The 120,728-nt window shown below is 36.8% G+C and overlaps 2 protein-coding genes across 7 annotated transcripts; one reads left to right on the top strand and one right to left on the bottom strand.

Annotated features, from left to right (window-relative positions):
• The first annotated feature begins 1,448 nt into the window (after positions 1-1,448).
• Positions 1,449-87,366, top strand: LOC308508722 (ubiquitin carboxyl-terminal hydrolase MINDY-3). 6 transcript variants are annotated; one of them, XM_081075902.1, is made up of 15 exons: positions 1,487-1,800; positions 13,005-13,084; positions 16,707-16,767; positions 18,430-18,603; positions 21,871-21,922; positions 22,825-22,939; positions 25,530-25,603; positions 26,505-26,584; positions 38,825-38,895; positions 43,801-43,881; positions 61,777-61,849; positions 76,874-76,946; positions 79,183-79,270; positions 83,213-83,284; positions 86,439-87,366. In XM_081075902.1, exons 1-15 carry the CDS (start codon positions 1,707-1,709, stop codon positions 86,586-86,588), a joined length of 1,338 nt encoding a protein of 445 aa, XP_080932028.1. In that variant the 5' UTR covers positions 1,487-1,706; the 3' UTR covers positions 86,589-87,366. The 6 variants fall into 6 exon arrangements, with proteins under 6 accessions (XP_080932030.1, XP_080932031.1, XP_080932028.1 ...); XM_081075903.1 differs by having other exon boundaries at positions 16,722-16,767; XM_081075904.1 differs by lacking the exon at positions 21,871-21,922 and having other exon boundaries at positions 1,449-1,800.
• A 24,163-nt stretch (positions 87,367-111,529) lies between these two features.
• On the bottom strand, positions 111,530-113,183 carry LOC308499022 (germ cell-less protein-like 1; the record flags this gene model as incomplete). Its single annotated transcript, XM_081051814.1, is given in 3 exon segments — positions 111,530-111,758; positions 111,760-112,703; positions 112,707-113,183. Coding segments are annotated over 3 exon segments (1,512 nt in total). The 3' UTR covers positions 111,530-111,667.
• Positions 113,184-120,728: the final 7,545 nt, after the last annotated feature.

Genomic DNA, 120,728 nt, shown 5'->3' on the forward strand with positions numbered 1-120,728 from the left:
TTTATATCCCAGGAGAAGAGTAAATACGTGTACTTGATTGCAAATTGTGGGGACAGAGTTAAGAGAGTAGTTTCCAGGCACTTGCCCTCACGTGGAAAGGTGCTGGCTCGGGTAGTAAATGGCCATCAGCTGTGGCTGGTTGGCCATCAGCTGTTACCAGTTAGCCAATTGGCCACTGATATAACTGTCGTGGCTGCTTTGATTGCTTGGTTTGGTTGGTTGGCAGAGAAGTGTACAGTGGGTTGGGGATCGTGTGGCTCCTGTTTCCTGTGTCTCCAACCCAGCGGCCAGTGAGACTATAGTGATATGACTCCCCCATCTATGGCTCCGTGGGTGTTCCTTTTTGGCCTCACCATGTCCTGCATTCTTGTGCTTGAAGCAGGACCAGAGACCCCTCATGACACAAATACAAGGATGACAATAATTGTCATAAGCAAGTTACAAGCAAGGTAGGTACTATGGAATTTTAGAAACGAACATTTTTACTTTAGATTGTAATAAGCAGGAAGCTTATTAAAAGTGGCATTTATACTATGTCTTGAAAAACGAGTAAGATTGTTTTGCAAATTTAGGGTAAAGTGTATTCCAAAGGGAATGAAAATGAGGAGAAAGGCTGTGGATATGATTGGGCACTTTGACCAATTCCTTTTCACTATAGCAAAGGTTGCTGAAGTCAGAAATTAAGTAAGTTAGCAAAACCCTCTTACTCGTAACCTGGAAGGAGCCCAACAAATTTTACCCTTTTGTTTTAAATTCAAAGGTCAGTGAATGTAAAGATCTTTTCATTTTTAAGCAGCAGAAATAGAAGTTTTCGCACATAAAATTTAACTGAATGTTTGTCAGTGATTAAAACCTGGGCTTCACTTCAGGTGTTGCCCATATAAGCCTGAAAAAGTGGAGATGAAATGCTCTACCATTTACAAACAGGCTGCTTTGAATCTGTTTTCCTATAAACAGCTTCGTAAACCTGCATTACACCTGGTAGAAACATTTCTAATGCGCATCACACCACCCTCTTCATTTATGTTAACAGCTGCTTCAACTTTACATGAGTTGCATTGAGGCACAGAGATGCTGACAACCTCAATTTAGTGAGGGCTCTCTACACAGACGTGCATGTTTTCTCATTGAAACTTAACCATGGTCTTGCAGTTGTACTTTAGAGTAGTTAATATTACAAATTTTAAGGAACAGACTACGCTTTAGGCTCTAGGGCTTGGGTCTCAAGCCTCCAGCTAAAACCAGAGTAGCGCGCAGACGGAGGAAGTGGTTCAGGATGTGAGAAATATGCCGACGCCCCTGGGATATGGTGTGCCTAGCAACACAAAAGCCACCACTTTCACTTAAAATCCACGCCCGCAGCTCAGTAACACCAGCGGCCTCCACCGCGGTCCGTCGCTCTTCCCGCTCCCCACTCCACTTCCGGGGAGGTAAGTCCCGGGCCCTCCGGGGTGGGGCGGTAGCACAGAGGAGCCGGAAGTGGCCCGGACACTTCCGGTAGGGAAACTCTCAGCTGCCGTTGAGACTGCCGGCAGAGCTTGACAGTCGCGCTGCCTGCTTGTAGATCTCTCCATTCGTCTTCCTTGCGTCTAACCTCCCAACCCCTCTGCTGCTGCCGTCCGCGACTCCTGTCTCCGGAGCCGCCCCTTCCCCATGTGCCGGGGCAGGAGTCCTGGAAGCAAAACCCCGCTCGCCGGTAGCCCATCATGTCCGAACTGACTAAAGAGCTGGTGGAGCTGGTCTGGGGCACCAGGAGCAGTCCCGGTCTCTCCGACACCATCTTCTGCCGCTGGACGCAAGGTACCCGGCCGGCTCTCCCTTCCAGCGCCGCTTCCTCGGCCGGTGACAGCGTGGCCGTGACGCTGCTCGCGCCCGCCCGCCCGCCCGCCGCCCCGCACTCGGTCCCGGTCCCCTGCTCGGCGCCGCCACTGGGCGCTGCAGCGTCTCCCTGCCGCCTCGGGGGCCGGGCCGGGGAGAGGGGCGCCGGGCAACGGTGTCAGCTCGTTGGCCGCTCCCTGGGCTGCCCTCGGGCTGCAGAGGAGCCGGGTGGCTGCAGGCGGGACACGGAGGGTGTGTCCTGTGTCGCCGGGTCGGTTTCTCAGGACGCGCCGCGGCCGCCCGGGTCTTCGTTCCCGCACGAGGCTGTGTGTTACTGGCGTTGGGTCTAATTTCGGAGACAGGGACGTCCACAGGGAAGTGAAGGTGGCTGACTGCAGAGAGCAGTTGTGTGCCTGGGTTTAGTCACGTGGTAGCCGCGGTGCTCCGTGCGTGAGTGCGGGTGGGTCGCTGTAAGCGTTCTCCTAACCCGACGTGTCCCCGGTGCTGAGATGCTTCGGGACGGAGGACCTCCTGTGCGGTCTGCTCAGCCAGGCGGGGTTTGAGTTACTGAGAGAGGGTTGTTGATAATAAGAATAACAATGAAACAAAAATGACTGTCTATGGAGTTTGTGCACTGTGCCAGACTCTGGGCTGGACACGTTATACTAGTAATTTTCCCTAATTCTGAAGTTTTAGTATTAAAACACCACAGACACATCACCTAAGGGGACTTGGGAAAGACTGGTGAAGTTAAGGGGGGATAAGAGTGTCGTCTTTGGAGTCGGTAATGTATGTATGTAAAACAGGCCAATAAATAATAGCTGGTTATTACTATTATTATTAAACCATATCCTGTTCTCAAAGGAGTTGGGGGAATTTAAGCATAGTAAACCAAAGCCCCCACTTCAAATGTGTATTTTCTAACACAAATTCAGGGTATAAGTAAGCCCTTCCTCCCTCCCAGATGTGTTTCCTTTAAGAACTGATAACTTTAGAATCATCATGTATTACACTCAATTAGGTTATTTAGTCCATCACTCTTGTTTCACAGGTGAGAAAAATGAGTCCTGAAGGAAGGCCTAAATGACTGGGCCAAAGTGGTACAAATTGATAGAACTGGGAAAGGGTTATGTGTCATTAGTTTGGCTCTTTTTGTACATTTTATTATGTCACTTAACTAACTAATATTTTCTGAAATCTTGGACACCCACGTTTACAGATTTTATTTTTAAACTTACTTTCAACTTATCTACCATAATAGTAAACAGCTGTAAAGTATACAAGACTGTGAAGGATTAAGAAAAATTTAGGTTTAGTGTGATTGGTCAACATTAATTAAGCATTTACAATATGGAACATAGGTAACATTCAGCCTCATTTCTGTTAATATGTGATGCAGATTCAAGGAGACTTCAGAGAGGGAGTTGTAGTTATGGTTCAGAGCAGGCTTTGGAATAAGCATGCTTAGGTTCTAGGTTCAAGTTATTTAACTTATTGAAGCCTCAGTTTCCTTCTCTGTAAAATGCAGATAATAGTAGTGTCAATCTTATAGGGTTGTTGTGTGGATGAAAGAAGGGTAAATACACTTAGCACTTAGCACAATAACTGACACATAGTAAACACTCAGAAAATGGTAGCTTGATTTTAAAAAGTGTTTCATTGTAACCCAAGCCAAAGATCCCTCTCTGGCAGTTCCCTGACAATTACAAGAAGCTGTTATTGTTTATTTGATAATCATTATTTAAAATAGAACTTTGTAATGACCTTAGAATACTCTGCCACAGTTTAGTCATGCAGAAGTTCCTCAATAAGATTCACTCAATCAATACCATTTCAAAATAAAGGATTTCTTTTCTTGCTTTTCAGAGAATACAATTATATTGTGGATATGTAATTCTTCAGGGTCTTAAATTGATCAAGATTTTAAGGTGACCAAATATATATTTTTAAGTTATAACCTCTGAATCAGAAGGCTGCTGTTCCTGGTTTTGCTGTATTAACCATTGTATTCATTTATTCATTCTTAGAGGCAGAACCAACTGCTAAAGATTACTGTGGCAGTAATTTGGGATTATGGGACTAGATACAAGACACTGCTTTGCTGCATTTGCCACACTGCATTCATATTGTGACATTAACTTTGGCTTTATTTCATAGTCTATAACTGCAATGAATTGGAGCTAATCTCATTAGTCTTTTGGAAGCTAGTTACAGATATAAAATGTTTGGGGGTAAATATTTATAGAATTATGTTGGGATATTCCATTTATAAAACTATATTGGTAGGTCATGTAAAATTCTTTTGATATGTTAAAATAATAAGCTGTAGGAGTTGCCACAGCACATACTTGTTTTGTTTGGTTTTTTCTCTTTTGATTCGTTTGGCAGTTTTAGACACTATATTAAGCAATAAGCCTCAGGAGTAGCACAGAGTTGTTCTTTTAATTCATTAGGCAGTTTTAGGTAATTCTGCAAATCTTTTTTCTTTAAAAACAGAAGTAGGGTTTTGTGGGTGTTTTGCCAGTTTTTATTTTAAAGGCAATAAATCACATAATTTAAATTTGTTGTTTTAAACGGAAATTTATACTCTTGTCTGCTTTCCTCTTGTTGAGTTGCCTAGAATTGTTTTGAAAGAAAAGCATGTGTTTTCCACCTCCTTTTTCTTAAGCATCACTTATTCTCCCATTCCTCCTTCCCACAAACTACAACAGTGTTCCAGGCCTCTGCAGCTTAGACTTGATAGAGAATAGGAAAAATAAACAGTGTAGCACAAAGTAAGTATATGTAGTAGAAGGTAAAGAAATAAGGAATTGTGGAATGGGGTAGCTTGGATAGGCCTCATTTGAAGGTGAGATTTGAGCAAACACTTGAAGTAACTGAATTAGTCATGCAGATAACTGAAAAAAGAATGTTTCAGTATGAGAGAATGGCCATTATAAAAGACAATACAGACTATGCCTGGCTTTTTGTTCAAAGAACAGGAATGAGGTTAGATTAGCTAGAGAGGCAATGAGAGAAAAGGAGACTAATAAAAGATGAAGTAAGAAATAATAGGGCCCAAATTATAAAAGGCTTTATAGGCCATTGTAAGGACACTAGCTTTTATCCTGAATGTGATGAGAGTTCGTTAGAAGGTTTGGAGCAAACGAGACACGGCATGATAAGTTTTGAAAAGATTGGTCTGACTGCTGTGTTTGAGGGTTGACTGTAGTGGACTGAGTGATACAATATGAAATGATGAATCCCCGTAGTGGCCGTGCTAGTTTACATTCCCGGCAGCTTATTAACCCTGTCATTCCAATACATTTAATAATAATAATAAAAAAATCAAATTAGAGCCAGTTGTAACTCAGAGGGGTTGTACCAGGTTAGCAGTAGTGAAGGTGGTAGGAAGTGGTCAGATTGATCACATCCCCTCCAAACCAAAATACAAGCCCTCTAGATCTGACAGAAGCAAGTAGTAATCTTACTAGAAGTGAAAACATTTTGACTTATTTGGAATTTGTTTCCTTTTAGTATTGATTGTCTAGCTCAGTGTTTGGCAAACTTTTTCTGTAAAGGCCATGGCCTTTATTATCTCTGTCTCAATGCTCATCTCTGCCATTGCAGCAAAAGCAGCCCTAGATAACGTGTGTGTGGCTGCGGTCCAAAATGCATTTAGAAAAACAGGCCAACTCCTGATCTAGAATGTCAACTCTGAGAAACCATATTTTTCCTTTTTAAGCCCCCTTTATCCAAGCTTTAAGTTATTTTATGGTTTGACATAAAGATTATCCCGGAAGGAAGAAATCCATTTTTGATATTTATAACTTTTTTTTTTTTTTTTAGTTGGGTGGAGCTGTAGTTGATTGAAATGGTTGAAATTAAGGTTTTGGACTTTGAGTATAGGACAGCTTTTGTTACGTAAAATGAAATTAAATAGGTTAGGAAAACTTGGGGATCCGTTAAACTATAAGTATAAAAGGTATTTAGGAGTTAATACGTTTGGATTAAAGTTCTAAAATATATTTAGCTATGTATTACAAAGTATTTTAACATTTACCAAAGTAATATAATGACACACAAGTATCATTAATTTTTCTTCCAAACTGAGGATAAGTTAATACCGTAGATCATGTTAATTTCAGAGATTTTGTTGTTGTTGGAAGCCTTTTATTTCTCTCAAGTATAGATTTTCCTTTTTCCAACATACCTAAGTTATAATTCACTTGATATCCAAATTTTTTTTAAACTCGCAATTTGTAAGCTTATATGACAGTCAATTTCTTAGTGTTTTGAATACATAATGGTTTTTTTTTTATATCACAGTATCTGTCATAATTTATCTTACATTTGTATTATGCTTTCCAGTTTTTGGAAGTTTTACTTAATCCTTGGCAACAACCCTGAGAGATAGCAAAGGATAAATATAGTTATCCTCCTTTTTATAGATGAGGAAACTAAGGCCCAGTGCAAATCTGAGTCAGCCAGGGTCATGTAAATCATAGTGACAAATCAAGTCTTTCCCTGGCCTTTTGTTTACATGGCAGACCATAATTATAGATGCAGCAGTTGTCAAACTGGTTTGAATAATGTATATGTACATAATAAGTCATGATAATAAAAGACTGAAAAATTCAAAAAGGCTCATGGCTCAGGTTTAAATTAGTTGTGAGTTACACGACTAACAGAATTCTGTGTCTGTAGTACTATGAAATGTGATACAAAATCGTACGTTTTGGATCAGATGCTTCAGATGGCTATTTCAGACCTAATCAGAAAAAGCAGCCATTTTATGATGTTAATTCCTTTTAAAACTAGGAAATAATTTGACATGAGAATACATGACAAGAAAAATAACTCTGTCCTTAAAAATTCAAACTCACGTGAAACCTTATCATAAAAGGAGAAACCTGCTTAGCATAGTCCTGTTTTAAGATAGAATACTTAATTTAGTTAACTTTATTTCCTCTTAAGCTCTGATAGTCTTTGTTCGTTATCAGCTAACACACTCAAACATATGTTCCGTAATTAAACAGAATCTGGCATAAAGTAGATCTGCCTAGAATTGTCTCCATGGGATTTCTATATCTACAGTACAAAAGCCACTCATTATAATGCATTCCAATTATAAGTTTCACCCACGGTTCTTGAAAATTGCATTACATTATTAATTTTAAGGAAAGCAAGAATCCATTACTGATTTATAATTCTTACCTACCCTGAAAGCTTGACAGAGCTTCATGTCACCTCTTCACATAGGCCTAACACAGGGACCCTGTCCTTATTGCCTGCAGGAGAAAGAGTGGGGCCGCTTGGCTTCACCTCTTGTTTCTAGATTGGACCTGAGATTTGGTTGTCTTAACGTGACAACCAGCTCCCTTAATTCTCATTTGTTTTGATTAAGTTTATCCTACTCACCTTTTTCAGTCCTCCGTTTACCCTGTGGTGTACATGACTTCTCCCAGGCTGCTTGTACTGCTGCAGACAGTTGTGGCCAGTGTTAGTACAAATGGAGCACTTAAATCTTAGCCCTCGATGGTTCTCTTAGTTCTTTGTGCTTGCCAGTTTTTACAGTTTTCTAAATTAAAATTATCTCAGTTCTCGACCTCTTTCATTCTCCTTACTCTGAATGAGTAACATCTCTTCCTATTTGCCTAAATATTTCACTTAGCAGCCTGCTAAGAGTTACTTCTCCTAGGCCAGTGGCTTTCAAATTTTTTGAACACAGGGCCCTATTGCACTCTTAAAAATTATGAAGGACTTCAATATGAAAAACATTTTTAAAAAAATAATGAGACCTATGACATCGTTTTACATTTTTGCAAATGTCTTTAATGCCTAGCTCATTAGAAGATAACTGGATTCTACCACTTGCTATTCCATTCAGTCTGTTGCAGTATGTTGTTTTGATTGAAGTTTATGCAGAAATTCAACCTCACCCAGATATGTAGTTGGTAACTTCAGGGTATTATAGTAGCCTTTTTAGATAATTACGGATATTTTTCTTTGCTACCACACCAAAACTCCACAAGTGGTAGTTTCTTAGAGGTTCGTTGCAGTACAGAATCTGCAGCTGCATCAATAAACGTTTTATACTCTGTTGACTTGAATTTCATTGGTTGTTCTTGTACTTTGAATGGCCCTTTTACCCATACATTAATTTCTAACAGCATACATTGGTCATTTGGACGTTACTGGTGCACCGGTTACTGGTGCACTGGTTTTTCAAATATTAACACGTTGCATTATACGTCAAAAATTACATGTATTATCATAACCACTGATGTCATCAGAAAAATCTCTCAAAATACTGAGAAGCTGTCAAGCTCACAGTGGTGGGCACAAGTCTTCCAAAAGTTTAGTTATTGCTTGAAAGCTTGAAATTACTGCTCCACAAAACAAGCAGTTAGTTCAGCTCACAATTCAAAAAATTGCTCATGTGCCTTATTTTGATACCGCTATTAGTCATGACACTGTGGCATATACATAGCAGAAGTGCTTTATGGGTAGTTTTCATTTTGTCACACAGAATATGTTTTAAAAGGACATTGTATTCAAGTTCAAGGTTTGATAAAATTAATGGTCTTGACTGCATCAGTGAGAACCTGGCTGTTTCTGTGTTGAGAGCAGATGGTGGTCTTTACTAGTGCGGTGACTGCGGCAGCTTGATTGATGGCTCTGCCCGTGGTGTGTGTAAAGCACCACGGTTTATCCAGTGTTGCTTTTATGCCTTCGCTGTGAATGGCAACACGATGGACAGGGCAAAGATGTCTTGGTGTTACTATGAAAATCCTCCAGCGGGTCCCCTGAAAGCGTCTCTAGGACCCTTGTAGAACACACTTGAGCCACTCCTTGCTCCACCACACCACACTCTCTCCACTCTTTCAGGATTTGGAGTTTTTAAACTTCTTCTTTCCCATAGAATCACACTTTTCCTTATTTTTTAAACTCATGCCCTTTAGTCTATAAAAATAATAATTCTTTATTCAACTACCCTATGTGCTATCCTTTCTCCCTGTACTTTTTTAACAAATAGTTTCCATTTACTCTTTCTCCGGGTATTCTGAATCGTACCTCATCCCTTTAAAATAGGGCTACTCTACCCAGCGCTCCCAGTTTACTTTTTTAGTATTTCCAGTGACATGCTTAATCCAGTATTTTAATTTAGTTTTTAACTCAGCAGCATTTGTAACAGGTGACTAGTCTCTGCTTCCTGGTTTTTCCTTTCTAGGACCTCAGTGTATTTTTCTCTTAATCTTTGTAATTGTTGTCAGTCTCCTTTGCTGACTCAGCCTCTGCTCACTTTTTAATGTTCCCAAAGGCATTATCTTTGTTCTACATGTTCTCATTCACTTTAACTGCCATGTTTCGGATGATTCAAGTTGCTATCTCTAATCCTAAACCCTGCCCTAAGCTCCAGGCCTATATTTCCCATTCGTTTGAAATGTTGCCAAATGGTTTTTAAGACTGAACTTGGCATTCCCAGAAACAAACGCTCCTATTCCTCTTCCCAAAACTTCAAGTATTTACTGAGCATTAACACAGTAGGAAAACAGTGGTCAATGAAACACGCAAGATACCTACAAGGCAAGAAATATAATAAACAAGTAAACAAACAATAATGTAATTACAGAATATGGTAAGTACTGGCTGTTCTGGGCATGGTAGGAGAGATCTGCATAGACAGGTTTGTCAGGGAATCTCTCTCTGAGGAGTTAATACCTAAACTGAGTCCAAGGGCATTCTTGAGTCCTCAAGAATGAGAAGGATTCAGCTATAGGAAGGGAGAGGGAGGAAGAGCATTTCATGCAAAGGGAACAGCAAGCATCAAGGCCCCAGGTTAAGACCTTGGGTGGTTCTAGGGCCTAAGGTCACTGTAGGTGAGGGTAAGAGTGAACTGAGGCGAGGTGGATACAGTGTCTTCTACGTCAAAGAAAGTAGTTTAAGTTTTATTCTCATCGCAGTTTGAAGCAGGATGTAACAAAATCACATTCCATATATAAAATATTTCTCTGTATGGTTATCTATTAACTGTATGACTTATACATAAGTGTTAGGGGGTAGGGTGGAATGGGAGGATCTGTTTGGAAACTATTAACTCTTAACAGTATAATCTAGGTGAGAGATGATAGTAGTTTTAACCTGAGGGTAGACGAGAGATGGGATGGAAATGGACAGATACAAGGTGTGTTTTGGAGCCTTGAACCAGGAGGGTCTTATCTGAAGGGGCCTAAAAGATACGCGGGAGTTGTTCAGAGAAAGCATTAGTATGTGTGTCAAGCTGAGGGAACAACATGTTCGAAGGGTAGGAGGAACCAGAGGGAAATGGCTATTTGAGGACATGAAAGGAGCTCAGCATGGCTGCGTGTAAAGAGGGGGAATGGCCAGGGGCGGGGTGGGTGATACAGGCAGAAGCCAGATGGTACAGGACTATGTTAAGGCAGTTAGACTGTGCCTGGCCAAGCTGGGCTCTGCTGGAATTATTTGATTATAACCAGACAGGGAAATCCAGGGAGAATATGTAGAACGAAAAGAACATGGATTCTAGAACCAAGCCCTGAGGAACAGTCATATTTAAAAGGAGTTGATAAAGGAGACTGAGAAGAAACAGAAAAGGAAAATTTGGAATAAGAGGGACCAACAAAGCCAGAGGACAAAGCTTTTTAAGAAGTCATTGGTCAGATTTCAGATGATGCTCTGATTAAAGAAGGCTTGAGAAATAGCCTTTGTTGGTCATTGATGAACTTGGGATGAGAATGAGTTTGATGTAGTCACCGGTTGAAAAACAGATTATTGTGGGTTAAGGAAATCGAGACAGTGCATATAGATAACTGGGTGGGCTTTGAGAGAGTGGCGGTTGGAGTTTGGGGTGGGGTTTTTTAACGGTGAAATGACTTTTTTTTTAAATTAAGACTTTACTTTTTTCAAGCAGTTTTAGATTGATGGCAAAATTAGGAAGGTGCAGAGATTTCCCATGCACCCCCTGCCCTCACACATGCATGGTCTTCCCATTGTCAACGCCCCCCATTAGAGAGGGACATTTGTTACATTCAGTGAACCTCTATCGATATGTCATTGTCACCCAAAGCCCATATGTTACATTAGGGTTCACACTTGGTGATGCACCTTCTATGGGTCTTGACAAATGTATGACATGTACCCACCCTTACAGTGTCATACAGGACAGTTTCACTGCCCTAAAAACCCTCTGGGCTCAGTCAGTGTATCCCTCTCTCCCCCACAGCCCATAGCAACCACTGATCCTTTTCCTGTCTCCATAGTTTTGCCTTTTCCAGAATGTCCTATAGTTGGAATCATACAGTAGGTTGCCTTTTCAGATTGGTTTCTTTTACTTAGTAAAATGCGTTTAAGTTTCCTCCAGGTCTTTGCACGGCTCGCAAGCTCATTTCTTTTTAGTGCTGACTAAATTTCTACTGTCTGGATGGACCACAGTTTTATCCATTCATCTGCTGAGAGACATCTTGGCTGCTTCCAAGTGTTGGCAATTATGAACAGGTGCTGTAAATAACTGTGTGCACATTTTTGTTGTGGACCTAAGTTTTCATTTCCTTTGGGCAAATAGCAAGGAGTTTCGGTGGAATCTTAAGGAGAATTTTGTGGTTTTGTTTTTAAATGTGTAAGATACATGTTTAAATACTGTTTGAAAGAGAGTAATTGAAAGGTAGAGGGAGAGGAGGTTGGATGGGGTGGGGTCCTCTACAGTATTTCTTCCCTCGCCTCCTATCACCTAGTATCTCAAGCTAGAAACTTAAGTCAGATTTAATTTCTTTTGTACTGACCCTTTGCCCCACTTGGGAATACTAATCAAATCTTATTTTTTACCACAGAAATATCCTTTGAATATATAGTTTCTCCTATCTACACTAATGTTGCTTTTTATTAGGTTGGCTCTGTCTCTACAGGGCTGTGGAAACGGCCTCATCCCCACTCGGGTCCTTAGAAAAGAAAAATAACCAGTATGCTCATATTACTACTTTAATGAATTCTTGTCATGGAGTGGCCCTTCCCAGCTTTAGCCTCTGGTCTGTTTCCTCTTCTCCTATTTACCATCTCCTCCGTCCTACCCCAAACCCTTCAGGTACATTAAATTTCTCTCTGATCCATAAACTTGCTATGCTGTTACCAACCCTTTTTATCCTTTAAAACAAAGTGTTTACCTGAAAGTCTATCTCCCACCCTTGCCTCTCTGGCAAATTCCTGTTCTAGATCTGCTTCCAAGGCACGGTTTATGACTTTCGCCAGGCAGAGGAAGTCATTCCTTCCTGTATCCACAACACTCGCTCCATCCTTCTGTTGTGACATTCATGTATTCCTCTGTGTTACTAATTATTTGTTTGTATGTCCGTCTTCACCTGAGCTGCTGGCACCTGCAGACCAGGGGGTGTCTTTCATGCGTATGTCCTAAATGCTCGGTACAGGAGGATGTTCATTAAGTGTTTGCTGGATGGATGGCTGAAGTAGAACCACGAATGAACTTGACATACCCTAGCCTGTTGGAATTGGAAGTGATCATTTTACCGAGAAGTACACTGAGGGCCTAGAGAGGTGACATGACTCCCTGACTGTTACACAGAGAGTGCCTCTCTTCTCCGGGCTTCTGTCCCTGTGCTGCTGTGTGCTAGTTTCTCTGGGAGCTTCTACTGGCTACTCTCAGTCAGTACTGGTCAGGTAATGTCTGAAGAAAGATAGCTCCAATATGAGCACGTTCACTGTATATGATGCCACTTAATTTTTAGCTTGTAGAGTATGACTCAAAGATTGGAACGAAAAAAAGATACTGTATGAAAGGGTCCTAAAACTCTGTTGGAATTCAGTAGATAGACTGGCCTTTCTTCAAGTGAATTAAATTATTTAGCAATCAGATTTAGTGTGCTTTTACTAAACTCCTCACTTTATTCCCCTAGTCCACTTAGTGGGGTTCCTGGGTGCAAAACTATGTGTGTGTGTGTGCGTGTGCGTGTGCGTGTATGTGTGTGCCCATGTGACGGGGGCATGGAATAGGCTCCATATTTTTTTCAAAGGGTTCCTCGATCCCCCCAAAGAGTTAACCACTGCACCTGACTGACTTGAAGATATTTTGCTGTTGTGATAAGTGATCTTTCTCTAAGCAAAGTATATTAAAAATTCTTTTAGCTGCTACCTGAATTATGTTTTTAATCTTTGCTACTTGCTTTCATTTTTAGGGTTTGTGTTTAGTGAATCAGAGGGATCCGCATTAGAACAGTTTGAAGGTGGCCCCTGTGCTGTTATTGCACCTGTTCAGGTAACATAGACTACTTTACCAACTCCTTAGAGGGACGCATTCAAACATTTCATACTTTACTTTTTGTTTTCTAATTATGACCACTCTATGTAATCATGAGGCATGACTTACCTCTTAACGTTTGTTCGTGTAAATTGCTGTAAATATCCAAAATAACAATGAATTCAGAACATGAGTAGGTTATACAGCAAAAGCCTTTTGATTATCCTTATTTTCAAAGAAACATGAAAGGTGTTCCCTGACTTTTAGAAAACTAGGAAAAACACATCTTTCTAATACAGTGATCCTGTTGAATAATAACATTTTACAGAGAATTACATTGTGGCAGTGGTACTATTTTCATTTGTTCTGTCTATAAAAAATAATTTTCCTAAAAAGTTGAAAATGAGTTAATGTTTTCATGGCATAAAATTGTATAAATTTTCAAAATAAGTCAGTATATACTATTTTAGGCTTTCAACTTTAAAATCAGTAGCAACTGATTTCAAAGATTTTTTTTTCTTTACGCAAAAGATAGGGTTAATCTGAATATTTGTCTTTGATTTTGAATCTTGATGTGTTATATGTTTTAATTTCAAAGACTGATTTATTATAAATGTTACATTGTAAAACACAAAAGTTGAATTTTCAATTTACTGTTACACTAATAATATCTGAATAGCAGTGTAACTTTAAAACTGTTATAGGAAAAGCTTGGATTTATTGTTTATGTTTTAATCAGCAGGTTTTGAAAAATAAATATTTAATATGGTATTTATTATTCATTGGGCATAAAGAATGCATTCCTTAACTGCTAACTGCAAAGTAAATTTCTCTTTCAAACCTTATACTTCATACACTTACATTATTAAATTTAAAAGGTGTTCTCCAAAGGAGGGAAATAAATTCTCTTTGTGGTTGATTCCAAAATATGTCCTTTAGAGGCCATTATTTCTTTAAAGATTTGATATATATATTTTTTGCATTAGTAAAATTTTTAAAAATTAAAAAAATTTGAATGTTTGAACTTTGCCTGGGAGTTGTTGAATATAAAGGGTAAAATATATAGTTATTAGAAATGTTATGTTGAGTAACTGAGGCAGATTTTGGTTGCTTTAGGAATCTTATTGGAATTAAAGATTCCTTATCCTGCCCCTATGCAAATTAGATGATGATAATATTGCCCCGTTGGGCCCTTAATAGCACCCGCCAGTCTTTTTGCAAGTCTATGAATGTAGTTAAATGCACGGTATACCACAGGAGTTTTGTGTTTTATAAAATTTAATATATTTCCAAAATGGTACTTATTTTTGCAAGTGGGTCTGCTGTGTAACCAGGGATCATTGTAATGTTCAAAATCCTGATGTATCTTTGAGGTAGTAACTTAGTTTCATAGTCACATAAATCTTTTCAATCATAGCGGAATTTTGTTTATATTACGTTTCAATGTAAAAGTCAAAGCTCAATCATTAAGAGTAATGAAGGGAAATGAGCAAGTCCAGATATTAAAACTTTTTAGAGTATAAAAATTAGAACACGTCACTACTGCTGGAAGAATAGCCATGTTATGGAATCAAACACGTAATACCATAGTAGATCACATTATATATACCAGTTTACCAAGAATTTCTCACATACCATGATAAAGGTAAAACTACAAATCAATGATGGAACATAATTAACTAAATGTCACTGTTATGACTGGTTGACTGGTTGTCAATTTAAAAGGAAAAAATGAATTTAGATAATCTCATACCATAAACCATAAACTAAATATATTCTGATACAATACTCAAACACAGAAAACCTGAAAATAACGTATTGTCAGCTATCTAACAGAAAGGATAAGTTCCAAGTTCAAAAAACTATTTGCAGTGAATATTAGCAATAAATGGATATTGTCTTTCTTATGCAAAGAACTTGTACAGATTGATTCGGAAAAACACTTAAGATCCCAGAGGTGAAATGGACATGTATGTGCATCTTAGCAAATGAAATGCTGCTGGACAGCCAAAGAATCGAGATGTTCAACCTCATAGGAATCTAAGAAAGTACAAATCATACTAACTAGATTTTATTCCTTGCTCTTTCTAATCTATAAATAGAAAATAATTGCCTGTGCATATAAGGTTATATGATACTGGCACATTCATATATCGCTATGTAGTACACATTTGTACTTTGATTTTGGGAAGGAATTTTACATTATCATTGGAACCATGATAATACAGATTATTTGAGGCAGTAATTGTACTTCTATGACTCTATCCTAAAGAAATATTCCTTAATATGAGAAATGTATTCAAAAAGAAGCTTTTATATTTATAGTAGTAAAAAATTGCAAACAATCTAATGTACAGTGATGTACTTTATTCACGAAATAATATTTAAGTAATTTGTGATGGCTTCATAGACATTTAGTGATTAAGAATTATAGTTATAAATTCTGTGGGAAAACAGAAAAGTGGAAAATGATCACATACCTATTATGCTTCTCACTTGCAAAAAATTCAAAGCAAGTATGAAAGAAAGGCTAGAAGAGAGTAAGTATATCAAAATGCTAAATGGTTGTATTAGTGGTGAAATAACGGGTGTCCCACCTCACTTTTCCAAAATTTTATAATATAGTTATACTATTCATTTTTATAGTTGTTTTCATTTGGGGGGAAAATTAGAAGCACTTGATTGTAGTATTTGTAGATTTTATTTCTATGAGAATATTATAAACTATTACTTATTTTTTTTATTAAAATTCTTTCATTCGAATGATTGCCTATTAGGTGCCAGGTACTGTGCTAAGTGCATTACTTAGACTGTGTCATATAATCCTCACTGCAACCTCTTAAAGTTTGTGCTATTATTATTTTCCAGTAGTAAACTAGTAGAAGTAGGATTCAGTCCTCTTATCTGTACACTACTACTTTCAAACACAATGAATAGGCATCACCATAGTAACCTCTTTCTTGACTCTGTCCCCTAGAGATTCAGAAACAATAGATGAAGCATAATAATCTGCATTTTAGGTAAACAAATGAGAAGGAAACATTGTACTACACTGCACTGCTTTCTATCAAGTCACCAATGTAACATAGTTAGCTCACTTATGGGAAGTTTAGAAATCTGTTTTTCTTTTAAATCTCATAGTTGTTGGTTTTTTCTGTTTGTTTGTTTGTTTTTAGTTAAACCAGGAAATAGCTCCTTATAATAAAGTTATGACTCTCACAGTGGTATTCTTGTATCACAAATCAGAGCTAATAGAGCAGAACTACTTTTCCCCCAAGGAATTGAAATGCAGACTTTTCCTGTTTTTTATAGGGCGGGCCTTCACTATTCTATAGGGCCTATTCCATTTTTAAAATTTTCCAGTTGTGTGTCTTACTTTGAGTCATTTCTTGAATTTACCAGAAAATACGTGTTATGAAAGAAGAAGAATTTTATGGATCGGATTTATAGTAGTATATTCTGAATAAGTAATTATGCTCAGTTACTTTCAAATGTGAAGGGGAGCCATTTGAAATTTTTATAGCTCTATTGAAAAAATTAGAAAGGTACAAATTAGTTTTTTTAATCCATTTTAAAATAAAAGAATGACATAGGTATGTTTGTAGTGCATGCTAATAATTACTGCTTTAATTGTATAAAGGCATTTCTTTTGAAGAAGCTCCTGTTTTCTTCTGAGAAGTCGTCTTGGAGGGATTGCTCAGGTATGATAGCTATCTTTTATTAACTTTTACTCCATCCTCTGTTTTATAAATGGGATCCATGCAGCATTCTTTGGCAACAGTTTAGTCGAAATCATCCACAAGTATCTTAAAATGTAAACTATCAATGGGATATTTTTTCCCCCCCCCCCCGGAGGATTTTTGTTTTGTTTTGTTTTGCTTTGGTTTTTTTACTGTTTCAGAAAATTTCATGGACAAAGATTTTTAAATGCATATTTCGAAATTTGGGTTTCCTAAGCGTTGTAAGACAGGATAATATAAGGGAAAAAGTTTGGCCTTTTGCTAAAACATGTCCCTAAACTGTTAAATGATAGCATACCATAAAGAATAGTCAAATACGCACATGTATAGTTACTTTGTCTTGTTTAGCTTTGAGCAGGACTCAGAATTATCTTTGTATTTCTGCATCTTTTAATATAATGCCTTAAACACTGCAAATAATACTGCAAATAATTCTGAATTAAATTGCAAATGAAGCTGCCATAGCTTCCAGCATGTGATTAGGTCAGAGAGCTGATGGTAGTACCTGGGAATAAACATTTTCATTCTTCTTGACTTTTTACAAAGATCTTTCCTTCACTTACACAATTTATTGTGAACTTCACTGTAACTTCTTGAAGGAGGTAGGACATATTATAATCCAAATGTTGAATATAAGAGTTAAAATGTCACTGTCCTGTATTTTTTATTAGTTAATAGCTGAAATGCAAAATAAATTTTAGTAGAGAAGAAACTCTCCAAGAGATACTATTATTAACATGGACGTTTTGTTAATAAAATTTGTATTTTTTGCACAGAAATATATCCACATATAAAAATTTTTACAGCAATGTCATAAATGTGTTGGTTATACAGTGAACGGCACAGCTCCTACCTTTAAAGAATTTTGTCTATTAGGAAAGATAGAAACCTTCGTATAGCAGAAAATTTTATACAGGATGTGTATACATACATCTTCTCCCCTTTATTTAAAAGTTTCAAAAAGCAGTATTACTTTTGGAAAGTAATAGTGCTTCAAAAGGGGAGGTGGCTGAGGTTCAGGAAGAAATTGAGCGTTTGTGCTATTTTCTATAGAAATCTACAGCTCAAATCACTGCAATACAGTATCACTAGCTTCTGAGTTACGCAGCATAACCACGATGGCCCCTGCTAATGTACTGGATTGTGGTATTGTATGTGTTGACGGTGTGTTATCTCATTCTCCTTACCTCTGGGACGGAGAGATCAAACACATTAGAGTAATTCAGAAATGGGGGCAGAAAATACAGGTTTCAAAGGCCCTTCCATTGTGCCTGGTTCTACAGTAAAGTAAACCTCATGGCTTAAATGCTGCATTTGCAGCTAAGAAAGGGGAGATCAGTATGAGGTTATTCCAAGCAGCATATTCTTTCTCCTAATGTTTAATTCTGCATTTTTTGGTATTCTTTTCCTCATTAATGGAAATATTTAATAGTGGTGACATTTTAACCCTCAAGCATTTTGATTTTCTAAAATGTAATTTAAGGTCAGTTGCCTATGGATTCCCCCCACACTTAAAATGTTTGATTTCATCATTAAATTAATGCATTCTTAATACTACTTATGACAAGATTTTTTTTTTCCCCCAAAGAAAATCATTGTAACTTATACTTTGGTTATTTTTAGAGGAAGAGCAGAAGGAACTCCTTTGTCACACTTTAAGTGATATTTTAGAAAGTGCCTGTTGTGACAACTCTGGATCATACTGCTTGGCTTCATGGTTAAGAGGAAAGACAACCGAGGAAACTGGTGGCATTTCCGGGAGTCCTGCCGAGTCTAGTTGCCCAGTGGAACATTCTTGTAAGATACATTTTTGTTTCCTGGAAGTAATTGGTTATACCTTTGTTTTAATAAAACTATTGAAAATTTTAAAGAAAAAAAGTAGATTTAAAAGTTTTCATAACATATCTCTTTTTTTAGCCTAAGCTTAGTTGATGAGCCTGAGTATTTTTCGTTTCTCTTTTGGTTATTTTAGTTGCTAGAGGATGTTACATTTGCTTTTTTAAAAAAAATTCCAGTTCTTCTTGATGACATTCTCTTTTGAGCTTCAGAATTCTCATTTAGAAAGTTTAAAGAATATATTTCTATATCCTTTAATTGTAAATTCCTTAATGTTTTCTTTAGTATTGGGGAGAAAAAAGGATATTTTCTTGACATAAAAAAATTTCTTAAATATCTTTAGTTGCTTCCTATAGTAAAGATGGGGACATTTTTTTCATTACACATAGTTTCTTTTCTTTCTGAACTTTTTGGACATTGTTACAATATATGAATTATTTTCAGCTAGTTTTAATTATGTTTTAATTTTTCCTTAATTTAATTTTTTTCATAATTTGAAGATGTCTTTTTAAAATAACAGCTATTCTCATTCTTAAAAATCTTACAGTCTGTGGTCTTTAGCCTTTGAAAATTCTTATGTAATTGACCTAAAAATTGCCAGAATTAACTAGTAAAATGGAGACTTCTGGTGGTACAGAAGTTGGATAAATGGAGTTGCTTCTCTGTTTTTCTTTTCAGGAATTATCTTCCTAGTAAGTGGCTTTTGATAAGTAGTTCCAAGTGCTTATATTGAATAAGTGACTTTCTCTACCTATAATGCATTTTACTAACTATGATCTCTGTGGAAATTGTTTTTAAGGAAGTTAGACAACCGATTTCTGGAAAGTGAATTTTGATTACTTGTGATATACATCTTGCGTTCCCCATAGGGCTATCTATGAGGCACTGTTGCTTCCTTGAGCTAAAATGTCTTTGTGATGTCAGCATTTTCTCTCCTACCTCTGCAGTTACAATGACAAATTCTAATAGCACATTTGCAAGGAATAATTTTTAAAAATTAAACAGTTCAATGACATTTCTTTTTCAGACCTTTCAAACATAACCTTTCATAAAAATTAACATATTTTTAGAGTTGACAATATAGTTGAAGAAAACAAGTGGAAAATATTCACGAAGATTGTAGTCAAAAATATCATTAAGAATGGTTTTAAAGTGCTCCCCCAGTCGTGCAGCGGTAGGGTTCCCGCCTGCCAAGAATGGTTTAAAATATTTTCCAGGTTTTAATGGGTTGCATTTAAGCATGTTTAATAGTTTCATTAAGGATATTAAATTTTTGACAGGAATAGTTGAACCTAATTAAAGTTATTTTAAAGATTATGTGCTTAAAGCCAGTCTCTTTATTAAATTGTAAGAAAATAGTAAGATCTTTTTTGTAACATTTCTCATTAGTGTCTTAGTATGTGCTGTGTGCTTCCTATGGACTATATGGTACATTCTGTAGTGATCGGTTAAATGGCCTCATAATGCATTCACTTTGGTACTTCAGTAACTAACTTAGGTAGGCATATTATATTGAATTCTTCTCCAAAAAACATATTTTAGTAATTTTCCAATTTACTTTGCCACATTTTAAAAGTGGACCTAAAACCATATTTTAAATTTGATTTTAATATTGTATAAGTTTGAAAAGTATCGTTAACTGAAAATTTGAGAATTTACCTTAGATATTGACAAGTGAAATGAACTTACATTAAAATTTTTATTCCATGTAACAATCTGTTATACCTGTTCTTTTCTCTATTCCCAACTATGTTCTTTTTCTTGTGTTTTATATTTTTCCACCATCCTGCCTGCTGAGCTTTTTATTTTGCTTGGCTCTTTTCTCTAAATTACTATCTTTATGTCAACTTTCATAGTGTGTGCCCAGTAACATTACTTAGATATTTAGGCACAGAACAATTAGTACAGTCTGGAAAAGGTTAGGTAGAATTTTTATTTTATCCTGAAATTTTAAATGTGAAGTATTTTCTGCATTGTCAGTATTACATTCCGTACAAACATTAATTTCATTGGCTTGTGTGATGTGTATAGTTTTGGCTTTTGGTAATGCACACTTGTTTGCAGTAGTAAATACTCAGGTTCAATTTCAGTTTGTTTCCCACACAAATCAAAAGATTACTTAAGCCATTGAACCTCAAAAGATTTTTAAAAGTACTTTGAAATATTTGAAAATTAAAACTAGACTTTGAAAGGCTGGCACAATGTGACCTTTCAAATTGCACATTGTTTTTTTGATTTTGAATTCATACTGAATCAATGTCTTTAATTCTCTAGTGAGCATTAATACTTGAAAGTACTAAAATTTGCTTTATAAATATATATCTGAAATTGTTCACTATCATAAATTAAAGTAGGCATTTTGATTCACGTATTATATCTTTAAAGACGATCTTTGGGGAGCCAAGCCTCTCTGGGTTGAAATTTCAGCACTGCTGTTTATTACTGTGTGCACTTGAAAGAAGGCTTCTCTGTGCCTCAGTTTCCTCTTCTGTAAAATGAGGATAATAGGGTTGTTATGAGGATTAAATGAGGTAAGATCTGTAGAGCATTTGGAAAGGGGCCTGGCACTACACGAGTGCTGAATAAATATTTCCATTGATTTAAATGCTTTCTTTGACTTGCTTTGATTTTTTAAAATTTATCCTTGTACTGACTTAATAAACATAATCTAAATAAGTTATTGAAAACTTCTCAACAGTTAATGAATTCATGAGGAAACAAACTTAAACCTGCCGTTGAACCTGTGTAGTTTCAAAGTGCTATGCCTTTTTAAATACATTTGTTTGAAAATTAAGCAGTAAGCCTAAAGATTTTATATTATAAAGAAGGAAGATTAACTCTGATGATTTTACTTGGATCTATAGATTGGAAGATTATATAAAAGTGCAGGACACATCACAATGATGTCTGAAGCACGCAGATTGCCAATAATTTCTCCTATTTTATAAACTACTTGAGCATAACTGAATTGAAAGAAGTGTTGATTGTTTAATCACCCTCTACATTCTCAGTGTTATATCCATTTATATCCATTTAGTTATAATCATGGTAACTCAGATGTTGAAATATAAATTTATGTTACAACAAAGTTGAAAATAAACTGAATCTTTTAAGACAGTAAGGAAAGAGGGATAATTTTGATTGCTTGAAAGTATTTACAGCCTGCTGTGTGTATCTTGTGTCATTTATTTGCCGTGTGTAGTGCTGAAAAGTGTCTTTTGTGTATAGCTGCCTTGGCTGTCGACGAGCTTGGCTTTGAGCGATTTCATGCATTAATTCAGTAAGTAACATTGGAACATTTAAAATGCTTACCTTTGGACACATAACCATTTAAGTTTGTTCATACTGTGGAAAGGTATTTAGATTTATATGCTTGGATTCATTTGTTTTCAAATTTACAAAAAGAATTTGTAAATGTATACTTAAATTATTCAGTACTTAATCATTATAAATACTAAAATCATTATGTATACTAAATTAACTATTGAAAGACACTTTTTATAACATTAGAAGCTTTTTCATCATTACAGTGAAAAAAATCATTTTAGCGTAATGTTTCTCCTGAGTGAGTATAAAGATTCTAGGATAAACATTTGAATTATTTATTGTTTGTCAAAATATACTTTCTATATTTTTTGCTAAAAGTGCCATATTTTCAGTAGAGCATTTAAACTTTTTACTACAAAATGAAAGGTAAGAATAGCTATGTTGACAGAATTACAGATGGCATTTAATTTGAAATATAACATTAATGTTTTTTAAAAGAAACCACAAATGTATACCTCTGGTATTCAGATATTTGTTAAATAATTCTCAGTCTTTAAAACATCAAGTTTTTATTGTTGTTTTTAAACACATCTAAGAAGAGGGCCGGGGCTACTTCGTTCCTTAAATCACTGTATTATTAATCATTGAAGAATTTATGCCAGACAGATCACCTAAGAGATGAAGACATTCTCTACCAAGTAGGCATTCTGTCTTAATGGGATATATTATATATAGTGACAGTTGTTAACAGCTCTCACTTTTAACGGCTAAGTTTGTATTTGAAAATTTGGGACACGTAGAAAAATTTCCTGTTTGTATGTGTACATTTTAATGTATAAGACAATTAAGAATTTTCCCATTTATGGATGTAGTAAATCTCATGATGGTACTAACACTTAGTTCTTTTCTCCCCAGAAAAAGATCATTCGGAAGTTTATCAGAATTAAAAGATGCTGTCTTGGATCAATATCCAATGTGGGGAAACAAATTTGGAGTACTGCTTTTTCTGTATTCTGTGTTACTGACAAAGGTTCGTTTAAGAAGATGCTTCTTCTGGCTTTTATTAGTTTAAGTTTAGTATATTTTTCCTGTTAGGAGAAAAAAATTTATTCTTGATGCTGTTTCTAAATTTTAGAATAAAAACCTCTTATGCTGATGACAGTTCTCTATTCCCACTACTCACTTTTTATTTCACCACTTTCAAACTTACTTTCGCCCCTGACCTTATGGACTGCGGAGGGTATCAGTAATATTCTACTTAATGAAATGCACTCATTCTTCTGAATTTTACTTTGCTGTTAGCAATGTCTGGCAGTTGATCCCTTAACCCCTTCTGGAAGCTCCATCTAATCCACACTCCCTTTCTTATCTAATAAATCATTGTCTAAGTTCTCTTTCTATAATGTCTCATAATTTTTGTTTATATACATATTTGTTTATATATATTTTTGGGTTTTTTTCCATCTTTACCTCCTGGTTCTTTCCTTCTCTAAGCTTTATTCTAGAAATTTAAGTCCTTGGATCCTGTATCCTGCTTTTTATGGATATTTTATTCTTTCAGCTTACCTTTATGTGGTTAATTCCAACATGTATAGTACCAGTCTTGCCCTTTTTTCCCCATGAGCCAATCTCTTATCTTAGTCACCTGTTAGTCTCAGTTATCCTACTAGATTTACCATGTCTAAAATCAAACTTCTTTCATTTGACAAATGATTATTGAGCATTGACTCTATGCTAGGCACTGGACTTACATTGTGGGATACAATTTTTTTTAATGGTTCCTCCTTGGAATTGTAAAAAAAAAAATATTGATTCTGTCCATTACAGCAGTGTTTTCCAGTGTTTGTTGCATGCACAAAGCATGATGGGAAAATAGTAACAGTATGCCTAAGTTTATTTGGTGGAATCAAGGGCAGACCGTAGATAATAAGGACCATTTGATGAATGAAAAAAGTTTTCTAGATAGAAAAGCTGTGGGAAGATTTTCCAAGCAGTGAGAATAGCATGTATGAAAGCATAATCAATCCGGGATATAACACATTCTGTGAACCATAGTAGTTCTGTACTACTGCAGCATAATACTTCAGAAAGGCAATTGTGGAAGATGAGACTGTTACATAAATATGTAAGGTTTAGAATATGAAGATCCTTGTATATTATGCAAAAATACTTCAGATTTAATGTGGCCAAAATTAGGACAAAACAAAAATTTTCAACAAGGGAGTAACACGATCTTTTCATTAACAAAAGATTCCTTAAATTGAGATAAGAGTTGTACTGGGGGTAGTTGGTGTGTGGAGTATATGTCTAGAGTCAGGAGAACTAGAAAAGTGACTAAATGGTGAACTTAAACCAGGGCAATGACCATGGAAATGGAAAAGAAAGGGAGCATATTTAGAAGCATATTTTAAATTTAGAAATGCAAAAACATTTAGGAGGATGTTGAAGAGAAAGAAGCAAAGTACTTGGTCATTGGTTAGAAGTGGTAAATACCAGCGGTGGTGGTATCTAAGATGACTTGTTTCTTAGGAGTTCATCTTGACTTTTCATTAGTCTGCCCATTTTTTATGCTCAAGGCTTTTGATACTTCCTTCATCTGTCTCTTGTTCTTTACAGCCAATAAACCATCAGATCTGGTTGTTCTTCCTTGAACTGGTCTTTGAAATGATTTCCCCTCCCTTCCCGGTGGTTATGTCACTTTTTCATAGTATTCATTTTGCTTTTATCGTAGCCTGCTTTGTATTGATTTTCACAAGGAAGACAAGTACAAGATCTCATATTTGTTTGTGTCATCCTACATGTGTTTACACAATCATTAAAGATTTTGGTCATTGATTAATCATCTCTTTAATCCTTAGAAATGGCCTATGAAGTCTGGTAGAACCAATGGTTAAAGTTAGATGAGTAGTTCAGTGAATGCAAGTTAGCTTAGTCATTTTGGAGTTGATGAAGTTAAAATGCCTAGGTCTTTAGTTATCTAGTATCTAAACCTTTTGGGATTTGGGCACCCTTTGGGAGGATTAAAAATAGTGGAAAATTGGTTTTCAAGAAAATAAGCTTCCTGCCCTCCTACTTTGTATTTTTGTCAGTACACATTTGAATTACCAATATCTGAGAACACACAATCAGAAGTAAACGTCCATTTTCTCATGTATCGGTTATTTTGTGTATATAAATTTATATCTCTATCAACACTCATGTGTATGTTTTTAGTACCAATAAGCTTTTTAAATGACCTAAGGAAATATATCAGATGCCTTAGCAGGTTTATTAATTTTGATATTAGCTTAAAGTTAAATGAAGATTCACTTTTGGATTAATTTTCTGCTTCCTCCTCTTGAAACTTAAACTATCTCTCTCTATCCCTTTAACCAACATTAGATCTATTACCTGCATGCTTTATATAGAGCCCACGAAAAAAAATAAAAACATATTCTTGGCGAAACTATTTCCCATTATCATCTTAAATGCACCTCTGATTCAAATCTGGGTAATTCTTTTGTAGAAAAGTTACTTAAATAATTGTGTTTTATTAATTTATAGTATGAACTGGTCAGTTTTTAAATTATAATTTTCATTTTTAGTTTTTAAAATAAGCCAACAATATTTGCTTTCTTTAGGGTATTGAAAACATAAAAAACGAAATTGAAGATTCAACTGAACCTTTAATAGATCCTGTGTATGGACATGGCAGGTAATTAAAATCTATTATCTTCTATATGGATTTTAAGTTTTAAGAACTTGACTTAGAATAAAATAGTATGGAATCAGATAATGTTTCTTGTCAGTGTTCACAGTATGAAGTCTATGAATTTGAGAAGTGTTGTGCTTTATGTATTGTTTGCCTTATGTATGAACTCTTAATTTCCACTTCAGATTTATATATGCCTTGCATTTATTGTAGCAAATATTTTGTTTTAAGATGGTTCCAGGGTATTGTAACAATTTCTGCTTGATATTTGTAAAACTTTTTAGTAGATGAAATTTATTTTGATGTAGAAATAAGTCTATCCTTACCTATTTATAAATGCTTTCCTGCGTGGGACAAAAACCAAATTTTTTTTGTATTTTTTTCTGAGACTACTGTCCCTCTCAAGTTTTTTTTTATAGTTATTTCCATTAAAATCGATAAAATAGTGATTAACTCATGCTAAAAAATAAGTACTTCTCTTTAGGACTTCTCTTTAGGACTTTGTGCCTCAGAGATTAAAATTCACATATGCTCCATCAAACACAAAATAATAAGTATGTGTTTTTAAAGATGATTATAAATACTAAGTAAATTATCATTAAGTAAATTATCATAAGCCTATCATTTATTTTTTTCATCCATTTTAATATGGTGTGTTGGATAAAGTTGTTAAATTTATATGAACATGTAGAAAAACAGATACCATTGTGGTGATTCATTTGGTGACATAGTTAGCAAGGCTGTTCAGTTGAGTGTATAAAATGAAAAACGTAAAATTTTTGCTTTGCTTCTTAAACAACAAAATTTAATGTGAAAAGTCATTACTTTATGCCTTACCACAGGGATCATTTTATTTCAAAGTAGTTTATTCATATTTTAATTACTTTTTAATTTTTATTAATAGCCAAAGTTTAATTAACCTCCTACTGACGGGACATGCTGTTTCTAACGTATGCGATGGTGATAGAGAATGCTCAGGAATGAGTAAGTATAATCTTTGTGCGTTTATCTGTCCTTAATATTTCACTGGAATACAGTTGATTGTTATTCATCTACTTAATGGCTCTGCATCACTTAGAAGTTAAGTGCTTTATAATAGAAGTTTTTACAGTTTTCAAGGTGCTATAACCTGAAGAGCATCCTCTTTGGAGGCAAACTTGGGCTCAAATCCCAAATTACTTTCCAAGCCTTTAGTTTTCTCTAGTATAAAATTGGGATTGTAGGGCTATCTTCTTTAGCGAAAGTAAAATATAGATCTCTTGATTATGTGTGTAAACGTAGTACATATTTATGCAGTGGTACGAATAAGTCTGTAACACATTTTGCTTAAAATTTAGGAGAATTATAAATATATTTTTAGAGATGGTTGTAAATATTAAGTAAATTATCAGCATGAGTATCATTTATTTTTGCATCCATTTAAATACAGTATCTTGTATAAAGTTGTTAAATTTATATGAATATATACAACAACAGATACCATTTTGGTGATTCATTTAGTGACAAAGTTAGCAAGGTTGTTGTGTATGAAATGAAAAATGTATTGTGATTTGAAATACTTGCTTTGAGAATCTAGTGGTTTTTCCTGTACTGTTTAATGTTCAGAATTTCCTTTAAGATGCTGGGCAAATTTAATGTTAAATTTGCCCCTCTACCACTACCTCCATTTCTGGTCTCAATTATTTCTTTCCTATAGCTTCCTATGTTACTAGGGACATTGAAATGAAACACCTTTGGCCAATCCATCCAGTTAAGGAGAACTGATATATAGCTCTGAATAAAATGCCCTTCAGCTTATTGAGGCAGTCTAAATTCACGTATTTACTCCTTCAACTTATACTGAGTAATTACTGTGTACCTCCTAGTGAAGTAGGTAATATAGGACAGGAAGTTCTATATTGTCCCTATAATTCACAGGGAAATTTATTTCTTCTATAATTATATAAAACTCACCAAATGACAGAAGCAAATATTGTGATGGTGAAAATAATAGTTACTGATTTTTGTTCCCATTTAAATGAGTAAGTCTTCATCATATATATGAATTTTTCTCATATTTTAGAAATAGGTGTACTTAACTAGCACAAACATGAAAGGATATAACATTAAGAAAAAGATCAGTAATAATTATATAATTTTAGAATTAAAAAGCACCTCAGCGTGATCCAACGTTTCATTTTACTGTTGAAGGAATTTAAGAACTACCCTCCCTGCCTACATTAGATGATATATGGAAATTATTCACTTCATGATGAATAATTTTGTTAGAACGAAAACCTAGTTTTGCTAATTTTGGATAAAGATCAAATTTCAAACAGTAAAATTCACAGACAATAAACCTACACAAGTTATCTTTCTCAATTTTTTATAATTCAGTCCATCCTCTTCTTGAACCCTCTTTCTCGTTGATAGCTGAAAGCATGTAGCTAAAGGTTAATATTAAAGGGGCAGGTTTCTCCCCCGACTCACTCACAATGGCTTCTGCACACCTCTTCCTCCTTCCTGATGGTTTCTGGGCCCTGAAGTGTCTTATAATATTTAAGGTGATTAGGGAAGGCATGTCTGTTTCCTGCTGAACTTTGGCTGAAGTATCTCATCCCACTCGACCTCTGTCCTTGCTACTCCTGTGTGCTGTGGCTCATAACTTTCCACCTGGAGTTTTGTGCATTGCTCTGACTTTTGGACTAATTATCACGGTCCTTCTTTCTACACATTCTGCAGGTGCTCCCAGACCTCTCCTACTCCCAGAACCAGAATATTCTTTGTCTCCCTAGGGTTTCCCACACCCAGCCTCCCATAGGCTTTTTTCTTACCGTGTACTACCTTTACAGAGTATTAGTCAATTATACAAGTTTTGGTTCTTGATATGTACAAATTCATCCATTTCTGTTTCTTAAAATACTAGCTTTCAGAGCTTTTGTGCTGTGGATTTATTTTAAGAATAGTTTGAATATCAAAGCTAAGCAATGACTTTGAAAGAATTATAAAACAAAGTAGATGGTATATTTCTTGCATTTTCCTCAGTCATTAGGAATGTTGACTTGAAATTGAATCTGTTTTCAGTCACAAACTTAAAATAAAAATTCGTACATTCATTCAGGATGTTTTATTGGATGTTTTTTTGCTCTGCCAGTATGGGAGGAGGTTGTACTCTATGTAATATACAAGAAAAATTTAATTAAAGAGTAAGTAATTTTAAAATCCTAAGGCAAGGCACTTTACTTCTCATGGTTTCCATTTCCATATTTGTAAAATGTGGAGGTAATACCTTCCTCAAAGAGTTGTTGTAAAGATTAAGATCAAATTTCTAAAATGCTTCAACTTGCCGTAAGAACTCAGGTTTCCCTCAAAGCTACACACCTAGTTTGGGGAAATAAGGACATGCACACAAATAACTGTAATGCAAGGTAAAATGAAGCATGTTGAACTAAAAGTATTACAGAAGTTCAGAGGAAGGAGGAAACTTTCCCTACTATGTTTATGTTGGGCTTACGGGAGAGGCTTTTAGTGGGACTTAACATTTTAATGGGGCCAGATGGAATGAGCAGGAGGGTATTTTGAGGGGAAAACACAGATTGTGTTTAGGGGCAAGGATGCAAATCAGTCTGATTGGAATAGTGGCTCTTAATCCTGGCTACATATTATCACTTGGAGAGCTTAAATGTACAGCAGTACTCAGGCCCTAGCTGAGAATAAATAAATGAATAAATTAGAATCTTTAGGTAGTGGGGCCTGGGCATCATAATTTTAAAATTACCCCTATGTAGATGATTCTAATGTTCAGCCAGGTTAGAGTAGCAATGAATGAGCATTGGCTCTGTGAAGGAGACTAGTAAGAGGGACAATCATAAATGTAGGGTTATTTATGTAAATGTAGGCCTAGGAACCAGAGGATCTTAAATACTAAGAAATTTAAGCTTTAGTTGGCAAACATTAGGGAGAGAGTCATTGAAGACGTTTGAACAGCAATCGCATAACACTTATAGAATGAGAACGTGAATCTGTCAGTCTGTAGACTATTTGAATGGGATGACGTGTCCAAAGCACATGGTCTAGACAGGTGACAGGTAGTGAGATGAAAGTAGGCGTGGCAAGGGAAGAAAAAAGAGATCGACTAGTAGTTATGTACTTTGTGCTGAGCAGTGTGTTTTGGATATGTATCTTAACCTCAAGATGTGGTTATAAAAACTGGGGCTCAAATAATTGAGTAACTTGCCCAGCGTGGAACAGCCGAGGCGTAACTGCTTTTGACCACACCCGAGACCTGTGCTCATTCAAGATAGCACGTTCACGTGCTGGACCACTGCCTGTGTGTAGGAGAGGACGGGAGAGTGGGTCTGGTACAGAAAACCAGTAGGTTTTCAGATAAAGCTCATCAAATAAAGGAATGCTCAAAAGAAGCATGGCAAGTTGGCTTAAAGTACTGTGTGTTTTGGCAGTAGAAAAAAAACAATCTTTGTTCTCAAGTGTTTCATTTTCTTTAAAGAGCAAGTACAACTACTGATGATTAAGAATGCTCATTATGCAGCAGTGGCAAACACTTATTTAACACTATGCCAAGCACCATTCTTAGTACTTAATGACTATAGATACATTTTTTTTTCCATTTACTCACTGCATTCTTATAACTAGTCTATGAACATCATAGAACACAGGCACAGAGTGGTTAAGTATCTCGCTTCATTTCATGCAACTTAGTGAAGAGCAGAGCTGAGGTTTGAACCGCAGTAGCCTGACTCCATACAACCAGCATATTAACCATTATAATATACTGCCGCTTATGCTACACTTAGCAGAGTCTTGAGCACGGTAATCATAAATATGTGAGATGATTTGGAAGAGTTTATCTCATTAAATTTCACAGTAGCCCTAAGAGGTAATTTACCTTGTTTGTAGAAAGAAACAGAGGGAGAATTTAATGCAAAAACTCTTGTCTATGACGCAGTTAGTGAATGAGCCATGCTACCTATCTCTTTAAAGGAGCATGAGAGCTAACAATAGGCTATGAATTTAACAACTAGCAAGGTCTTTGCTTTCAGAGAATCATTGAGATGGAAGCCAGATCATAGGGATTAGATATTTTATCATGGTAAGCAAGGAAGTTTGCTGGTGAAAGGGTGGAAAGAGAAGAGTCCGTTGTCTGGTCATAACAAGGCCAAGAGATGGTACACATCGTTTTTGTTTTAAGGGGTAGAAGTCAACTAAATTGTCGACCAAGGGGAGGGAACCTCTTTTAATAAAAGAGATACTAAATGGCCTCAAAACTAGCATTAATCTTGAAAAGATGCACAGTTCTTCTAAAACAGGCAGGAAGAATCTGGCGAGAAAAGAAAAAGGCATTTCGAGGTGTGAAAAATTTTAATTGGGAGAACTGAGATTTTGAAGGTTGCCGAAAAGGTGGACAGAGGTAAACTTAGAGGCATATAAAAAGGAGAGAAAGTGTTTGAATCAACTGCTTTAAGAAGCAATATAAAAAGGGATTATGAGAGAAAGTTTTAAATGTATAATAAATAGTAGAGTTGAGATGAGTTTACATAAGATTTCGGGTGGAACCAACCAGTAAAGCGCGTGGTTGGGTTTTTTTCTAGCACTAATCATGAATCTGGCAGTGGGAGAGAAAAATGGATACTATGTGTTATATCCAGGAGAAAAGGCCAAAAAGGATCAAATACATGGGGCAGTATTCTCACCTTTATATATGAATGATATCAATGCTTCATCCGTCATATGTAATATTTTTCCCCAGTCTGTCATTTACCTGGAGTTTGTTTATAATGAACATTTAGATTTTTTCCATATTTAAGTAGTCTTATAGGATAAATTCCTAAAAGTTTGTATCTTTAAAATTTAGGCATGTGTTATTTTTTTTTAACCCATAGCTTTATTGAGATATAATTCACATCTCATACAAGTCTTCCATTTAAAACGTACAAATCAGTGGCGGTCAATGTGTTCTTAGATTGTGCAGATGTCACTGCATCAATTTTAGAATTTTTTATCACCCCAAAAAGAGCCCTTGTACCCATGAACAGTCACTCCTCATAATTTCCTCCCCCTTAGCCCCTAGCTATTAATCTATTAATCTATTTTCTGTCTATAAATTTGCCTATTCTGCATATTGCTTATAAATCATATAATACGTGGTCTTCTGTGACTGGCTGCTTTCACGTGACATAATGTGTTCAGGGTTTATCCATGTTTTAGCCTATACCAGCACTCCACTCCTTTTTATTAATGAGTAATACTCCATTATGTGGTTTATACCACGTTTTATTCATTCATCAGTTGATGGCCATTTGACGTCTTTCCATTTGGCCACCCTGAATAACGTGGTTAGGAACATTTCTGTACAAATTTTTTTTTTTTTTAATTTATTGGGGTGACAATTGTTAGTAAATTTACATAGATTTCAGGTGTACAATTCTGTATTACATCGTCTATAAATCCCATTGTGTGTTCACCACCTCTGTACAAATTTTTAAAAGGATATTTGTGTTCATTTTTCTTTGGTCCCTACCTAGGAGGGAGAATCCTGAGTCAGATGATAACTATGTGTTCAATCTTTTGAGGAATACCTGTTAGACTTTGATAGATAATGCCAAGTTTCCTTCTACAATTTACTAGTTGGAAAAGTACAAACTTATGTATGAAAGTTGCTATTTTTCTCCATCTTTAATATTTTGCCAGTTTGTTGACAAGTGAGAGCCTATTTTCATTCACATATCTCTGATTCCTGGTGACTTTGTGCTTGATTATTTTTTTGTGTGTTTGTCTATTTTTGGTATTTCTTTTTCTGGAAATTGCCTCTTTCGTTTTGGCTTTTTCGGCCAGGGGTTATTTTATTCACAATTTCTAGGAGCTCTCAGTTCTTGTGTATAAATTCTCTCAGTGCTTATGTATTAAATCTGTGTTGCAAATAATTTCCCTCATTGTATCCTGTCTTTGTAACTTTGCTAATGGTATCTTTTAATGTTTAGCTCTTTATTACTTTTTCCCGAAGAATTCCTAATATCCTAATTCCAGTCAGTTCTCCACAAATATGAAACATCTACTTTATCAAATAAATTTTCCCTATATGTATGAGTCATTCTTGGACTCTTCTATCCCACTAATCTATTTGTGAGTTCTTATGCCAAATCAAAACGGTTACATACTTTTATAACATATTTGGATATTTATTAGCACGTTTCCTAAACTTTAGTTCTTCAAAGTCATCATAGTCATTTCTACATTATCTATTCCTGTTGAAATGTTTTTCGGCTTCAGTAATAATAAATCTATTAGGATTTTGATTGAAGTTACATTAAATTTATAGACTATTTTAAAGAAGTGACATCTCTACCATATTAAGTCTTTCCACCTAGATTGTTTTTTATGTCTTTCAATGAAATTATATATTGCTGATTATATAGACTATATAGTTCCTGAAACCATGTGCTTTATTTTACCTTAACTGTTAGAACTATCTTTTGCTTCTGCCATAGACTAGAAATAAAACTACAATAGAACTAATTACCTGATTTCCTTCTTGCCCACCCCTTAGTCCCTTACAGTGGTACCATCATATTTTTAAAACTAAATCAGATCATGATACTCTCTTATTTAAAACCTTCAATGGCTGGCTCCTCTCTGCACTTCAAATAAACTCGAAATTTCTTACCTGGCTCTCAAATCATTTTGTGGTCTGGCCTGTCTACCTTCCAGCTGTCTTCATTTTGTACAACTGTATGAATTTTGAGCTGAGGTTTTCTCTGATTTTGTTTTTCTGTAGATGAGTTTTCTCATGGTCTCTTTTCTATTTTAAAGGAATCCCCCAGTATTTGTATACTCTACTTTTTGTATGTATTGCACATGCATTGTTTTGTATGTTTATTCGATGAATATTTTTATTTTTCCATTTTTTGTGTGTGATTGAAATAGTCAGCTCTAGTAAAACCGAAACCCAGAAAAGTATTTGGTTTATCAGAATTTATGTGAGAAAAGATCAGAAATGCTTATTTTCTGTAAATTTTATTACTTGTAAAAATACATTTAATTAGCTAGAACTAAGTTGCCAAGTAAAATGTATGGGACTTCCAGTTAAATTTGAATATCAGATAAACAGTGAATAATTTTTAGTATAAGTATATTCCATACAGTATTAGAAATACAGTTAAATACTAAAAAAAATTTTTATCTGAAATGTGAATTTACTGGGCATCTTCTGCTTTTACTTTCTAAATCTGGTAACGCTAGCTGAACCCTAAGTGGGTTTAAAAATCTCCTCACTTTTAGAAATACATTTCACAAAGATTATGGCTCAAATTGCTTGTATCTTCACCTATAAGTGAGATAACCAAGCCTTTCTTGGTATTTCATTGCTTTTTATTTTAACTGTTCTTATGTTTTGATTTTTAAAAGTCTTTTTTTTTTCATATTTTTATTCTACAGTTTCTTAACGTTACTTCAGGACCCTACATGATTTCATCCCAGCTAATTTTTTCAGCCACCACGAACCTGTGCTTGAACAAATTATGCTTCTTGCTTCCGTTTCTTTGTTCATCCTACTCCTTGTGGGAAAGACCTATATACCTCTCATCTGTCTGTGCAGTCATTCAATGCCCACATCATGTGTTGTCCCTTCCAAGGAGAACTTCCTGATTCTTACAGCTAAAAGGGATCTTTTTTACCTCTGAGCATGGGTTCTATCATGTAACCTACCAGTTTTATTTCGGGGGTGGAGGGAATTTTTTGTTAATTATACAAGGAACCTTTAACATGAGATCTACCATCTCACTGAGATTTTTAAGTTAAGATACGATATAACTATACATAAGAAATTGTACAGCAAATCTGTAGATTTTATCAGTCTTGCCTAACTAGAACTTTGTATCTGTTGGATAACAACTCTCCATTTCCTCCTCTTCCCAGCTCCTTGCAACCAGCAGTCCACTCTGCTTCTATGAGTTTGACTATTTTAGATCCCTTGTATCAGTGGAATCATGGAGTATTTCTCCTGTGACCGCCTTATTTCACTTACTTGTGTTTCCCCGAAAATAAGACCTAATCAGACAATCAGCTCTAATGCGACTTTTGTATTGTATTATATTACATTATATTATATTATACCCAGTATTATATATTATATTTATTATATTATGCCTGGTCTTATAGTAAAATAAGACTGGCCTTATTTTAATTTTTGCTCCAAAGGATGCATTAGAGCTGATTGTCTGGTTAGGTCTTATTTTCGGGGAAACACGATAGCATAATGTGCTATTCATGTTGCCACATATGATAGGATTTCGTTCTTTTTTAAGCCATAATAATATTCCATCATATGTGTGTACCACAATTTCTTTCTCCATCCATTCATTACTGGACATCTAGGTTGTTTCGACATCTTGGCTACTGTGAATAGTGCCGCAGTGAGCGTGGGAGTGCAGATAGCTCTTTGAGATCCTGATTTCTATTCTTTTGGATTAAATAACCAAGTGGAATTGCTGGATCATCTGGTCGTTCTATTTTTAATTTGTTGAGGACCCTTGATACTCCTTTCCTTTTTAGCTGCACCATTTTACATTCCCACCAACAGCATACAATGGTTCCAATTTCTACATGTCTTCGTCAACACTTATCTTTTACTTTTTTAATACTGTCCACCCTAACAGGTGTGAGGTAATCTCTCATTGTGGTTTTGATTTGCATCTCTGATGATTAATGATGTTGAGTACTTTTTCATATACTGTTGCCCATTGCTGTGTATTGTTTGGCGAAATGTGTATTTAAGTTCTTTGCCCGGTTTTTAATTGGATTATTTGTTTATTTGCAAGTAAGTTATAGGATTTCCTTATTTACCTTGGACATTAACCACTTATCAGATACGTGGTTTGCAAAAAGAGTCTTGTCTTCTTCGTCTTCATATTCTTACACTACGTATAGCATTGTTCTTTTCAATACTTGACTCTCCAGGTGTGTTTGTTAAATAAATTTAATGCCGCTATCTGGTTTCCAACTCAGCCTCAACTTGGAAAGGCCCAAGCAGGACTTCTCTAGACACTCTGTGGTAGCAGTGAGAAGTGATGGTTGACAATGGCGAAGACTATAATAAAGCCAACTCAGGAATATAAAACTGCACACACTAACTTAACTGAAACAAAAGAGTTGATAGGGATCTAGCATGATTAATTTTAAATACTAGGCTAAGAAAATAAAGTTAGAAATTTCTAAAATGTAATGATATAATTATTAGAATTTTTTGCTAATGTAAATAAATGTTTTTTGAGACTTATTGAGTCTTATATAAGTAAATTCTATAAGTTGTAATATGTGATAATATTATATCCTCACTAATTACAACTTTGTACAATAATATTCTTAGTGATGTATTTTTAGCTATCAAAAAAAGATAAAACTTTAGTGTACCTTCTGTTTAAGGAAATAGGAGCACGATACTTTAAAAGTATTATCCTCCAAACTACATGCTTAAACGTGTGATTACTGACCTAATATGAATAATTCATTACCCAAGAAGTATAAATAGCTTGTTGGCTGTATTTAGTAACATTTTTTAAAAATTCATTTTATGAAATTTATTGGGATGACAATGGTTTGTAAAATTAGGTTTCAATTATACATTCTACAATACATCATCTATATACTCACATCACATTGTGAGTAGCATGATATTTTTATAAATATACTATTCTAGACATTTAAAATTCTAAGGAACAACATGATGTAGTATCTAATCGTAACACTAGGTGGTGGTGACTGCTTTTAGAAGTTAAAGTGCGAGTGTTTCTAATGTGTTTCTAACGCGAATGTTTCTAATGCGAATGTTTCTTTTTTGAACATTTAGTACTGCTTAGATATCAGAAGGAAAGGAGAGGAAATTTGTAAGGCTATAGAGTACCATTTCTACCTCTTTGGCTGCTCACCTCCACTCCCCTTTTCTCCTTTGAATGCTTATAATCCAATGATTCTCAAATCTGTTTTTCTCATGCCCTTTACACTCTTAGAAATTACTGTGCATCATAAGCTTTCGCTTATGTGAGTTATAAGCAAATAATGATCAGTGTTTTCTAGTTAGAAATTAACATGGAAAATTTAAAAAGATGTACTAATTAATTTTAAAACAATAATACACAATAATAAATTTGTGTTAATATTTATATTAATAAATATTTTAAATAAAAATAACTATTTCCAAAAAAAAATTAGTAAGAACACAAACTTTGTTTTAATTTTTTAAATCCCTTCACTATCTAGGTTATTTGTAAACAGCTGGATTTTCATATTTGTTTATAGATTCGATCTGTGGGAATATGATATATCATTTAGCCTCCAGAGAATATAAGAGTAAAAAGACTTTTCGTGAAAATCATTTTAATTTTGTATAGTATCTCGAAGTGTCTTGTGGACCCCTCAGAATCCAAAACCACAATTTCAGAACTATTGCTGTATCTCCTTTGTGCTTATAAGAAGTTAGTGAAGAAATATAAACTATATGTATGTGTGGTATCTGTTAATTTTGAATTTACAAATCCAAAAGGTTAAACCACCAGTTTCTGCCTTACACCATCTGGATGTTATACTTACAGATACATAATAAAATATGTACAACTAATGACTAAGTGTTGATATTATTACATTAACAAAATAAGAAAACCATAATACCTCAAGAGAAAAAAAGGACAAAAGATGACCAGCTGGTAAAAAGGATGCAAAGTTATATATACATTATGTTTACAGTAGACGTAATTTATAACCAGAAAAAAATGCTTTTTAGAAATATGTGTGGACTCAAATTATTATTATAGTTCTATGTAATATACATTAGCTGACAGCTGTAGTCACTGAAGACTTGATTATCATCCCAATTAAAACTCTGTTGTGAAATAATCTCTTGTCTTTTCATTCTCTATGCTTTGTCTGTTCTTTGTAATCCACATGCATGACGGCAACTCATCTCTGCTGATGATTCCCAGCGCTCTGTATCCAACCCTGGCCTCTCTTCCCTGTGTTCCCGAGCCTTTCTTCCAGTGGTACATCCACCTCTAGGGAGAATCCTAAAGGTGCCTCAGGCCCAGCTTAATGTAAAACCAAACTCATGTTCTCCCTTCATACCACTCCAGGACCTACCCCTCCTGAATTCTTTCTTTTTAAAACAACAATACACTCCATATTTGTTAATATAAATATTTTTAATAAAAAATAACTATTTTCCAAAACATAAAAAAAATTAGTAAGAAAAGTGACTTTGTTTTAAATTTTTTTAATCCCTTTACTGTCTAAGTTAACTACCATTTATCAGATTCTCCAGGCTAGAAACCTTTACAGAAGCTTTGGCAGTTGCTTCACCCCTTACATACGTTGATTTTTCTTTTTATATCTCAGCTGTTTCCTCTGCCTTCAGTTTTCTTCTTACCTTCTTCTTGGTCTGGAAAATCTGGAAAATTTTTATGTAATCTTAAAGATTCATCTCAAATGTTACCACTTCTATACACCTTCCCTAATGCGGTCAGCAGATGCTCTTGTATCACTCTAAGATACTGTGTGTGTGTGTGTGTGTGTGTGTGTGTAAACAGAGAGAGCACATGTTTTTTCATCTGTCTACCTTGATAAACTTAACATTTATACGATGATACCATGATCTGGTCATCTTTATTTCTCCAGTGTTAAGCACACTGCCTAGGTTTATTTGTAGGAGAGAGGGATGGTATCACCTGTCCATGTTTTAAGTATTGTGCAAGTAGGTTCCCTGCTACCGGATGATAAATTGTACAGATTTTGATTAGCATATCTATTTGCTTTTCTAAATTAAAGTCGATTCAGGTTAGTCATTTCACATGGATATGATTATCTTTTTCTTTTATTTTACCAATAATTCCTTGGTTTCAGGGAGAAAAAAGATGCCTCCATCCAAAAAGTTAACAGTGATTGTAAAGTTTCATAAATACACGTAATGTACATCTAACGGATCCCATTACCCACCACAAACCCGATGTGATGGTATTTTGTAATGACTACTACTGTAATGCTGACTTGATTTGAACTCTTAAATATGGGCTACTGAGATGATGACTCTCTTTAAAAACAATAAAAATAAACATGAGCTAGGTTTTAAAGTTTGTAGGTAAAAGTAAAAGTTTTGGTGTAGAATATATATGTCTACATATGTATTTACATAGAAGTAATTTTTAGATTTCTGCACGCTAATGCAGTGTTAACTTTTTTTTGCAGAACTTCTGGGTATACATGAACAAGCAGCTGTAGGATTCTTAACGTTAATGGAAGCTTTAAGATACTGTAAGGTAAGTTAATTTTTAGGGTCCTTTGAATGGTTTTTATTCACACGTCCACTGCTATGGATAGTGTTTTTCTCCTATGACCACATATTTTAACTTATTACTGTTATATACTCTCTTCAGATCCTTCCTGCTCTTCCTTCCTTAGTAAGCCTTATTAAGCTGCCCTATCATGCTGAGTTGCCTATTTTTGACGTTTGTTCCTTTTTGAGGGTGGGGGGCAGAACCCAGTATAAAATAATTTATAAAAATAGAGACATCTATTATTGAAAATATTTCTATTTTTTTGGTAAACTGTGGAGAAGAATGTACTGTTTCTTCCTTATGAACTAACAGTATGTGTCACTGAAACAACTGGTAACACTTTATCAGGCAAAGAAAATGAATCCGCTAAATGCCTGCAATTCTAACTTTTGTTCATCTGAAAAATGATTTCACACTTAAAAAAATTCAAGCATTTCACAGCATTAAGCTCTTCAGTACATGGGCTAAGATTAAGAATTGCCATGAAACTTGCATTAATTGTATGTATTTCATTGTTTTCCTACACAATCTGAAATGACTATTGGATATTCCAAATACTTTCAAATGGCTTTTCAATCATTAATAATTTGCACTTAAGATGTCCTCATTTTGGAGAAAGAAAGAAAGGGAAGGGGAGGGGAGGGGAAAGGAGGGATGAGAGGGAGGCAGGGAAGGGAGGGAGGGAGGGAGGGAGGGAGGGAGGGAGGGACTAATTTTCTCTTCCCTTTTAGAATGGTGGTTCCATGGCAGTGGTTCTGGGTGATGGTGATTATTTCTAGTAACAATAGCAGTATCTTGCCTCCTTCCTTCCTTCCATATTGTTATTTTTTAACCAGCATTCCTCTTTTATGACAACACTTGGATGAGTTGATATGGGTATGATAATCAAATAGGTTTCATCCTGCCCTTATTCATTAGTAGTGGTCATAATGTTAAACAGTAGCCACACTTTTCTTTCAGTAACTTTAATTATACAATCCAAAGGTATTCTGAGGCAGCCTGGCAACCAAAGAATCAAGCTACATCCTCTTCTACACACACACACACACACACACACACACACACACACACTCACACACTCTCATGTATCCTAAAAGTGTGTGTGCACACATGCAAAAAAGTGGTCACTATGTAGAGGTAATGGATACATTAATTTGCTTGATTGTGATGGTCTTTACACAGTGTACACGTGTATCAAAACATCAAATTGTACACCGTAAATATATACAATTTTTTATTTGTAAACGATATTTCAAGAAAGCTATTTTTTTAAAAATGTTCTGTGTATGTTGCAGGAGGATAGGGTATGGAGGTGATACATTAACACTCGAAACTTTTCCCGCGTGGCCACTAAGGCCCTAATTAGCGGGTGCTTCCTATCCTTTCAGAGTTGCATTTCTCTCTGCATTGCTATGCTTGCAGCCATGCTGGTCTGCTGTCCATTTCTTCAACATGCCAAACCCTTTCCCACCTCATAAGCCTTCACACTTGCTATCGTCTCTGCCTGGAATACTCCACTTTCCCCCTCAGGTCCTACTTCAAATGGTGCCTCAAACATCCTTTTCTTGACCATCTCCTCAGTGACCCTTTTCAACATTATTTCATAGGAATAATCACTCTGTAATGGTATTTTGGTTTACTCAATCTTGAATTTGTTTTTTGTTGTCACCCCTAATGAAATATAGACTCTTTAAAGGCAGGCATATTGTTTCTCTGGGTACATATTAGGTGCTCAATAAATATTTGTTGAGTGAATGAGTGGCAGATTCACCATAATTATAAGCTTTTCTAAATGTGTGCTTTTGCTTTTCTTTAACCGTGAGGTGAAATGTCTGTTTCCCTCCCAGGGTCGTAGTGGGAAGTAAACAGTTGCTGTATATTCTCCTGTGACCATATTGCTCTAATATTCTAGCAGTAACTTTGGTGTTTTATAAGATTTAAAGATTCTTTTAGTGACAGGACACAACACACTGATACTCGGATAGATTAAAGGCAGAACTCTTAGTTACTTCCAAACCAGAGAGGGCCACCAGACAGGGCCACACAAGGGCTTATTATATATTATACCTGGGACAGGGCAACAGCAAGCTGTAACCATTGGGGGCAGTGTATGTATGCGAATTGGGATGTAGTTAGGTTTCCAGAGTTCTCTGTAGATTTGCTAATTTGAGTTGTTTTGGTGAGCTGGAGGGGGGTGCTGCGGGGCTTTCCCTCCTTGTCTGATACCTGGCCCAGGATGATAAGGATGGTCCATAGTGGCCTGGAGTGTGGAGACTTATAAGGAAAGTAGTGGGGTCAGGACTTAACTCCGCAGTCTTTTAGGGGAACTGACCAGCCTCTAGACAGGGCATCCAAACTGAATTGAGAGCTTTTTTTTTTTTTTAAAGAACTTTATTGCTCTGTGCTGTCCATCTGTATTTACTGTAGGATCCTTCTGAAAATCTATATACATTTACTTTTTAATAGATTTTTAGGGAAATGGCATGAGGAAATATTTGGGTTTGTATTAGTTTTGTGAATGTGAGCATTTCTCTGTTTGATAGTGTAACAAAGTGCCCTTTAGAAATGAAATGAACGTTTTCATATCATTTTGACCATGTGTACATTAATACAAATAAACAATATTTTCCTCTCTCCTTCCTCCCCCATCTCTCTCTCTCTCTCTCTCTCTCTCTATATATATATATATATATATATATGTACATGTATATATATATTTGTACGCACGTGTGCGTAACCAAGAAGGTGACTCTTGAGTGCTGTTGACTAGGCCCCTTTTAAAAATAGATCTATAACCCACATGCCATAAAATTCACTAGTTGAAAGTGTACAATTCAGTGGTTTTTTTTGGTATATTCACAAGGCTGTGCAGCATCACTGCTAACTATTTCAGAATGTTTTCATCACCCCAAAAAGCTCCCTCAAACCCATCAAGCAGTCACTTACCCACTACTCCCCAGCCTCTGGCAACTTCCTGTCTCTGTGGTATTGCCTGTTCTGGATATTTCATCTAAATGGATCATACGGTGTGAGCCCTTTCGTGTCTGACTTCTTTTTCTTAGTATGTCTTCAGTGTTCATTTGTATTTTAACATGTATTAATTAGTGCCTCATTTTTTTAGTGACAGTTCTGTTGTATGATACTTCAGTTTTGTTTATCCGTTTGTCAGTTGATGGATGTTTGGGTTGTTTCCCTTTGGGGCCATTATGGAGAATACTGCTCTGAACAATCACGTATCAGTTTTGGGTGAGCATTTTTTCATTTCTCTTGGGTTTCCACCCAGGAGTGAAATTGCTTGGTCATATGGCAGTTAGATGCTTAACTTTTAAGTAACTGTCAAACTGTTTCCCGCAGTGGTTGCAGTATTTATGCACTCTTGATTTATTTTTATTATTATAAAACACTTGCGAGTTCAGCATTTATTTACCCTTTGATCCTACTGTATATGATCTCATCCACTTTTTTTTACTTCTATCTCTATTAAGTACACACACAAACACACACTTTATCCAAAAAGAAATCAAACAACATCTAAACTTTTCACCAGAAGAGGCAGCATGGTGTAATGGAAAGCCACCACACTGTGAATGTGAAAAGCCGCGTTTTAATTCCAGCTTATACTGCTAGTTAGCTTTTTGTATTCTGACAAGGCACTGATGCCAGGTGTTTCTCCGTCTCCTCATGCAAAATTGAAGGACTTGCCCTGCACACCTCTAACATCCCTTCTGCTCTGAACCTGTGATGAGAGCTTTTCCTTTTTCTTTGTCCTTTTGCTGTTGTTCTCTGTTGCCTCCAAACCATCCTCCTTACTCTGCTGGTTGGCCGTTACCATTAGCACATCCAATTTCATTCATCCCTCACATCACAAGACAAAGATACTGATTTTTCTATCCATAAATACAAAAGAACACTGTTTCCCACTTCCCTTCTAGTGATAAGAATAAATTCTAACGGCCCCGATGGTGGTTGAAATGGGGGCAATGGGCCCTGGTGGTGGTTGAAAGCGGGGCGTCATATCAGGGCTGCTGGCTGATTAGGGAAGGCTAGTTGGCCCTGACTGCTGCAAGTGGCGACTTGGAATTTCCCAAACTAGGCAGTTTATGGGAGAAAAGAAAATGTGGCAAATTTCATTGGTAAGGTTAGTTGTTTTAAAGTCGTTGTCTTCATAAGAGTGTGGAATTGATTGATGTGAACATGATTGGGTTTCACCAGAGTTTTATTTGATTTTTTAGCTTGCTTTTTCTGTCACACACACACAAAAATGATACTTTCAAATTTTTGATATTATAGTTTTTAAAGATTAAATTTATAACTATGAAGGCAGGTAATAAGTGTAACTTTCTGTACATTTTAAAGTAACTTCATAAATTGTAAAAGTTTGAATTTACCTCTTACCATGAAGAGTCAAAAGAGATTATTAATGTTGCCCTAGGTTCTTTGAAGACAGGATGTTCTTAAGCCTTTTCCCTTTACTTATTTATTCAGAAACCTACTCCTTTGTTCATTTATAAGTATTTTCCTGATAAGTAATTATTATCAGGTTTATAGTTTTAAGGTTTTTGAGTTACCCAGCTGAAATTCCAGAAGTGGCCATTCTATCTAGGAACTTGAGTGAAACCTGAGAGTGATTCCCAGGGCTAAACTACTTATTTCTGGATGTGTTAAATCTGTATTGTTATTGTTCTAATGTAATGATGCAACATAAGCTTAGCCCTGATAGTCTTCATTACAATCGTTTTTACAGTCAGTATTTAACCTTTCTGGGTGGGGCTTTCTGGCACAATACTTTGTTCTATTTAAATATGAATTGGGCACTTTAGTTTTGTTTCATATATCTAACAGGCAGTATAAAATTTTCATGTATTGATTTTGCTACATTTGTTCTAGGTTGGTTCTTACTTGAAATCTCCAAAATTCCCTATTTGGATTGTTGGCAGTGAAACTCACCTCACCGTATTTTTTGCGAAGGTATGCTTGTAGCAAGCTTTGTTCCTTTTTTTCCTTTGTTTTCTCTTTTTTAGTAGGACACTAGGCAGTCAAGTAATGTAAGTCCACGTTCAGTTCAGACCTTTATTCAAACGTCAGTGTATTCCCACTAACAAGTGAATTGTTCCAAATCCTAAACTATTAATACTAAACATAGTGTTGTACTGCTCTAGTTGTGGAATCATTTCAATACAATCTGTAGTTCTGATTTCTTTACCTTTTTTGACTTTAGAGCGTTGACTTTTGTTTTTTGTTGTTTTTTTTCTCAAAATCACTTGTATTATGATAGAAATGATTGAATTTAAAAGATTTGGATTGCGCTTTTGTAGAGAAGATAAAATCTCAACTACGTGATATAAAATAATTTTATTTACATCTAGGAAAATATTTTAAAATCTGTTAATAGATTAATGGTATTGAAATCAAGTGCTCTTTTAAGATGGACTATTTCTTACAGTTTGAACATACGAGTATACATGGTTACAACATTGAAATAAGTGCATTTGAATATGTTTATTTTAAAATTCTGACAAAACCTTTTCTAAATCACAGCTTTTAAAGATATATATATATTTATATATGTATTTAAATTTATTTATATGTAATTTTTATATGTTATATATAAATTATATACATCTAATTATTTTTTTCCTGCGATTGAATGCAATTTGGAGTCAGGCAGCCTTTGTTTGAATCCCAGCCTTACCACTTCTACCATCACTCAGCTGCTTTTCCTACATCTTTAAAATGGGGATTAATCATAGTACCTAGCTCTTAGACCTGTCAGGCTTAAATGTAAAATATTTAGCAATACTATTACAAGTTAAATGCCCAGTAAATCTTAGCTCTTGTCATCATCATCATCATTGTCGTTTTCGTTATTCTGTAGGCATTTAAGGAACAGTTTCAATTGACCTCTGTAAATATACAGACATTTTCTATCCACGCATCTAAATGTTAGGTAGGTCGATAGTGATGGGAGTGAATGATACGCACCTTCCATGACATATGCACTTGTTATCTACCTGTCCTGGTATTCTATGTTGTTCTCATAGAACTTGGTCCATTGTTCCTTTGCACATAATGCATATTTCCTACTTCCCACACCACTTTTGGTATGTCCCATGGTCAGCAGGGAGCCTTGTCAGGGCTAAAAATTTTCCTTTTTGAAATAAAGTAATATAAAGCCAGAAGATCACACATAAATGGTAAATGCGATTGATGATACATGATAACATTCATTAGGTCCAGTTTTAATTTTTTTTAAATACAGTAGTTTTATGTAGTCTTTGCCAAATAGAAAATACTATAAATCATGCTGTTTTTTTACATTAAGACAAAAGCTATTATGTGCTTATTCTTTGTTTGATATTTCTAGATTATAGCAAGTAATTTTGGCTGTGGGTTTATTTGTTTGTTTTTGAGTTTTGGTTTATTCATTCTTAGTGGGTTTGTTTACTTTATGTTCCATGGCCTGAAACAAATGACATTTTTTTTCTGCAGCAGCTTAATGTAAATGTTGTCTTTTTCTATAAAACTGTTACGTTTGTTTGTCTGGATATGTATTTCCTGTGCACACTTCTTTGTATTGATTAAGTAAAAAAGGATGTTTTAAGGTTATAGTTTTCAAGGCAGCATGTAATTTGACATTGTAAAATCCCTTTGGAAAGAATTTGTCATGTGACTTATACACTGCAGGGAACAATAGTTTCTTACAGGTGTCTTCATGCGTGTAAATACTCATTTGTCAAATATTTAACTGGGTATATAGTAGTATGTACCTGACATTAGGCCAGGGGCTATGAACACAGTGGTGAGTAAAATAGACAAGGCTCCTATATTTAGGGAGGTGTACATTCTAACGGGGGAGGCTTTCATCAAAGAATCACACGTAGATAATTACAACTGTGATGAGTGCTGACAGAGCACAGGTCTATAAAGCTATAAGAATGTGTCCTAGTTTGGAAAGATTAGGAATGTTTCCTTGAAGAACAGTTGTCTAAAATGAGCACTGAAACGTCAGATTAAACTGTGGGAAGAGGGAGAAAATGTTCCCCACATGGGAAATAGAGCAAACAAAGAGCAGTGGAGGGAAGGACTTTGTGTGAACAAACAGACAGAAGACCTGGGCACTAAGAATTCCAGGCGCCCAGTGTAAGATGAGGCTGCCAAAGTAGGCCATGTGACTCGACTCTAAGAGTAATGACAGCTCCTCAACTTTTTAAAAATTGGTGGTGGGAGGAGTTTTGTGGAAACTGGGAAGGAAGGCACAGGATTAAATTTGCATGTTGAAAAGATCGCTCTGGCTAATTGTGGAGAACAGACATGTTGAAGGATAACCTAGGGAATGGGTAAACAAAACTTTTGTGGTGTGGCAGGTAAGCAAAGAATGTAGTTTGGTCCAGGGTAGTTATGATAGCGATGGATAGAAGCACATAAATTTGAGAGATTTATTCCTGAGTTAAACTGGAAGGACTTGGTGATGGACTGGGTTGGATAGTTAAAAGCGAGGTCTGATGAGATGTGTGTTTTTACTTGTTAGATTTTAGAGCTCAGAAAGAGCTCAGTAGCTTTGCTGTTGTAGAATGTACCCATGATTTATTTCTTTTTGGGCAAACTGACCAGGTCAAGAGGAAAAAGTGAGATACTACAGTTTGGGAACAGCCCAACCAAATAATCTCACTGTGAGGTTTACAGGTCTTGCCCACAAAAATAGTGCTTTTTAGTTTCTCAAACATTAGACCAGCAAGGATCACCGGACATTTGAGGAATGCTTACGTGAAAAACAAGTCAGAACAAACAGGGGAAAAGGAACTCAAAAGAATGGAGACACTGTAGGATCAAAAGAATTTAAACAAGAACAGTAAGAGAAGTTAATCCATGAAACTGTGGAGGCTACAAGAGGCAAAGAGAAACTGAAAGAATTGGAAGACAAATTGAAGAAATCTCTCCTAGATTGTTACAGTAGCTTCCTAACTGATGACCATGCCGTTGCCCTTCGTGGGGCTGTAGTATCTTCTCATGTCAGCAACTAAAGTGAGCCATCACTTCATGTCACTCTTCTGCTCGTAACCTGATACTGGTTCCCCTTCACTAAGAGTAAAAGCCAAAGTCTTTGGAATAATCTCCAAGGCCCTCCCTCACCTCATCTGATTCCCTGTTGCCTCTCTAATTTCATTTCCTGCTACTCCCCTTCCCCTTTCTTGTCCACACGGGCCTTTCTCCTGCCTCAAAAATGAGGCAACCCCTTTGTACCTGCTGTCCCTTTGCTTAAAATGATCCTACCTCAGGGATCTGTATAAATGATTCCTTCTTCCTTCGGGTCAGTGTTCTAATGTCACCTTCTTAGGGAGGTCTTCTCCCAGCCACCAGCCCCTTTCTCTTCCTTGTTTTCATTAACATCCTCTCTCTCTCTCTCTCTCTCTCTCTCTCTCTCTCTCTTTCTCTCTCTGTCTAACGCCTGTGTTTTTTAATCGTGGTAAAATTTACATAACAAAAGTAACCATTTTCAAGTGAACAGTTCCGTGGCATTTAGTACATTCACAGTGTTGTACAACTGGCACCAGTGTCTAGTTCCAACACGCCTTCCTCATCCTAAAATAAAACCCATATCCATTAAGCAGTTACTCTCCATCTCTCCTCTCTGGAGCCCCAGCAACCATCAATTTGCTTTTAATCTCTCTGAATTTACCCATACTGGATATTTCATATCCGTGGAATCGTAAAATCTGTGGTCTCTGTGTCTGGATTCTCTCCCTGAGTATAAGTTTTCTGAGGTTCCTCTTCAGTGTAGCTTGTCTCAGTACTCCGTTCCCTTTACGGCCGATGGCGCTCCACTGTGTGCACATAACACAGTTTGTTCTCACCTTTGGCTGTTGTACTGGTGCTACTGTGAACTTTCCAATACAAGCATTTGCTTGAGTCCCTGTCTTCACTTCTTTGGGGTCTGTGCCTAGAACTGGAATTGCTGGGTCATAGAGCAGTTCTATGTTTAACTTTTTGTTTTTTATTAAAGTTTATTGGGGTGACAAAGGTTAGTAAAGTTGCGTAGGTTTCAAGTGTACAATTCTGTAACACGTCATTTATATATATATCATGTGTGTGTTCACCACCCAGAGTCAGTTCTCCTTCCATCACCAATTTTGGGGAACCATCAATCTGTTTCCACAGCAGGCATATACCATTTTACTTTCTTAGCAATATACAGGGTTTCAGGTTTTACATATATTGCTAACAGTTATTTTTTTTCAAAATCATTGTTATGATCATTCTATTCTTGTAACCATCCTAGTGTATATTAAGTGGTCCTTGTGGTTCTGATTTGCATTTCACTAATGACTAATGATGTTGAGCAGCTTTTAATGTGCTTTTGGCCATAATATAGCTTCTTTGGAGAAATCTCTCGGTTTCTTTGCCTACATTTGAAATGGGTATTTGTCTTTTTGTTATTGAATTGTAAGTTTTTAATATATTCTGGCCTACGTGTCTCTGGACTAGACACATACTGCGTATTTTACTGATTTATTTTACATGTTGTTTATCTCTCTCACTAGGTAAGCTTTACGAAGCAGGGTTTTGTCTGTTTTGTCTCTTACTGTTTCCCAACACCTAGAACAGTTCCAGGCAGTGTTGGCACTCAGTAGACTTCTGTAGAATAAATAAATTGCAGAACACACTGAAGCTTTATCTCACCAAAAATTGTGATACAACCAAATTGGTACTTGATAAGGAGGCAGAAGGGGCTTAATAGTGCTGAGTTGGTTTTGATCATAAGAAATAGCAGTTCATGTGTGCAATATTCCTATATAGAGGCCAAAACAGAACTAACTTTTGCTCTTCGACCTGATCAATGTAAACACACATATACACATATACATGTAGATTCTTTCTCCGGCTTAATGAATGAAAACAAGTTTGATGAGTGTTTATAAATAAGTACTGTTACACATCATATTTAAGATTTATGTTCATAGTTTGAGGATGGATAAGAAAATTGTTTCTGTTGGGTGAAATAAATTCTTACCCATCTGTTTTGGTTTTTCCTTTCGAGATGAACAGTAAACTTTTAGGGCTCTAATTATAATATTTTTTTTAAGTGGTATAAGTTCATGATTTTAAATGTAAGTGTCAAACTATTTTATAAAGTTGTTACTTCATATTTGAGACATCCAGTGCCCAGAAATTTTAATTTTATTGGAACCAGTCTCCTGACCATGGAGAATCACTGCACATATTTTGTAGGATTAGAAGAGATTTTTCACAATTCAGTTTTATTTGAAAATCAATGGTAAAAATAAATTTAATAATTAAATTTTATGAACATGTTGTAAAACTTCAGATCAGTCATCTAACACTATCTACTTTTTAAATTTAACTGTCTGCCATGTTTTATAAATCATCTTCCTTTTCTATTTGACAAAGACAAAGTGATCTTCTTTATCTTACTAAACATCTGTGTTTGTGAAACATGTAAGTTGATATTGTACTATTCGACGTAAGTATCTTAGGGAATACGGTTACAAGAAATACGTACAAGTTATCCTGTGTAAATGGGAGTTTTGTACTTAATATTGAGGGGGAATAGTACAGACGATTGCTGCTGGGAATAAGAACTCAGAGTATACATAAGCAGGGGTTCCACAGAAATCTTTAATAGGAGGATGTGGGAAAAGGGAAATGGGAACTTAATTTCTATTAAGTAGGGTGGAAAATTTTCCAAGCAGGTCATCAGAGCTCTGGAGGAATGAAATGTTCAGCTCTGTACACCATAAGGGAGCATGCCCTGGGAGCCTGGGCCTTTTCCTCAGAAATCGTGCCATGGTGCTTTTGATGAGATTAGTTGAAAACTTGCAAACCTCCTGCATAGGTAAAAGAAATGATTTTGAGCAGTAGATGCTTAATGAATTTAGAACCTATATTTAAACACTTATCTTGTTTTAATTGAATACCCTTTGGGTTATTTTGTCATTTTTATATTTGGGTTTTAAGAATGAATTATTTGGATCACTTTGTAATTTCCTTTTGAATTGGAACTAGTTGTGGAATTAATTTACACTTCCAATTCAAGATGAGGGCTTTAAATTTTGAAAATGTGATACTTTTAATATTAATAGAATTATATGTATAAAGTGGTAGACAAAATAGATTTGCTTTTTTTGTTTGTTTTTATTGTACACTTGAATCTCAGTGTGGGGTGACAGCTGCTGATCTAATATGAAAATAGTTGGAACTTACCTATAGCATATAGTTTCAGAAGATCAATGACTAATTTCCTTGTTAATCCATTTCAAACTTTCTTTTGAAGTTGGGGAGATGAGTTTTACATCCCTTTTTGTTCTCTTTTATGGTTATAAAAGGACTCTTTGTGCGAGTGTCACCTTTGACCTTTCCTATGATAAAGCAGTTTTGCTTTCAGGTAAGAGCACATGAAATCACATTACTATTTAAATGCAAAATATATAAAGAAACTGAATTTAATGCGAAGGAGAAACAAAACATTTTACTGTTCCTCCATGAACTGACTGTTCTTAACAGTGGTGTCTGTTACTGGGAGTCTAGATAACAATTCTTTCTACAAAGCAAGCTCCTTTTGTGTATTGCTGTTTGCTGTAATATTAGGAAGACTACTGCAAGTAAGTGTTAGATATTAGGTGTTTTAAAATTGGACAGTGAGTTCTACTTTACCATTAATACATTTTCAGAAAAATAAGCACAACTTCAAGGGAAAAAAGTAAAATGATGCTTTAGGGGTAGAGACTTTATTTGTTATAAAGAAAATTCACCTCTGTGTATCTTTAATTATTGGGTAAAAGTCATGTGACTTGGACTACAATTAAATGCACAGTTGGATATGTTGTAATAGAATTTTCCTATATATTAATGCAGTTTAGTTATCCAGTTCATTTAGCATAAGTTTTAGAGTTTGTGCCTATGTTTAGATTTTATGCCTTATCAACTACAGAAAGGAAATGAATTTAAGAAGCTAAAGTACTTGTTTTTATAGCGTAAACCATAAACTTATGACTTTAATATTTTATTTCTGAATTACAGTTGGCATGCAATATTATATTAGTTTCAGGTTAAACATATAAATTAGACATTTATAAAACTCCATGAAGTGATCACCCCAATAAGTTTAGTATCCACCTGACACCATGCATACTTATTACAATATTATTGACTGTATTCTTTATGCTATAGGTCCCATGACTATTTAGTAACTACAAATGTGTACTTCTTAATTTCTTCCCCTGTTTCACTCTGTCCCCCTGACCCTGACACCCCCTCCCATCTGGCAACCATTAAAATGTTCTCGGTATCTATGAGTTTATTTATTTTTAAAATTCTAAATAGAAGTGAAATCATATGGTGTTTGTCGTTCTCTGTCTGACTTACTCCACTCAACACAATACCATCTAGGTCCATTAGTGTTGCTGCAGATGGCAAGATTTCATTTTTTTTATAGCTGAGTAATATTCCATTATAAATATGTACCATCTCTTCTTTATCCATTTCATCTGTCCATGAACACTCAGCTGTTTCCATATCTTGGCTATTGTAAATAATGCTTCAATAAACATAGGGATGTATTAATACATGTCTCCTTGAATTAGCGTTTTGGGTTTCTTCAGATAAATCCCCAGAAGTGGGATTCCTGGGTCCTTCTTTGTTTCTTCTTATAGCCTTTGTATTAAAGTCTGTTTTGTCTGGTGTAAGTATTGCTACGCTTTTTTCTTCCTCCCATCTTCATCAAATATTTTTTTTCCATCCCTTAACTTTCAGTCTGTGTGTGTCTTTTCATCTGAAGTGAGTCTTTTGTAGGCAGCATAGGTGAGTGTCTTGTTTTCTTTTCCATTCAGCCACCCTATGTCTTTCGATTGGAGCATTAAATCCATTTATATGTAAAGTAATTGATGACATATATGCAGTTATTGCCACTTTCTTATTCACGTTTTATCTTTCTTTGTTCTTAAAGAAGTCTCTTTAACATTTCTTTTCTGGTGGTGATGAACTCCTTTAGCTTTTTCTTGTCTGGAAAGCTCTATCTTTCAATTTTAAATAACATTGCTGGGTAGAAGTAATCTTGGTTGTAAGTCGTTGCTTTTCATCTCTTCGAATATTTTGTGCCAATACCTTCTGGCCTGCAAAGTTTCTGTTGAGAAATCAGTTGGTAGTCTTATGGGAGCTCCTTTGTAGGTAACTAACTTATTTTCTCTTGCTGGTTTTAAGATTCTCTTTGTTTTTAACCTGCCATTTTAATTATGATGTATCTTAGTTTGGGTTCATCTTGTTTGGGACTCTGCACTTCCTTGGCTTGTAAGTATATTTCCTTTGCCAAATTAGGGATGTTTTCCATTAATAGCTCTTCAAATAGGTTTTCAATTCCTTGTTCTCTCTTCTCATTCTGGTACGCCTATGATGCAAATGTTTGTACACTTGGTGTTGTTCCAGAAGCCCCTTGAACTATCTTTTTTTGGATTTTTTTTTCCTTTTTGCTCTTCTGATTGATTTTTTTCTGGTACCTTATCTCCCAAATCCCTGATTGCGTCCTCTGGTTCATCTGACCTACTGTTGATTTCGTGTGATGTATTCTTTATTTCAGTTATTGTATTCTTCATTTCTGAGTTGTTATTTTTTTTTTTATCTCCATGTTTATGTTTGCAATCTCTTTGTTGAAGTTCTCCCTGAGATCGTTGAACATCCTTATAAACAGTGTTTTGAGCTCTGTATCTTATAGATTGGTTATTTCTATTTTGTTTAGTTCTTTTTCTGGAACTTTGCTCTTTCATTTGGGGCATGTTTCTTTGTGTCCCCATTTTGGCTGCCTCCCTGGTTTTGCTTTTGTGTATTAGGTAGGGCTGCTATGTCTCCTGGTCTTAGTGGAATGGCTTTATATAGTAGGTGTCCTGGGGCTGTCATGTGATTTTAACACCTGTCTTCTAATGTAAGAATAGCAACTTCAGACAAAGGATACTAAAGGTAATTTTCTGTTAATCTGAACTACTTGGAAAGTCTGGGTAGAAATCTATACAGACTAGCAATATTTAATTATTTGAATTATTTAAAACCTGTGAATTTTTAACTACAAATTGTCCCCTAAGTGCTTAGTACACTTTGGAGCCAACTGTCATCAGCTGTTGAGGGTTATGTCAATGATTTGTACCATTATAATACTCAAGCTTTTTTATTTTTAATTATTTTTTCCAAAATTCCTTCAGAATGTATTATAAATATTCTTGCCTTTTAAAGCAAAGTGAAAATTAATTGCTGTTATGTACTATTTTCTGCTATTCTGAATGCCCTCATGGCACCTGTTTCTAGATGTTTTTTATAATTTTTCTGAAGTTTCATTTTCCTCTTAGTTATCTCAGTCATGTCAGTGATGTCAACCTGCTTATTGAAAGTAGTCTCTCCTTTTAAGTTTGTTTGTTATAATTTTTTGTTACAGTAGGACTGTAACAAGTAGTCTCTCGCTTTGAGTTTGTTTCTGAAAATAATTGTCTAAACATGATATAATATTGTTGATAATAGGGCCTGTCATGAGTAAAGTTTATGAGTTCTAATTAGAGTCAGTATTAAGTTCATACTTCTACCGTGTTTCCCCAAAAATAGTCAGACCTAACCGGACCATCAGTTCTAATGCATCTTTTAGAGCAAAAATTAATGTAAGACGTGGTCTTATTTTAATATAAGACCAGGTATAATATAATATATAATACCAGGTATAATATACTATAATATAACGTAACATAACATAACATAATAGCAGGACATATTAATTTTTGCTCCATAAGAGGCATTACAGCTGATGGTCCAGCTAGGTCTTATTTTCAGGGAAACATGGTTTATAATTGATAGATATTGTACCAAATAGAGTTGATAGCAGAACAGGACAAAAGTTTTCACATGATATATTTAAGGTATGATACTGTTAAGATTTTATTTTTCTGTGCTTTTGTTTATTTTATCCTTTGCCCAGAATGTGCTGACCAAAATCCTACTCCGCATTCATAGTCCAGCCTTGACATTTTTCATCTTGTGACTGCTGATTTTCTTACTCTCCTGTTACTCCTATTTTTCTTTCCACCTTCTGCTTGTGATCAGTGGAACTCCTGATTTATCTCTTTTTCCATATTAGTTAGCATAATGAAAATTAGGCATTATGCTAAGTATAGTGAAATGCAAAGATTTAGAAGACACTGTAACAGCCTACTATTTACATTTCTTAGTGTTTTCTGTCCACCAGGCACTACGCTAAGCATTTTACATGCATTCCTCATTTAATCCTTGAGCAACATTGTAAGGTAAATTGCATTTTCAACTACATTTTATAGTCTGAGGTCAGTGAAAACTAACATCTCCAAGGTTATATATATATAGTAGTGAGTACTAAAGACAGGATTGCAACTCAAATCTTCTGACTCTTGAGCTTTTAACTATATCTATCCTTTAGGCAAAAAAAAGAAATCATTATACTAGGGTGGAATAGAGACTGGCAGAGGGGAGAGATGGGTGCAAAGGAGATGATACTGGAATTGAAGGACATGATAAGTTTTAGACTTACATGAAATGAGGGCTGTATTCTAGGCGTGGAGAAAAGATGAAGCAAAAATACGAGCTACGTGGGGTGTGAACATTCCTTCTATATGTGGAGAATAGTAATTTGAACCATACTAGTTATGCTAAAAGATTCAGATGGAAGCAGAGGTTGGGATCAGATATAGAACCAGATAGAATAATTACTCATTCCCAAACCATCTTCACTATAGTATGTTTGAATGCTTATCTTGATATAAAAGCTAAACATGGATATCCAAGGCATGCATGGAAAGCATATTCGTGCAAGTAGAAGACCTTTTTAATGAACAGTAAGAACTTCTCTGTAAAGCTATGATAAAACTTAAGAATAGTAGAAATTTGAGTACTGTGTTTTTGGTGTCAAACCTTGTTTAAAATACAAAAGGAGCTAGGATTTAGTGTGGGGATGATGGGTAGTTCCTCACTTTCCTTGCATACTAATCCAACCCTGCCAAACAAATTACTAGCATTGTGTGGACTACAGTTTCAATAATCCTTTTAGGCATTCATTTTTCACATGAAACTTGAAGTTCGTATATGTGGAGATTCCTCTGAATGCTGCTTACGTTGTCAAATCAGAATCAGCAGGTAGTATGAAGGAAGAGACAAGAGGAAAAAGTAGGCCAAGTAGTAATAGGAAGAGCCAATATTATGCATATGACACAAACAAAACTCCTACGAGAACATTGCGTTTTATTTCCTTTTGCTAGCTTCCTGAAGTAACAACCCTAAAATTTCAGCGGTTTACACAGTAGTATTCAAGGAGGCATTGAGAGCAGTCCCTCCCCAGGTAGGAGGGATGTTTAACCAATGAAATTGTTTAAATTTGCATACATGTAATGATGATAAAAAGAAATGCAGCAGTCAGTTTCATTATATTTAATTCTCTACAAACAGCATACCCTCTTTGTGTCCGTACTGGTCTGGGGCACACTGGTCTCATCATACTCCGTTCCTCAAACACACACACACCGAAGCTTATTTCTCTTAATTTACACATTGGCTGCAGGTGTCCTTTACGTGCCCTCTTGGTTCTAAGCTCTGGACTGAAGGAGCAGCCTGTGTCAGGCATGTACAGTTCCCCTGGCACAGGGAAAAGAGAACACCTGGCAAAACCACAGATGGCTCTTCCAGCTTCTTCTAGGAGATAGCCTTATGTCACTCCTGCTTACAGTTCTCTGGCCAAAAGAAGTTACCTGGCCAAACGTGATGTCAGTGGGGCTAGGAAGTAGACCCCTCCCACAGAAAGGGACTTCAGGTCCCATAGCAACAAGCAGTGATATATAATACCTTAGAAGGAAGGGAGGCGCAAGCAGTTGTCAGGAATACCACTTACCACCGTGGCTTACTTTATGTCCTGGAGCTTTCACAGAGTTTAAATTAATTCAAATGATATAAAGAATCTTTACTACAAGTAAGGAAGAACTTTTTGACTGTCAGATTGATTTTATGCAGGTGATTGTATAATATTCTAAAGTGAGTTGTATAGTTATGGTAATAGGGAAAGAAGTCCATTCATTCGTATTAGGTTGGTGCAAAGTAATTGTGGTTTAAAAGTTAATAATTGCGAAAACCGCAACTACTTTTGCACCACCTAATCACTGTAATGATTATAGTAAACCAATTTTGTTGGAGACTTTTCCTCCCACTTACTTCCTTATTTCCACTTGTACATTTAGAGTTTCTGTTTTTATGGAGAAAGAACCTCGAAGGGCTTGGCTTTGTTTCCTACCCTGAGTTCTCTGCTGATACAATGCAGATCGCTGCCACACAGCAGTGGGCTGTTGTGGAGATAGCCCGGGACATTTGCACGGTGCTCAGGCAATGATGGAAGAAGAGTAAGAAGAAAAAGGCCACTGTCCTATCTGCTGTGAAACGATGACATTAACTGACTCCTCTGTCTGACATTGGCACTGAAGAGCATTATGTACTTGAGAACATTTGATAATTGATTTAATATCTGTTTCATAGTGGTTCCCAAGTTATTTTCATAAGTATCGTTGGTGATGAAGCAATATGAAACATTAAAATCATTTTAAAGTGAAATTTTATTTAAAGCTTAAAGATAAGTTCTATACCAGTTAACTTTTTTTTTTTGGAAGGGGTCTTATAGCACTATAAAATATCTTGCAAGCTCAAATGTAATTTATAGATGTGTGATCACTCCTGAAGTTAGGTAAGGCTCTCAGAGGTTCTTGGATTACTCGTGACAGCAGATTGCTCTTGATAATGCTGAAAAGTATAATGAATAAATTTTAAAGACCTTTCAGTAATGAAGTACTTACACCTAGCCAACAAACCGAACACAGGCCTATTGAGAAGGATAGCTCATGTTACAACATTTTAAAAGGCTTCTGGTGAACAGTGAAGAATCATACTGATAGTACAGGCAGGACTACATGTAAAAGACATATTTGTTTCATGACTAGAGGTTATTAGATAGTCCCATTACAGCTTGTTCCCTCCGCTTCTGTAGCACTTTGCTAATAAGTAAGGAGGCTAGATAGTTTTAAAAGCTGTATTGTCTGGCAATCCCTGTTGACCAGTAAATTGGCTGAATAGAAATTGTTTGCTCTAACATTCCTCTTTATAAAAGCTTCTGATTAATTTGAATAATGCAGAGAACAACTTTTGGAGTACAAATAATGTTAATGGTAAATCAGAGTTTAAATAACTAACTAAAACAATATTTAAGTATTTGACTCTTATGTTTAAGATCTTTTTCTATTGGGGGTACGTTTCAGATACAATACACATTGAAATTATCTTCTGAGTGCTACAATTAGGGGTGCAAAAAAGAAAATGCTTGCAAATATCCTTGTTGTCTTCGATAATTTGGGATTACATCATTGGATTCTTTATAACTCAGCAGGTTTTTTTTTAGGATGGGGGTTAATGTACGTTTGATTTTTATCTTAGAAGGTAATTTTCTTAAGATAACTTCAGTGCTCATGAAATACACATATAGTACCATATTTTTTTACTCTTCTGTTAGATAGTTACCTTAAATGTACAGACTAGGTCTTCCTCTATCTAATAAGCTTCACAGTATTCAAAACATTAGGGGTGTGTGCATAGTTAATATGGGAAAAATATATTAAATATGTAATCTAAAATCTCTTGACTATATTAAGTCTTGGAAATGGAAAATCTGAGGGTTAGACTCATCTTCATATTTTTCTTGAAACCTACGTATTATTAAATGAGACTTTTATTTTATTCTTTATAATTGAATAATTTCCTTTGTGTGCAATGAGAAAAAAATTAGCAATTTTATCTCTCACTAAAATATTTTCTCTTAAGATTGCAAAGGACTCTCAATTGAATGGAATTCTATATTTGCTGTTCAATCTTACAACGTAAATATGAAATATGTTTAATATTTATTACCAAATTTGCCACAGGACCTTTCTGCTACAGATCTTTAAACTAGGAACCTTGTTCAGAAGTTAAATTGGTAAATATTAGTGTTGGAAATTGTGATTTTAAATCAAATTGGAAAGTTTAAAAGGAGTTCAGCATGAAACACTTTAATGGAAATAGAAGGTGGTTTTGTAACTTTCTTGATTTAATCTGTAAACATTGAAACTTTATATAAATTTAAACAAACTTTAAGAAATCATTTTCTACAATAATCTAGAAAACATAAACACTCCAAATAATCAATTTAGAAGACTGTACTGGTTTTGATTTGTGGATGAAAATTTCTGGAATGTTCTCATTAGAATTTACTGTAATCTTTTTTAATGCTCTACTTTTCTCTTTTTCTCCTCTAATATAAACACATCTTAAAATAAGTGGTAGGATTCAGAATAATTAATTCCTAAGGAGTTTAGCAAATTAGCTATTAGAGAATCACTGAGACCAAAAACAAGATGTTGTTTTAAATCATTCAAGGCAAAATTTACTTTATTAGTAGTAATGATAGTTATAGTTGATGATTTTCTGATGTGGAACCTGACCAGTACCACTGGTTGTATTTTGGGAAGAAAAAAGGAATTTCTGTTTAGGTAGTTCATGTGTGGTTGGTTGGTTCTTTTGTTGTTTCACATACAGGGTTTTGACAAATTTGTTTCACACTACCAAACTTCAACCAGCAAATTGTCTAAATTCCTTTTTGGAAATACTCTTTGCTGAGGTCTTCGAAGAAATCTGCTTTCTTCTGTTTCAGTACCTTATCTGATAGGTTCTTCAGCCCATCTCTAGTGCTCACACCTATTTCTGCTAGCCCATAGGAGCTTACAGGTGGCAAACATGGAGCGTTCATAGTGTGCTACACATTAAGATAGCGCCGTGTGCTCTACTTGGATGTTGAGCCCTCAGCTGCAAGCTCTAAATGTTCAGAACCGAATTCATTCTTCCATCACAGTGGATTCCCCTTCCTAACTGCTCCTTTGCTCTCACAGTTCGCAGTTGTCTTCAGCTCTTTAGGTAGTGACAGCCCCTGTGCTGTGCTAATTCACATGCCCTCACGCCTTTCATGATTCTGTCCCTTCTCGCTAGAGTTCTCTTTCCGATGAAAGCCAAAATATCTTTGTAAAACGTGCTAAGGTGATTAAGATGTCTTAATATCTCCAGATGTGTCAAAAAGAAGGCATATTTAATAAACGTTAGAGCATTTGGGGGAAGAACATATAATCTCTAAATCATGGGTCAGCAAACCATGGGCCACAGGCCAGATCAAGCCCCACCCATTAGAGAAAAAATTTGCCAGCCTCTGCTCTAAATGAGCATGTGTTGGAACAGTACTCACTAATTTCAAGTATCAGGCCAGCATATGTAGCATATTCAAACAAGAATAATAGAATTATGTATGTTTTCTAGAGCCTGTTTTTTATACACTCATAACCAGAAGCAAGAGCTATGCAGTGAACTTTTCATTAGTCTAATTCCTTTCTACATTAGCATATGATATTTTTTCACTTGTAGCAGTTGGAACTTAGAGACCAGGCATCAGGTAGTTGACTTTCAATTCTTTTTGTGCTCCTGCGTTTTCTGAAATCTTTAATACCAGAGGTTTGGCGTAAACCGTTTTGTATGGCTAAAGCGGAATCATCCTTGTTCTCCTAATTTTATAAACACTGGTAATTTCCCAAAACCTCACTTTATGGTAATATCAAAGTAATGCTTTAGTTACATTCTCTGCCACCTCTTCCCCCCAAAAGATTCTTTTTGTTTTATTGGCCAAGAAAAACAATATTCCCTTTTCCTCTATTTAGATCATAGTAATATTTAGAAAATTCAAAGTAATGTTTTAAAACTTATTTCAAACTTTTCTTTATCACTTACTGGTAACAAAGAAAGTTTGAAATGGAACAGATGGTGAATAGAGTGAGTGACTGTATCCTTATCTCGTGCCCCTTTAGATTCCCTCCTGCATAAAAAAACCTCACGCACAGCTGTATACCTTCTCCTCAGCCAGATTTTCAGTTATGGTGTTCACCCACAAATTCTGACAGCCATTCTAAAGGGAAATTGGAAAAAATAAAGAAGTAGGGTAGGAAATAGTTAAGAGACCAAAAGCTTATAGTGGAATAAATGTAGAAAATTTTCGGTTAAGGTTTGGGAGTGATAAAAGAAGCTAAGGAATAATAATTATAATAGCCCCAATGGTATAGTATTGCTCCCTAAATATGAGAGTTATCCTGGCTTTGACACAAAGTTAATTGCAGAGCTAAAGCTGTATTGCTGATGTTTTAGAAAAAGGAAAGAGTTTTAAGAAATACTGTACAAAATAGGTTAAATGAACAAACAAAATCCAGGAATCTGGCAGTATCTACCAAAATTACAAATGGACTTTTCCTCTGACCCAGAATTCATACTCTAGCCCTATCCTACAGATACAGTGGCACGTGTGTGAAATTACATGTTCAGATTTATTTGGTACACCATTGTTTCTAACAGCAAAAAATCAGACACATTCCAAGTATCCAGCAATAAAGGACTGGATCATAAAAGTCCGAAAAACATTGAAGTTAGGCCAAATGAAAACATGTCATTTGAAATACGTATTATCTGCAAAATAATACTTGAAAATGCAGGAAAAGTAGACCGTAAAAGTTGCTGTCAAGGGATGGTAAATGGGAAATAATTATACACGATCAAATTTTACTATTATAAAATATGAGATTTTTAACACTTATCTTTTAGTACCTTAAAAATGTGTGAGGGCTTGCATAGATTGCCTTGTTTTGATTCCCGTTCCTATTTGCCGTGTATTCCCATATAAACCGAACATACTATTAAGGTGTTCAGGCACCTAGTCTCCTGGTTGGGTAAGAACTACTCTAATTGATTCTTAGTTTGTTGCTTCATCTCAGAGGTAAGCGTGGGACGATTAGAACAAAAATTAATTAGTATATTTCTTACAAAAATATCCTAATTGGAGGAACAGCATTTTAAATTGTATTTAACATTTATACCCCATACTTCTTTAAAAAGATACAAGGTGATAAAAAGTGATACTTGGAAACTTGTTCTCCGATGAGGTGTGTCTCAGTGAACACAATTATAAACAAAGGCTTAAACCAGAACTATGACTAAAGTAAAACTACTGGAGCCTCGATTCTAGATTCATGTCAACCAAGAGTTCGAATTTCGTAACAGTTTAAATATGTGGAGTAAAGGCTTGTGAAGAATCCAAGATGACACTGAGTTTTGTGCTTATTTGTGATAAATCTTAGTATTGATTAATGTGTAAAGAAATTAGTCAGAATAGAGAATTAGTTATGGGAAAAAGAAATAATTCTGCCTTTGGGTATTTCATTGGAATTAAGAAAAATGAATATTCTGGACATACAGAACTTAGTTGTTGACCTCTGGGTAGACTTGAAATACATGCTCCCTAAAGTAATGTCAAATGCTCAGATGCATTGCTGTGTTGTTATTTGCTGTCATATAGCTCTGGATTTAATTTTTAAATGTTTAAAATCTAGAGTATATTTTAAGTTACATTTAAGTTGTATTTCTTCTTGCTTAGACAATAATGTAAGGCAAATGTATGTCATTAACTTTTCAGATTGCACTTTTATAGTAATTACCTATATAATATTAGACTTTTCAAGTGATTTTATATGTAAAGCTTCACATGTCATTCTCACAACGATTCTCTATGATTGAAATATTAGTCCCATTTTTAAGGCCCGGAGTTTGTGACTTATTTGGTCACAAATCTATGATATAACTCAGTCTTCTGCCTCCAAATGTCATCACTCCTTCACCCTAGTCTAGTATTGTGTTGTTTATTTTTAATGTCATGATACCATAACTAGTTGATAGCATGCTTTTTTATCTTTTCAGGATATGGCTTTGGTTGCCCCCGAGGCTCCTTCAGAACAAGCCAAGAGAGTTTTCCAAACCTATGATCCAGAAGGTAAAAGATTTTATTTTATTAATATTGACTCTGTTTTATCTTTATATATGTGAAATATGTTGATACTTTACCTGAGTTTTATTCATAAGAGTTGTTGGATTTTTTGAGTGAAATATAGGTTGCATTTCTTGAACATTAAATATGGGAAATGGTGAAAATGGGAATAAGTAAAATAGGATACTTAAGTGGTCATCAAGCTCTGACATGGTATAAAGTTTTCATGTTTCTTGGGGTACTGATTGATGGTTACTTGAATCTTGACTTCGGATAGTGTAAAATGGGAAAATACCACCTTCTAAACAAGCTCTTTGAAAATTGTCATTTCCTTTCTTCCTTTCTCCTCGTCTTCCTTCTTCCCTCTCTCCCTCCTTCCGTTCCTTCCTTCCTTTCTTAAACTCTTCCAGAATATTTTTTGAGATATAATTGATATAACATTCTATAAGTTCAAGGTATGAGCGTGTTGCTTTTATATATTCATATGTTTCAAAATCATTACTACAGTAGTGCTCGGTAACACCTCTGTCACGTCACATAATTAAGTTGTAGTCTCTTGGCAACTTGAAGTTTTATAATACAGTTCTGTGGGCTGTAATCACGAGGCTGTGCCTGAGACCTCCAGGACTTACGTGTCTACTGGTTACATCTCCCCTTAAGCAACATCCCCCCAGTTAACCCACCCCCAGGCCTGGGAACCACTATTCTACTGCTTTTACAAATTCAGCTTTTTAAAATTCAACATATAAGTGATACTGCACAGTATTTACCTTTCTGTGTCTGACTTCTTTCAATTATCATAATGCCCTCAAATTCCATTCACGTTACAAAGGCAAGATTTCCTTATTTCTCATGGCTGAATACTATTACACTGTGTGTATGGGGGGGGGGGTGATCTGTGTATATGTGTACGTACACAGACACACACAGACACACACACACACACTGATCTACTTCTTTATCCATTTATCCGTTGGTGAACACAGGTTGTTTCCGTATCTTGGCTATCATGAATAATGTTGCAATGACTGGGTGTGCACAGGTCTCTTTGCACTACTGATTTCAAATTCTCCAAATATATATCTAGGAGTGTGATTCCTGGATCATAAGGTAGTTCAGTGTTTAATTATCTGAGGAATGTTCATACTGTTTTGTTTAATAGATGTGCCATTTTACATTTCCATCAATAATGTATTGGGGGTTCCCTTTTCTCTACGTCTTCACCAACATTTATTTCTTGTCTTTTTGATAAAATCTAAGAGGTGCAAAGTGATACCTCACTGTGGTTTTCATTTGCATTGTCCTGATGATTAGTGATGTTGAGCACATTTTCATATAGCTATTGGCCATTTGTATGTCTTCTTTAGAAAAATGTCTATTCAGGTCCATTGCCCATTGTTTTTTTTGCCTTTCTGCTATTGAGTTCTATGAATTCTTTATATATGTCGGATGTTAATCCCTTATCAGATATGTTGTTTTCAAATATTTTGTTCTTTAGTTTGCTTTTTTAATTTATTATATGTTCTGCTATGTAGAAGTTCTTTAGTTTAATGTAGTCTCACTTGTTTATTTTAGTTGCTGTTCTCTGTGCTTTTGGTGTCTTATCCAATAAATCATGGCCAACACTGATGACAAGGATCTTTTTCCCTATGTTTTCTTCTCGGAGTTTTACAGTTTCAAGTCTTACATTTAAGTCTTTGATTCATTTCAAGTTAATTTTTCTGAATGATTCATTTCAAGTTAATTTTTGTGAATGCTGTAAGATCAGGATCAAGTTTCAATCTTTTGTATGTGGATATCCAGTTTTTCCAACACCATTTATTGAAGGAACTGCTTTCCCCATTGTGTGTTCTTGGTGCCTTGTCAAAAATTAATTGTCCATGTAGGCGGACGTTTATATGGGCTGTCTATTCTTTAACACTGGTCTATGACTTTTTATGGATGTATCATGTTTGATTACTGTAGTTTTATAATATAGCTTCACACCAGGGAGTGTGACACCTCCTCTTCTGTTCCTTTTTCTCAAGATTGCTTTGACTATGCAGGGTGTTTTGTGATTCCAAACAAATTTTAGGATAGTTTTTTCCTGTTTTTGTGGAAAATTCTTTGAAATATTTTTTCCTTTCTTTTTTTTTCTTCCATTATTATTTTTATTAAAATTTATTGGGGAATTTTGATAAGGATTGCATTGAATCTGTAGATCGCTGTGGGTAGTAAGGATGTTTTCACAATATTGTTCGAATCCAAGAATGTAGGATAGCTTTCCATTTATTTGTGTCTTTATCAATGTCTTACAGCTTTCTATACATCTTACATCTATTTCGTGAAATTTCAGTGAAATTTATTCATTTCGTTGTTTTCCATGCTATTTAAATAGATTACTTTCAATTTTCTTTGAGATGGTTTGTTGTTAGTGTATAGAAATGCAACTGATATATGTATGTGGATTTTGTACCCTGCAAATTTACTAAAATCATTTATTCTAACAGTTTTTTTAGTGTAGTGTAGTGTAGTCAATGATTTTATATATAAGATCATGTTACCTGCACACACAGATAACTTTACTTCTTCCTTTCCAATGTGGATGCCTTTGTTTTCTTTTCCTTGCCTAATTGCTCTGGTTAGGACTGCCAGTATTATGTTGAATAGAAATGGCACGAGTAGGCCTGTCTTATTCCTGATGTTAGAAGAAAGGATTTTAACTTTTCCCTATTGAGTATAATGTTAGCTGTGGGCTTGTCATATATGGCCTTTATTATGCTGAGGAGCACTACTTCTATACCAAAATTTTTGAGCAGTTTTATAATGAAAGAATTTTGTATTTTGTCAAATGATTTTTCTGCATGTGAGATGATCATAGGATCTTTTTCTTTCATTTTATTAAAATGATATATCACACTGATTGATTTGAGTTTGTTGAACCATCCTTGCATCCCTGGAATAAATCCCACTTGATTGTGGTGTATGATCCTTTGTGCTGTTGAATTTGGTTTGCTAATATTTTATTGAGGAATTTTGCATCTATATTCTTAAGGGATATTGGTCCACAACTTTCTTTTCTTGAAATATTCTTATCTGTCTTTGGTATCAAGGTAATGCTCTCCTCATAAAATGAGTTTGAAAGTATTCTCTCTTCTTCAATGTTTTGGAAGCGTTTGAGAAGGATTGGTATTAATTCTTCGTTAATGTTTGATAGAATTCACCAGAGAAACCATCTGCTCCTGAGGTTTTCTGTATTGAGAGATTGATTACTGATTCAGTCTTTTCACTAGTAATCTGTTCAGATTTTCTATATTTTATGATTCAGTCTTGGTAGGTAGTATATTTCTAAGAATTTATCTATTTCTTCTAGGTTATCTAAATTATCGGTATATAATTGTTCCTAGTAGCTGCTCAGGAGCCTATGTATTTTTGTGGTATCAGTTGTAATGTCTCATTTTTCATGTATAATTTCATTTTATTTCAGTCCTCATTCTTCCTGGTGAGTTTATTTAGCTAAAGGTTTATCATTTTTTAAGTCTTTTTGAAAACTAGCTCTTAGTTTCTTTCATTTTTCTATTTTTCTCGTCTCTATTTCATTTATTTCTGTGCTGCTTTTTGTTATTTCCTTCCTTCTGCAAACTTTGGGCTTCATTTATCCATTTTCTAATTCTTTGGGGTGTATGTAGTGTGAGGTTGTTTTTTTTGAGAGCTTTCTTGTTTCTTAATGTAAGTGGTATCATTATAAACTTCCTGCTTAAAACTGCTTTTGATGCCTCCCACAGGTTGTGATGTGTTGTGTTTCCATTTTAGTTTGTTTCAAGATAATTCTTGATTTTCCTGTTGATCAATTTTGACCTATTGGTTGTTCCGGAGCATGTTGTTTAATCGCCATATATTTGTGAATTTTCCAGTTTTCCTTCTGCTACTGATTTCTATTTTCATACTATTGTAGTCAGATAAGATACTTGGTATAATTTCATCAGTCTTCTTAAATTTGCTAAGACATATTTTGTGACCTATCATGTGATCGACCCTGGAAAATGTTCCATGTGCACTTGAGAAGAATATGTGTTCTGCTGCTGTTGGATGGAACGTCTGTATATGTCTGTTAGGTCCATTTAATCGAAAGTGTCATTCAGGTACATTATTTCCTTATGATTTTCTGTCTGGGTGATCCATCCATTGTTGAAAGTGGGGTATTGAATTCCCCTATTATTATTGCATTGCTTTCTATTTCTTCCTTCAGATCTATTAATAAATGTTAATATATTTAGGCGCTTCAATATTTGGTGCATATGTTTATAATTGTTATATGCTCCTGATGAATTAATCCCTTTATCATTATGTAATGACATTGTTTCTCTTTTGTTACAGTTTTTTTTACTTAAAGTCTATTTTGTCTGATATAATTATGGCTACACTAGACTCTTTTGGTTCCAATTTGCATGGAATACCCTTTTCGTTCCCTTCCCTTTTGTTTCAACCTGTCTGTCATTAAAGTGTGAGTCAGTCTTTTTTAGGCAGCCTGTAGTTGGGTTTTGTTTTTTTATCCATTCAGCCACAGTGTGTCTTTTAATTGGAGAACTTAAACCATTTACATTTAGAGTAATTATTGATAAGTAAGGACTTATACGATTGCCATTTTGTTAATTGCTTTGTGGTTAATTTGTTGTTCTGCAGTTCCTTTCTTCTTCTCTGTCTTTGTGCATTGATGAGTTTTTATAGTTCTTTGCTTTGATTCTTTGTATCATTTGTGTATCTGTTATGGGTAGACCATGTGGTTAATTAACCAAGTGACTTTCATTATATATCTTATAGTTACAATGATCCCTTTGTCTCCTGGCCAGTAAGGTTCTGCTGAGAAATCTGCTTGCAGCCTGATCGAGATTCTCTTGTATGTGATGAATATTTTTCTCTTTCTACTTACAAAATTTTCTACTTATCTTTGTTTTTTGAGAACTTATTTCTAATGTGTCTCAGTGAATATCTCGTTTTCTTGAATCTCTTTGGGGATCTTTGAGTTTCATGTACCTGGATGGCCATATCTCTCCCCAGAGTTGGGAAGCTTTCCGCTGTTACTGCTTTAAATAAATTTTATGTCCTTTTTCCTTCTCTTCTCTTTCTGAGATCCCCATAATATGGATATGCCTTTTCTCTATGGTGCCCCACAGTTCACTTAGGATTTCTTCACTCTTTTTTCATTCTAATATCTTCATCCTCCTCTGACTCAGTAATATCCAGGTATCTGTTTTTAAGCTCACAGATTGTTTCTTCTGCCTGATTGAGCCTGCTGTTGAAGCTACCTATTGGATTTTTTAATTTCATTCATTGTATGCTTAAGCTCCAGAATTTCTGTCCTTTATTGTGATTTTCATTTCTTTGTTAAACTTCTCTTTTTAATTTCATTGAGTTGTCCATCTGTGTTCTCTTGAATTTCACTAAGCTTCCTTGAAATAATTATTTTAAATTATCTTTTCAATAACTCATAAATCTGCATTTCTTTGGGGTCTTTTTTGTTTTAATTACAGTGTTCCTTTGGTGGTGTCACGTTTCCTTGCTTTTTTGTGGTTTTGATGCGTTTGCATTGATGTCTGAGCACTTGATGTTGCAGTCGCCTTCAGTGGATAGTCTTTTACCTGGAGTTTGCTGCAAGGTTACCAGCTGAGTGGGGTGCGGGTCTTTGGTACTGAGAAGGCACAGCAGTGTAGTCTTTGTGCAGCTCCAGTGGCTGAGGTTGCCCTTGGCCAGACTGCAGGGGTTTCCTGTGGCCAAGACTTCGGAGACGGAGGGCCTATGTGTAGCAGAGGGAGGTAGGACTGTTGGGGTCCTTGGAAGTGAAGGCTGCTGGGGTCTTTCTGTTCTTTTTTGCCCATGGGAGTAAGTTCTAACTGAAGGGATCCTTCGTGGCTCCTGGCCTGGCATGCTGGCAGAGAGCTGTGCCGGAGCCAGGGTCCCAGGATTGGGCACATGCAGAACTACCACACTGCCTCAGTCCTGGGGTGCAGGTGCACTTGCTGTGGCTCTGGCACTGGTGTCTGCGGGTGGACACTTGTGCAGCTATCCCGTGCAACTGGAGCAGAGTCACTGTAATGACTCTGGCCAGTGTGCAGAGACGCAGCAGTGGCTCATCGCTGAGATGACAGGGTGCAGGGTGGATTGAGGTCAGGGGCCAGGGTGTTAAAACAGCACAGCCTGAGGATGGTCCTCAAAGTCTCATGTCTGGCTCCAGCGGGGCAGTCGCAGGTCAGTAGCAACATGACCCCATTGTAATCTGTTAAATCTGCATGTCAGGACCTGGGCAGCTGGCCTTGAGCCGTGGCAGCACAGCCCAGCAATGAGTCAGAGTTGTCATCCGGCGCCGAGGGGTTTACGGTCAGGGCAGTGGCACCCTGACCCTTAACCACCCTGGCAGTGATGGGTAAGAGCTGCAACCTAGTTCCCGGTGAGCTGGGCTCGGCGCGGCGGACACTGCCCCGGGAATGGCGGAACATAGCCAGGATCTGGGCCCAGAGGTAGAGCACTGGCAGCTCCCACCCACACATGGTGGCAGGCTGTGGGCCCCGATCCCCAAGATCACAGCACATCCTTGACGGGGGCCCTCAGGGCAGGTGTCATGTCGCAACACTGCCAGGCTCTGGCTGTAGGCCCACCGTCGGGGTGATCTGGGCAGCTCCCTCAGCTGGGATCAGCATTGGTGAAGACTGTGGAAGACCTCTAGCAAGATGAGGCTCGCTGGGGTCCTCCTGGTCCCTCCTGGTACCAAGCTGCTCTTGGCTGGGGGATGGGGTGACACAGGTCACATGCTTCCTATACTTTTATGCAGCCTTTCTTGGTTTTTGAGCTCTGCAGGGTTGTTGCTGCTGCTGCTTAATCCAGAGCTTTCTCTGAGCCGTTTTCTTCAGTTTGGAGTTGTTCATTATGTTTGTTTTTTCATGGGAGAGATAAGCGTTGGGGCCTCACACTCCACTGTGTTGCTGATGTCACTCAGAATATTTCTATATAATTAATTGTGTCGGAAAATTAGAGAAGAATAAGAGAAATCATCTTTATGCCTCTTTTGAGCCTGAGCTTGGTTATTTTACCTAAGATCGTTTTGAAAAGTTCACGTACATACAAGTATCACTGTAATGTCCATTGTTAGCTGGGTTCTCTTGGCACCTTTGCATGTATGTCCTTGGGTGATTATAACTATAGCTAAGTCACTGACTTTTCAAGTATAACTTTAGAACCTCATCTTGCTTTAAACTCCATTGTGAATTTCCATGTGGAAACCAAAGTTGTTGAATCAGTGAAATCCTTGTGAACTCCCGGGTGGATTCAGTTACCTTTTTGAATACACTTTTTTCTATCTTTAAAGTTTTTGGTCTTGAGACACTATTCTGTTCAGCTCTGAAAAACTGAATCACACAACTTCTAGGAATATAGTCATGTGCCACTTACCAATGGGGATACATTCTGTGAAATGCGTCGTTAGGCTATTTCATCCTTGTGCAAACATAGAGTGTACTTACTCCAGCCTACATGGTATAGCCGACTACTGTAACAACTGTATGTGCTGTACTTTTATGGCACTGGCAGTGCAGTGATTACTCCCAGCATCACCACAAACGTGTGAGTAACCTGTGAGTAACCTGTTGTACTTTGTTAGGACAGCGATGACGTCACTAGGCGATAGGACTTGTTCAACTCCATTGTAGTCTTACGGTACATGTATGCAGTCTGTAATGCAGTCTGCATGTATGCAGTCTGTAATTGACCAAATGTAATTGACCAGAATGCTCTTAGGTTTCTCATACCGATGTGTCTTTTCTCTTACAACTTAGTGGCAGTGAAAGCTTAGGCTAGTTACTTTTACGTCTGTAAATCTGTTTTCTTATATATCAAATGAGAATAAACACACCCATTTCTTAGAGACATTATGAAGATTAAATAAATAATGTTGTGGGAAGCACCTTGCCCAGTGCTTAAAACATGCTAAGTATTTTATGTCAGTTCCAATTTAATTGGCGCTCGTATTGGTGAGTTGATTGAGTTAGCTTCTTCCACTGGGCTTTTTCCCTAACATAAGAAACATAAATGTTTCTTTCCTCTTGGAATGAATAATCTTTTAAACTCTAGGTTACGTTTCATTCTAAATCTTTAGCTAGGAAGTAAAAGAGATTTTCCTCTTTACGTTGTACTACAACTGAACGAAATTAGCCTTATTACAAATCAACAACTTTAACCTGAATTATTACATTGAACTATGTCATGGAGGATGATAACCATAATCATTCTCTTGCCACTTTGAATCCTTTGATGGAAAAAATAGAAAATAAATCATTTCTATGCCTAAGTGTTTTTAATATACTTGAGCTAAGGGTCAAAGTTCAGAAAAGACTGTTTTTAGAACCTATAACAAATGAATATGAAAATAAAATTGGTGTTAATAGTACAAGATTCAAAGAAATGTCATTAGAGTGAACTTAGAGTAGGCAGAGCGCTGTCATGAAGACCCGAGGAGGGAGGATTACATTGGCAAATGGAAGCAAAACAAGAGAACGTGATGCGTTTCTATGAGCACAGGTAGGAGATAGCAGACTATATGCATGAAATAGCCAGCAGTGTTTGACTTGAGTCAAAAGACAGGCACGAGAAAAATAACTTGTAGTATTCACTAAAGAGAAGGGGTGCTAGAAGCAAGAGATTACGGGAATAACCAAGGAAATTAATGGTGAAGGCTTGGATTTATGTCTTAAAGAAGTATATTTCACAGGATGAGTTGATCAATTTCCTGTGGGATAACCTCTGAAGGATTTTTTAAAGGTTTATGTTTCTTTTTGCTGCCATGTCCAACCCACTAAGAGAGGCTCACCTTTTCTCTACCTCATATTCCAGTGGAGAGCAGTACCTGGCGATCATACATATGTAAATGCCTGCTCCGTTTGGGGACATGTTTCTCCCCTTACTAATATTAATTACAGTATGAGTAATACAGTAAAATCCTTCCAGAGTGGAATTGTCTATGATGAAGTACAGGTAACCCCCATATAACACGGTGTTCGGTTCCTTAAAAATGCCATGTTATGCGAATCTATGTTATACGAAATAAAGAACTAGTATAAAAAAACGGGGTTGGGTTCCAAAAATTTAAAAATACACTATATGAAAGCTATTTCACCAAAAGTATGACGTATTAATATGTATTAAATAATGTTTTCTTCGTCATCACTACTAAGCACCATTAACCAAGGACGTTTTCTTTTTGACAGGATATCTTCATCCTCTGACCTTAATACTTCCCAAACAAAATGGTTTTAAAATTCTAATTTTAAAATTCTGCAGTCAAATCTGATACGACATCCACGCTCAAATGAAAAATTTCAAATGAGGTATCTTTTGCTCTTAAAAGCTATTAAGATTTCCCTAATTTCGAGTGAGACATTTTTTTCTCTTAAAAGCTCTTACTACGCTCCGTGCCTTTCACGGATTTCTCTAATTCTCAAACTGTGTTAGAGTGAAACTGTGTTCTAGGATGCCGTATAGTATGAGGTTTTCCCCAATTCTCCAACCGCGTTGGAGCAAAACCATGTTATAGAAGTGCCGTGTTACACGGGGGTTACCTGCATGTAGGATGGCATGATGGATAGACTGGCATCTTCCCATTGTTTCCAGTCAGGCCTTTATAATGCTATCAAGCGTACTCTTATTCCAGGGTAACCTCCACAAACCATTCCAAAATCAAACACGTTTTTCGTGTAATCTGCCTTTTGGATACCTCATTGAGGTAAGGTAATTTGGATACCTTATCTCATTGATGAAAATGTTAAAAGTGAAACTGAATGAATGAGTTTCTTGAAAATGGGAACATACAAGAAAAGGATCGGAAGATCTTAGATGATAATAGCTTATTGAATAAAGGCATAAAGCAGTGCTCTCAGAGCAAGGAGGAGTGTTCATAAATATGAGAGACGTGAACTTCAAAAAAGCTAATGTTAGAAGGATGATTTTTGTTTAATCCCATCAGGAATGCAAAGATACTAAAACCAAAGTTTTTGAAGTAGGATACAGTTGTCAGTAGGCTACCATTCTCATAAACGATATATTTGTTTTGCAAAACTTTTTAAATCATCAATGAAGTAACTGGCTTGTACTATTCTCTTTTACCAACTGATAAGGAAAGTTAGAATTTCTTATATTACCAATACTAAAACAATTTGTAATCATTGACAATTTTTCAGAATTGAATCTTGATATATATTAAAATTGCTGTTTTTACTAGAGAAAGAAAACTATTGATTAAATAAATTGGTTTTCATCTATATGGTATTGTGTGTGAAAACTTACTTAGCAGGACTCCAAACTGAAATTAAGAAAGCAATCAAAAGTTGTTCAGCCACCTCAGAAAAGATATCTCTTTCCATATATGACTTATCATGCAGAAAATAAACCTGCAGTTTTTCATCTGAATATCACTGTATGGTTTAGCTATATATAGTTCACTCTCAGAAGGATTAAAGACAGAATCGTTTTTCATTTTTAGTCTTTTCAGTCACTTAGATAGAAACTAATCTGCTAATCTACTAATTTGATTTTTTTCCCCAAACATAGTGCCTGCTCTTGTTTCAAGATTTAAACAAATCAGGCTTTCTCAGAACACTGAAGAACTAACAGTTCTTACAAGTTTCTGGGTAGTTCCACTTCCCATTTATCAGAGACTGGTGTGAGGACAGTTTTCCTTTTTCATCCTCTTTAGAATATTTGTAGAATAATTGACCAAAAAAAGGGGCAAGCAGGGGCAGCCGAAGAAAAGAGGACTTGAGTTCTGGTTCCCACGAGTACTTTTCCTTCTATCTCGCTCCTGGCCTGGCTGCTACACAGGTCTGAGAGGTGAACCTGTGATAGCACTGTCGGCACCATGCTTTCGGCATGGGATGAATTAAATGGACTGCGCGTGCTCATCACCACTTATGATTGCGTCTGTGAAACATTTTCACTGCTCTAAACAGGTGACTCATTAATGATCTTTTGAAACATAAACCTGATTTATAAGTGGGGACCTGTATGAACATAATAATAATAATGTCTGGCTTTGCTTGGAACATACAGTTTATAAAGCAATTTACCTGTATTGTCTCATTAAAACCTTACATTAAACCTAGGAGATAGGCAGGGATTATCATTACCATTTTGTTCTTAAGAAAAACCAACCTGAAGAACAAAATGGTAATGATAATCCCTGCCTACACTTTAATTGGAAAAAGAAAAGACGGACTTTGCAACAGTTTAAGTCACTTGTAAAAGCTCTCCACTTGGTTGTCAGGAGGCCTGGATTCGAGTCCCAGCTCTGGGCCTCATTAATTGTGTGATGTCAGGCAAGTTCCTCATCCGTTTTCTCATCTGCAAAATGACGTAATATCTACTTGACATGGTTATTTCAGTACTCATTAAGTTGACTCTATCGTTTTTTTATAAAAATCCAAAACTATGTGGCATAGATCTTACTCAGTAATCTCCAAAGACACTGAATTCTCTGTAGATGGTATTTGAAATGATACCCACCGGTTTTCACATTACACACAATAGGTTTTTTGTTTTGTTTCCTCGTTTCTCTTATTCTCTCTCTGTGCCGTGTAGAATTACATCTCAGGAAGCAACCCTATTTTAGGCAAGGAATATATACTATTTTGATTTAAAAGAAGCCCTTTAAATACTAGTACTTTTTGTAAAATGGCTAAAATATATTGAGAGCCATCTTTTGTCTGAATGATTTCAGTGGGCTGCATTGTTTCAAAACTGGAAGAAAAATTTTACTTGTTATAGATTGTTCAGATTACACCAGTCCTTAGACATTCTCTAGAAATCGCCCTTTGTTTAATTCAGTCTTTCTATTCCTATTAAATGGTGCAATTTTCTTCTCTATACCTTTGCTGCCTCCCTTTGCTCACTGCCATGCTTTACCATCTGTAGCATTCTCATCACTGTTTTTTTCATCACATAATACAAGTAGTTCTGCAGGACAGGCCATAAATTACTCATTTCTTTCTGAACTTCATCAGAAGGTGTTTTTGGTTGAACCACGGTGCCTGAACAGTGGGGTTTATTGAAACTTGAAATTAGGATTAATTAGACGTAACAGATGTTGTTGAACAGGTGAGGTACGTGTGTCAGGAGCTGTGGTGGGCCCTGGACCTGTGGAATGTGCCATCCAGGAGCCCCTCCTCTACTGCGGAGCCCGTCGAGCAAAGCGTAGTAATACTGAGGCAGAGACCAAGGAAAGCTGAAATATGAAAATGTCTTCACTGAGAGTTATAGCAAATTGTAGTTACATGTTATTCGAGTTTTACTGATAATAGGTAAAGTATAACATAACCTTTAGGAAAACAAGTATTTAGTCAAATAACTATTATTTGACTAAATTAACGAATGTCATTAAATTTCTCTAACTGGCTCTCGATTTTCTTTTCTATTCCCAGGAAACTTGACTCTCTCACCTGCAGTGGTTTGAAAATGTTACAGTCCCAAATGCTGGCCCCCCAGTCTCCTCACAAGCTGTTTCTTGCCCTCTGTTAATTCCTAATGTTTGCTTTCTTCCAGCAGCACCCACTTTAACTAGTTCCTTACTTAAAAGAGACCTGCCAGGTTTCTTCACAATGAAAACCGTGAGCTGTACTTCTTTCTCCTCAAAGTCCAGCTCTGATTTCTTCACAATTATGAAAGGGTTTTCTTACCCAGGAAATGACAAACTCCTCTGGCTTTCCCTCTCCTGCATCACTACTGGCTTGCACTGAGGTATTCCTCCTGCCACCCTCTAGGAGCTAGGCACTTCGCAGTTGTTTGCTGGTTTAAACACACAGCTTTGTTCCTCTCTTCTCACTGCTTTAAAACCAATTTAACTGCATTTGAACATTTACAAAGTAGCTGCTTACATCACTACTGCTGTGCCTTTTGTTCTCCCCTCCCCATTCTTCTGAGCTTTCAAGCCTGTCAAAGGCCATTTTATATTCATGGGGTTCATTTACACATGCATTCAAGTTCTACTTTGTCATTTAGTGCTTCTTAGGTGTGCTGACTAGTCAACCAGTTGTACTCAGATTTCCTCTGCTGTTTTTCTTTTTCTTTTTTTTTTTTTTTGCTGTGGTCTTTATCATCATTGTGTCTCTATTTCCATATTCTTTAAGGAATCAGTTGACTGAATAGTAGCTGATCTAAGTTTTATCTGGTTTTAGACTTAATGATTCTGTTTTTTTTCAAGAATTTATCAAGAATTTGTCTTGATAGGAGTGATTAATTAAAGTAACATCAAAATAAATGTTTCCAAACAAGTAAGCAGTTTCCAAATCTCCTCTTCCAATCTTAAGTCTATCAAAAAATCTTTGAGGTATTGAGAAAATTATTTCAGAATCTCTAGTTTTCAAATTCTGTAATGTGCAAAATGTAGGGTCACGGACTTAACTGTAGTCATGGATGCACCGCAGGAGATGTTCATAAGTTGTACATCTCATAGGCACCTTAAACATGGGTTGGAATAGTTAAACTTGAAGTTATTAATCATGTTTGCGTTAAGAAAGTCACTTAGCTGTTTTCCTAGTTGTGTTTTATACAGCCAATTAGCTCTTCGTGGGGGTGGGAGCTGACTCTCAGGTTGTTAAGAGGAGATGAGGCTGCCCACTTCTCAGTGCTCCTGAGAACAGTAACACGAGTAGGTTGACCTACTCGGACATGATAGTCCATAATGCAGGAACCTTTCCGGATCATCAGTCCTGCCTGCTAGTGGCCTAATACAGCCGGTTTTACATTTAGATATGGTGAGCTTTTGTCTGTGACTAAACAAAACAAATATTCCTTTTCTACCTTTCAGACTCATCAAAATTAGGCTTACAAATCTTAAAGCACGTTCTTTATTCCCTATACTTCAGACTATTGGTAACCTGGCAAATTGGGATTATTCTGAACTTTCACTTTTAAAAACTGTACATTTTTAATTATCTTAAATGAATCTTAGCCTTTTAGTCAAGGCCAGTCACATGGGTAAACATCTGCTTATAAGGTTTAAGAAAACACCCTTTTATAATCATAAACTACTTTATTTTCTTTCTGATAGACACAGTACATGCTACATTCTGGAAGAGCAACTACACTTTATTCTGCAGTTTGATTATGGAAGCAAGGCTTTGGGACATCTTGTTCTCCATGAGACTTTTGTTTTTTTTAAGTTATCTAATCCCTGAAAAGGATATTGTGTTAGAAGTTGATTTAAAGCTGAGGCAGCCTTCAGGAATGAGTCAATGGGTAGAAGAACTGTACATTTAAGGGAATAAAACTGTGATTGCTTGTTTGAAACCGTGATTTCAAACTGTCCTGCAAGTTTTTTTTTCGTGTGTCATGTTCTGTTGCAGCATCAGAGTTTGGGCCATTTGCCAAAGCTATTTCCCCATCAAGCCCAAGAAAAGGATTATTTTCCACAAACTAGGCTTAACATTTGCTTCTACTCTGCATTTTAATTTTGAATTCTTTTCCCATTAAATCTACAGCTTTTATATAAATCAAGGCTGTTGTAGGGATATCTTTTCTTGCTCTTATATTGTCAGCTATCTAAATAACCATGAATCATTAACGTTCTTCAAGAAGTTAAATAACATGGTGACGAAAGGAATTCATTGGTAAAGAATTCTTTTAAATGCATTTCTTAAAGGGAATTTAAAGGTGCACATTATTTATTGAAAAATATGCCAAATTACTAAATATTTGTTATAACTAAGTAGAGAAAAACTTACTTAGATTTGTAAGCCTGGTTAAGAAATAATTTGGCTTTAAGGTTTCTTTGTTAGGTAGTTAATTCTTTTTTTTATGAGAAACTAACCTTGAAAATAAATCTTTGCACATGTGCCCAAGAAAACTAATAAAAGGGAACATCTAACAATAATAGGCATTGTATCTAAAATAAACTTAATAAGCTGTTCTTTAACTCTTCGTATCCATTTTATGTAATTTTTTGCTGGAATCTGATCAGCAATAACAGCATTTCTTGAAGTAAACTTATTCCCACTTGTTCCTGTTTCCCCCCAGATAATGGATTCATACCTGGTTCATGTCTAGAAGATGTGATGAAAGCCTTGGACCTTGTTTCAGATCCTGAGTAGTAAGTACATAGGAAGCGCTATTTAACCAATTCAAAAATTCTATTGAATTTAAAACATTATATACATTTTTACCTTTATAAAAATCTAAACCTGCATATACAAAGCCTAACACTTTATATAAAGCCAAGACTTAGGAAGAAATGAGACCATCCGGTGTTATCACAGAGGCTTGACATTCTTAAAATGGGCTTTCTCTCCCACTCTGCACTTACCGTCCTGCTGTTTAAAAAGTGCTAAATGTGTGTGTGTGTGTGTTTTGGCAATAAACTGAATGTTTTTTCTCACTGTGAGAATTTTGTTTTAATTCTCTACCTCTTTAGTAGCTTCAGTGAAAGTGGTGAGAGGTCTATCTAACGTCTGTATTGCTAGTAGTCCTGCTTAAATAAGCTGCAGGCCGCTGATTTTGTCTTAAGAACATTTGATTAAAGATGTTGAACATATCAAAGTGATTCAGGTACAGTAGTACCTCAGTTTTCGAACATCTTCATTGATGAACATTTCGGTTTACAAATGCCATGAACCCGGAAGTAAATGCTTTGGTTTTCGAACACTCCTCTCAGAAGTGGAACATGTCACAAGGCTTCCACTGAGTGCAAGATCCTGAGGCCTAGCTATTGGCTGTTTTCGAATGTTTCAGAACTCAAACGGTCTTCTGGAATGGATTACATTCGAAAACCAAGGTACCACTGTACTGATCAGAAACCTTTGTAAGTGACCCAGAATATTACAGAATATAGCTTTTCAATATTGAAAGTATTGAAGTATTGCCTAACATTAATACTGTGTCATTGTCTTTGGTCCCAAAATATGAAAATACATATAAACATTTACAAACTAATCACATCTGAATTAGTATGTCTGAGTCTTACTACCTAGAGCTGTGATATTATCTGTTCTTTACAGTTACACATAACTGTTTCCAACTTGAAGAAAATTCAGACAGTTGAACTAGTCAATAAATAGTATAATCGTAATTACCTGATTTCTTCTAAACTGATTTTGAGTGGAGACCATCTTGTTTTCATTACTCTAATTTGTAAAAGAGAATTGAACTCAGTTCATTTTACTTACTGACAATTCTTAAGACAGGAAGAAGGAGAAAGGGAAAGTTGAGTGTTTTTTTCAAATTGTTACATAGATAGCTATACATCGTCTACTTAATTTTCCTTGCTTCATCAGAAAACATACCTCTAATTATAAAGTTAGTACAATTGAGTTAGATTGTTTTTCTAGAAGTAGCTGAAAGGTTAGACTCACTCTGTACTTTGGTCTAATCACATTTGTGATGGCCCACAAATTAACAGGGCAAAATTTAGGTTTAATAAATTAGATGTGTTAAATATCTAATTTATTAGATAAGGTCCTTAGCTTAATTTGTTTCGTGTCATAACCTCTTGGCCTCACTCAGACCTATTAAAATATCATATCCTTTGTATGTTTAATAAGGAATACTTAACTTGGTATTTATAGTTTGTATAATAACATGGAGAATGAAAATTTTCTTTTGAGAAAGTTTTCATTTTTAGAACTCTTCAAATTGCAGTCTATTTTTCTCTGCCTTCTTTCTAGTCATACATAACACCTTTCACCAGCCTTCGCTATACCCAAATGGTAGCCGGCTATGCAAAGCACTGTTCACTTTGGGCTCCTGAAACAGTAAAGTATATACCACTTGCTGTAATTCACTGTACTTTAGCTCTTTGTGAATTATCTCACCTCTTTCACCTTCAAGTTACATTATCTAAGAATTTAAGCCTTCATTTGGTTCTTGAAAGTACGTTTTTATAAAGGAGATGTTTTTGATTATCTGATGTACCACTGCCTTCTGTTTGTTTTTCTCCTTCAGCTTAAAATAAACACTGTTTTTAAGTTAAATGCCTCATCTGATTGTTAAATTTAGGCATACCTATGAAGCAAAGAGAGTTTGCCTTTGGGAGATAAGCCTGCATTTATAAGCCTAGGTTTTTAAATTACTTTACCTAATAAGGAACAATATTCTGAAGTCATCATAATTTAAATTCTAAATAGTAACAGATTATTCTGGTTTAAAAATAACCAAGTTTTGGCAAATTAGATGTCATTCCTGTGTATTTGTCATTAAGAGGCTAAAACAGCTCTTTGGATTTTTGGCAGTCAGAGTGTTATAGTACCAGTAATTTAGTCATGAAAGAAGAAAAATAAGCTTTTTTTTTTTCCTTTGGTATCCAGTATTTTTCTTTTTTTCTCTCCCCACAGTATAAATATCATGAAGTATAAATTAGATCCAGAAGGATTAGGAATCATATTATTGGGTCCATTTCTACAAGAATTTTTTCCTGACCAGGTAACATAACATAGTTGAAGAAATCTATTTGTTGTTTTGTTCTGTGGGAATGACCATCTGTGATTGTTTCAGGATTTTTTCCTACTCATTAAAAATGTGCTAACATGTAGATATGCATTATCATGTGAATACTTTGCCATACAGAGAGGACAGAAGGACATGTGAGTTCCAGTCCAGAACAGACTCCAGGAGAGAGGAGTAGTGGAAGACAGTGTCTACACCGATACTACAACTAATGACACTGTTTTTCTATAAGAAGGACAGAATTCAGAAGTATGGGGAGTCAAAAGAGAAAGATTCTATTTATCCACTTCCACTCCTATTTCCTTCCCTTTCCAGCTAACTAGTGTTAATAGATAAGTATGTATCTTTTTAGAACTTTCCAAATACTAGAGAGAAGGTAAAGGGGCCTGTATGTGGTGGGAGCTCCTACTAGTGAACCTGAGTTCCAGGGGAATTTTAGTTGAGTACAAGAAGAACCTTGGAATAGCTGTGCTGTTCGTGTTGGGACATGTCTTCCGCTGGGCTTCGATCGGAGCCCAGTAAGAAGACTGTGCTAGTGTCCTCTTGAGTTCCGTCTATGTCACTGGCAAGCCAGTTCTGTAGCCTACACCTGTCTTTTCTTTTGTGTTTCTTCTCTGAGGGGAACATTTACCATAGACCAAGTTATTTAGGTGTATCGTAATCATTTCATCAGATATCAGCATAGTTTAAGTTAAAGTTCATTGTTTTAATAGAAATGCCAATGTCTGTTCCACCTCTATTATAAAAGAGATGTATTGTCAAGCAGAAAAATTGTAACAAAATGATAGAGGGACAATGTCAAGATAAAATTGTTAATTTGGTGTCTCAGATTTAAATTATCTTGAACAGAATAGACATATTATTAACATTTAACCTTGGGAATCAAAAAATGACTCATGTTTTCTAAACCAGTATCCATCTGTTATAGTTACTATGAGTAAAGAAAATGAGTGAGGGAAATTTCAAAAAGTAATTAAGAATATCATAATATAGCTATTAGACTTTTTAAATTTTTGGTGAATGCTTCATAAAAAATAGATTCTTTATTTCTGACATTATTAGCAAGACTTGTGGATTGTGATGTCCTATTTGGTCACACTCTCCAACTTCTAGGGTTTTTGAAAAGTTCTTTTTTGTAATCTAATACTGATTTAGATATCTTAATAAATGCTTAATAAACTTTAGCATTTAAAACTTTTTTGCGAAAACAATGTTAATTTTACTTTTAATTTATTTCAAGGATGCTGTCAGGACGTGTTATAGAAATACTGGTTTCTTAGTTATTAAGGAAATAACAAGATATTTGTTTTTAATTGTAGGAAGATATTGAAAAATGGCTGGGAAACATAAACAAAGGGAGCTAGTTACCAACTGTTTTGGAAATACATATCTTACATTTAGTTAATTCCATGATGCTGTTTACAATCATTCCAAGAACTTATTCAAGAAATTTTTTAATTTTAGTATTTTTTGAGGTAATTAAAGAAAATTCTAGTCCCCTTCTCTTTTACAGATGACATACTCTTCCATTGCATTATTCTGTTTGTTCTACCAAGTTCATCTCTTCCTGCTTGCTTATTTCCTGCTATTCTTCTGAACAAACTGCATCTGAACCTCACTGAGCTCGTTACCCCGGTGTACTTCATGCATTTTCTTCAACCAAAGTACATGATCCTGCCCTTGATTCCTTTTAGAGCAGTGGGTTCTCAAAGTGTGGTCTCCAAGAAACTTGTTAAAAATGCAGGTTCTCAGGCCCTCCTCAGACCTAAGAAATAAGAAGCTTTGGGGTGGGGCCCAGCAGTTGGTTTGCACAAGCCCTCTAGAGGATTCTGATGGGGCCAGAGTTTGAGACCAACTGCTTTAGCGGAAGACCTGTCACATTCACACCCTGTAAGAGCTCAGACCTCTCTGATCACAGTCATCACCACTGATGTCCTTTCTCTGTAGTCACAAAGTGTAAAATGACTCTATCACTCATTTTGGCCCTATTCATATATTTCTTGGTACCTAACAGACCAATATAGTGACACTCAGTAAACAATCAACTAAGAATATATTAAGTGAAAAAACTTCGATCAGAAGGACAGCCAGGAAAATATTTAACTTCAATAGTCTTTACAAATGCTTAAAATGGGTGCTATGGAAGAGTATTTCTTTGCTATAAGGCAGAGGCAGAGGAGGGGGAAAAACCTGGGAATACTCATAAGCATTTCAAGGCAATTTGTTTATAATAAGAATAGCAGAAGCAGCTACTACCATGCCTTATAAATTAGGTAATATTTTTCTCCCCTTTCGTCAATGAGGAAACTGAGGAGTAGAGAATTTGAGAAACTGCTCATGGTCATACAGCTGGTAAGTGGCTGATTCAGGAGTCCAGCATAGGTCACCGAACCCAGAGACTAAGTACTGTCCCTCTGTGTTACACTGCCTTTTGATGTTTCAGTATGTGTTAATGACTGGACTAGAGAATATAAACTATATTCAATTATAGTAAATATTTCTGTTGTAAGTTAAAGTATATTAACTCTGAAAATCAACAGCCAGATTATCTAAGTAACTAATTGCATTCACTCATGTACATAATTAAGGAAATGACTGAATAAATTACTGCTTTTTCTGTTTTTTGTGAAGTATTGAGTAGGATACAAAAATTATGACAGTTTGGATTTTAGTTGGGAATACAAGAATGAAAAGTTTAAAAAGTTAAAAATTTAAACAATCTTTCAAAATAACTGAAGAGGTGATATGATTTGTTCTCAAATTAATTTTTGAGACAATTGTTATTATTAAGGTCCCAACTAGTGTGTGCAAGAGAAACTTTACAGAAAAAGCAAGGTTTGAACCAGGTCTTGAAAAGAGGGCGAGGGAAAGGCGTTTGAGAGAGGAGTAAAAACAGCCATGAATGTGCAAAGAGCCAACAACAAAACGTCTTTTCATGGGAAAATGAGTAATATGCTTGGCTAAGAGGATTCAGAAAAGTGAGTAGTTGCAGATAAGACTGAAAAGGTAGATTAGGGCCTGTGTTTTAGGATTCTTGGTTGCAAATCACAGAACCCCAGCCTTAACTGATTTAAGTGGGCGGGAAAGCTATGCATTGGAAGGAGTAGCTCAGGATTTGAAGAAGCAAGTAGCAGAAGCCGCTCGAGGATCCTGAGACTGGCTTAGTCTCTCCATCATCTGTCCTTCCTCTCTCCAAAATAGCTACATTTTCTCAGCCTGTCTTTCTCTAGGAACCTGAAGCTACCCACAGTTGCCAGCAGCTCTCTTCCCTTAGTTTCAATTGGAAAAAAAATCTAAGGAGGGATGGTGGCCCAGCAAAGTCACATTCCTATCCTTGTATCAATTGGATATGGCAGGAAGACAGCCACAGGCCCTGAGGGAAATCAGTGGGGCCAGACCATTAATGGCCTTGAGTGCTAGGTTAAGACAGTTGAACTTGATCTTTAGCTAACTGAGAACCAAGATTAAGAAAGTAGGAATAACATGGTCAGTTTTTCTGAAAGTTTAATACAATTATTTATACGATATCCTTTCTTTATTGAATGTTATTAAAATCTAAGCCCTGATTATGTGTTTTAGAAACTTGTTCTTTAAAAAAAAAAGTTATATGTGCGCATAGGTAAAATTATAAAATAAAGTTAGTAGTGCAGGACATCTAAGAAAAGTCAGCACTCCCCCACTTTCCAGTCTCTTCCCCAGAAGCAACTGTTTCAGGTTTTATATTTTCTCATAGTTAAAGCAAGAAACTTAGATTTATGCAGTTATCAAATGACTTCCCCATCAAAGGATAAAGATTGAAGAAACTTACATTTTACTTTCAATTGCTAACTAGCAGTTGCCTGATATAGATATATGTTAACTAGCAGTTGCCTGATATAGATATAATTTAAAGTTTTAATAGTACTTTCTTTATAATAGGGCTCCAGTGGTCCAGAGTCTTTCACTGTCTACCACTACAATGGACTGAAGCAATCCAATTATAATGAAAAGGTATGCTAATTCATTCATATAGTAATGTGTCTTCACCTGGGTTGATGAAATAAATATATGAATATATTACAATGTTTGATTCCCACAAAATTGCTACCTAAGGAAATTATTCCAGGAATCTCTTTACTATTACAGTGTATTTCAGAACTGGTCATATTTTGGTTTATCCAGTGTATGTTACTCAGTGAGATCTTTGTTCAGATTTTGGAGTACCGTGTTTCCCTGAAGATAAGACCTAGCCAGACAATCAGCTCTAATGCATCTTTTGGAGCAAAAATTAATATAAGACCCAGCCTTATTTTACTATAACATAAGACCCAGTTATAACATAACATAACATATAATATAACCGGTCTTATATTAAATTTTGCTCGAAAAGATGCATTAGAGCTAATTGTCCGGCTAGGTCTTATTTTCGGGGAAACATGGAACTAGTATTTTGACAAAATAACTACATCTCTGTACATGGTGTTACCCTTGGCTGTGTAGCTATTACTAAATCAACATCATCATGTCATCCAGCCAAAGTTACTGCTCCATTCAAGTGAAGAAAGGGGTAATAGACTTTTGAGAAAAATATTTTGAAGGATTTAAATTAATGACCATAATAGCGAGCATTTACCTGGAATTGTATGAGGTACTGTGTTTCATCTGAAGTTTCACTCCACCTTATGAAGTAAGTATGGTCTGTATACCCGCCTTTTACAGTAGAGGTAGCTGAAACACAGAGAGGTAAGCAACTTGCTAAGGTCAAAGAGCCAGGAAAGGGCAGAGCTGGGGCTGAAATTTCAGTAGTCTGCCTCAGAGCCTGCGCGCTACCCACTGTGCTTTGCTGCTGCCCCTTGAGAGTGAGTCGTTGACAGAGGCACCAAGGTGATTCCACTGTACTCACCTGGTTTAGTTCAAGAGTTGGTCTCATGATTCACCCTTTTTGATCAACTATCAGCTTTGTCGACACTAACGATATAGCTATTCTGTTTGTATTTATTCAAGTAACAGTCACAGAAGATATAGCTAATGTTAGAAGGAATAAGGGCCTATCATAGCCTTTTCACTTGAAATAACCATGCTGGTTTCACAATTATCTAAATTGAGAATGGCTACAGAAAATAGATCATAATGTTCACTAAATACATAATTCTAGTTAGAACAAATAAACATGAAAATAAAAGTTTCAGTCTAATAGAATATAAATTAGAAATTTTATTAAATTAGATCTAAAGGTCTTTTCACACAGCAGTTATAGATAGCAAAAACATATAAATTGTCAATAAGAGAACTTGGGTGCCATTTCCTAATGTGTTACTGAGAGCTTCGTCTATATTTTGAAATTTTACATAGCCTCGGAATAGGAGGTACTTTACAGTACTAATTATCCACCTACACACGGTCATGGTCAAATATTATGCATATTTTACAGACGAGGCATCTGAGACAGGGAGATTTAGGTGACTCACCGTGGTCACACAGGAAGTCACTGGCACAGCAGGAAGTGGAACCGAGTTCCTGATTCCCATTCCTGTCCTTGGTCTGATTGACTATACTATCTGTATATAGTAAATTTTGAAATCAGGCTCATGATAAGCATCTGACCTACCAACAAAGATCAGAAACCAAAGATGAAATATTAACGTGACAATAGCATGTAAGAACTATAAAGCAAAGCATGTATGCCCTTAAGTTGCAGACGTGTAATGTTTGGAAGTTACTCAGGAGCTGAAATATGGCAGACCACTACCTGAGGTACTGTTAAAACATCTGAGGGAACGGACAAAGGGAGAATGCTGGCCAGGTGGGAGGGAGCGTGACCCAGCAGCGCTCAGGTCACAGTGCTGTGCCCATGACAGGGACTGTAGGTCCTCTCTTTACCCTCTAATTAGTGTACCCCGAGTTACAGCCTTTGTGGACGATTTTTCAGAAAAGGAAGTTTTACTTGGAGTAGAAAAGCATGAGTTTTAGTTTTTAATAGTAAGTTCATTTCATCAAAATTAGAAACTAATGATTAACCAAAGATGAAAATAATGTATTTCACTTTAAAATCTTTAGAGCTTCCTCAAAAAAAGAGTAGATTCATGAAACCAAATCATCTGACTTAATATAACATATTCTATTCCTATATTTAATGTGTTTTTCAGGAAACTCCTATTTAAGGCTAATAAAGTTGTTTCAGCTCTTTAGTCAAATAGTTTATGGCTTTTATATTGGAAGAACATAATTACAATCATGTGTATCAGCCATTGGATATATAAAACTCAGTATACATACTTCAGAAAAAGGCTGTCTAGATCTGTTCTTTTTAAATTATACAATCGGAATTTCTCTTTCTATTGGACAAAAAGAAAGTAAAGACTAAATGGCTTAATGTGCACAGTGAGCCCTTATAATAAGTTAGTGTTTGGTTTAAGTAAGTTATTTCATAGATGCTTTTAGAAGATTTGTATCGTAAATTGTTTTTCTGACACCCACCTGCCAGTTTACATCTGATGTGATCATTGTCACTGCATATAAAGGACCTGGTTAGTTTTACGTATCAGCCTTTCTATTTGATTTTTGTTTCAGTCCTGACAGCCTTTTAAAGTTTTTCTCCATGATTTTTCCTGCAGTAAACTCTTGAACAGCATTTCCAGAGTATTTAATACAATGCATAGCAAATTTCAAACATCCAAATTGCTTTCAGCCCTGGAGATTCAATGCTTAAATAGAAATAAGAAAATTAAGTCCTCAGAATATAGAGCTATATTTCTATTATAGCTTTCATTTTGTGAGGCAGCATGACCGTCTGAGTGCCTTGGTATTAAAATAGTAGGAACTGTATAAATTATGTAATCTCTTCTAAGTGGTATATGTCATTTGAAGAATTTTTTTCTTTTGTGAGAAAGAAACTGGGGATTTTTTTTTTTAAGTCATGAACTTAAAATCTAAAAATCAACTGGTAACCTAGCCGTTAAAATGTGTGTCACTATCTTGTTTCCAAATTTATTTTCACAGTCAGTAAATAGATATTCTCGCTCATAATTTCTATCGTAAAATTAGATGTAAAGTTCCGTATGAAACAATATCCAATGCATTTTTGCTAGCCTACAAAAATTTTTGTATCCCTCAAAAATTTGCTAAGAATATTGATTGACCTTGGTGGCTTTATTTTGTTCAACAGGTAATGTACGTGGAAGGGACTGCTGTTATTCTGGGTTTTGAAGATCCCATGCTACAAACAGATGACACCCCTATTAAACGCTGTCTCCAAACCAAATGGCCATACATCGAATTACTCTGGACCACAGATCGCTCTCCTTCACTAAACTGATTTGCATAAGTATTAATAAGGAAGATTGTAATCGCAGATACTGAGAGAGGGATGCAGGAGGCGATTGGCTATACACTGGTATCACTGCTTAATTGTAAATAACATAACACATTTTCAGTGATTAAGATACATGTTTAAATTATTTATGTTAAAGGTTACCCTATTTTAACTGTGTGAAATTTACTAGAAAAATTAAGCTTCCAAGTTCACCATTTACTGCAGTCAGATAATTGGTCAATTATAAACATCATCGTACTATAGCATTTGTATACTGAGTATCACAGTTACTATTTATAAACTTCTCCTTTGGGTTTTATTTCATTCAGGCGTATTTTATTGTTTAAATGATTCTGGCTTGCAGTATATCAGCCTCCACACTGAAATGCAGAATATTTCATTTTTATTTTTCTAAAATCTGTTTTCCATTAGAAATATTGATAAATAACACATTATCAACTTGGACCTTTTGACAATTGGCTTAGCTCAGGCATGTTTATAAAAAGAAACTATAAAGGAACATTAGCGTTTATTCAGCAATAGAGGATGTGTTTTTACAAAAAAATGATAGGAAAGAGTATGTTTGATAGTTTTAACATTTAACTTTCACTGTATTGCCAAATATTCTTCTAAATTTGTCCCAACAGCCCTGTAAGCCAGCTTTCTTGTAAATTTATAAATATGATAAATGCATGAAAACATCTGTTATTACATTAGTATATTGCATTATTTATTACAATCCTAGTGGATGGCCTAAATAAATACTTTTTTCTTTAATGTACCAATGCATTTTTTTTTTTTTTAACAATGGTGGCTCAGAATAAATACATTCTTTTAAACATCTCTGCCCAGTAACCCTGAGAGCACGACACAGGAAAAATGCCTAATGGATTCGTACACCACTTTGAAAAGGAGATCAAACCTTACACTTACCTACGAGCTCTGTAACTCAGGTGTCAGAAGCACTAAAACCTGGGTGGCAGCTGTGTGGACCAGTGGACAAAGTCAGAGAAGCCCCATCCTGATTATTTCAGAGAGAGATTTACTTTCTTCTGATAGGTCTGTGGCCCAGCAATTTGAAATGGGAATAGCCAGAGGCACTGCTTCACTTTTAAGGCAGGCAATTGTTGACTGCCTCTTGGGAATTTCACAACTGCACTTCCTTTAGCAATATAATTGAACGTGTATTTCCTCTGTGAATCTGTTTGGATATTGTTTTATTTTTATAGACACAATTATAATAAGTAGATTTTTAGCATAGGGAATAGTGCACAACATTTTATGTATAACTTGGTAAAATTTTATATTCAGGAGTGTGAATTCTAGCTACTACAATTGCAGCCTTAAAATCTCCATATTTTGGTTAGTCTACTTTTAAATGTATATGAAATACACATACACTGTGCTAGAATTATTCTCTTAATTCTCTAACTTGAGTCCCAAATTCCATTAGGATTATGAAAAGGCATAGATTTTTTGTCTCAAACATTCAGCCTATGTTTAAACCTACAAACAAGTATTTTTTCTTACTATTGTTATATAACAAACCATCCCAAGACTTCATGGCATGAAACAATCATTTTACAAATTCTGTGGCTGAGGAGTTTGAACAGAGCACAGTGGGGATGCCTTGTCAGTTTCTCATTCTGGAGGCTCACCTGAGGTGTCTTTACTCACATGAGTGGCATGACTGGGACCTTAGCTTGAACTGACAGATGTAGAACGCCACAGCAAACAGCAGATACCTTTTCTTTTTACGTGCATGTGGTACCTTACCAAGATAGACTATATACTGGGCCATAAAGCAAGTCTAGAAAATCCCCAAAAGATTAGAATTAAGCAGCACACGTCTGAATAGCCCAAGAGTTGAAAAAATTTGAAATGGGAATTAGAATATACTTTTCACCAAATGATAATGAAAAAAGGACATAGCAAAAACGGTGGGATGTAACTAAAACGATGCTTGGAGGGAAATGTATAGATTTCAATAAATATATTAGAAAAGTAGGTTTAGAAATTGGAAAGCTAAGCTTCATCTCAAAATCAAGTGACCCAAAGTTAATAAAAGGAAGTAAATAGTAAGATAAAAAGAGAGGTATTCACAAATAAAAATGAATTTGGACTCTTACATCATGCCATATGCAAAAATTAACTTGAAATTGATCAATCCAATTGTCAGAGCTAAAACTATAAAATTCCTAGAAGAAACATAGAAGTAAATCTTCACGACCATGGATTAGGCAATGGTTTTTTAGAATTCCAAAAACACAACAAAGATACATTGGACAGCAAAATTAAAACCATAGTGTTTCAAAGGACACCATCAAGAAAGGGAGATGCCAATCTATAGAATGGGAGAAAAATATTTGAAAAGCATCTGGAATAGATGAGGAACTCATAACTCAAATATAAAAACACATTTTTAAATGGGCAAATGATTCAAAGAGATATATCTCCCAAAATGAATACAAATGGCCAATAAACACATAAAAATGGTCAACGTATTAGTCATGATGGAAATGCAAATCAAAACCACAAGATACCATTTCACACTCACTAGGATGCCCAAATAAGAGAGACAATAAGTGTTGACAAAGATGTGGCGAACTTGGGACCTTCACATTGTTGGTAAGGATGTAATATGAAGTCACTTTAGAAAAACGTGTACAATTGCTCAAAATGTTAAGAACAGCATACAATCCAGTAATTCCAATCCTAGGTATATACACCCAAGAGAAATGATGGAAACATATTCACACAAAAACTCGTAAATATTCATGTTATTGTGGATATCATGGTGTTATACATACTAGCCAAAAATAGAAACAACCTCAGTGTCCATCAACTGATGGATTGATAAATGTATATACATAGAACGAAATATTATTTGACAATAAAAAAGAATGGGTTACTGATACATGCTACAACATGGATGAACCTTGAAAACATTGTACTAAGTTAACACACACACACTATATGATTTCATTTATGTGGAATGTCCAGAATTGGCAAACCATAGACAGGGGATTGATTAGCAGTCACCAGGAGCTGGGGTGGGGATGCAGTTGGAGAACAGGAGTGGGGAATGGCTGCTAATATGTATGGAGTTTCTTCAAGGGGAGATAAAAATGTCCTAGAATAGATGGTGATGGTTGCACAATTCTGAATATACAAAACAAACTACTGAACTGTGAGGGAAAAAAAGATAAAAGGAGAAATCAATGAAATAGAAAGCAGATATATAATCGGACAAAAAGCAAAGCCAGAAGTTCTCAAAAAAACCCAAAAAAACCCTAATAAGATTAATACTGATATATTCAAACTGCTGAAATTAAAAGTGATAATCCTGTATCTGTGAAAAAGACTTTCCTGCATAAGTTATATAAATATCTAACCACTATGCTGCACACCTGCAGCATATAATATTGAATGTCAAATGTAATTTAAAGGGGCGGCTGGTTGCACAGTGGTTAGAGCTCAGTGCTCATAACACCAAGGTCGCCAATTCAATTCCCACATGGACCGGTGAGCTGCACCATCCACAACTAGATTGAAAACAACGACGACATGGAGCTGATGAGTCCTGGAAAAAAAAAATTTTTCCCCAAAATTCCCCAATAAAAATAATTTTTTAAAAAAATGTAATTTAATTTTTAAAATTGTTTAATGAAAGAGAAGCAAAAACTAAGGGATTACATCACCAATAGACCTGCCTTATAAGAAATGCTAAGTTCTTTAAGTGAAAGAGGATGTTAATTAACATCATAAATACATAAGAAGGTGGCAAAAAAAAATCACGTAATGGTAAATATAGTCAAAGTTAGATTCTGTAATATGATAATAGTGCTGTGTAATTACGACTCTAGTTTAAAATTTTAGAAAACAATAAAGACTGTAAATACAATAATCTTATTGGATACACAATATAAAAAATATGTAAACTAACATCAAAAACCTAAAATGTGGAGGGGAAGCTAAGTAAGAGTATAAAGTTTAGGATTGCTATTAATATCAAAGTTTAGTTACTAGTTTAAAATAGGGATTTATAATTTTAATATATTTTATGTAAGCCTCATAATAACCACAAAAGAAAAATCTGTAGTAATTATACCAAAGAACATTATAAAGAAGTCAAAACATACCAATATCAAAAGACATCAAAACAAAAATAAACACAAAACAACAGAGCAGGATAAAAAACAGCAATGGATCTACAAAACAGCCAGAAAACAATTTTTAAAATGGCAATAGCTAGTCCTCATTACCAATAATTACTTTCAATGTAAATGGATTAAATTCTCCAATAAAAAGACATAGAATGGCTGAATGGATTAAAAAACAATATTCAACAATATGTTGTTCACAAGAGACTCACTTTAGCCTTAAATACATATGTAGGCTGAGAATGAAGATATGGAAAACTATAGTTCCAGGACTAAAAGTCAAGCTGTGCTCGCATCCTGTCATGACCACATCAAAATTACAACAAAACTATAGAACAGCCATCATGGAGAACCACCTGAAGTCTAGCTAAACAAAGCCCTATAATTAAGGATATAAAGAAGCCACGACGAGACTGGTAGGAATGGCAGAGACATGGAATGGGCAGGCCCCACACCTACACTGTGGGAATTAAGAATATTTGGGCTGCAGAGGTCCCACGTGAGGAGTGAGAGATCCCAGCCCAGGGCTTCAATTCCAGGAAGAGAAGTACCCATAACATCTGGCTGTGAAAACCAGCAGGGATTACTTCTGAATGAAAGAAGGGCTGCTGGAAACCTAGAAGCTGCCTGTCTTAAAGAGCCCGCACACAGACTTGCTCACTCACAAACTCACTCTATAGGCTCCAGGGCAGAGAAAGTAGTTCAAAAAGCGCCAGGGACATATGAGGAGGAAATAAATTGAGTGGTTTCAGTGACAGGGCTGGAGGGGCACAGGTAGAGACAAATCTCCAGGGACAGAAGTGATGGCAGGAACTATTGTTCCTTTGTAGAACCCTCCCCACAACCAGCCCACCCAGCGCAGGTGCCAAATCTGAGCTCTCCATTAATCTGGGTAAAGCCATTAGAACCTCTCTGGTGATTCCCCGAGACCCTGCCCCACCCATCTCATGCACTGGGCCAAGCGACTTCCAACCTCTACTCCATACAAACAAACTGCCAGCTTGCATTTTGAAGTTTCCTAAAATCTCTCACAAGTCCACAAACCCCAAACAAGCAGCAGCTGGCCTCAGTGTGCTCTGTACATCTTGCTAAGATACCCCAAACCTAGCACAAGCAGCAACCCCTCTCAACTTGCATTGTAAGTCCCATCAAGTAGCCCCAAGCCTGGTATTAACAATAGCCAGGCGTGGCTTGGAATGTAGCCTCAACTGTACAGCCACAAACCCAGAGCAAGTGGCAACTGGCCTCAGCTCATATTGTGTCTACCAAAGTGTTCAAAGCCCGATATTAGTGGCAGGGGGCCTTGGTTCACAATATGGCCTCTCCCAAGTGCTTCCAAGCCCAGAACAAGTGGACACCAACTACAGATCACTTTGTAGCTCCTACCAGATAGCTCCAAGGTAGGCACCAGTGGTGGCTACCTTGCACAGGAGCCCCTTCTAAGAGGCTGCAAACACAACACACTGGGTTGCCAGCTTCAGACCACAGCAGAGAAAACATACAACCAGCTCCACAAATGATAGACCCAAAGGACAAATTTGGCAGTCACAAGAAGGTCACCAAAGTAACTGCTGCTCTGTGGGGTCATCCCTTGCACAACTGCTCATCTGCTGTAGTCACAGCTAGCTGTCTCGGCCAGTCAGCTTGGGGAGCTAGCCCACCCATGTACATGCCAAGAGTCAAGGCTCAACTACAACAGGAGGGCACACACAAGCCACACAAAGGACACCCCTGGAGCACACACATCAGGTGACCCGGGAGAGACTATGCCACTGGAACCTACAGGATACCTGCTATATAAGGCCAGTCTGTCAAGACCAGCGGATGTAACAGATCTGCCTACTGTAGGTATATATGAGGTCTGACAATTAAGATCGTGAACTTTGTTGCAACAACATTGCTAACCTTTTCTGAGGTCAGAGGGATTATTCATTACGTATTTGTACCAACTGGACAAACAGTTAACCAAGTTTACTATTTGGAAGTGCTGAAAAGGCTGCGTGAAAAAGATAACCTGAACTTTCACCAACAATTCATGGCTCCTGCATCACGACAAGGCAGGCACCAGCTCACACGGCACTGTCTGTGAGGGAGCTTTTAGCCAGTAAACAAATAACTGTATTGGAACACCCTCCCTACTCACCTGATCTGACCCCAATGACTTCTTTCTTTCCCCAAAGAGAGGAAATATTGAAAGGAAGACATTTTTATGACATTCAGGAAATCAACGGTAATACGATGACAGCTCTGATGGCCATTCCAGAAAAAGAATTCCAAAATTGCTTTGAAGGGTAGACGAGGCGCTGGCGTCAGTGCATAGCTTCCCAAGGGGAGCACTTCGAAGGTGACTATAGTGATATTCAGCAATGAGGTACATAGAACTTTTTCTAGAATGAGTTCGCAAACTTAATTGTCATGTCTTGTATACAAATATCGAATCATTACGGTGTACCCCTAAAACTAAAACAATGTTATACATCAATTATATCTCAAAAATAGTCATTAAGGACAGAGATGTATAGATGATTATAGTCTACCAAAGCAAAAGAGACAGATAAAGCCTAATGAAACCAATGTATTACTCTTGTTTCAAAATCAAACATTAATTGTTGAATAAATAGCACAGAATACCACTGGTCTTTTCAGCTTACCCAAGCCCCTTCCAGGCAGACGAACCATAAAGCAGAAAGGGTGCTTAACTGGTTTTATTCCTGGAATCCATCACTTATTTTACTTACTTAACTTATTTCAGCAACAGTTTATTGACAATCTGTCACGTACCAGGCAATGGGCTGGCTATCCCACTTAATGTTTCAGATTCTAATTCCTCTGCTATAAAATGAAAATTATTAAACCTCTATAACCAGGTTCTTATGAGAGTTACATGAGATAAACTATGTCTGTTCTTGACTCTCATTTATATTCAATAATAGTTCATGGAAAACATTTTCTCTTCCTTAACTCCTCAGAATAAAAGATTTTTGACGATGATCAGAAAAAAAGGAGGGCAATTTAGAAAAGAAGTAGTCACACGGTAACTAAGGTTCAGTGTGTCAAGTATTACTTTCTCAAAGTCTCCATTATAATTATAGATACCATGTTTACAGTGTCTCTGAATCAGTCACTGGGCTTAAGCCCTTTCAACAACACTGGTACAGTTTCCTCATAGCTAAGGTTCAATATCTGAAGTTTAGAGAGAAAGTTACTGCCTGTAATCACAAACCAGAACATGGCGGGACTGGGGGCCAGACTAGCCTGACCGTTTCCGGTACCCCGCCCCTGAACAGCAGTGAACCCGGTGGCCCTAAGCCTACAGAACAGTGCACATCACTCACGCCTTCAAAGATAGGACAACTTTGCCCAGCTCAGTACCCTGAGGTACAAAATGGCATTGTGTCACCTCTGAATATTTGCTCCCAGTATGGATTTGGGCAATTTAACTTAAAAGTTTATCTCTAAACATGTGTATTTTATACAGTGGGGTTGAAAAGAGACACATCTTCATTCACAAGATCTTAGTGAGCACTGCTATACGTACAAAATAAGATATGAAATATAAAGCATTCCACACAGACTAAATGACCAATGAATGTTTGTTCTCTGCCTACCTCTTCCTCATGAAAATGACTGAATATGGAAATCACAGACCTGCCATGTGTACCTGGGAGACAATTGTACCACACTGCAAATTTATACCCGCCCAGAATTTGCAAAAATAAGGATCAATTCAACTCAAGAAAAATATGTATTACTCACTGTCACACATTTTATCCTATTAGGGTATATAACTTACAACAATTTCCTAAGCATGAAAGAAATTCATGGAGGTATTTTGATCTGAACTTAAGACTGAGCGTACAAATACGTTTTACATATTAAATCAATTGACTAATTCTAAACAATTGTTTTGAGTGAAAAAGCAAATGCAAACAATTTCCAACTATCTTATAGAACTAAATTAAAACATTTTGTCTATGCACACACATATGATTATGTTAAAATTTAATAAGGGAAATCAGCCATGTCAAAATCACATTGCTCTGAACAAACAAACAAGCAAAAAATGTTCCTTTTTATTTACTACATTTACTATATAGTCTTATTTACTGTCACAATTCTTCTCTATCCATTTTTTACATTCCAAGAAAATCAGTACTGTCTTTCCCCATGTGGCAGAGTTCCAAAATCCTAATTGAAATACACAGTATTTCCTTGCAAAGTAGGAGCTGAAAGTTAACACAGTGGACGTTTCTGGGGGCTCAGTGGACCCTGACGTGGGTCCTACCATTCCCTATCTTTCATGAATAACCTGCTTGGTTTCAATCTTGTTTTCTTCCCCTTAAAAATGGGTTATTGTGAGAATCCTCAATATTCTGCATGAATTTTCTGGTTCAAAGTAAGTCCTCAATAAGGGGTGGGGATTATAATCATTATTATTATTAGCTAAGTCACTTGCCAACCAATGACTCTGTATCCTGACCAGTCAAAAATACTACTTTTCTAAAGGAGAGGGTGCACGAATCTGCTGAGAAAAGACAGAAAGATATAACTACATTTAAAATCTTCAAGCTGCCAAACAATCCCACTTTTTATGGAATGGGTGACTATTTTTAGCAGATTCCCAGAAGAAGGTTTGTGACTCGCACACAACGTTAAAAATCACTGCGATAAGTTTCAAGCTTTTCAAAGGCAGCAGCCAGGTCTTAATCACTTACGGAGTTCTAACCGTTTACAGAACAAACATGGGGCTTAAGACTGGTGTGTTGAACTGCTATTCAATATAATACCTATTTGTAATCCATTATAATCTTCACCCATTTGAGTAAGAATTTCATGAACTAATTTTTCTCTTAAACTGCTGGGTTTTTAAGTTTTCCTCCAGTTGTCCTCAGTAAATGTAATATCAACTACGATAAGAGATGGATATGGAATAAAATAGCATTACGATTGAACTGACAAGAGCTCCCATACGTCAAAAAAAATGAGGATACTGGGTGACCCAAATGAATCTTGACTGGTGAAATTTGAAGAAGCATTGGTTACAAGATTAGATGAAGAAACCTACTAACAATGGTCACCCCAATAAATTAAAACAAACAAACAAAAAAACAAAAACAAAACAAAACAAAGATACCTTAGGCATTGAGATAGAAAACACTGCTTTAGGTATGAAGCATTCGGTCTTTCTCCTAATACGGAGCCAAACCTTGAGGGGATAGTAGCTTTGGTTTGGCTGCATGGGAGTTTTATCGTTTTTTAAGCAGGAGGATGTGGGGCCTGGGGTAGATTCCTGCACTGAGGATTGAGGTCTTGTGCCTAGATGTCTAGGAGGAAAGCTGTGGAAAATTGGTGAGGGTTGGGAGAAAGGGAGGTAAGAGAAGTTCAGATGCAAACACCTGGTTTAGCATTTTCAAGAGGAAAGGGTGCCATAACCAGGACATGGGGATTGGCAGCCAGAACCAGACTTTGCCAAGGGGCTGGAATTCAGTATAGGGACACTCTCAAACAGCAGACAGGAGGGGCTGTCCAGAAACACAGGTAGAAGGTACTTGGTAGGTTTCATGTCACATCCTCACTATACAGATGAGAAAGTAAAGCACAGAGGTTAAGGTCCAAGGTCATACATAAAGTGGCAGAGCAGGGACCCAAAGACAAGTCTTGATTGAGTAGGACCTACCTGGTCCCGAGTTAAGGCAAGGCTAGACTGGCAAGTCCATGGTCTCTAGGGACAGGGAGCCAAGGAGACTATACCCCTTCCTCCTGCAAGCACTGCCTGGCCACCTGGACGTCACATAGTCTAATGCTGGTGCTTCTACTTCATTTCTGCTGCACTGGTTCGCCAGTCACTTCCCCTCCCTCTTTCTTTGTGTAAGAAAATGAGAGGGGACAGAGGAGTTTCTCTCAGCTTGCCAATCTTTGTAGCAGCGTAATATTCAGAGAGTATTCCCTTCTCATGCCAGTTTGAGAGGGCAGAGGGTCTCTCCTCCCTGAAAACGAATAAGAGTCATCAAGAGAACACATTTGGAGTCTGTAGGCACTTGCAAGAATGAGGCACCCTCCTCAGACAGCAGATATGGGCTATGTCAAGACGCCGTCCTGAACGAGAAGGAAGAGAACTGCGGAAGGTGTGAAAGGGAGCAGGCTGCATTTCTACTTGTTGGGGGCGCCAAGGACGTGGCTGTGCGTGAGTCAGCTCCAGGTGGCCCAGCTAGGAGGGCTGCCCACCAGTACCTGGTATTTCCCACATCAGGACACTGGGAAGAAAGGAGCCCCTCGGCACACTCTGAAGAACTCATCCATGCACGTCCTATGAGAACAGCACTTGGGGACCCACTAAACCAAGAGGATCGATGGCGGGTTAGTGTTAGCCAGGAAACAAGTAACAGCCAGTCAGGAAAGGACCGTAAGACTTTCCAGTTACATCCTTTTCCCTCTCCTCCATCCTTGCCAGGCACATTGGAGCATCATTCCAAGCACTTTCCTCACCCCCAAATCCAAGTCGTCAGAATCCTAGTTCCTCACTCCTTTGCTCAGTGAGGACAAAGGTATTAATAGAATGGGGGGAGCTGAAACTGACAACGAGTTTGAGATGGAAGCTTTACACTAGATTGATTTAATAACTGTAAGTGAGCTGAAAGTTCAGGAACCTTAAAGTCAGTTTTAGTTCCCTCTCTTTCTCTCTATCCCACAATCAAACCATCAAAGGAGCCCATCAGTGCTAGCTTCAGAACATATCCCCAACCCAACCACTTCTCACCACCACACTGCTTCCATTCTGGTACAAACCATCATTCTCTCATTCAAGCCTGCACAACTGCAAAAACCTCCCACATGTATCCTGCCTCCCGACCGTGCACTACTACAGCCTTCTTTGAACACAACAGACAGAATGACCCTATTGAAATGCAATCCAGATCATGTCAGTCTCCTGCTCAAAACCTTCCAGTGGTTGCCCTTCTCATTCAGAATCAAAACTGAAGTCTTCACACTGGCGAATATCATCATATATATGAGCTGTACCCACCGTCCCCCATTTTCTCTCTAATTTTATTTATTATGACGTCCCCATAAAGACACTTCTATTTTCCAGCCACAACCGGCCTCTTCGCTGTTTTTTCGAATCACTAGGCATGTTCCTGTCTCAGGGCCTTTGCACTTGCTTTCCCTTTTCCTGAAACTCTCTTTACCCAGATATCCCAAACCTCATCCCCTATTCCCTTCAGATCTTTGCTCAAATGTCACCTTCTAAATAAGTCCCAACCCTGAAAATGCCATTTAAAATTTAACTACTCCTCTAAGTCACCAGCATACCCCCTCCTCATTTCTTTCTTTTTCAAGAGTGTATTAATGTTACCTGTCCCCCCATTTATTTATTTATTTTTTGGCTTTTCTGATCAGTCAGGATTGTTCACGCAACTTGCTTTGGCCAATAACATGTGAGAGGAGTGATATGTGCTGCTCCTGAACAGCAGCTATCAGAGTCATTACGCGGCTTCACCATCTCTCTCTTCCCTGTGCCAGGAGACCAGCATGCCCTAGGGAAGGATCTCTCCTTGACGTTGAAGGAGACACGGAGCACAGCAGGAGCCAACCTACAAAGGCCATATAATGTACACTGTGTCATTGCTTTTTTAGGTTGTGACCACCATACAACTAAGCTACCTAATACATTTATTTATTTCGTTTGTTATCTACATTTTCCACTCAAATATAGAATCAATGAGAGCAGGAATTTTGGCTTGTTTTGTCACTACTGTATCACTAGTGTCGAATACACCGTGGGAACGCAGGAAGCATTTGCTGAATGAATTACGCTAGCCAAGAATTTGTCAAAGGATGGGAAAGGGAGATTCAACAAATTATGGTTTAAGCCAGTGACTGGGGGAAAAAATAAAACCTTTTGATATCCACAACCACAGAGTTTTGATCACTCAGTAGTAAACCAGTGATCTGTATGCTTGGTACATAGCAAACGCTGCGTAAAGGTCTGCTAGTAATCCTATTATTGTTATTTGTATGTCAAGGAGAATACAGAACCGAAATTAGGGTATAAATGCCAAAGGTATTTTGAGAAGGGAAAACTTTGTTTCAGGGCCAGGCACTGGGATGGCGGGAAATTCCAAATTGCTTTGCTCTTGTGACTGAAAGTTGGTGCCAGGTGATGACTGGGAGTTCAGCTGGGGTCGTATTCAGAGTCCTCTGTTCTTTTTCACGTGGACCTCTCCACATAACTGCTCAGGCTTCTACACAGCACAGAAGCTCGATTCTGAAAGGTAGTGTTCCATGAGAACAAGTTCCAAAGTGTAAGTACCAAGCACGCTGCCACTCGTGTTTTGTTTGCTGATGTTCCATTGACCAAGGTTAGGCAAGTGGCTAAGCTCAGAGGCAATGATGGAGGCAACTGCACCAGACATGAGCATCGTGGAGTGAGGGTCCCCTGGGTACCTGAAGGAAGAGCCTATCACTGCCACCTTGGGACCTGCCTGGACTAACTATAGATTGAACATCTAGCATTTCAAATGTATCACTTTATCCAAGTGTGAACGAATTTGGGAGATTGTGTCACACAAACCAACTTTGCAAGAGCTTGATTTATAAATGATAGTGTCACCTACTTTATTTTTCACGGGGAGTCTGCCTGTATAAAAACTTGGTACCACACATGTACAGCAGGTCCTCGTAGAGGCGAAGATCAACAGGAGACCCAATGGCAGGTCACTTGGAGAGCCAAGAATCAGTAAAAAGGAAACTCTGCCCTGTCCAAAGAAACGCTTACAGGAAGCTAACAACACCTCGCGTGTTGTCATTCTTCACTGCGAAGAATAGTTCCATCTTAGTCACTTAAACTGACCATTGGAGTCACGAGCCTCGTGGACAATGCTAGGCAGAGAAGCCGGACCCCAGTCCCTCAAATTCTTTATGCAATTATTACTTCAAAATTAAATATCATCAGGCTTCCAAGGACACATCTTCTACTAGTTTACATTTAAACGGGTGGTTTCTGATGAAACATTTAAACATTAAACTTCTACTAGTTTATATTTAAATGAGTGGTGACATTTAAACAGGTGGATTCTGATGAAATTCAAGGATACAGGTTTCAACAACAAAATACAGACATGCTACCTCACAGTCGACTAGTTAGTCTAATAGTTAATCGCATTCACTTCTTGATGCTTCTCTTTAGCACCGATTGTACAGTGATATTTTTATATTTGCTTCCAGTTCCTAAAAGGAATGTTCCCTAGTGGGACATAAAATTTGAAAACAAGTGTTTAGAAACAGCAAGTCATGCCAAAGGGAACATTCTTATTTAGAAACTGGCGAGATGAAGGTGAGTCACAGAACCATTCACAGAGACAAATGACAGAGTTAGGGAGGGAAACAAATGACAGAGTTAGGGAGAGAAGCAGAGTCAGGGAGAGAACCAAGGATTCTCTCTCTGCATAAAGAGAGAATCTAGTCTCAGATGACTCTCTCTACTAGCAATGCCCAATACAGGGTCTTGTTTTTTGTTTTGTCTAATCTCAGTTCTGAAAACTGAGAGGAAGTTCCAAAGGCCTCAGTGTTCCAGGAGAATGAGGGCTCAGAAAAGGCCAATTTATTTTTAAAAAGGAACTCTTGGCAACTGTTGAAAATGAATCGGTTAAAACAACGAGATACCACTACACACCTACTAGAATGGCCAAAAGCCCAAACCCTGACAACACCAAGTGCTGGCAAGGATGTGGAGCCACAGGAACTCTCACTCACTGCTGGTGGGAAATGCAAATGGTGCCGCCACTTTGGAAAACAGTTTGGCAGTTTCTTACAAAACTAAACACATTCCTGCCATATAATCCAGCAACCTCACTCATTGGCATTAACCCAAAGGAGTTGAAAAGTTATACCCACACAAAAACTTGCACACAGATATTCGCAACAGTCTTATTCATAACTGCGAATACTTGGAAGCACCTCAGATGTCCCTCAGCAGGTGAATGGATAAACTGATCCATCCAGACAATGGAATATTACTCAGTACTAAAAATAAAAGAGCTGTCAAGCCACAAAAAGACATGGAGGAAACTTAAATGTACGTTACTAAGAAGCCAATCTGAAAAGGCTAAATATAGTAGGATCCCAACTATGTGACATTCTGGAAAAGGCAAAACTATGGAGACAGTAAAAAGATTAGTGGTTGCCAGGGGATGGGGGGAGAGAGGGATGAACAGGCAGAGCACAGAGGGTTTTTAGGGCCAATGAAGCTACTCTGTATGACGCTATCATGGCAGGTACATGTCATACATTTATTTGTCAAGACCTATAGAATGTACAACACCAAGAGTGAACCCTAATGTAACCTATGGGCTTTCAGTGGTTATGGTGTGTCAACACAGGTTCATCAGTTGTAACAATGTACCTGTCTGGTGATAATGGGGAAGGCTGTGCATGGGGTGGGGTGGGGGGACATCAGAGGGTATATGGGAAATCTCTGTACTTTCTGCTCTTTTTGCCTATTAACCTAAAATGACTCTTTTTAGTTTATTAACTTTAAAAAATGGAATCATTAGAGTGGAATGGCCTGAAGTAAAAGAAAAGGGACCCAGAAACAAGGCCAGAGCAGTGAGATAAGCATGGTTGGTGCTATTTACCAGCTAAACTCCATGCTTCCAGTTGCCCAGGCCAAAAACCACACTGCTGTCTTCATTCCTCTCCTTCTCTTACATCTCCCGTCCGATCCATAAGCACCTACTGTTGGTTGTACCTTCACAATACTGGGAGTGCCAAAAAATGTATACACATTTTAAGAGATGTTATCAATGTATTACTTTTCGAAGTTGAATTACGTAGCAATGTGCACGTAGTATGACGTTAACTCAAAAGATGGTGTTGATCAAATGAATGCTAGCATCATTTATTGTATTACAATTTTCATACAGTTTTTTCCTTCTTTAAAATGTGTGTGTGTGTGTGTGTGTGTGTGTGTGTGTGTGTGTGTGTGTATATATATATATATATATATATATATATATATATATATATATATATATGGCACCCTCTGTACATCCAGAAGCTAATCTCTTCTCCCCATCTTCGTGATCTTCTTCCTAGATTATTGCAACGGCCTCCTAATTAGACTTCTGCATCCCCCGCCTTGACTCCTTAGGCTCTGTTCTCAATACAGAAGCTGAGGGATCCCAGTAAAACCGGAGACGAGTCAGGCCTCCACTCAAAATACCCCAAAGACTTCGCAACTCACTCCAAGTAAAACCAACACCTTTGCCCAGCATAAAAGACCCCATGTTATGTACCCTCTCTCATCCCTTCCCTATCAGTCTCACCTCACCTTCTAGCCTTCTTCCCCTGAACCCCATCCATCTGGGGCCTCCCTGTGCTCCAGAATTCGTTAAGTGAAAGAAGGCTTTACCTGTGCACTTCTTGCAACGCTTTTCCCCAATGCTGCCTCTCTCATTTCCTCCAGATGTCTACACAACGTTATCTCATTTGTGACCCCTTCCTGCCCACTCTGAAAAAAAAATAGAATCCCTTACCAACCACTGGCCAGGAACCATGCTGTCTCCCTTCCCCTATGTTCTTTTTCTCCATAGCACCTTTTACTATCCGGTATACTATGTCTTTATTGGTTTATTATTTTATTGTTTGTCTCTCCTTACTAGAATGTAAGGCTCATAGGGGTAGGAACTTTTATCTGCTCCTGCTTTGTCTGTCCACTGAATGCCTGGCACACCTCAGGCACTTGAAGATTTGTTGGATGAACTAATGCATATTAGCCAATAGCAGAAATTTCTAGAATTTTAAATGTGCAGGTTAAAAAGAAATGGAAAAGTGAGAGAAATTGAGGCTGTTGGAATGTCCCTGTCTTTGTCTGTTTGCGCTCCTAGAACAAAGTACCATAGACTGGGTGACTTATAAACAATAGAAATCTATCTCTCACAGTTCTGGAGGCCGGGAAGTCCAAGATGAAGAGGCTGGCAGATTCAGACAGCCCACTTCCTGGTTCATAGACAGCCCTTTTCCTCCCCTGGTGGAAGGGGCAGGAGAGCTTTCTGGAGGGCTCAGAACCTAATCGCCTCCCAAATACCATTACATTGGGGATTACATTTCAACATATGAATTTCAGGGGCACACAAAACAGTCTATAGCAGTCTCCTAGTAGAGTTTTGCCACATAATTTTAGAACACATAGCACTATTCTATTGATTATGGGAGTTTTGCCTCTTTAATTAGTCTGCACTGACTGACCAACCTGATATGGTTTACATCTTTCACTTATATTTGTCTTTTCAAGTTCATGTGCTTAATGCAGTCTTTACGCACTAAGTTCTTCAGATGCATGGAGTTGATTATAAACTCCAACAAGGTCTGAATAGTAGAAGGTCTTTGTCTTTCAGTTTGCTATTTTTGGATGCCTTGGCTTGAACACTGCAACACTGCAACTGAAGAGAAAAACAAACGACTCGACACACTCTCAAGGACATGACCACAAAACAATTGTCATGTTTTTATTAAAACCTGATAAGGTTTTCAAACTACATTTATCATTAGTTTATAGCCAAGCAAATTACAAATAGGTCAAGCATGCTTTTGGTAAGACATCAATTTGCTGCCACTGAGAAATTATAGCAAAATGAGAAATCACTTGTCTTTTTTCTCAGTGCTTTAAACACCTGTGAAGTAGCTTAAATTACACTTACTGAGCAAACAGATAAAACCATCTTAAGGCATTCGATGGTACCACACCGCAAGGAAAACCATTTATTGCTGCAATTGCTTAGTGCCACTGATATTTTCATTTTTATCTTTAATTATTTAAATATTATAGTTAAGGATAAAAATGAAAACTTAGACTACCCCATTGAGCCCCTTGAGAATGGACCAAAATTCCACATTTTGTGAACCCCTTAGATTTGCAGCTATTTCTTTTCTACAGTTTTGTTATTGCTGCCACCATCATCCCTTCAAACTTCCTTATTTAGCCTGAAAATGCATGGAACCAACTAGAAAAAGAGTATCTCAGTACTCAGCATGAGAGAACACTAAAAGTTCAGACTCTGTGTTGTGCTATGTAGCAATAAAACAGACATGAGGTTAAAAGTTGTCTGCCACTGCTGTTAAGGACTTTACAAAGTAAGACCTCATTGTAGGTCTCCACAGCCTGTCTCTATGGGAACTGCAAAACATTAACACATGACTTTGAAACATACAGCGTTCTTTGCACTGAACACAACAAACCACAGTTGAGTTGGGAGAAATTTTTCATGGCTAAATCGTTACGTACAGGTCCATATTACTCTCATAGTTCCTAAATTCAGAGTTAGAATTAATTACACTTCTTGGCCCATCTGTCCTCAAAATAAAACTACAATAGTAGGATTACAATAATTGTAGTGTGATATACACCCAGGAACAGACGGAGAGATGAATGGAGCAGAATAGAAGATGCAGAAATGAGCCCATGTGCATGCACACACATACACGTGTGTGTGTGCATGTGTGTGTGTGTGTATAATATGTAGTATTTCATATCAAAGGGGAAAGGATGGATTATTTGTCTGTCAACTTCTATCTATTTCAAGAAAAAAATTAGACCCCTACTCAAAACCCTGTAATAAAATACAGTCCGGTTCCAGATGGTGACATTAGAGAATGCAGAACTCACTTCTTCCCACAGATACAATTTATCTACAGCTATATATGAAACAATATGAGAGAAATCCAGAAACTAGCTGAGTGACTCCTACACATTGGGCAAACAAGAAAAAACAACATGGAAACAAGTAGGAGAGGATAAGACACAAGCTTGCCTTAAACCCAACCCCTGGCACAGTGACATACAACTGGGAAGGAAGACACAACTCCCAACTTCTCCCTGAGGAGTGAAGGGTTAGACCCAATATCTAGCACCCCAACTTTTAAGACTTCCACCCAATGGGTGGGTCCCCAAAACACCTAGCTCTAAAAGCCAATAGGGCTTGGGTCGATGAGACCCACAAGGTAAACAAAGGGGGTTGCAAAGACTCAGTGGCTATTGCCCTGAGGCTCAGCATAGAAGCAGTAGACTGAAACACACATCTCCCAGTCTTTCCATGAAAGAGTCCCCCTTGCTATCTTAAAATCCTCAGCCTGTGAGGCTCCTAATATAACACAAATCTGGGTGCTGTCTTTGCATGCGCTCTTTCTCTTTGCCCTATTCCGAGTCGCCAATATCTCCATGAAAGGAGCTTTTGCAGCTGCCACCCAGGGTTACTTTCAGCAGAGTTTACTTTCACCAGTCCCACAGGACTATAACAAACAGAGACACAGTTTTTGACTGGCTATACCCTCAAAATTCAGTGCAGGAGGAACAGAGAGACTGCCTGTCTCCCAGTTCAGCCCTGAAAGAAGTCTATTTGCATATTTTAAAAGCTGCTGTGTAGGGTCCAACTTTCAATCAGCCTGCATCGAATCGAGGTGCTAAGACCCTCCATTTTGAGACACTGAGAGGCTTTGATACACCGTCAAAAAACTACTGGTAGTCACTAAGAACAAAGGAGGTGGCTTGAACAATCACAAAGGTTAGAGATACAACCAAGAGATAGGGCTGGGATAAAAAAAGATAAAAAGATGTAAATTGTGATATCAAAACATACATGTGGGGGGAGGTTTAAAATGGAGAGCATTAGTATACATTCTAAATTAAGTTATCAGCTTAAAAATAGACTGCTGTAAATATAAGGTGTTTTATATAAGCTTCATGGCAACCACAAAGCTAAAACCTATTAATAGATACACAAAAGATAAAAGGAAAGGAATCTAAGTATACCACTATAGAAAAATCATCAAATCACAAAGGAAGCGAGCAGGTGAAGAAGAAACAAAGGAATTATGAAATGGAAAACAATTAAAAAATGGCAACAGTAAACCCATATATATCAATAATTACTTTAAATGCAAGTGGACTAAGTTCTCCGATCAAAAGACAGAGTGCCTGAATGGATAAAACCCAAAATCCAACTGTATGCTGCCTACAAAGACTCACTTCAGTTTTAAGAACACACACAGACTGGTAGTAAAGGGTGGGAAGAGTTGTTCCATACATATGAAAACCAAAAGAAAGTTATATTTAAACAAAATAGACTTTCAGACAATGACTATAATAAGAGACAAAGTCATGACATAACGACAAAAAGATCAACCCAACAAGATATAACATTTATAAATATTTATGCACCCAATACAGGAGCCTATAAATATATAAAGCAAATAGTAAAAGAGAACCTTAAAAGAGAAATGGACAGATATACAATAATAGAGTACTTTCAATACTCCATTTCAACAATGGCTGGATCATCCAGATGAAAAATTAACCAGAAAACATTGAACTGAAACTACATGTTAGAATAGACACACTTACGTGACATTTAAAGAATGTTTTATTTACAGAATGAAAATAGAAAATTCACAAATACGTGGAGATTAACAACATGCTACTGAATAATCAATGGGTCAAAGAAGAAATCAAAAGAGAAATAAAAAATTCATTCAAACAAATGAAAATTGATATACAGCATACCAAAAGTTATAGAATACAGCAATAGCAGTTCTAAGAGGGAAGCTTATAGTAATAAATGCTAATATTAAAGAACAAGAAAGACTAGTTATCAAAGAAATGCCTATGAAAACCACAATGAGATATTGCCTCACACCTGTCAGAATCGCTATATCATCAATAAATCAACAAACAACAAGTGTTGGCGAGGATATGGCGAAAGTGGAATGCTTGTGCACTGTTGGTGAGATTGAGAATTGGTGCAGCCTCTATGGAAAAGTTTGGAGATTTCTCAAAAAATTAAAAATGCAGCTACCTTATGATCCAGCAATTCCACTTCTAGATATTGATCAAAAACCAACCAACCAACCAACAAACAAACAAAAAAGAAACTCCACAAAACACAAATTTGAAAAGATATATATGCCCCTATGGAAGATATGGAAGCAAGTGCCCATCAATAGATGACTGGATAAAGAAGAACTGGTACCTATATACAGTGGAATATTACTTGCCCATAAAAAAGAATGAAATCTTACCATTTGTGACAACATGGATGGACCTAGAGGGCACTATGCTAAGTGAAATAAGTCAGAGAAAGACAAATACTATATGACCTCACTTATATATGGAATCTAAAGAAAAAAACAAATGAACAAACAAAACAGAAACATGGTTGCCAGATGGGGGTGCTGGTGGTTGACAAGGCTGGGTAAAAATTGTGATGGTATGAGGTATAAGTTGGTAGTTCCAAAATAGTCACAGTGATATAAAGTACAGCATAGGGAATATAGTCAATAATATTGTAATAACTATGTATAGTGCCAGGTGGGTATTACTAGACTAATCAGAGGATCACTTCATAAATTATATAGATGCCTAACCACCATGTTGTTCAACTGAAACTAACATAAAATAATATTGAATGTCAACAATTGAAAAATAATTTAAAAAACAAGAAAGATCTCAAATAAACAATCTCTCCTTACATCTCAAGGAAATAGAAAAAAAAGAAACTAAGCTCAAAGTTAGTAATAGAAAGAAAATAATAAAGACCAGAGCAGAAATAAAGAAGTAGAGACTAAAAAAGACAATAGAAGAGATGAATATAAGAGCTTATTTTTTGAAAAGGTAATCAAAATAGACAACCTTTAGCTAGACACCTAGAAAAAAAGAGAGGACTCAAACAAAATAAGAAATAAAAGAGGAGACATTACAACTTATATCATAGAAATACAAAGATTCATAAAAGACTACTATGAACATTGTACTACAAAAAACTGGACAACCTGAAAGAAATGGAAAAATTCTTAGACATATACCTACCAAGACTAAAGCATGAATAAACAGAAAATCTGAACAGGTCAATTAATAGTAACAAGACTAAATTAATAAACAAAACTCTCACAACAAACAGAAATCCACAATCAGACAGCTTCCCCAGTAAATTCTACTAAGCAGATAAAGAGAATTAACACCAATCCTTCTCAAACTCTTCCAAAAAACTGTTAGAAGTAATAAACAAATTCAGTAATGTTTCAGGATACAAAATCAATTTATAAAATTATGTTGGGTTTCTATATACTAATGAACTATCGGAAATAAATTGAGAAAAAATTCATTCACAATTGCATTAAACGAATAAAATATCTAGGAATAAATTTAACCAAGGATGTAAAGCCTTGTACACTAAAATTATAAGACATTGATGAAAGAAGATTCAAATAAATGTTCATGGATTGGAAGAATTAATATTGTTAAAATGTCCATACTAACCAAAGCAACCTACAGATTCAAACAATTCCTATCAAAATTCCAATGGCATTTTTCACCCAGAACAAACAATCTTAAAATTTGTATGGAACCACAAAAGACACCAAATAGCCAAAGCAATCTTGAAAAAGAAGAACAAAGCTGGAGGCATCACACTTCCTGATTTCAAATTATATTACAAAGTTAGAGTAATCAAATTTATCAAACAGTATCGTTTGGGGCATAAAACCAGAGACATAGAGCAACAGAACAGAATACAGAGCCCAGAAATAAACCCATGCCTATATGGTCAACTAATTTTCAACAAAGGATCCAAGAATATACAAGGGGGAAGGACCGTATCTTCAATTAATGGTGTCGGGAAAACTGAATTGCCACCTGCAAAAGATGAAACTGGATCACCATCTTATACCACATACAAAAAATCAACTTAGTGGATTAAAGAATTGAACATAAGACCAGAAACCATTAAACTCCTAGAAGAAAACATAGGGAGTAATTTCCTTGACATTGGTCTTGGCAATAGTATTTTTTTTTTTTTTTTGGTTTTGACACCAAAAGTGAAAATGCAAAAGCAAAATAAACAAATGGAACTACATCAAACTAATAAAGCTTCTGTACAACAACATAAATCAACAAAAGGAAAGCTATGGAATGGGAGAAAATATTTTCAAATCATATATCTGATTAGTGGCTAACACTATATATATGTATGTATATATATGTATGTATATATATGTATGTGTACATATGTATGTGTATATATAGTATTATATAGATATATATCATAAAACTCAATAGCTACAACAAGAACAAAAAAGCCCACCCCAATCTGATTAAACTATGGACAGAGGATCTGAATAGGTATTTTCCCAAAGAAGACATAGATGGCCAATAGATGTAAAAGGGTGTAAAAAACGTTAAAAAACCACAATAAGATTATCACCTCATACCTATTACATTGACTATTATTAAAATCACAAGAGGTAAGAAGTGCTGGCAAGAATGTGGAGAAGAAAAAAAAAAGAGAATGTGGAGAAAAGGAAACCCTTGTGCTCTGTTAGTGGGAATGTAAATTATAGCCACTACGGAAAACACTATGGAGTTTCCTCAAAACATTAAAAATAGAACTACCATATATGATCCAGCAATTCCACTTCTGGATAGTCATCCTAAGGAAACCAAACCACTATCTCAAAAAGGTATCTGTGCTCCCATGGTCATTGCAGCATTATTTACGATTGTCAATACAAGGGAACAACATAAGTGGTCCTCTAATGAATGAATGAATAAATAAAATGTGATCTCTCTCTCTCTCTGTCACTCACTCACACACACACATACACACACACACAAACACGTGTGTACCAGGGGTACCAAAAAACTGTATACAAGTAAAAGCAGTAGTTCGCTGTCATCAGAAGTGTCTGGACGCCGATGGGAACCACTTTGAGCACCTCTTTTAATTGCAGAAGTCAAACGCGACTTGTATTCCTCTTTTGTTATCAGTATATATTGAGTATTACAATTTTAATAGTTCTTTTCCTTTCTTAAAATATGTATACAGAGGATGCCAAAAATGTATACACATTTTAAGAAAGGAAAAATCTATTAAAATTGTAATACTCAATATATACCAATACAAAAGAGGAATACAAGTCATGTTTGACTTCTGCAATTATAAGAGATGCTCAAAGTGGTGACCATCAGCATCTAGACACTTCTGATTATGGCGAACTACTGCTCTTACTTGTATACAGTTTTTTGGCACCCCTGGTACACACGTGTGTGTGTGTGTGTGTGTGTGTGTGTGTGTGTGTGTGTGTGAACACAATGGAATATTATTCAGCCATAGAAAGAAGGAAATCCTGCCTTTTGCAACAACATGGATGGACCTTGAGGGCATGATGTTCTGTGAAATAAGTCAGACAGAGAAAGACAAATACCGTATTATCTCACTTATATGTGGACTCTAAAGAACAAAATAAATGAACAAACAAGACAGAAACAGACTCATAGATACAGAGATCAGATTTGTGTTTCCATGAGGAGGGTACAAAATGGATGCATGTGGTCAAAACATGCAGACTTCCAATTATAAGATAATAAGTCCTAGGGATGTAATAAACAGCATGGAGACTATAGCTAACAATATTGTATTGCATACAGCAGGTCCTCAAATAATGCCATTTCATTCAGTGTCATTTCATTATAATGTTAATGAGATGCCCTGGGAACTTAAATTTTGTTTCAATCAGCCTATGGTAAAACTGGTTGCATTTATACGTCATTTTGCTTAAAGTGGCAGAACCTATTAATAATGTTAAGGGAGGACTTATTGTAGTTGAAAGTTGCTGAGAGAGTTGATCTTACAATTTCATTACATTAAAAAAAAAACCACAACTATAACCAGGTGGTGTGATGCATGTTAACTAAATTTGTGGTAATCATTTCACAATATATACACATATCAAATCATTATGTTGTGCACCTTGGATTAATACAATGTTAAATATTAATTATATCTCAATAAAACTGGAAAAATAAAAAAAAATTAAAGAGTACTAGTAAAATTTCTTTTTTTTTGACAAAAATAATTTCTATTTTTACATTAATGCTTTATTACCAGCTTCTATATGACATTCTCCGACCTTATTTACATTTACTATGAAATTTCTATTAGCATGTGTAACTCAAAGGCACTCAATTCAGAGGTTATAAAGTCCTGAGCTTAAGTAGGAAATAGGATTCCCTCCCAACTAAAATTTGAACATAAATAATTCTAAAGAGCAGAGAATATGAAAATGTTTAAAGTGTAATATTTGGTACATAAGTAATCTTATAGCCTAATAACAAAGTTGTACAGAATGTCAAAGAAAAGACCATGTAAGGCAAAGGAATATACTCAGAATCAAACTTATTTTCTCCCCCCATTCAAGTTCATTTGGAAGTCTAAAGCTGAATTTTTTGTTGTTAAAATCTTAGGAAAGCTAAATTAAAAGCAAAATAAAATAAAATAGCATAAGAATGCTTAAGTTAATAAAGTTTCCTCAGCTTAGTCTCCAAAGCCACAAAAAAAGTATTTAATGATAGAAAAACAACTACGTATTGGAAGGATATTAGGAGGAGGAATAATAAAGAGCAGTTGAAAAAAATTAAAGAACAGCCTTAAATGCACCAATTGAAAGAACATTTATAATTGGCCTTTCAAATTACTCTTTCAGCATTCTTTTAGACAAATAAATTTACAGATCAATAATGAAGATTCATTAACATTAGGCAGGATCAAAGTTTAAGCTAAAAATTAAATCTACATTTGGTTGTAGAGAAATGTGAAATTTACCTACAGCGAGTTTCTACTGATGCTAAATTCAAAGCATGAATTGACATCTTTCTAACAGAGATGGATTGACAGATATTTTCTTGGCTTTAAAATTTGTTTCCATATATGCATAGAAATGTGATGAGGATAAGAATAGTCTTCTGAATTATCTGTACAGTTCATAAGGCCTTTGTCATTGTTAGTCACCTTAGATGTGAACACCACAGGGCCATTAAATTAAAGCTGGCCAAAAAAGTTTTCAAAGTGCTAATGTTTCCAACTGATGAGATCCTCAGTTTTCTGGATTTTCTGGATGACGATTATTTTCAGTTCTTTTTTCTGGTGATATATACAGGAAATTACAGCAGATATATAAAGGGAAGAAGCCTGCTGTCCAAGTTCATCGCTACTTGTTCCTGGTCCTTTTCAAGTGTAAGTATCTGATAGCCAGTTGTTCTACTACATATTAGTTTCCCACTACTATCAAAAGAGGCCAAACGTAATCTAAATGCTGTGCTCCTTCGAGGTTGTAAACTGACAGATCCACTACATGGCTGATCCAGTGTATTGCGTTTGAAAATGATGTATCGATTGGTGTAAGTTACAAGCAGGTCAAAGCCAAAGTTAAAACCTGTCCATCTCCAGCAATATTCACCATCTTTGGCAAGCTTTCTACCACACCTCATGCTATTTCCCTCTACTTCTTCTTTATTGATTTCCTGAGGCCCCATCTCACTGTCTTGTTCTGCCCGGAGCATAGCAAGCCACTGCTGTTTATACACGGAAAACAGCCATTCTGAAGGTACTAGAGAATCTTGTTCAATAATTCTTGCAGAGGCCAAATCACTGATAATATACTGTAACCTTAAATGTCTGAATACTGACACAAATGGTTTTCCTTGCTCAGTTTCAAGGAAGGTCACACCTTCAAAATCTTTTCTCTTCTTAGAAAACCAAACATCTGTTTCAGTCAAAAGCTGTTTTAAAGATCCATTCCAAGAAGGCACAAGTTGAAGGAACATCCACTTTTTAAGAGCTGTGTATAGATCCATCTCCACTTGCATCACAAATAAGTCAGATGAACCAATGAGCTGTTTCATAACATTTATACTGAGTTCTTTAAAAAGTTCAACATTCTGGTGGGTCATGAAATTGTTTAGAAGCCATTCAAGGCACTTTTTCTTTACAGAATCTAATCCATAGGTCCCTGCTGATGTGTAATAGCCACATGCAGTTTTCACATTTATTGTTTCCTTCATTGTTTCACCACACTGCTGTATTAAACCATCCAACTGTAGCACACATGCTGCTGCCAAAATAGCAATAACTCAACTAGGCTTTATTAAGACATCATCTCGATACAGTGACCCAAATGCAACCTGCAGGGCTTCTACATCAATATTCTGGTCAGGAATCTCCAGTTCAATAATATTCATGCTGGATTCTTTCCAAGAACCACTGAACATACTAGAAAAGTAGCCAGATTGACATAAATATATTTTGTGTAAGCTCCCTTCTTCTCCTAGAGCACAAATTTTAATGTCACTATTTTCACCATTCAAAAATAATGTTTGATAAATATATTTGGATGTATTCTTTAATTTTTTCCTTCGCGGGGTGTTGAGGAGGCGCTGCTGCTCGTCCCCTTCCTCTTCATCCTCATCTGTCTCGGAGTCGGGGTGACAGTAGCAGAGGGCCCCGCTGCTCCGCTTGCGTTTGCGGCTGCCCGGGCAATAATAGAAGCAGTGGCCGGCTGCTTCGCCGCCAGTCTCCAGCCTCCGGGCCGAGCCCCCCACCCCAGAACCCATCTGCTGGGCTCCCTGAGGTGCGCTCCCTGAAATCCCAGGGAGCTGTGGCCCAGAAGGGCTCGCCCCTGGTGGCGCAGCACTTGGCTGCTCAACAAGCCCATGGGCCACAGCTCCCTGGGATTTCAGGGAGCGCACCTCAGGGAGCCCAGCGGACCCAGTCTCCCGCCATGGCCCGGCTGCTGCCTCGGGTCTCCACCCAGACCGGGTGCCTACACTGCCACCTTCTCACGCCTAGTAAAATTTCTAAGTGACTATATGGCTTTGGTATGAAAAAAGACTTTTTAAGCTTTACATCAAGTGGAAAAACAATAGCACTGACACAAAAATTATAATTTCAGTATATAGAAAACTGTAAGTAAAATTTTAAAAAATGTATACTAGAAAAATACATGCACAGTCATGCATGGGGATATGTTCTGAGAAACGCACTATTAGGGCATTTGGTAGCTGGGTTAACGTCACAGAGCACTGAGACAACCCTGGATGGCCTAGCCCCCCACACACCCAGGCTCCGTGGTACAGCCGACAGCACCCAGGCTCGGGCCTATACAGCCTGTTACTGCCCAAAACAGCACGAGACTAACTCAAGCACAAGAGAAAACGTGTAATCGAAAGACATGGTAAATAGAAGTATGAGGCTGTCGCCAGCATCACATGGCAGACCGAGTCACCGCAAACTGTCGTGTAAGCAGAAAGAGCAGACGCTAAAATAACAATAGAAAGTATAGTACACTAAATACCTAAACAAATAACAGAGTCGATTATTATCAAGTACTATGTACCATACATAATTGTACCTGCTATACTTTTCTGTGAGTGGCAGTGCAAGTTTGTGTACACCAGTGTCACCACAAACACGGGAGTAATGTGTTGCGCTATGATGTTCCCATGGTTACGATGTCACTGGGTGACAGGAATTTTTAGCTGCACTGTAATCTTATGGGACCACTGTCGTCATGTATTTGCTCCGTCTTGACGGAAATGTTGGTATATGGCACATGACACTAGGGGGCTGACAAAGAGCTTACATCACTACCCTGCCTCAATGGAAAAACTGACTTAGAAGATTAAAGGACACTAATGAAAAAAACGCCTCTCTAAGCTGTAGTTTACTTCTTGAAAATTGAGCATAAAGATAATGCATGTAAAGAGCTTCGTGTTGTCCCTGCACTTGAAGTTTTTAATAAAAATTGTTTTATTTATTACTGTGTGTGTGTGCACATGCACAAGTGCATCTACCAGGGGTATCTAAACTGCGGCCCAGGGGCCAACTGCAGCCCCAATCCATTTTTTATTGGCCCGCAGCAAATTCCAAAAATATATTTAGTTTACTTAAATAAACCAGGTGAGGCAATACGTACTTCACCTCGAGTGAGTGGCCCGGCTGTTTGTGTATTTTACCGCATATGGCCCTTGGTGAAAACCGTTGAAAAAAGTTTGGACACCCCTTGTCTATACTAACCAACTCTCCCAGTTTGCCCAGCTATCCCAGGAAACTCCTCAGCCAGCAAACTGGTGTGGCTGGTTACCCTATTACATACCTACATACAGCAAGGACATGGAAGAAGGGACACCAATGTTTTAACAGGGCTTAATTCTGGGAAGGAATTGTTATAGGTTCCTTTTATTTTCTTTGCTGCGCTTAGTTGTATACTCTTTTTCCACAAATGTATGTGTTGGTTTTAGAAGAAAAAAACACACATTTATTCCAATTTGACATTTTTTAAAACCTTGAATACAGCCTCCAGAACTATTAATAGCTGTGGAATATAATTTCCAAACTATAGGCTGAGTCAAATATTAGCAGTTCTTAAAATATGAGAAATTCTTCTGGCCCCAAACACGATATGGGATCAATTTACCAGCACTAAAGCAATGTTCCCTGTGCATATGGTCTGCACTATAATGCCTTGACAATTAGCATGAAAAAGACAACATAAGTGGTTTAATAAAAGACAAGTTATGCAGTTGTATTAGTATGCAATGTTTTTAGTGCTCGGTAAAAAGTGGAGATTTTCCATATTTCTGCTCCATGCAATACAATGACATTTGTGAGGTCATCATCTCAAAGACTAAGTATGACCTTGGTGTTAAAACCATGTCCATCGGTTGCTAGGATTATGTGATTATGTCATGAACGTGATAGCATAAACATAGATGTTATGATTTCTACTTAAATTGAGGGGTTTTTATTCTTATTTATTTAATGTCCTTAATATTCAAAGTGCTCCTAACTTAAATACATACTTTGAAGTATCTTTTCGCTGGGTAGGAGAGAATCCAAGAACTTTAAAAAGACCGAAAAAAAAAAAAGATATTTTCACTATTCTTTAAGTACCCAAGGAGCTGCAAGAGGCAGGGCAAACACGTATCCATAAAGACCAAACCGTGGGGCAGCCTCTCAATGTGACTGAAAAGCTTAGCAATCCACACACAGTTTCTTCAGCACCAGTGGGGTCGTCTTGCATTTCCCTGTTTAGTGCCAGCAAGCTGTTAATGGCTTTATTACAGTCTTTCCAGGTACTCTACTTTCGAATACTACCACGTGATATTTAGAATGTCTGAATTGTTCAGGGAAAAAACAATTTTCTTTGAAACTGGAAGCACACAAGATAGCCTCGGCTTCTTAGGGCTAAACTCAAAACGCAGACACACAGACAGACACACAGACACACCCACACAGCAGACACAGCTGAGGGCCAGGACCTCATGAAAACAGAGACATAACCCTGTAACTTGGCCCTTTCCAGAAACTCATGCCCTGATTTCAATGGCTCACCTACATGACGAGGGCCAATTTGGCCGCAATTCCAGAGGTGTTCAAAATCCCATCTTTTGAATTGAGCACAGTTTCCAGCCTTCTCAATGTATTGCCTCAGCCCCGTCTATAGAGAATTTGTGCTTATCACCCGGCCTTACTCACAGAGCCCAAATCAAGTATCGGGGATTACATTACTGCCATATAAACTCCACTCCGGCTTTGCCCAAGACAAAAGGTCTTTTTCCCCCATCAATTATAGCTCAAAAGCAGACTGTGCTTTGGGCTTTACTGCTGTCAAAAAACAAAAACAAAAGCCAGACTGCACCAGAATATACTCCTCCTATGTCACCAAACCGCTGCATCTCCAAGTGGTCCCTTTGTCACTGCCTCACCAATCCCCAGGCCCCTCCACATGCAAACTGGAAAAGAAAGCCACCAGGTAGATTTTTTTTTAAGAAGTCATGAAAAACTCGTTTTCTGTTCACTAATATAAATTTTAGAGGAGCTGTTCTAGATGGATATAGAATAGTCCCCTAGGGAAGACGCAGCATTATTTTCATTGTACTGCAGCACAGAGAAAGTCACACGAGTCCTTGAAGAGACATATAGGCTGGCGGCAAGCAGAGTTCTAGAAACTGGTGGTAGAAAGTCGAGAGGAAAATATGCCGACCTGGGGAGCAACCAGCCTGTGACACCTGCACGGGAAGTGAGGTACTGGGGTTCACGCTAACTCCAGGACCCAAGATGGAAGGAGCCAGAGAGTTTGGGCCACTGACCTGTCCTGGAAAGGACTGTCACAAAGGCAGCTCATTAACTCACACAGAGCCCACTTCCACATTCTCCTGGAATGATGTCACCACCAGCCCCCTCGCCTCTACCTGCTCCTATTTTATCTCCCACCTAGAAACAAAAATATTCCCTTGGTCTGTGTTTTGTTATCCTTCCCTCATCACTAGAACCTCTCACTGGCTCTAAAATTGATTGACTCGGATGTATTGTTTGGATCCAATGAAACCGCTCATGGATTACAGGGATCTTTACTAGGTCCTCCTCTCTCCCATCATCAAACGACCTTCATCTCCACCTGCAAACAGCAGCACCGCCCACACCTCCTCATCCTGTGAACCACGGCTTCCGCAGGCCACGAAACCCAAGGTAAGTGGATGGGTGGTGACAATGCTGCGAAGCTGCATGATTCTGAGACACAGGAGTGCCACTGCAGCACAGAGGAAAGTCCGTTTTCAGCTCAGACGCCAAGCAGAAAATGCACCCGTCAAAGCTGTTTGAAACAATGCAAAGAGTCAGTTAGTTCCTGCACAAAGATCCTCATTGTCCAAAGAGAATAAAGCCTGGGAACATTCTCCAAGTCGAAGCCTGCAAACAGAATCTACATGCAGTTTAGTCTAGGTAGAGAGAAAACGAGGAATGCTATTTCAGTTTAAAGAGTCTAGCCAGCATTTGCAGAATACACCGGGAGAAATAAAATCTTCCCTAATCAATTCATAAAGATTCATCACTTACTGACTGTTCAGGGAGCAACGACATGAGCAAAGGCTGGTTATTTTCTGTGCTTAGTTATAGAGACTTTAAAGGAAAAAAAAATGTCATAGAGCAGGTGGTGCAGCAGAACAAATTGGCTTGGAAAAAGAAGATTCCAGACGAGTCTCCAGCCCACCCTGCTTAATGCAATCACAGGTTCATGACAGAGGAAGAACTGAAGACTCTTACCACAACTCACTATATGTTCCTTATAGCTTTGGGGGAAGAGACCTTGAAAAATCTATAGTCAATTGTAATTGCACAGAGCTTTCATTTCAGAGTATGAGTTCAGCCATTCTCAATAAATCCTTTTGTTGGATTTGTGAGACACCTGCCCACCTCCTAGATTCTTCCTATTGGTCAATGACTCTTTCTAGAGGCCTCCAACTATTCAACTAGTACATTTCATTTAAGATCACAGAAATGCCTCTGAACCCATCTCATTTATTTCTACCTTTGTATATAGAGATAGCACTAGTTATGTATATCTGTCTATTCCTTAGTGTTTAAATGTGTTAATGTTTATTTGGCACCTTCTTCCATGTAAAAAGCCATACCAGATGCTGTGGGGACACACAGTAGGCAGAGCATATTATTCTTTTTCTCAAAGAGCTAACAATTAGTAAGATGAAAGAAACCAGACAGGAAGTCATGAATTATTATAAATAATGACGAAGCAATTAAGAAATAGCTCAGCACCAGTGGTAACAGCTAGGGGGGTAGAGGGAGGAAGCCCACTAGGTATTCTTCTGTAGCTTCTTTCCTACATGCCAACAGTGGTTTATCTTACTGAGTCTTGCTGGATGCTTTTGGTCTAGCCCCTGCACCTACCCCCCAAAATGGCAGTTTGGGTGCTGGGCCTGAGTTGTGATGTTTTCATCCCAGGAACCCAGAAAGGGTACTGGGGGAAAGGTCGCTTGACCATGAAAGACTCAAGAAGCAATATCTTTGAGAGGAATTGAAATCAGAACCCTGAAGACCATCCAATCGGAAATGCAATCCAAACAGGCTAGGATTGGAGAAAGAGAAAAGAGATAAAGAGAAAATACAGATGCAGGGGTGACCATCAACTGGACGCTAAGGAAGCTGGGGTAAGCGAAAAGAATTGAACCTGAGTCTGGGAACATTGCCCAAGTCTAAGAAAATAGTTTCAGTATCTTTTATTTTAAAAAACTCTACCCTTGGGTTTTAGTGGGCTGCATCACAAAAGGGGCTCACTAAACTTAAATACCACCTCCCACCAGGCCAAACTCTTTCCTATCAGGAAGGGAGATATGTTGCTTCCCTGGGAAGGACTACACAGGGCAGACTCTAATATTCCCTAGAAGATTTCTGAGGTGGGAGAAGGGTTCCCTCACTGACCCCTGTGAACCATACACTTCCCCGTAGCTGATTGATAATACCGTTGGTTGCCCAGAACACACACTTAGGGATCTGAGGCAGAGAAGGGACTCGAGCGTCTTGATGAGCTGAATAAGCATTAATAGAATGCCTGGGGTGTGAAGACCTTGAGAATAGCATCTCTTGGTACCTTGGAGGGTCAGAAGTTGTGGTTCCAGCAGCTGCTTTGGGCAGAATGTACCTTGTGTCTGGAGGTGAGCCTAAACTCACAAATCTCCAACTCCCTCCCCCAGGGCCCAGCACTAGTTACAGAAATCTTTATATGTATATGGTGACAGCTTCCTTAATCGTGACCAGCTGTTAGGGTAACAGTGCTGCCAGGGATGGCAGGGGACCAGCAGGAGCGGAACAATGACTGATACTAAAGGGAGTGTTCTGGCCAGTGAACGATGGTGAGTCATTACAACTGAATTCTGTTGTGAGTACACAAAGCATATGTCGTTCTTAGTAAGAGGTGCTATTCTGGAGTTCTCATTTAGTATCAATTGATACAATCCATGTGGCTGAGAGTCTATATACAGTGGGCTGTGGGAACCAGACTGGGAAGGTCTGGAACAGTTGGCTGTTGGGTCTGACAACAGAATCACCTGTGAAGATGACAGACCATTGGGCCTCATCCTAGATCTACCAGATCAGGAAATTCAGGGGAGGAACTTGGGCACGCAAACATTTTTAAAACTCCGTAAGTGATTCTGAGGCATAGCCAAGGTGGCGAACTACTGTTCTAGAACAATCCTCAACAAAATTGGGATACAAAATGAGGACTGAATTTTGATATTATGTGGTCAGTTAAACTGTGAAGATACAACGGGCCAGCTCGTAATCTGTGGAGATGTTCTATGCTTAGGCAACCTGAGAAGGCAGAAAACCTTCTTAACAAACAGGGTGGCAGCTGATTTAGTAATTAGTGGAAGATAAACGTGCCCTCACTATGCAGCTAATTAACAATTACTTCAAAATGTGTTTTGGATTATTTCACTTTAGGAAGTACAAGAGAAAAGAATAAATTTCAATCTGCGCTCAAGCATTTCCCAAAGGATACTATTTTGATTATCTTTCTTAGAAGATAAGTGAAAGTCATAGAGGACACATTTAAAGTTAGATATTACATTTTAAATGTTTAAAAATATATAATCAATCATAGATAAGCCTTCTTCTGGTCAGCTTGACCTAGCCACATATCTCTCTTATTCCTAAGTATTTCATTTGCTAAGTTAAATAAGGTAACACCAATAGGATTTGAGTCACCACTCTTCTGACCAGACCTGAGTAAATAGACCAATGGCTTGTACACACTCACTGTCAGAACAAGAACCACCAGTGAAAAGAAAGCTCAACTCTGATAACAGCGGGAGGGCAGGGACAGAAGGAGGAGTGGTAGACCCTAGAAGAAAGCAGAGAGAGCCCCTTAAAAAATGAGACCACTGCCAGAAACATGTCAATTAACATAGTCAACTTCTGGAGGATATTCCCATAGGGAAAGCAAGGAAAAAATTATGTTCCAGCAGGGGTTCAGCCCAGGGTACAAGGAGATTAGTAACATCTCCTTTGCCACCCACCCTTGAAAATGTCCTCCTTGGGAGTGTGGGTAGAGTAGCTGGTAAATAGTTTATTGTTGCCACCACTTCCTTCTTTGATAGGTAGGTCTCATTTCATCTTAAAGTTCCTGGTGTTTTCAGTTTAATCAAGAGGAGAATGGGTTCCAAATGTCCAAATTCTTCTAACTACATCAGTCCTTCCACGGACATATCCACTAGTTGGCAACATCATGTAACGTCATGGCATATATAAGGCCACTAAAAATCTTGTTGGGTCACATTTAATGTTTAAATGGACTCAGTGGC

The sequence above is a fragment of the Rhinolophus hipposideros genome (genome assembly GCF_964194185.1).
Source record: "Rhinolophus hipposideros genome assembly, chromosome: 1".
NCBI lineage: Eukaryota > Metazoa > Chordata > Mammalia > Chiroptera > Rhinolophidae > Rhinolophus > Rhinolophus hipposideros.

Coding starts and splice junctions, on each gene's coding strand:
- LOC308508722 (XM_081075902.1), top strand. CDS start 1,707: ATGTCCGAACTGACTAAAGAGCTGGTGGAGCTGGTCTGGGGCACCAGG. Junction 1,801..13,004: donor CTTCTGCCGCTGGACGCAAG/GTACCCGGCCGG, acceptor TTTCATTTTTAG/GGTTTGTGTTTAGTGAATCA. Junction 13,085..16,706: donor CTGTTATTGCACCTGTTCAG/GTAACATAGACT, acceptor AATTGTATAAAG/GCATTTCTTTTGAAGAAGCT.